The following is a 144179-nucleotide window of genomic DNA, read 5'->3' as shown; positions in this document are numbered from 1 at the left end:
TATGGAATTGAAGATTGCTTCAGTGATGAGAAAGGAGAACAAATTGGTGAAGAAATTGAAAGTAAAATTTGGTGAAGGAATTGAGGAAGAAGAAGAGGAAGATGATGAAGAAGAAGAGGACACATAGGTTCAAGCACCATTGGCACTGACACAAGGTCAAGGAGAAGATCAGTAAGAGGAGGAAGTAGAAATTGTAGAAGGTGTCAAGAAAGAAGAAGTCGGTGAAGCACCTATAACTACTTATAAGAAGAAAGAAAAAAAAGGAAAAGACTCAAGCAATAAGAAAACCAAAGAAGGTTGCAAAACCTAATCAGGGCAAACCTACAGCACCTACCACAAGGGCTAGTACAAGAGTCATTACACAGAAGGCTAAAGAAGTAGCCAAACCTAAAGAGAAGGAAGCTAGAGCACAGAAGAGACCAAGGAGGAAGTATGTTTCCCAAGCTAAACTTAATGAGGAGAGGACTGCATCAGATGACAACAACCAATTTCAAGTGGTTTTTCACAGTCCCTCCTTAGATCTAGACAATTTATGTGAGAATGTTAGAAACAATGCTAATTTATTAGGTTTCTCTCACATTGAGTTTGATAATCTTGGAAATATTGAGAAGAACCAAGTAGAAGAGGCAGTATATGTCATGATGGCTATATTTAAAAAGGCTCCTCTAGAACTTTTCAACTCCATACCTAAAATTTTATATGATAGAGTTGAGCAAAAATTGCATTATTGTTTAGACACTTAAAAAAAAATTAGGGAGACACCCCTTGCTCAAGTTATGCTAGAAATTAGTAAGGCTTAAATGTCTAAAGTCATTAAGAAATATGTTGTAATATTTGTACCAAAGTATAGGGCATTTAGCATAGTGCAAAATAATATAGAGGATGTTGTAGACAATTCCAAACAAATGTGGAAGATAACATATGGACTATCAACATCAAAAGAAGATGACCAGACACCTATTGAGGTTGGAGAGAATGAAGAGGATGATAATGAGCAAGGCACGGTTGAGGGAGGCACTGATATGAATATTGATAGCCAAGCACCAAGTGAGGAAGAGCAAAAAATAAAATAGAGTGTACAAGCTACACAAATGCCAAGTGTCAGCCCTCCATAGGAGTCAAGTGAAAATACTTAAATTGTCAAAGTAAAGGATATTTCTGATACTACTAATTAGAAGATCAATCCCCTTACAGAGGAAGATTTGAAAAGGATACTTATTAAGTCCACTCTCTAGACCAAATTATGTGACAACCTTGTACTGGTGAGTGTAGATGAAAAGAAGACAAAAACAAAAACTGTAAGGGAGGAAGTGAAAACACAAGAAACATCATTAATCACTCCTCAAGTCACAAATGTACAACCTTCATAACCTTTAGTGGTATATCAAAGGAAGGAGACAACAGGTTTCACTATCTATACACTCATGCAAGACACTTTAGTCTAAGGAAATGAACAAGAAATTAGAAAATATAAGGTTGAGATAGTTAGAGAAGACAAGGTGGAAACACGAGAAAATGATGGGACTCAAAGCCAAACAGGTTAGGTAGATACACCTGCACCTCCAACACAAGATCAAGGTGCAACTAAAACCATAGAGGCAGAAAAGGACAAGTTTGAAGAGACAAGTTTGACACCCAAGCCGATGGAACTACTAGCAATCCAAACACTGGTGACATTACCAAAATCTAGTACTCCTTCCAATCAAGCTCTTCAGAGGCTGAGCATAGAGGCAACTCCATTACAATTTTTAGTGTTGAGTCCTAGCTCATCTAAGGTAGAAGAGGTAATTACTTATGGAGATATTAACCTAGATGAAGAGATTGTATTGCCTAAATTTGATTTGGAAAAAATCACTATTGAGCATATGGGCATACTACAAGAGGTCCTAATAAAGAAGAAACATCAAGAACTACTTAGAAGGGAGTATAGGTAGAAGCAAGATTTAATTCATATCAAAGATATTTTCTTAGATGCATTTAGTCTACCTACTCTAGATGAAATAGAGCCCATCATTAAACAATTGACCAATATAGTGGAAAGAGTTAGTGACACAAACCTAGATACTAATGTCAAACTATTAGAGTGGTCTAAAAATAAGTTTCAAAACAAGGTAAATGAGAAGATATCTAGTGGTATTGCACTGACACAGGTTGAGCTAGCAACCAATATAGAGAGTGTGAAGAAGGTACTAGAGAATATTTTATCTCTGTACACCGAACTATGTAATCCTACACTCTTCACACAAGAAGTAAGGTATCACATCCTAAGTTTGGAGACCCATATGAAAACATTCAGTGCTACTTTTCCCAAGTCTCTAGCTCAAAGTGAGAAACACTTTAGGAACCTATTGCAATCCTAGAGTTAGTTAGCATCATTGCAAGCAAATGAAACAAACATATGGGCTAAATTGATTAGTATCAAGTCAACATTGACTCCTCACATAGAGATTTTACATAAGGAGCTAGGCTATGCAAAAACACTTATGAAGAAAGACTCCAATCTTTCTACATTATATGACTTAGTCCACCTTACTGCCGATCTGGTCATCCAAATAAGTCTTTGGAGGTAGCTTTTCATAATTGGGATGCCACTCTTAAAATTATACTTGAGGTCCATAAATCTTTTTTGGACAAATACACTAGGTGTATAACCCCTTAACATCAGTGTCAAAAAGGGGGAGTAAGAGAAATGGGGGAGCAAGCAAGCATAACAAAGCAAAGATATCTATACCAAAGGGGGAGTAAGAAACAAAGGAGTAAGAGAACAACAAAATACAAAAATTAGTTCAAATAGGAACAGAGAAAGAGTATTAGTTGATGCAAATCTACTTAGCAAGAGAAAGATTTTGATACAGAGTATAGTATAGAATAGATTAAACAACTCAGGGGGGGTTATTAAATTTTGAGGTACAAGTCATGTTGCAAAATTTTGATATTTTGAAATTTTGTATAGAAGTCGAATAGACATCTATGTTATGCTCATAAGAATAAGATTATTAATGTATGACCAAGTGTTTTTGACACTCATGTCAAAGGGGGAGATTGTTAATCTCAGATTGGTTTTGACAAGTGAGTTTTTATACAGTTAATTCATTTACTTAGTTCATGCCGAACAAGTAACATATGCCAAGCACAACATGTAAGTTAGAGCATGCTGAGTAAACAGTGAGTGTCGAGTCACTTATGTGCCAAGTCATTCAATTGTCAAGCATATAGTATGTATTGAGTGATTTAGTTACCGAGAAAGTAGTGCATGTTGAGTCATTCAAATGTTGAGTGACAACATTGAAATCACAGTTAGTGCCGAGAACCGGGGACTTCAGATGCCAAGTAAGATAGTTTTGACATAGTTGTTTGTATTGGCACAAACTACTATGTAAACCATTTTTGGGCTGACTTAAGGATTGAATTACGATCTTTTGTTGATAAGGATGAATCTTAAGTGGGAATCCCTATGTATTACATGCATCCAATCAAGTAAAGGGAAGGTTTAAGTGGCAATATGGTTGAATTGTAGCCATTGATTCATACCTAATCCTAAGTCACCTAGGTCTTCTTAAGGAGGACAAACCCTAAACTTTGTATGAATGACCAGAGAGAGAAGGAGAGTTTGCATGTGCAAATAGGACATTCATGGCGACCAAGGTATTATGATTTGAATTACATTGCAAAATCAGTTAAAGGAGAATAGAGGAAGGAAACAATGAACAATAGCGAGACATCTGATCAAGAAGGTTCAAGTACACATCAGTATAGAGGTAATCTAACATCAAGCAATAGAGTTCTAATCACAAGATCATTGCTAAGACATTCTAATAGGTGAATCAATTAAATCTCTTAATGGAGTAGTCCTAATAGGTTGTATTGAAATCCTCTAACAAGGTGCTTACTTAATTGTGAGTTGAAGTCCTTTAATTAGGCACACTTCTAATAGGATGTTCAAATCCTTTAACAAGGTAAGACCTAACAATCTTTGTAAGTTTTTAATAGGGTAGATCATGTTTCATGATTAAACATTGTAACCTTCATTGGATACACTTTATCACTACAATAGTGAAGATTTATGGGTGTCATCCCCACCCCAGTTGTACCTTCTCATTGGAGGGTTTCTGGGTAATCATATCTTGTGTCATATATGTGTGAATGCTTACTCATTTACATACTTTATATGTATATGCTTTACATGGTATTTCAGTTAACTTGTTAAATTGTGAGATGGATGTATGGTGAATGTTTTTGTGGGTAGAAGTTCTAAGCATTTTAATTCACCACCCCCCCCACCCCCACCTCTCAGAGTTTACATTTCTTATTATAATTCCAACATAACATTGGTAGAAATAATTCACACAATCAAGCCCTAAAGCGATTTTCATGATTAATTTCAATCTAAACATGTTCACTTGAACTCCAGTTAACATAATTGGCATGATTTTAATAAAGGTGTGAGAAAGATACAGAGCCTTTGCAGAGCACATCTACATACAATCCTCCATTACCATTTCAGGTGTCAATACTAAAACAAGTTGTGAACAACATAATTTTTCCTCTTATTTTTTTGGATATAATAGGAATGTCCTAGCTATGCAAGGATGCACATCCCTCTAAATATGGTGGTGGTAGTGGAAATGGAGATTGCAGCCATTGGTGTAGCTGATATTGGAATGAACTTTTGTATTCCTATGTAAATTAGGGAAGGTATCAAAGATAGACTTAATTTCATGTGAAAGATAAGGTCCATGAGTTAGAGTTGTATGGTGAGTTGGATTTTGATTTGGAACATTGTTTGGTTATATTGGCAGTTGATTGGGCCCTCAATGCATCCATTAAATACTCAACCAAATATACATTTCCCAAGTGAAATGTTTGTAGTGGGCCTCAAATAACATTATATTACATTCAATTATGCTTATGTTTATGGATACAAGTTATATTTTTAATAGTTTTTATTTGAAATCAACTATCTAATTGTTTGATGCAGAGATTAGGAGACAAAAGTTTCCAAATATTCATATGTTTAGTAGTATACTCATAATTTTATGATAAACTAATGAAATGTTTGTAGTGCCTCGGATAACACTATATTACATTCAATTATGAATACAAGCTATCATTTTTAATAGTTTTTGTATTGAAATATATCAATTCACTATTTTGATGCAGAGATTAGGAGACATAGAATTTGCCAAACTTTGCAAAATGATAATGATAAGGATGAAAAAGCAAATATAGGAGCTACGAAAAGGAATGAAAAATCCTGTTGAAGATAAAATTAATAGGGGAAAAGTATAATTCAATTCATATGGATTTTTTGGTGTGCCCTCTTTCTTGTCTCTTTTTTGTGTAATTAAATGAAGATGATACTTTGTTATTATGATGATGGACATGTGGCTATGGCCTCATAAAAGGATATAACTTAAATAGTACAACTCATACGATGATTTACTTTTGCTAAAAGACATTTGTATGACCTTGATTATAAATGTGATTTTATTTGTAAAATCTCTAGCAATGGTTGTATTTATGGTTAATGGTGACACAATGTCAACTCATAGTCGGGGGCATTCAATGCAATGATAGTAGTTTTGGCTATTCTTGCATAGTTAAATTTATAGTTTTATTCCTTCTATATTTTGTTGTATTATGGAAACTAATGAAGAGAATTAAACCAGTATAATTTGGATGTGTGCAAAAAATATTGGCTTTTGTGAGAATAACTACATCCTTTCATTTTTCTGCCAAATTTCTCATTTGCACTTTTTTGTCTACTAGAAAAGTTTATAGAAAGAGGGCAGCCAAAGCCAATACTATCAAGAATACAATAGCAATTAGTTATCAAAACAACAAAAGAATGTTGGGATTAAACCACAGATAGAAAATAAGAATTACATGCAAATATAACCAATAATAGAAAATAATAGATCACACAGAAAAGAACAATGGACACTAAGATTTAATGTGGTTCACCCAATCTCTAGGCTATGTCCACCAAACAGCAAGTCCGATATTATTATGATCTAGTAATTATAACCTGATTACAATCTGTAATCCCTTACATCTCAATACCATTGCAAGAACCAATTTTGCATCACACCTATGAAACAATCCCTAACAATAAGCCCTTTTATACAAGTATTTTTACCACTTTAGGGTTATAATTAATAATTACATGTCTGCCCAAAATGTCGATAAAATAGGGCCCAAAAAAATTTTTCCCCAAAGAATTTATGATGTACAGTACTTTCCTAATTAGTCACCACAATCTAACAAAGAAGACTTGGAAGAATTACATTTTTACATGGTAATGAAAACAATTCACTCCAAACACATTGTTGATATAGATTGATTAACTTAAATGATTTGGAATGGAAATATGTACTCAGAATTTTTGTTGGCTACCCTTTACCACCATCATCACCATCATTTGGGAACTTTTGTCTCCTAATATCTGCATCAAAAAATTAGATTAGTATATTTCAAATAAAAACTATTAAAAATATAACTTGTATCCATAAACATAAGCATAATTGAATGTAATATAACGTTCTCTAAGGCTTGTGAATTTTGCTTAACCATCTGAAACTGGAGTTGGCATAATAATTTCCCAAGTGAGAAAATCATTTTATGAAAATAATCAAGGTCTATCTCTATGACTCAAAAATTGCTAAAATAGCAAAATTTAAACAACTAAATCTGAATCATGTCTCCATACCAAATTGAAGGCACCGAGCTCTGTAAAATTTGAACCATCAAACAGATATATCTCCCCTATGCATGAATTGACCCTCTATTTGTCTCTACTAGCCTATAAGGGTCCACTAATAGGATAATCAATAGCTATAATGATGTTCTTAGTTAGAAGGGGACATTCCATTCTCTACATAATCTATACAATTGGATGTTAAATTCATAGAGGCTTCTTATGATCGATAACATTATGCCCTTTCCACATGCTATTTTTTTTTATTGCATCATTTCTCTCTTCTGAGATAACAATTTGGTATTGAGTATGTTGTATTGGAGGGAACACTCTTTGGTCATTAATCTTTGACAACCACTTTTAACTCTCTTACTAAGACACTAAATATGTATTGAGTATGCGTTACACTTTCTCCCTCTATAGTTTTGGGAGGTTTTATGCTATGAGATGTAGGCAACTATATTATTCACTTCCTAAACTTTGATGACTCCACTTCTTACATGGGTATTCAAAACTGTATCTTGTTTGCCAAGTCCTTTGGAAGGGTTTTGTGTTATTGTTAAAAAAATGAATTAGGAGGCCTAATTGGGCTACTAGGTGAAATGCAGCATCTTGCCTTTTGGGTTGTTGGGAGTGGATCCAATTATTGATCTGCTTTGTTTTGATCATGTTGGAGATCTCTCAAGCCTTGATTGGTGTTAGGAAGGTTGGGAACATAAAAAATTCACTTTTTGCCAAGTTGGGGTAGTAAGCCTTGTTGCTCCAAGTAGGAATTAGTTGGTTTTATGTATTGATTGAAGAGTTGGGATTGTAAATCTGTTGAAGAGTTTGTGGAATCAGAGTATAATATATTGGGAAATGTGTCAAGCCCTTGAGTAACCTTTGTGAAGTTTGGGAGGTTTGGGTAGAAGGTTTGAAGTAACCTTTGCTTCCTTGTGCTTACTTTGCATCAAGTGGTATCAGAGCCACTTTGATTTGTTGAGACACAATGTCTAATGGGGGAGAAGAACTTGAAAGGGAGATCCCTTTAAGGATCACCAACATGGAACTAGCCAAGCTAGTTAAGGAACAAATGACAGAGAGTAGGGTGGTCCGAGAAGAGAATAGGACCATGAAGAGGGATTTGGATAGACTCAAGAATAAGATGAGGAAAGGGAGTGATGATGAATCAAAGCCTAAGGAGATAGAAGGGAATGAGGAGAAAGAAAATATTCCTGTAGATCAAAGGCCCTTCCTTGCTACATTGGAGAGGGTTGGAAAGAAAGGAGAAGTGGACTTACCCACTTTCCATGGTAAGTTGGACCCTGATGAGTGTATGGACTAGATTGAAGCCCTAGATAACCATTTTGAATGTGACAAGACCCCTGAAAATTAGAAGGTCAGGATTACCAAGGCCAAACTCAAAGGCCTTGCCTTGAGTTGGTGGAACTTTTTGCAAAATGAAAGATTGGATGAGAACAAGGAACAAATTGTTACTTGGAAGAATATGAAGGCAGAGATTAGGAAGCAGTTCATACCAGAAGACTATGAGGTGTTGGTGCACAAAAGGTTGCAAAATCTTAGACAAAGGGACTTGGATGTCAGCACCTACACTTAAGAATTCCACAATCTGACCCTCAAAGCCAAGATGTATGAGATTGAGAAGCAAAAACTTGCAAGGTATGTAAATGGTTTAAAGTATAGTATTCAAGATGAATTAAAATTGATTACTTTGGGTTTAGTACATCAATGCTTTAATACGGCTTTAAAAATTGAAGAGAAACATAAGAGAAAAGGGGAAACAAGCAGTAGGCGTAGAGGTAACAACAATAGGGGTAGAGGTAGGTTCCATGGAAGAGGATCCTTTAACAAAAGCCAAGAAGAGTCTAGTGGATTAAATGATGATGGGGAGTTTGCAAATAGAGGAACTTTTAGGGGCAGAGACCAAATGGTAAAGGAAGGTCTAGTGGAAGGGGGCCTAGTATGTTTACAGGAAAATGTTTCACTTGTAATCAAGTAGTACACCAATCCTTTAGATGCCTAAAAAGAACAAGCAAGGTGATAGAAGAATACAAATGACTTAAGAGGAGGATAGTCAGAGTGTCACTTCCTACCAATCTGCCACTTCAAGGCCTACACTTCCAGAGCATGGTGAATCCCTAATGATGCAAAGAACCATGATTAGAGCCCTTGCAACTACAAAACTACCTCAAAGGAAAACATTGTTTAAAACCTTATGCAAAATGAATAACAAAGTCTATAGAGTTATAGTGGATTCTGGATCCTCAAATAATGTGGCCTCTAGGGAGATGGTAGATAAGTTGAAACTAACAACAAGTCCTCACCCTTATCCCTACAAAGTGTCATGGCTAACCAAAGACAAACAAACCCTCATTAATGAGCAGGTATGAGTGGAATTCAAGATAGGAGAATATAATGATAGAAATTTGTGTGATGTGGTAGAGATGGATGCATGCCATTTGCTTCTTGGGAGGCCATGGCAATATGATGTGTGTGCCAAACATGATGGGAAGACAAACATATACACCATAACCAAGGATGGGATTGAATACACCATGCCACCTTTTCCTAATGATGGGAACCCTATTACAAATGGAGTGATGTTAGTAGGTGAGAAAGAATTTATGAGGATCACTAAAGAGAAGGACACACCCTGCTATGCATTCGTTGTTAGACCTAAAAGGAACCCCATCAAACCACCACAAGATCCACCCGAGGTTATCAATTTTGGGCCTAAGGAGGTAAGGGATTTGTTAGAGAAGTATAAGGGGATAGTTGCAGGCAGCCAACTAGAGACCTTGCCACTTGAAAGAGATATCAGTTACTATATAGACTTCATCCTAGGGGCTACACTTCCAAATAAGGCAGCCTATAAGATGAGCCCAAAGCAGAATGAAGAGATAGCAAAGAAAATTGAAGATTTATTAGCCAAGCGGTTCATTAGGAAAAGTATAAGCCCATGTGTAGTCCCTATAGTCCTAGCTCCTAAAAAGGATGGTACTTGGAGGTTGTGTATGGATTCAAGAGAAATCAATAGGATAACCATTAGATATAGGTTTCCTATGCCAAGAATGGAGGACCTTTTTGATTGTTTGGGGAAGGCAAGCATCTATATAAAGGTGGACCTAAAGAGTGGATATCATCAAATCAGAATCAGGGGTGGAGATGAATGGAAGACAACATTTAAGACCTCAGAAGGCTTATATGAGTGGCTTGTGATGTTTTTTGGCTTATTAAATGCACCTAGCACGTTTATGAGACTAATGAATGAAGTCCTAAAACCTTTCTTGAACAAGTTTGTTGTTGTATACTTAGATGACATTTTGATATCAACAAGGACAGGGATGAACACTTAAGGCACCTTGATTTGGTTTTGAATAGGCTTCATGAGGAGAAACTAATGATAAATTTGGAGAAATGTTCCTTTTTGCAGAATGAGCTAATCTTTTTGGGATTTTTCATATCAAGAGGAGAGCTAAAGAGGGATCCTTCCAAGGTTGAAGCCATCCTTAACTGGCCACTACCCACCACTCCATTAAAGGTAAAGAGCTTTCATGGTATGTGTAGTTTCTATAGAAAGTTTATAAGAAATTTTAGTGGTGTGTGTGTTCCAATGATAGATACCATTAAGGGAGGAAGGAAATATGTATTTCCTTGGGCTAAGGAGGCAAATGACACTTTTGAATGCTTGAAAAGGAAAATTGTAGACCAACCTATTTTGGTGCTCCCTAACTTTTAGAAATTGTTTATAGTGGAGTGCGATGCAAGTAATAAGGAAATTAGAGGTGTTCTAAGTTAGGAGGGTAGGCCTATGGCCTTTTTCAGTGAAAAGCTTAATGAGACCAAACAAAAATATTCAACCTATGATCTTGAACTCTATGCTATGGTGTAGTCCCTTAGGAAATGGAGGAATTACTTATTGCCTAAATAATTTGTTGTATACACTATAATCATGCATTAAGCTTCTTAAATAGGAAAGAAAAGTTAAATCATATGAATATGAAATGGATTGAGTTTCTACAAGCTTACACCTTCACTATTAAACACAAGAAAGGAGAAACTAAAAAGGTTGCTGATGCACTTAGTAGGAGGAATTTGACAATTCAAGAGGTTCAGTTGGAAAGCATTGGAATCCATGCAATGAATGACATGTATGAGAAAGATGAGGATTTCAAGGAGGCATACCAAGTTTACAAGTCCATGGGTGAGAGGTACCATACTGAATTTGGTGAGTACATCTTACAAGAAGGTCTTTTGTTTAAGGGGAGTCGGCTCTATATTCCCAAGGGATCATTAGGGAGAACATCATAAAGGAAAAACATTGTGGTAGTTTAGCAGGGCATTTTGGAGTGGATAAAACTTTGGTGTAGGTTAGAAGATTTTATTTTTGGCCAAAATTGCAGACTGATGTTAGGAGACATGTGGAGGAATGTTTAATTTTTCAACAAGCAAAGGGAGGCACATCAAATGTAGGGCTCTATAATTCACTTCCAATACCTCATCAACCATGGGATTCAGTGAGTATGGACTTTGTTGTTGGTCTACCAAGAACCAAATTAGGATATGATAGCATATTTGTAGTTGTGGACAAGTTTTCTAAAATGTCCCATTTCATTGCTTGCAAGACCACTCATGATGCCCCCCATGTAGCAAGTTTGTTCTTCTAGGAAGTTTTTAGGCTTCATGGTCTACCATTGTCCTTCATATTTGATAGGGACCCTAAGTTTTTGGGGCATTTTTGGAGGACCTTATGGAGAAAATTAGCCACCAACTTGTGTTTTTCATCTGCCTATCACCCTCAATCTGATGGGCAGACTAAAGCAGTAAATAGGTCGTTCGAGAACATGCAAAGGTGTCTTTCCAAGCAACATAGTGCCTCATGGGATTGTGTCTTACCCCAGGCAAAATTTTCCTTCAATGATTCCATTAATAGGAGTACTAGCCTAACTCCTTTTCAAATTGTCTATAGCACTCACCCTAGGGGTACTTTGGAACTTAGAGAAGTCAAGGACATAGAGAGGAGAAGTAAACAGGCTAAAGATTTTGCAGAGATCATGAGAGAAGTCCACCAACAAGTACAAGATAGGTTGCAGGATACTTCCACAAAGTACAAGCAGCAGACAGATAAAAGGAGAAAAGAACTACAGTTTAAGGTGGGGGATATGGTAATGGTCCATCTCAATAAGGCCAGACTTCCAAAGAAAATGCACACAAAACTGCAGATGAAGAAGATTGGCCCATTTAAAATAGTGAAGAAGTGTGGCAATAATGCCTATCAAATTGATTTACCACATGATATTAATTTGTCTCCAATTTTCAATTTTTATGACCTATATTATTTCAAGGGTGTTGTTTCAAATTATGTGGATGCAGGTACACTTGCATATTTGAAGGAAGAATTGAAGAAGACTATCCCACCAATGCCTAAACCCATGGTGGAAGCCATTCTAGACAAAAGAATCAGTAAGTAGACCAGGAGGAAGACTTACTATGAGTACCTAGTATAGTGGAAGGGGCAGACAATAGTAGATGCAACATGGATGATAGAGAAAGATCTTAAGGCTCATGGTTTTGATCTTCCACTCCACAACACTCCAGAGACTAGAGTTCCTTTCATGCAAGGGAGAATGGTGCAGAGCACCTAAGCAAAAGTTTGTCTTTGTTGAATGTAATAAGGTCTGGGGATTGATGAAGAGATCTCCATAAGACCATCCACCCATGTAATGGATATAAGACCCCATGGTGCAATTATAAACCTGGGCATCATTTGATCCGAATAAGGTGGATTTTGGTTTGTTTCGTGTTTGCTAGGATAGTTTAAGTGTTTAGAGCTTTAGGATAACATTTAGGAATGGTTGGAAGTCAATTAGGAAGAAGATTTGATAATATGGCAAAAATTGCAAAAATTGCAAAAAGTTTGTCATAGTACCTGAGCAAAAGTTTGTCTTTTTTCAATGTAATAATGTTTGGGGATTGATGAAGAGATCTCCCTAAGACCATCCACCCATGTAATGGATACAAAACCCCATGGTGCAATTATAAACCTGGGCATCATTTGATCCAAATAAGGTGGATTTTGGTTTGTTTCATGTTTGCTAGGATAGTTAACTGTTTAGAGATTTAGGATAACATTTTGGAATGGTTGGAAGTCAATTAGGAAGAAGATTTGATAATATGGCAAAAATTGCAAAAGGTTTCATTAGCAACTTTTGCAATTTTTTGACAACTTTTCAAACAACCATCCCCAACGGCTAAAACTGTTAGAGTAATTATTTGTTCTAACTTATTAATTAAATCACTTTGATTTAATTAATTAAGTTGCCTATTACTCTTGTTTTCTTAAGCTATCTTGTAGGTGCATATAATTAATATTTTATTAATTATATTGTGCAACCCTAGCTTTTTTAGGCTTTAGTTTCCCTTTTCGAGTTTCATGATTCCTTTATAAGGATTCACCTCTTTGTATTTTAATGATTCACTTATTGGATTATATGAGATATTGCTCTTTGCATGTCCATAAGATGGATCTAGCTTTTTGGCCTCCTTGATTTTTCCTTGCCTCTGTTCTTTGCTTCATCCATGTGACAGGGTTATTCATGCAGGTGTTCTTGGGAGATTAGTTTTTCACCTAATCTAACATGGTATCAGAGCAAGCTTGCCACTCGTTGTTTGTGGTTTGTTGAAGCATTTCAGAAGTTGCATTTTTCAAGGGTTTTGAAAGCTTTTTATGTGGATTTAGGGGGGACCTTATTTTTTGGTCACTTTGGGCTCAAATGGACATCATCGTTGCGCTCAGAGCGCCTAAAAACCCCAAAATCCATATAAAATTTGTCAATTTTGGACACCGTTGGTCTGGGATGCAAATTTTTTTTGCCATATAGGGTCGTACGGCCTCTGCACATAGTTTGAGGCAAAAATAAAAAAAATTGCAAAAAAAAATTATTTTTGCGACAGTTTTAGCCGTGGCGGTTAATAAGCTGCAGCGAAACTGCTAGAGGTTAACCGCTGCAGTCACCGCTGGAGGAAACCGCTAGCGGTTACCGCTGGTGGTCCGCCAACAGCCCGCAGCGGCTCCTGCCATGGCACCGCCGTAGCTCTGCCCCACCGTGGCCCTCCTCCCTCCCGCCGCTCCACCGGCAGTGGAGGGATTTTTTAAAGTTTTTTGTTTTTTTATTATTTTTTTTATTAAAAAAATAATAATTTTTTGCATTTTTAGAGGCCCTGGAGGTTTTTTCTCCGTAACTTGAGCATACGGATGTATTTTTTCAATTTGAAAAATGCACCGGAAAGCTGGTTTTGAGATAGAGATGTTGGTATAGGTGTTTTTGGATTTTGATGCAGTTTGGTTGCCTGTTTTGGCAGTCAAAGCTAGATATTCTATTTTGCACTCCGAGAGGCGTATCTTGAGCTTCCGATCTCTGATTTTAGACTTCTTTATATCGCTGGAAAGCTCTTTCTGTGCTCTTTCTAGTGATGCTGGTTGTTGTTCCAGATTCTATTCTAGGCACATCCTATTCAATCTTTTGCATTTTAGCATTCTGTTTGTTTCAGGTCTGGAGATCGATTTTGTTGCTTCAGTTGCTTCGTTTTGGGCTCTACCTTCTATTGTTTCAGCCTTATGTTTTTTCTAATCACTGTTGATATTAATTGTAAGCATCTTTATGCAACGCACTGAGATAAAGTGCCACCCTTGCGTTTTGGGATCCTTTTCATCATTGTGATTCGTTGTACTCGCACTATTTTATAAAGTGCCATGGGGGGGATAGTTGTTTGCCACTTATTGGCCCTCTTTCTCTAATTCCTCATGCAGTGTTGATGACACGTGCCTTTATTGGTTTTTTGTACCTCACTCTCGATGTGTTTGGCTCCTGTGTTGTAGGAGATTCTCGGCCCATCTTTTCAGCTGCCTGTCACCTCACCTGCCTTAAGGGGAGGTTATATTGTTGTTCTATGCTTCTTTGGTTTATGGTTCGTGCCTTCTATTTCCATGGAGGTTTCTTTGGTTGACAGTTCATGCCTTCTATTTCCATGGAGGTTCTACAGATCAGCATTTTGACAGAGTTTTGTGGTTCTTCATGCTTCAATGATTCTCTTCTGATCTCTTTGTTCCTTCTTCTGGAACATTCTTTGCTATCTCTTTTTGGAGTAGGGTTTTTCCCATGTGTTTTTCTCTATTTCTCCTCTTTATAGAGATTTTTTTGTGATTGGGTACCTGATCTGGCCTTGTTGCCAGGACCCAATTCTCTTTCATAGCTGTGCTAGGTTAGCTTCCTCCCAAGCTTCGCTTAAGGGGGGGTGTTAGAGTAATTATTTGTTCTAACTTATTAATTAAATCACTTTGATTTAATTAATTAAGTTGCCTATTACTCTTGTTTTCTTAAGCTATCTTGTAGGTGCATATAATTAATATTTTATTAATTATATTGTGCAACCCTAGCTTTTTTAGGCTTTAGTTTCCCTTTTCGGGTTTCATGATTCCTTTATAAGGATTCACCTCTTTGTATTTTAATGATTCACTTATTGGATTATATGAGATATTGCTCTTTGCATGTCCATAAGATGGATCTGGCTTTTTGGCCTCCTTGATTTTTCCTTGCCTCTGTTCTTTGCTTCATCCATATGACAGGGTTATGCATGCAGGTGTTCTTGGGAGATTAGTTTTTCACCTAATCTAACAAAAAATTCCATAGGGTGGTTCTACCCACCTAGGATGGCCTATAAAGGATCTAAACATTGTTAGTGTAGCTTTTTATTTTTTCTATTTTGCAACGCACTGAGATAAAGTGCCACTCTTGCGATTCGGGATCCTTTTCATCATTGTGATTCATTGTACTCGCACTATTATATAAAGTGCCATGGGGGGGATAGTTGTTTGCCGCTTATAGGCTCTCTTTCTCTAATTCCTCATGCAGTGTCAATGACACATGCCTTTATTTGTGTTTGTACCTCACTCTCGATGAGTTTGGCTCCTGTGTTGTAGGAGATTTTTGGCCCATCTTTTCAGCTGCCTGTCACCTCACCTACCTTAAGGGGAGGTTATATTGTTGTTCTATGCTTCTTTGGTTGATGGTTTGTGCCTTCTATTTCCATGGAGGTTCCTTTGGTTGATGGTTCATGCCTTCTATTTCCATGGGGGTTCTACAGATCAGCATTTTGACAAAGTTTTGCGGTTCTTCATGCTTCAGTGATGCTGCTTCTTCATGATCACTCCTTGTTCCTGTTTTAGGGGACAATTTCCCTAGTGGGAGACTTCTTCAGTTCTTCACTAGGTTCTTACCTCTTTTTGGGGGAGGGTTTTTCCCTTGTGGTTTTCTCTCTTTCCCCACTTTCAGAGGTTGCATCTTCTTGCATTGTACTTGGGTACCTAACATGGCCTCGTTGCCGGGACCCATTTCTACATCCACCTAAGCTTCACTTATGGGGGGGTGTTAGTGTAGCTTTTTATTTTTTCTATTTTGCTAAGTTTTTCCTACACTTTTAATAATCTCGCTTAGGTTAATAAAGCATGTCTTATTAGGTGAATGGTTGTGAGGTGTCACCTTCCTACATGTGAGCATCCATTAGCTATCTTGGGAAGATACTTTGCTATCTTTAGTCTGATAGATGGTTGCTCCTCATTGGTTGGTGTTGCCACCTCCTCTCTCTTCCTTGCCTATATAAGCATGCTACCTGGCTTGTATTTGTATCTCTTGTTTTTGCATCCTCCTAATGCTATTTTGCTTCCAGCATTTGCATTACTCTCTTGGAGACTAACTCTATGATGCTATTTTGATTTTGTATCATTTGCATTCCTAGTTTAGATATTTACTCTTTGCACTAGTTTTCTGGGTTATTAATCTTTTCAGATTCTAACAAACATCTGATGGATGACAACACTAATTGTATTTCCTCTTTTAATCAATAAAAATTTGTTGTTTCTAGACAGTTTTGATTGGTTTTTCCGTACAGTATGACATTGAATGTCTGGAGGGTGAAAACTCTATAGTGATTTGATAGCCCAGGTTATTTATGAAGTTTTGGTTTTTATTTCAAGTGTTTATCAATTAGGATATTCAAGTTATTGATTTTCTTTGCTCACTACCTTGTGAAACCCTCAAAATCAGGGTTTGGCGAAAGAAATGGCCCTAACTTGAAACTTCATTATTGGAATTTGTTCCAAATTGGCATGGAGCAAGTTAGGGTAATGTACTTTCATATTTTCAAAGTCTTAGAATAGGAGGTTGTAGCAGTGAATTATGGGAGCAAGCCCTAGGTCTAATATCTCTTATGTATTAGACCTTATTTTGTGCAATTTGGTTAGATAATGAGAAGGAAGGAAGTTGGGGACTTGGTGTAAGAACAAAACATCTTTTTTTGGGTTAGGAGAACAGTTTGAAGTTGAAGGTTTGATTTCATGAACCCATTTCTTGTCCATTTCCTTATAGACCACGCCTAAAGTAGCTAATTAGGCCTGAGTGCATGGTTTGGGTTAAGGCATGCTAGAGTGGAGTGAAGCCTTGTAACTTTGGAGTCTATCAAAGCTTGAAAAAGGGTATTCAAAACTACATCTTTTCTACCAAGTCCTTTGGAAGGGTTTTGTGTTATTGTTGAAAAACTAAATTAGGAGGCTTAATTAGGCTACTAGGTCAAATGCAACATCTTGCCTTTTAGGTTGTTGGGAGTGGATCCAATTATTGATTTGCTTTGTTTTGATCATGTTGGAGATGTCTCAAGCCTTGATTGGTGTTAGGAAGGTTGGGAACATAAAAAATCCACTTTTTGCCAAGTTGGGATAGTAAGCCTTGTTGCTCCAAGCAGGAGTTAGTTGGTTTTACGTATTGGTTGAAGAGTTGGGATTGTAAATCTATTGAAGATTTTGTGGAATTAGAGTATAATCTATTGGGAAGTGTGTCAAGCCCTTGAGTAACCTTTGTGAAGTTTGGGAGGTTTGGGTAGAAGGTTTGAAGTAACCTTTGCTTCCTTGTGCTTACTCTACATCACTTTCCTTTATACTCTATCTTCAAAATAATTCCTTGAGTCAGCCTTGAGGCTTTCCCAATTAATTATAATAAGACAATTAATCATTTCACAATTACAATAGCACTATTAGCTCATAGTCTATGCAACTCTTCACATGTGTGACTTTAGGACTTGCGCACTTAGAGTACTCATCATCAGACTATCCTCTACTATTGTATAACTTTGCATATCTTGATTATGTCTTGGAAAGAGATAAGTCATAATCATCTGACACTACTTCAAAGGTACTCTATTTTGGCACTACTCTCTATAAATCACATATAACTTTTGTATATCTTTGACTTACGCTATAGGCACTTAACCTCGCTATCAGAACATTGTGAAGAACACATCATTTACTTTGCATTATTTGATTTTCAAACCACTATCCGTACGACCATGATCTTTGTCTTCTATTATGCCAGCCTTCATATAATTACTACTATATTGACATCAATGACAAACACAATCATGAATGCAACATGTCAATACCGCCACATGCTCTCCAGTGCTTAGGATAACCCCCAAAAGGAATACCATTAGAATTCATGCTAACAATCCCCCCCTTTGGCATTGATGGAAACATAGATGAAAAATATCTAGGTTCCAAGAATACCAAACAATACGTTGTTGATGTTATTATTCTCATCTTTTTAAATCCTCTTCATCATTCAAATTTGAAATCCTTTGGAACACTGCTCTATTTTGCATCTTCTTAAGGATTGGCATTAGTTGTTCACACACTAAACAACTTCTCATCTTCTCCCCCATACATCACAACTCTTCATGTTGCATATCTCCCCCATAGGGATATTCCTTTTTTTTTTTACTTACATGAATCTTTCTAAATCTCCCTAATAAAGAGTAAGGATGTGCTCATCTCTCCCTATTCAACTGTCTCTCCCCCATTTACCTAGAGGATTTTTTTCATGCTCATCTCTCCCCCATTCATACTTAGGAGATCTTTTTCATGCATTCTCTCCACCATTGACATCAATGTCAAAGGCCTCATTATGTCAATTTACTGCTCAAAGTCTTTAATGAATCAAGTGTCCAAAGACAATATTCAATACCAATTATCAAGAGTCCTTAATGTCTTGACACATCATAGATGCTCCCCCATGTAGGAAGCATCAACATTCATGTTAACAGGTTGATGTCCCAACTTCCTATGGTATGTTACTCTCAAGGAAATGGTCAAATCTAGTTGGGGGACATATACAATTGGATTTATTATATGCAACAATTCCTATAAATTGTAAGGATATAAGAATTGATATAGAACCTAAATTTGAATACATCATTGAACATTTTCACCCTACCATAATTTTTTTTGTCAAATGGATATAGACAATTCTCAAATAAATCTTAATAAACCTATCCATAATATAGGGCATTTTAGTATACAGGAGGAAAAAGAAGAAATATGGCACCTCCATTTTGATGGAGCATGTAGTAAAGAAGGAAATGACATGAGAATAATCTTGACATCCCCTTTAGGTATGCATTCCTACTTAACGTTGAATGTTCCAATAATGTTGTTGAATATGAAGCATTAACTTTAGGAATTGACATTGCAAAACATCATAAAATTAAATTGCTATTGGGATTTGGTGATTCTGAGCTAATTGTATACCAAATAAGGAAAAAAATTGTAACCAAATGTTCTAGATTTAAAAAAATACAAAAAATTTGTATGGGATTTAATTGAACAATTTGATGCCTTTTCAATCAATTGGATAGATAGGAATGATAATTCCCTAACTGATTTAATGGTGAATATAGATGTTAAACAAATTGGCATATCACTACAAGATTTGGTCCAGGTGCAAATAAAAAATAGGCGATCTATACCAAATAATATTTGCAATTGCTAAGTTTTTGAAGATGACAGGGATGTTTTAAAGTTTTTGACATGTTGGGAAAATTATCGAGATACTGATATTAATTGAAATGGATTAGTCAAAAGTTGAGATGGAAAGGACACTAGGTTGGGTAATGAAATAGTTCAACTTAAATTTAACAAAATACCTAAAGGATTGGTCACATTAGAAAGAGTTTTCAATGAGCATGAAATAATCTAGATAAAAAACCCTATCGTGATAGAAGGTCAAGTTGAGAAGATTAATCAAGGGAATGAATGCTCACCAAGAGAGGCATTTATTGGTAAAAAAAATCAAATAAAGTTAGAATGGATTCCATTTCTTTACTAAGAAAATACAAACATGTTTTTTCTTGGACATATGATGATTTTATAGCATACAAAGAACATCTATTTCAACGTGAAATTCTTTTGAAACAAGATGCTAAGCTATTCAAAGAAAAGTAGCATCCCATAAACCCAATGTTAGCACCAAAAATGAAAGAAGAATTGATTAAAATGAGAGATGCTAGAATAATAAAATTAATAATATATTCTACATGGGTCTCCAACTTAGTACCATCCAAAAAAAAAAAAGAATTGTGATATAAGGTTATGTGTTGATTTTAGGAATTTGAATATATCATCATTAAAGGATAACTGCACCTTCTCAAATATGGAGGCTCTATTACAAAAGGTTACATGAAATGAATTGCTATCTATGATGGATGGAGTTTTAGGCTATAACCAGATGAATGTTAAAGAGGTTGACCAACATAAATTGGCATTTACTACTCCATGGGGGACATATGTATATGCTAGGATGCCTTTCAACCTAACCAATGTAGGGGAAACATTTCAAAGGGCCATGGATGTTGCATTTGATGGTATGATTGATCACATTTTGGCTATTTATTAGGAGCATTTGAAAACTTATTCAAAGGAAGCAGGAACTCATTGCAATCATTTAGAAAAAATGTTCAAGAGAGCTCTTGAATATGGAGTATATCTTGATTCCAAGAAGTGTCAATTTGGAGTAACAAAAGGTAAACTATTAGGCCATATAGCTTCCAAGGAAGGTATCAGAATAGACCCTAATAGAGTAAAGGTCATTGATAATATAAAAATTACAAATACATTCAAAATAATATAGTCATTCTTTGGTCAAATAAACTTTGTCAGAAGATTTGTGTCTAATTTTGCTAAAATTATTAAGCCAATGTCAAAGATGTTGAAAAAAGGGGCTAATTTAGTTTGGAATGATAAGGCCTTACAAGCCTTTGAAAATATAAAAAGAGCTACCAAATTTTAGTAAACCCTTTTAGGGTTTTTCTTTTGCATCTTATCATACGATTGTTGTCATGATGCTCCAAAAGAACAAAGAAGAGCATGACAAACCTATTGCCTTCTTTAGTGTTGTGGTTTCATAATGCACGCTCTATTTTACTTAGAAATGGGGACCCCCTAATATATTTTAGCTTTTCAGATCCCTAGTCCGGGGTCTAAGTCTTTTTTAGGGTTTTTCTAGTGTTTTGGCTTAGTTTGGCTCTCTGTCAAAAAACCTAGTTGCCGAGAATTGGAGATATTGAGGAGAAAAGAATTAATGTTTAAGTTAGAGAGGGTGCACTAACACACCCTTCAAAGTGTGCTAGTGCTCTAAGCACACTAGTGTGGGAGCACTTCCCTTTGGAAATGAGCACATGCGCAAGTGCACACCTGCAAAGGTGTGCTCTAGCCTTGACCTATAAAAGCCTCAGACCCCTCCCTCCTTTTTCATTATTTCCTTTTGATGCAAGAGAATCTTGGGTTCGTTTGCAATCCTGCATGTGTGGAGGTATTTTGGTTTTTTTTGGGGGCTAGGACATCTCCTTTGGGGATTCTCCTGCCTTGCACTACATCAGGTGGTATCAGAGTGAAGGTTGTTTCTAAGTGTGTAGACAAATAGCTGAAGCTAAGGCAGTTTGCACTAGGACTTGGGTTGGTGAAGGTTGATCTTGTGGCTGATTGATCTTTTGGTCAGTGGATTTGTTGATTAGGGTTTGCTAAAATTTTGGAAGATGCCTCCAAAAAGATTGGACCTAGGGAAATTGTTGATCTTATTAATGCTATTGAAGAACAAATTTTAGAGAAGGTTAAAGCAAATTTTAAATCTAAGATGGAGGATGTTAGAGCAGAGTTCAGATATGAGATTGCATCGATGAAGAGTGACATGGTTGCTGAAATTGTAAGTGTTTGGGTGGTGTACCTAGACATGTGAGTACTAAAGTTGGTTATGAGGAAGCTGCTGAAGACTTTGAATTTTTTGAATCAAGTGGTGAGGCCAGAACTAATCATATGGAGAGACCTATGGGAAATATGATTGGTCAGTTTGCTCAACCTGGATCTCAGTTGAAGTTGAAGCATAAGATGGAGGTTTCTAATTTTCTGGGTACTTTGAATCCTGAAGACCTGATTGATTGGATTGGTGAATTATAAGACTCTTTGAGCTTGAGGATATTGAGGATCCAATTAGAGTAAAGTTGGCACAAACTAAATTGAAAGGACATGCTACTCTTTGGTGGAAGGAACTTCAAAGAGATAGAGAAGAGGAAGGTGAAATGGAGATCACTAGATGGAAATTGATGGTGACTAAGTTGAAGGCTAAGTTCATTCCTACTAATTACGAACTTGAGTTGTTTAAAAGGTTACAAAATCTGAAGCAGAAGGATATGACTATGAAAGATTATACAGAGGAGATCTACAAGTTGACTATTCGGTCTGGACATAGCGAATTTTTAAAGGAGAAGGTAGCATAGTATATTAATGGTTTGAGATTCAATATTCAGGATGAGGTTGGTATGTTGAATATTTCTTTAGTTGAGGATGCTTATCAGTATGCTTTGAGAGCAGAGGAGAAGCTAAAGAGGAAGAATCAAGGAAGTTCTCGAGGGAACGAGAAGCAGGATAGTTTAGCACAAGCTAAACTGAAAGTAGAAGGTGAACCCAAACTTGTTGAGTAGAAAAGAAGGATAGGTGGAGGTGGGTTCAGAGGTAATTGTTTCAAGTCTGGTCAAGAAGGGAATAGATCTTTTGAATGTCCAATTGGTAGGACAGTTGCTGTTGTGAATGAGGTTGAAGTCCAGGATAGTTAGCCTAAGCAGGGATAAATTTTGTTGGCTCAACGAGTACTGGTTGGTGAGAGGACATTGGATTCTTGTTAGAGGACTAGTTTGTTCAAAACTCGTTGTAAGTCTGGTGGTAAAGTTTGCAAAGTGATTGTGGATAGTGGTAGTACTGATAACCTTGTTGCTGAAGAGATGGTTTAGAAACTTGGTTTGAAGAGAGTGAGACATCCTTATCCTTATAGGATTGGATGGTTGCAAGGTGAGCATGCTTTGGAAGTGAGGGAGCAATGCCTTTTTGATTTCCAAATTGGGCAGTATAAGGATCAAGTGTTGTGTGATATTGTGGATATGAACAGTTGTCATGTGTTTCTTGGTAGACCTTAACAGTATGATTGTAGGGCTATGCATGATTGTGTTAGGAATGTGTTTACTATTGAGAAGGGTGGTAGGAAGTTTTCCCTGATTCCTTTGTAGAATGAAGATCTCGGTAGGAGGAACCTAAGTATTGGCAGCCAAGTTGAGTTGGCAGATTCTAAAAAGGTTAGAGATTAGCATGGAAATTAGACCTATGCAACACATGTGGTGGATGTGAAGAAGAAAAAGAAAAATAGGGGAAAGAGTGTGCAAGTGGAAGACTTGGAGGACCTATATGTGAAGAACCAATTTGGGATTTATATACTGAATCCCAAAAGATGTTCTTCCAGTTACTAGAACATCTTTTCAAACTTGGGGTGTTTGATGCAAGAGAATCTTGGGTTTGCTTGCAATCCTACATGTGTGGAGGTATTTTGGTTAATTATTGTGGAGCTTGGTAGGAACTGGGAGCTCGACATTGTCTAGGAACTCGGCATGGTCTATAGAGCTCAGCATGGTCTTGGGACTCGGCATGGCCTATGGAGCTGGGCATGGTCTTAGAGCTAGGCATGGTCTATGGAGCTTGGCATGGTCTTGGAGCTCGACATTTTCTTGGGTTGCTCGGCATGGTCTTGGAACTCAACATGGTCTTTGGTTACTCGACATGGTCGTTGGTTGCTCGGCATGGTCTGGGAGGAGCTCAGCCTTGCTTAAGAATTTGGTGCATGTTGCAGGCCATGTAACTAATTTTCCACAATGAGTTAGAAGATGCAAACTTTAGGGATTGAAGAGGGACTAGAGTACTAACTATGGTTTGAAGCATGAGTTCTAATTCATTTGGAGCTAGGAGATATTGCGATTTTACTAAGACATTGATTTTGGGCATTTAATTGCTTTTGTTGGCCGACTTGTGGCATTTAATTTATGTATCTGTATTTTATTTGTGTTCTGGGCTGACTTGTGGCTTAGATTGGTATAATTAGGGGTTGTGGGGAAGTCTTTAGTCATTATTCATCCATCGTGGGGAAGAGGAGGAGCTTGAAGAGCAAATTTGGAGAAGAGCTAGTAGTTGTGGTTTGGAAAACAAGGAGATTGCTTGGTGGGCTTGCAAGCACAAGTTGAGATCTTCCTTGGGGGTTTCTACTAGAGTGTGGATCTAGACTAGCTAGGGTTTGGATTGGATCTTGAGGGATCTTGCAGAACTATTATTGTAATTGTTGTTATTATACTTGCCTGACACATTGCATGTAACAATTATTTCATAAATAAAGAGTTGTGATTTGGAATCAGATCTTGCATTGTTGTTTCTCGGTGTTGTGTTTCCACTATGTGGTTATTTTTTGGGGGCTAGGACATCTCCTCTAGGGATTCTCCTACCTTGCACCGCATCACCTTTTGAGTCTTTGGCAAGTGCACCTCTCAAACTTGTGAGGTGTGCTTCATCCCCACTTCATCCCTTGCACACACTAGGAAAACACATTAAAAAACAACTAAGGTAAAGGTATGCACCTTTTTTTGCAAACACTTGAACAAAAAAAAACTTTAAAAAACTAAAAAAACAATCACCAAGTGAAAGGTGTGCACATGCACACCTTTCAAATGAAAAAACATCCCCTTACACAAAGAAAGGGTGCGCACATAGCACACCCCACAAGGTGCACTATGTGCACAACCTTTTTGACACAAAGGATTTCTCTATAAGGGTTCGCACCTAGTGCACCCCATAAGGTGCATTATGTGTGCACCCTTAGTGTTGAGGTTTGCCTAAAGAGATGAGGTGCAACTAGTACACCTTCAAGGTGTGTAAGGTGTGCCAATGTTTTGTTCTTTAGAGATGTAAAATTAGGGTTTTTAGGTATTTTAGTAGTTTTTAATGTTCTAGGTTATTTTTTATAGTAATTAGGGCTTACGTAAGTTAATTTTTCTTCACCACTAGACTAATGAATATTGGTTTTGGTTAGATTAAATGGCTTCTTTCTCATCTTCCCTCACTACAAAGATGGCTCTAAAACCAATGGTCTTCAAATTTTAAGGTATTCCAACAAAGTCACACTTCCAGGATGAATATTTAGAAATTTTAGACACTGAACTATGCCATATTGATTGGAACACATTCATGGTGCTATGCAACAAGCCAAATGAAAGGCCCCCTATGGTATCTACACTTATCAAATCAGGACTAGTAAATTCAACATCACACCCAGTTTCAATACAGTCTTTGGAGTTGATTATGGCATTAGTAGAAAACTATGTTTCTGAGGAGAGATTTGTAAAAAGCATAATTGGAGAGATTGTCCTAGATCTGAGGCCTAAGAACATTGAGAAAGTATTCCATCTTCTAAGAGAAGATCAATACATTAGATTGACTTATCATCAAGCAGAAAGGTGGTATAGAGAGCATGGAGAGGAAGCATTAGAAATTATCCAATCCTCATATCTCATCGATAAGACTCCTCTTGGGAAAGAAGAAGGCAAAGTAGATATGACGAGGGGCTATATGAAAGATGGTATTAGACATTCTATAGTGCTCCTGAGTAGGGTCATGGGATTACCAACAACTAGATATCTAAATAAATGGATGGTACACTTCATTGGGACCATCAAAACAATGAATATGCCAATTGATTGGGCTTCAATTCTCAGTGAGAATTTAGATGAATAACTGGTGGTAGTTAAGAACAACCAAAGGTTCTATATGACATCTTATTTGGTGTACCTATTAGCTACAAGAGCAATAGATTATCTAGGATTGTTCAAAAAGGGCAACTTGCAAGATGCAAATTTACCCCCAATTGGTAAGGAAAAATCTTCCAAAGCATAGTAAGGAGTACAAAATAGTGAATGATGCCTTCTTTTTTGCAATCATCTGGTTCATTGAAGGAGATTATGCAAAAAGGATGTCGGAAGAGGCAGCAACAAAGATTATAGAAATCAGTGCCTATTACATCTAATTTAAAATATTCACCTATTTAAGGGTAGTGGGTATGACTATTAATCCAAAGAAGCTCCCTAGGTATATGTGTGATAGATTTATATTGCTAGAGATTGCACGAAAACTCTTGTCTACATATCAAAGTGTAAGGAAGCAACATAAGAAGACCTGGGTATGGCCCATCACTATAGGTCCATTTAGTGTTAACTGGAAGCAGGATATTGCAACTTTTGAGTTTGAGTGAGATCAATATCCCTTGGAGGATTATAACTCTCCTCGTCCCTATTTTGATAACATTGGCAGAGTTCAGTACTTGGCAAGCAAACAATTCCAACATCAAGATGCCATAGAGGATCATTGGACGAATGCAGTAGATGACTATGATATTCGAAGAAGGGATTGTTGTAGGATGACTCTCTATTTGGTAGGCAATGCCTTGAAAATAAAAGTCCCATTAAAGATTGTGCAACAAGATACTGAAGAGGTTTTAGATCCCTTGTATAATAGAGATAAGATATTTGATCAACCTATCATGAATGTAGAAATTGATAGAGAAGAAAATGCAGATATCAATCATAGGGTGAGGCATATCATCCAATTAACCAAGGATTGGATCAAGAGACCATTCAAGTTGGATTTGGTTCTACAAACTATAGTTTGCCAAGCTACAACCTGCCTAGTGAATGGTAGAGGAGCGAAGGTGATAGTGCCAACATTCATAGCGTTGTCTCCAATAAGGCTAGAAACAGTACATTAACTTGATGGAGAAGTTGGGTACTTTAGAGCACAGAAGGCTAAAAATAAGAGGACAAGAACTTTCCCTCAGCAAGCTAAGCCTGAAGAAGGGGCAACTCAATCACCAGAACACCAAGGGGTAGAGAATGTAGAAGTCATCTAGACTTAGGATAATCCACTAATGCCATCAACAGAACAAGGGCAAGGAGTTAATGTAGAAGCACATGAAGTGTCTCCACCTATGCAAGAGGAAGAAGCCTCTCCATTGGCTTCCAAGAAAAGAAAGATGAAAACTTTGATTAAGAGGACAAGGAGACAAAATGTGATAAGAATGGCTATTCCTTTTCCATCAGTCCCAAAAGCTATTCTAGAGGAGGAAGAAAGAGGATGATGAAGATGAAGAAAATAACCTTCCCTTGAGTCAAAAGAATCATCTTGCTAGGGCTACAAAGGTAGAATGGAGAAGAAGCTCCACTATAACACCACCATCCATTCCTACAAAGCCTATTCAGGCTACAACTTTGGAGGATGAGTTACAAAAATGGATTGATGAGCAAGAGGACCAAGGAGCTGATGTCTTTCAGATGTCAAATTTTGATTTCATGCCTAAAGGCACTAAGCTGGTAGGCGACGAGATAAGGGATACCCCAACAAATCAACCTCCATAAGAGGATTGGAGTCAATTGTCACTTCAGCCACAAGCACCAAAAATTGCTCCACCATCATCAAATCAAAATTTATCTTGCTTGGATAAAGGTTCAGTTACTCCTCTCCCTCCAAGAAATGAAGAACAAGTGCAACTTGAATAGGAAGAAGAGCCACAACAAATACCCTCTGATGAAGTATCAAAGGATGGACAAATATATGAAGAACCTCAACAGACTTCCCAAGATATAGAGGTGAGAACTGCGGACTTGATAGATATAGAGATGCCTAATGTGGATCTCTCACAAAAGGAGAAGACTTTGGAGAGGAGTGATAAGGGAAAAGGCCTAGTGATACAAGATCCTTCTTCATCTAAGGGTAAATTTTTGATGGAAGATACACCAAGATGGTTTAGGAAAGAAGTGATGGTTAGAAACAAAAGGTAGATGTATTGTACTAATGAAGAGGGAATGAGAGAATTAGTTGAAGCTCTCAAGAAACCTGAGCCATCTACGGGTGATGCGTGAACATTGGCCTTTGTTATGAGTGATCGAAATCAGGACTTGTTTGCCCATGTTGCTATCCCTCCTCTACATGAAAATATTGAGGATTTGACTCCAAAAGATTATCAAATCAAGGAAGCCTTTCTTGGAAAACCCACTGTGGATACTACCAAATTGATGGTTACTATGAGAATCAAAGAAGTGTTTAAGTACTTGGAACAGAATGAGTCTAAATTGCTAAACCTCCATAAGCAAAATGAAATCCTAAGATGATATCTAAATGAAGTAGTTGGTCTGTTGGATCCTAAAAATCCCAAGGAGACTCTAAATGTGGCACTTGATAAGAGGGATAAGGAGATTGTACAATTAGATCCATTTTTGAAGGCTTGTCAGCAATGGTCATAAAGTTTTGAAGAGAAAGGTGTACAGATCATACAAGGAAATCTTAAACTACTACACCACATGTAGAATAATGTTGATAAGCTGGTTGCTATATTGAACCAAGATTTTGGGTTAGTGGATGAAGTACACACCTGGGGTAAAGACCTACAAGCGTTACAATCAATAAAGGGTCAAAGGTATTAGATATTGATGGATGTATATAGTGCATATGATTTAGATAAGATAGATGATTGGATAGAGAAGATTGTGGATGGTAATAAAGTAATGGAAAAATTACATGCAGATATTTATAAGCTCAAGGATCAAACCCAAGAACAGATTTTGGAGGCAAAGAGACATTATAGTGATGCTTGCTTGGACACTTTTGAAGATGATTCAAGAGATAAACTAATGAATGTACAAGCAGTTGTTGAACAATTTTAGAAGACTTTTGAAGAAGCTTCCACTGATGAGGATATTAGATAGGCATTTGAGATTGAAGAGGCATTGCTAGAATTGGATGTGAAATTGCGAGGTTTTGCAGAGACTTACATAGAGGTACACAACTATCGACAAAAGATAAAGGATAAATATGATGCTTTATATTTTCTGAATGCAACCCAAGTGATGGAGATTATAGAGATATTCAAGAGCAAATACCTAGACATAGCTCTCGTATGAAGGGGAACAAAACCTAGAAGCTAGAATTTTAGTTTTCACACTTGCTAAAGTTTTGCATTTTTTGGACCTGTCTTCTGAGGTGCAATAGCTTTCAAGGTTCACTAGGTGTGCAAGGTGCACTTCTCCAAATATGGGCTAGAATTTTTTTAAAGAAGTTAGAGGTGCACTAACAGTTAACTGCCAATTCTAAATTTAGATCTTTCCATGCTTCGAAAATGCATTCTGATGACAGTTTAACTCCTACAAACATCTAGAGAAGGTTGAGCTTCTATTTTTGGCATCTCTAGAGACTCCTACATCATCTAATGGCTTTCTTCTTCTTATTGTCTCATGATTTCTTTGTTTTAAGACATGTAAAGGCTCATGCATCCATTAAATGATATAAATAAGGATGGAGTCCTTCTTAGCACCAGTTAGAGAGTCAGTTTGTACATAAATAGATTTGTTTTATTAGTTTAGAAGCATATGTTTGCATAAAGAGATCTCTCACTCTCAACATAAATTTAGGAGAATATTTCTTATAAATTTGAGAATGTAATATGTATTCCAGGCCATTATTTTGATGCAATAATAAATGCTATTGGTGCTCTCATTCAAAGTGTAGTTATTCTTGCCTAATGTGTGTTATATTTTTTTAATGTATGTTCATGGAGTGTAATGGAGCCAATAGTTTTTTTGTGTTATTTTGATTAAGTGATCTTTTAATTTTGGTGTTTGCCACATGTTTACAAATTCTGTTGACATACTTAGTTCGAGAAGATATCACCCTATTGTTCTTGCATAGCTTTTTGTCTCACATGAGTGCACTTTCTATGGCCTTGCAATCTGATGAAAAGTGAAACATCTTACGGTTACTGAATTCCCATCGATGATTGCATTAGTGGAATTAAGGAAGTACTACTCATATTTTCATTAGTTACCTACCAATCTTTTCAAAGGCTTAACTCATAAACATGTTGTTTTCGTGGATTATGTCCATTAGGGATTTACTTTTCAAGCCATTTACTTAAAACTTCTTGTTGCCCTATCTTTGTTATTTGCTTTTACAAACACTTGGTTAATTTAGGAATTCATATAGTTGCATAGTTAAAACTGCATTCATTAAAAAAATAGAAAAATACAAAAATATATTTCTTTTTGCGGAGTTTTCCTTTTGAGATAGCAAGAAGATTCCACATCTTATCTAAAATTGTTTAGAACTAGCAAAGGCCTCCTCATGAGCACTCACATTTATCTTCTATTGAGTGGATTCTAGTAGGTTGCAAGATGGCCTGGAACCTTGGAGTTGATCCTAGATTAACTTTTCAAGAGAGGAGTTCGAAAGTATTCTTGTCATTAAGCATTGTGCAAAATGACAACTCAACATTTAACATGAGTCTGCAAAATTCTGAGTTAAACTATGATATAAATGAGAAGCAATCTTATGCTTTGGTTAAGCAGTCAAAACTTTTTGCTCATATTTAGTAGGCGCTAGCATTATTACTTATGTTCCCAACACAACAATTAAAGACATATTTAGATAGAATAAAACTACTAGAAGAATCTATGCAAATGAATTAATTAGATCCAAGAGTTTAACATTGATATTTGACTAACCAAATTGGTCCTAGGTCAAGGATTGACAAAACTAATAGCAAATGCTAATCTAGAAGCATCACAAATCAATCATGTGGAAGCAGGTAAGAACATAGTAAGCATAGAAAATTGTCCTTGGTATACTAATGTTGTCTATTATTTAAGAATTATGAAAAGTCATGACAATTGGAGTGAGAATAAAAAAAGAACAATTAAATTGCATGCAACAAAATATGTTCTTATTGAAGGAGATTTATATTGGAAAAATATAGATGACATATTACATTTATGCCTTGATACTTATCAAGCACCTATTATTCTAAAATAATTACATGAAGGAGTTTGTGGAGGGTATTATTGTGCCCAGACTACTGCAAACAAGATTTTGAGAGCAGGATATTATTGGCCCCATCTCTTTAGAGATTGTTGTAACTATGTTAGGAAATGTGAAGCATGTCAAAGGTTTTCAGGTAAGTTATAATATGATCGAGCTTTTCCCCTTAGGATATTACAAGCATAAGAACTATTCCAAATGTGGGGAATAGACTTCATAGGTGAGATCAATAATAAGTCAAGCAATAGATTCAATTGGATTTTAGTCACTACAAACTATTTCACTAAATGGGTTGAAGCTATCCTGACCAGAAGATCTACCAATACTGTTGTTATGGATTTTTTGATGAATAATATATTAACAAGATTTGGCATTCTAAGAAAAATTATTGTTAATAATGGGATGTGTTTTAGATTAGAGGAATTCACAAACTTTTGCACTAAATATGGGATAATAGTGTCATATTCATCCCCTTACCATCCATAGGGAAATGGTCTGGTAGAATCAACTAATAAGAGTATCCTTAAAATTATGAAAAGGATGCTGGATAGCAATAAAAGAGTTTGGGACTCAAAATTACATTTGGATGTATGGGCAAATAGAATAACAAGAAAGAAGTCAACTGGATTTTCACCTTTTGAACTTGTGTACGGTCAAAATCCTTGAAAATAACTTGTTACCAGTGTATAGATTCATCAAAATTGAGTAGCTTGAGGATATTGATTTTATGGATGAAAGAATTATTTCCCTAGCATAATTAGATGAAAAAAGAAGAGCAGTGTTGCAGAAGAACCTTGAAAGACAAAAGGCTATGAAATACTTGCTTGATAAGAAAGCTTTCAAAACAATCTTTAATGCAGGAGATTGGGTGTTAAAATGGAATGTTAAATACCAAGACAAGGGAAAGAATGGAAAATTTGATCCCTTATGGTTAATACGTTATACCATATTTGATAAAGTTGGAGAGCATCCTTCCTTCTTCAAGAAACAAATGACTACATATTAGAGTTTCCTATTCATCGACAATATCTAAAACCTTTTTTCTCTTAGTTCATTATTCATTTATTATTCCTTATTAAGTAGGACTAATGTTTTATTTTTTATGTTTTTGGTTTGTAGCTTAGAGATAATTTGATGCAGAGCCCTCTGTATTTATCTTCAAGGAATCTTAGTTCAACTCAAGGGATTCACAATAGGCTGGTACACCCTCAAGGAACCAAGAACATCTCAAAGATTACAACAAAGAACCCTGGCATTATACACCAATAAAGACAAAATCTTCACTCACACAATCAGATTGCTATGTCTGATTCCATTGTTCATAACTTCTTTTCTAAACGTCTTCTTGAAAATCCTTTTGGAGGAATTGTTCCAAATTAGTAATTCTAAAACATATCCAAATATGAGACCAATCCAATAAGAAGATTATAAATTATGTACTCCGAACCAAGACCCATTTTCTCTGTCATAAACCAGAACCAAAACTGGTAACCCTGCCTAGGGCATCAAATATCTTCCTCAAAATAAATTTAATTTAAACCAAACCAATTCCATATTATCCATTATTGAGTTTAGTTTCCAAATATGTAAGCCATTCATTTTTCTCATTCATATATAAATTTTCAAGCACAAATCACTGTCTGTAACTCCAATGAAAATTGTTAAAAACCAGTCTTCACTCAAATGCCCATAACTTTCCCAAATATATATAAAAATGATTCAAACCAGTTGGAAATGAAAGGTAATTCACATATCTTTCCAATGAATATCATTAGAGATCTTTAGTCTCCAAAATCTGTCCGCATCACACGCTGTAACATGACTATATTCAGCGAATCTCAAATCTGCAAACATCCACTTTCACCAAAATACACATAACTTATTCATTTCTTCATAAAATTGAACCAAAACAAAAGTATGAGAAGAAGGATTCATCATACTATATATCCAATACTATATTACATGGTTTCCAGGCTGTACATAGCCGTACAAGGCCTGGAAACTACTCTAAAACTAAAAAAACCAATCAAAACCACAACAATAAAATGCACCAAAAATGTATCAAAGTATTTCCTCTTCTTCCAATTTTATTTGGTTTGACCATACAATGGTTTTTATATCCATTTGACAGTTATAAACCTTCCTAACTACCCCCAAAACCAACCATATACCCTTTTACATCATTTTTCTATTATTAACAACTTTCTCAAAGTTGCATTTTACAACTTTTTACGCAACTTTTACATTTTTGACAAAAAAATGGCTTCATAGCCTTTACAACTTGACCCAAATACAATAAAAATGACTCAAATGAATTTAGATGGATGTGAATAGATCCATTCACCAATTAAATAAATATTTTTACATTATTTATCATATTAAGACCTCCTTTGACAACTTATTACAAATGGCTTCTCTAGCTTTTATATCTTTGTCTTCTTGAAATTTAATGTGCTCCTACACCATACTCCCAAACTTGAAAAGTTTCCAAGTCCCTTGGAAACATGGAATCAATAACCTGCAAGAAAAAATATTAGATCAAAATCCTCATCTTTTCCTTTGCCTCTTCATGCCTTTATCACCATCATCTTTTCCCTTAAGGACATAGGACTGTCCTCAAAATCATCTTCTCAAATACTCCTTTTAGTGGAGCATTAATGGCTGCAACTTCCACGGTGCTTTATCAGTAAGAGATCCATCTTTACCATTGCTGCTTCAAACTCACCACAAACAACTCTCCCCTATGCCTCACCTAGGAGTCCTCCTCTTTTCCTCTCTCCCTAGTCTCTTGGCAATCAACTAGACCAATCCATGGCCCTTGACCATTCATCTTACCCAACAGTAGATCCTGGAAGATGCCTCACCTTCTTTGTGCCATGCACCTTCTACCCAGCTTTATCTCCATTGGAGAATGGTTATGATAGACCTTCTCTTGTCTACCCATACATCCCAACCTTCATGTGCAGCAAGATGGATAAGCACCTACAACCAAAACTCATCAACAAAAAAAATACAAATTCTTCAAGGTCCTGGTGTGGATTGCCTCCCTCGGCGCTCTACCCACACACTCAAGATCTTCAAGCTCTGATACCAATCTGATGCAGAGCCCTCTGTATTTATCTTCAAGGAATCTTAGTTCAACTCAAGGGATTCACAATAGGCTGGTACACCCTCAAGGAACCAAGAACATCTCAAAGATTACAACAAAGAACCCTGGCATTATACACCAATAAAGACAAAATCTTCACTCACACAATCAGATTGCTATGTCTGATTCCATTGTTCATAACTTCTTTTCTAAACGTCTTATTGAAAAACCTTTTGGAGGAATTGTTCCAAATTAGTAATTCTAAAACATATCCAAATCTGAGACCAATCCAATAAGAAGATTATAAATTATGTACTCTGAACCAAGACCCATTTTCTCTGTCATAAACCAGAACCAAAACTGGTAACCCTGCCTAGGGCATCAAATATCTTCCTCAAAATAAATTTAAATTAAACCAAACCAATTCCATATTATCCATTATTGATTTTAGTTTCCAAATATGTAAGCCATTCATTTTTCTCATTCATATATAAATTTTCAAGCACAAATCACTGTCTGTAACTCCAATGAAAATTGTTAAAAACCAGTCTTCACTCAAATGCCCATAACTTTCCCAAATATATATAAAAATGATTCAAACCAGTTGGAAATGAAAGGTAGTTCACATATCTTTCCAATGAATATCATTAGAGATCTTTAGTCTCCAAAATCTGTCCACATCACACACTGTAACATGACTGTATTCAGCGAATCTCAAATCTGCAAACATCCACTTTCACCAAAATACACATAACTTATTCATTTCTTCATAAAATTGAACCAAACCAAAAGCATGAGAAGAAGGATTCATCATAATATATATCCAATACTATATTACATGGTTTCCAGGCTGTACATAGCTGTACAAGTCCTGGAAACTACTCTAAAACTAAAAAAAACCAATCAAAACCACAACAATAAAATGCACCAAAAATGTATCAAAGTATTTCCTCTTCTTCCAATTTTATTTGGTTCGACCATACAATGGTTTTTATATCCATTTGACAGTTATAAACCTTCCTAACTACCCCCAAAACCAACCATATACCCTTTTACATCATTTTTCTATTATTAACAACTTTCTCAAAGTTGCATTTTACAACTTTTTACGCAACTTTTACATTTTTGACAAAAAAATGGCTTCATAGCCTTTACAACTTGACCCAAATACAATAAAAATGACTCAAATGAATTTAGATGGATGTGAATAGATCCATTCACCAATTAAATAAATATTTTTACATTATTTATCATATTAAGACCTCCTTTGACAACTTATTACAAATGGCTTCTCTAGCTTTTATATCTTTGTCTTTTTGAAATTTAATGTGCTCCTGCACCATAATTGGATTCTCTCCATATCCCAAAGGAATAAGCATCCCCAGAAAGAGCCACTGATGGAACCTCAAAAATTTGAGTGCTCTTGCCAAATTTCACAAAATCAAGACCCCATTCTGAACAACCTTTTTATTTCCTGATTTTGGGATATATGAAATTCTCAGACCCCAATTTCACAATTTTGGAATTGAGTCTCTTCTGATTCTTTGATTTTGTGATTTTGGAACTAGACTTTTAGCTATGATCAATTGATTTCACGAATTCAATAAGGAAGGTATCTTTGGTCTCTGATTTCACAATTTTGACACCAATGGTGCTTTGACATTCCATAATTCTGATAATTACAAAGGAGCATTTATTTTATTAATTAATTGGCAGAAGAGGTTATGTTGAGGATTTATGTCATTCATCTGATTTTCTCTAAAGTATGACATTAATTAAGGATGGCTCGTGCTAATGATTTGAAGGAAATATGGTCATTGAATGTGTTCTTCATTGATCATAAATATAAGGCCATTTGGTAAGTTTATTCTTTTATAGAAAAATATTCTTGTGTGATCTTTTGTGTTTATTTTGTAGGGCAGAAGACATGGGTTTACTATTACAATCACACGATGAGAATGTAGTGCCTCGACTGGCCATGCAACTTGGGTTGGCACCAATTAAAGAAGATCAATTTGATGTCATCAACTTGACATGTATGCAACTACATGGGATTTGCGGACAACATATACCCAGTACCAGAGTGACTGTTGTGAGATCTTGATTGAAGAGGAAAAAGGGGAAGATTTGAATAAGCTTTTTGGAGTGCCAGATGAGGAAGTGGCCAAGTGCTTGGAAGAAATTCTCAATATGATGAGAGAATTATAATCTCTTTTGAGATCTCCTTTTGATTGTAATTTATCTATAACAAGTTGCAATTAGTTTTTAGTTAGTTAGGATGTATAGGCTTGAAGATTTTTGCACCCTTTTATGCTCTATAAGAATGGATACCAAGGCCTTGTATAGATATAGGAAGATAGATATATAAAAGAAATACACACATTGTGAATATATGCATGCATAACAAAAATTAGATACTGCAACTTGTTACAACCCAATTGTACCTCATTTTTTGAATCAATAAAATATATTGTGCTCTTTTTTGAAAGATAGGGAATTGGTCGTTGATTTTGCTGAATTTAAATTTCGCTTGAATTTATACTATTTGTAGAAGAAACTAAGGCAAACTATTGGAAACAAAACTCATATGATTATGTATGTTTTGTGTAATTGGTCTTTAGTTTGAAGTTAAATTTAATCATTCATGGTTTATTAAATTCGGTTGCTCATTAGTTGATGGTGGCATGTCCGTCTCCAAGACATAAGATTAATTCAATAATTGTTAAAGTTGACTCTCTTCTCCAATTTGGAAGGCACTGATCATATCAAAATTTGAAACTTGAGGACAACTTTGTGGAAGGTAAACAATCAGTATCAGCTCGCTTTCATGTACTATTATATTTTGCTTGAAACTCTCCCCTTTTATTACAAACATTTATTATTATAATCAATTTCTCCTTGAGAACTTTTGCCAAATCAAGAGCATTGCTAAGTCTACAATAATAATCATTACTTCATCATAACTTAAGGTACAACCACCTAGGTCTCGCAGAGTCTAAAGTATGGAGATTGAATAATGTTAAGATTCAATCTTCTTCATTGGCTAAGATTGTGTTGAGTTTCCCAAAATCGAGTAGGCAAGCTCATAGGAAGTCAACAAATATTTTTGTGCACCAACAGTGCAACTTTGACAATTGTTGCAAATCACTCTTATATTTTGAATTACAATTGCCAGTTGGTTTAAAATATGGTTGGAATAGTTTGAAAAGGCATGATTTAAACCTTTTGGTTGAAGGATGATGTAACTTGGAGATTTTTGGGCAATTGAAAGGAGTTTTTGTGCTAATCATTAATGATTTTACAGTTTTGTTGCCATTAAACTTGATTGCATAGACTTTCATACATTGATATCCATAATGAGTTAGTATCCATTTACATTTGGTTTGAAATCATTTGAATGTCTATTGAGGGAGTTACAAGAGATCTACCCTGACTAGTTTATATAGTTGCACAAAATGAGGGTTTTACAAAGACATGAGTTTATCTTAACATTCCACCTTTAAAATCACATGATTCTCGAGGGAATGGTAGGTTATTCAGTATACTTTAAGATGGTCTTGGTTTGGAGGTAGTATCTTAAAGCCTAGATTTTGCCATGATGCTCTAGACTTGGCATTCATATGTGACAAGCCAAATTTGAAGGGAAATTGATGCTATAAAACCTAAGAAGATGTATGAGTGTCTAGTAAGTGTTTGATCAACATGTTTAGACTTGGAAGATACCAAATTAAATGCTCATTTGCATTGATAAATTCATTTGCAAGGTGTTTCATAAAACCATCATTGTTTAAGGGTTTACAAGGCAAATTGGGCCAATTTAGGTTAGCCAAACAAATGATAGAATCTAGATCCCATTCTTTGTAATTTCCTAGTTCCAAAAAATGGGTATCCAAATATTAGATTTGTTCAAGGGGTTGTTAATGTTGTTTAGGAGGAAAACTCAAAATACTCAATTCGGAGGGCTAATTTCATTAGGTTTTTTTTAGGCCTAGTTGCACTAAAACATTAAATGTGTCTTTGTGAACATTGTCAAGTGAGTTAGAATAGGCAAAATGATCAAGGAGGGTGTAGGGGACACTCACACACCATAGATGTCAAAGATCCTGAATTGCAAGTGAGGGGTAATTGCAAGTGAAGGGTAATTTACCTAAGAAGGTCTTAGGGGGTAAATGGTTTGTTAAGGAGGGGTTGAACCATTGAAAAGAGGATCTTAGTAGGTTGCCTAGGAGCAAGGTTGAAGAAGAAAACTCAACCTTGAAGAGTTTGAAAGGATTAGGACCAAGGTTGTTGCCTAGAATTCAAAATAGAGTAACTTACCTTAAGGATTCTTAAGGAAAATCCATGCACTCTGCATCAAAGAGGGCAGGTTTGGGGTCTAGGCGCACACATGTTTTAGTCGACACATTGAATGCCACTAAGCTAACACATTTGACAAACACGAGACACAAAGCATTGATAAAATTAGTATGATTGTATTGTTTAAATAAAATAGCTTTACAAATAAATCTAAAATAAATTATATGAAATATTAAAATAATAAGCTAATTGATATTCAAAAATAATTAAATTACTAAATATTTATACTTGACAAACTTTAATTTTCTATTTTAAGTATATGATACAATAGTTGAATGACATGGGTGAATGAAAGGGGTGATAATGTCCAATTTAAAATAAAGGAAAAATAACAATGTTGACTCGAAAGAGTGTTTAAATGAATTAAAGTAATAGAGAATTTAAAATTATTAATATAAAAGGTTGGCCACCAATTTACTTCCATTTTGCTTAATATATTGATCTATTATTCTTTGTTTTATTTTAAATTGTAGTCATTGTTCTTTTTCGATTTGATTGCATGTATTTTTGTCACAAAAATAACATGACAAAAGAAAAGTTTGTGTTAAGCTTGGTAAACTCAAACCCGAGATTCGAACCCCAACCTCCCACGTGAGAGGCTCACAAGTTAGCTCTTGTCTTTGTTCAAACTTTTAAAACTCTATGATAGACATAAATAATAAAAAACTAAAAACTAACTTTATCAAAGTAAATTTTTTTTTTCTTCCAAGATTAATACAATATCACTAACTTATATTAACAATTATAAAAAATAATATAGCTAATATCACTCATCAATATAAATTAAATTAAAATTTTTAAAATAATACAATGAATGATAAACATTCAATTATTATTAACCATTTAAATGATAATAAATATTTTTTATAACATAAACTATTTAATATTGAAAAAATAATCATAAAACAATAAATTTTTTTTTTGCCTAGTAAAAATAAAAACCATTGATTCATAATCATTTCACAATTAAACAATTAAAGATTATTAATCTCATCAAATTTATTTCTTGTCACATTTGTTTGATTGACAAGTTATTAATGACCATTGTATAGTATAGTTTGTAAAAAAAATAGATTTTTTGTGAGAGAAAATTGAATTTTCTCCTTATAAAAAATAGGATTGACTAATCAAATGAAAAGTAAATAAGATTTATATATTCATGAAAAATAAAAAATAAATATGAACTATAGAAGTTGATTTAATGGTAGAATTAGATTGAATATTCCAATAGTTTCATGCCTTTGGCATGAACTAATAAGATCACGAATCATCTAGTTATAGAAAAAAAATGATTTAAGGTTGTCAACTCAATGATTTAAGTAAATTGATTAGAAAAATTAGATTGTAATCCCAGTGACGACCTCCATGAACTCCATTGGCTATGCATCCACTTATCTAGTAAATCTTACCTAGGAGACAATTTCTTTTTAGTCCCTGCCTTATATATAAGGCAAAGAACTAATGTTATGTTTTTGTTTGAACCCCCTCCTAACAATTATCATTTTGAATTGAATATTTTTAAATTTATTTATCAGAACAAAAATACTTTTTTCTCATTGGTTAAGAGCTATTTTCCTAGGCATATATCTTATTTTTCACGATAAAAATGTTCAAAAAATCCAAACAATAAGAATGGAATTAATGTTATTGTTAGAATTCTTCCTATCAATGTTGCATAATTTAAGGACATAACACATGGTAGAGTCTATTGGGAGAGTGGAAAAAGGAGCAGGTGGAGGACGTGCAGGCGTGACTTAATGCGTCCATATTCAATCAAATCAATACTCTTCCCATCAGAATAACTTCTCTCGGCTGAAATAAGTGTGTTAGAATACTTAAATATCTAGTCCTGCTCACACCACAACACTGCCAAGCATCAGTAGCTGATCATCTACAAGCTTTAAGATTGATAACACACCCATTAGATTAAAAATTCAGCTTTTGGATAGGTAGGAAAAATTTAGCTTTTGGATCCGGTGTAATTTATTGGCAAAGCACTGTTAAATTATATGAAACATGGCCATTTATGACGAAAATGAATGAGAAATTAGAAAAGATTGCAACCGCCTCAATTAACAATCTTGATGTTTGGATTAATCAGGCAATTTACCATTAAAAATTACTCAAAAATCAAGAGGAACAAATCTTTTATCCATTGAATGTTACTTTGTCATACACGTGCATTGGGTTCCTTAGGCCAAGTATTGAACAATGTATTTCCACAAATTTTAGCAAGATAAAATATAGACATGGTATCTTAAAAGCATTAATATAGCTTAAGTAAAAAACAAACATTAATATAGCTTGACTTAAAAAACTAAACATTAATATAGCTTGACTTAAAAAATTAACTCATAAAATATTTTAACTAATGCTATTTTCAATTATGTATTAATTTTACATTTTATAATGAATTGAAATTAATTGTTTGTTTTTGAAAGTAAATAGTACCTGTTAATTTTTTCTATTTTATTTTGACAAATTGAAAACTAGAAAATTGATTAAATAGTTAGTAAATCTTTTTCATTTTTTCACATAAAATAACATTATAAATTTAATTAGTTGATGCTAATGTCATTCATTTGAGCTTCGTAATTTTAGAGAAAAAGGAAAAAATAGTAACAAATAAGTAAATAGATACAATTTTAATTTCTTGATTTTTGGAAAATTTGTATTTTTGACTAATTATTTGCTAGCATGTTGATATATTAATTCTTATGAATTTTTTTGATATACTACTTTGGATTTATCTTATTACTTATATAATTTACAATATTACTAGAACTAATGTTATATGAAATATATTTTTCAATTTTGACAAAACGCAGGGACTCAAGCTCTTGTTACAAAAAATTGTCTATTTTTGTGTTATCATTTACTAAATAACTACTTTTTTTTAACAAAAAATTGTCTATTTCTATATTATCATTTACTAAATAACTTGACTTCTTTTTAAGGAAAAATTGTATATTGCTGTGTTATCATTTTCCATAGTCACTGCTGCTCAAAAGTTCGGGTGCGCATGTTTTGACCTCTCCCAACTCTTGGTTAAGAACAAAAATGTTACGATGGGTGTATGAGGGAAACATAAAAAATAAAATATTATTTAAGAGGTCAAGTAATCCCACAACCACATGCTTCTTAATGTTTACGTGGCAAAACTGGTGTTAAGATTCACTACTTATCGAGATTCCACTAGTTTTACGTGCGTTAGCTTCCGTACTGGTTTAAGGGAGTTTGGTAATTTGTTCGGCTATTTCCTCTTCCAATGCCTACCGAATCAAGGCCTCCACTAGTACTAGCATGGCAATGGGTGTAATTTTCCTTAATTCACCGACCACGAAATTCATCCCCACTAATAACTTCCAATTCTGTCCCGAAAGATTAATATTATCGCAGAGAGGAGGAACGAGAACAATTCCAATTTATCAATGTAACAACATAATCAATGCGAATAATACTCTCAGAATATCCTCCTGGAATTTGCCCTCATGGTTTCTCAAACCCTATAAAAAAAAGAAGAAGCAGCAGTGTAAAGTTGGCGGGAATGGAACTCGCAATAGCAAAGAGGATAGCTCGGATGATGACATAGATGAGGCTATTCACATGGATGACCAGATTCCAGAAACTTCTGATAAGTTTGTGAAGAGGGTGTCTTCTAGAGCATATGACATACGCAGGCAATTAAACCAGAGTATGGAGTCTAGTAGCTATGACGGTAGGACCATTTATTTAATTGGGTGTTTTTCTTTACAGCATTTCTTTCGGTGGGTATCTCGTTATTCAAATTCATCTAGGATATTGCCCTTATCTTCGCGCCGCCACACTCATACTGGATTTGCCAGTTTATTCATATTGAACTCTCAATATCTCTTCTTCCTTGACTTGGACGTTGCTTCCATGTAATACCCATAATTGCATGTCTGCTCCAGATTTTACCCTCGTTCCACGGCAATTTATATAAACAACTGAGATTTAAACTGATTTTTATTTATCCAATCAATTATACTGAAAATATCAGATTGAAGTAGATATATGAATACTGCCATTAAAATAGATAAATCATTACAACCTTATTTGCAAACATATATGAATATCTGATGAAATCTTCATAAGTTTGTCCAGCTGTAATCTCCATCATTAATCCACCACAGATATGAATAAAATTTCCGTCCAATCCACTAAGAAATCTTCAAGGGTTCCGTCCTTAAGTTTTAAAGCTTAAAGCCAAAAAAGCTTAGCAGAATTCTCCGAGAGAAAACAATAATCAAACATAAACCGAGCATAATTAGAATGAACCTCCTATTGTTCCTTTATAGCACATTGTTGTAACTCTTCATTTTCCTTCTGCCCGACTCTTAAAATTCCTTTTCTTTCTTTTTATTTGCTCTTTAATTTAAACTTTATTAAATAATTAAATAATGTTGTCATTTAATTTGATATAATTCGACATCTTAAAACTTAATTATTTGATTAACTTCTAATGCTCCCAAAAGCGGACGTTACAATCTTCTCTTTCCTAGTATCTCAAGGAGCTATCAATACTGAACAACTCTCCAACTGCAAATGATCTCCCTTAGAAGTGCAGAATACCTATCATAGACACACACCAAAATATTAGCCCGTTCTGAGCTGTTGGTGCAAAAATCACTCTGCTGAAAGGCTGAGGTCAACACCAATGGTGCCGAGGAACTAGTACAACAGTAATAAATTTGAAATCCAATTGAATATATAGGAATCATGAGTAAGGAAGTAGTCATACCTACGATCCACCCTAAACTAGGAACGACTATTTTACTCAAACAAAGAATCCATCTAGCTTATCTGAAGATCAAAATCGGAACTCATATTTAGGCTGATCAGTAAGTGAGCAACAGTACTAACTCTAGAAATTAATCCACTATTTCAAACATTTGACCAAACCTCATCACTAGGAACTGGACTTGGGTCCCAAATCATGCGGTCAATTCCATTCTCATCACTGAAGTTAAAAAGAATAGAAATGACTATGCAACCGACATGTTCTACCTGGAAAGAGAGTTAAATAGCATTTATCTATTAAATTAAAAACCGTACAACAATTGTTATTTATTTTTAATTTTATTAATAAATGCTATTAAACTGTCTTTTCGGGTGGAATCTGTTGGTTGCATAGCCATTGACAAAAAGAACTCCCTCATATAATTCGAAGAGTGGATTAGCAAAAGTTGAATTAACATCCAACTCAAACAAAGAATTGTCAACCAACGAAATATTATCCTTTATTCCAACCTACTTAGATTCTGTCCAATCCAAAAATTTATTGCTTGATTTTTTGGGACAGTTATCCAAATCATAAGTCTGTTTCTGTCAAGTTCCTTAATTACTTCCTTAATAAACTCAGTCCTTCCTCTATTTTCGTGCTTTCTGAAATGATTAGTGACAACAACCCAATTTTTGCTCTTTGAAGAGCCACCTGTGCGTTCTCCAGTGTCTCTTGTGTATTGTTAAGCTTCCTGATGAGCTTATTGACCTCATCCTCCTTCTCTTTCAATTTATCAATATATACTTCAGCAACCTTAAAGATATGATCCTTGTCTGAAAGTAAATACAAATAATCAATTTTCATTGATTCAAGGGCTATTTTGACCACTTGCAAGTCAGCAAAATAAGATTCAACCTTCTATGCCCTTTTGCCTCATTTCAATCCGAGTCTTCCAGTAGAGGTTTTGAATTATCTTGTGAGTGATATCATAATGAACAAAGGCCGCAATAATCATATCACTAGTAACCCTTCAGCTGATTCGTCAAAGTAGTTTCTCAACACCATCATCTTGAAATGCATTTTTTGATTGGTTATTCAAAACACCATCATTCGTTAGTGAAATACTTCTATTTTTTTTTTGAAAGAGGGGTAAACGCTTTGACCTGGAGCTATGAACCAGTGAGGCCACAAACAAGGGACCTCATCCCCATGGGATTTGAACCTTGATGGCAAGGATAACAACACAACTTAACCATCACAACTTGCCACTATTGGCCGTGAAATACTTCTATTAAAAGCATATGATATTCATAATACCTCTCAATTTTATCATAAGCTTCAAAACCCTTGTTTGATTGATCTGCATGCAAAGTTAAGGTTGCTGCCATGTCATCATTTCCAAGCAATTTCTCACCATATGAAGATTCATGCACCTTATTGGAAACATTGTGGGACTCCGACATGCTCTCTCCTTGAGTAAGACCATCTTCATCATCATGTTTGCCAATTACAACTTCCAAGTCACCAATATAGATATTTGCATATCCCATACTTCAACAACAACTGAATCCATCACTTCACAAATATTTGTGTTATTTTGTATGAATAAAGCTGTATAATTCCTATCTTCTTCATTGCTAGTTCAAACTTCTTTGGCTCACTTATCTTCCTTACTAACACAACTTTGATCAGGTGTCGAAGTCTCTGGACATGTTAAAAAAAAGGTGCTCCCTTCTCATTTGGTTCTTACTTGTTTTTGGAAGACTCTGCAACCCATTAGACCATTGAGATTAATTCATTTTCAGTCATCAGTTTCATAAACCTTTCAATCTTCTGCTTAATCAACCTTTTTGAGAGCTCATAAGCCTTAGGTGAGATATTATGCTCCTTTCTCCAAATAGCTGACAAGTCTGATTGCAATTGCTTGCAAATGTCATCTTCCTCATCTAAGATTAAGGACAAAACAGTTTACTTGCAAGCCCTCACATTGTCTAGATGGCGCTTCTTAATTTTAATTAAGAATCATTGAAACATTTGATGAATCAATATATGACATTTGAGATCCAACATAACGATAAACGAGCTAGTTATTCCCATGATTTCTAAAATCTTAGCCCCCTTACCAAAAGTAGGGCATTGGACATCATGTAGTCTGTGCAGGCTTTCCACAATCAACTGTAGAACCTTTTTCAATATGTCATCATTATAGGGTGCTATGGGAGCTGTTATTCTTATAATCTCACTGTGACAAGAGGCAACTGCATGTCTCACCTCTTTACAAGAATGTTCCAATAACCTATTCTGGACCAAAGCAAGCAATGAGGGCTGCAAAGCCCAATTCAGAAGCCTCCAATTAGATTGGTCTATTTTGGATAAATACAAATCTAATTCTTCCAAGTTTAAGAGAACACCATCCATAAAATTCTTGGATTTTGATTGTAATCGGTGCAGGAGCAGTCACAATAAATGGTGAATCATCAAGGTCCTAAGAACACCTAGAATAGGTTAGATCAATCAATTAGGCATCTAGACCAAATTGTAAGACCTAGTTCCAAGATTGGCATAGTTATAAGCCCTTGGTCAACTATGGTCGAAGATGGTCAAAGGGCCTAAAATCTTAGGATTTTGCATAATTTCATGTTTCATCATGTTTGGAACCTATTTGGGTCATTTGGTTTAAGTTTTCATAACATTTGACCGCAATTTGCAAAAAGTGCAAAAAATGCAAAATTGCTTACAAGTTGTCAAGCAACTTTTAAGCAACTTATTGCAAAATAGTGCAAAAACTTCCCCAACGGCCATAACAAGTTTGAAATGTTGTTATGACCGTTGGAAGGCCTATAATAAGCCCTTTCAGGTGGGTGATAGGCAGAAATGATGTACTTTCACTTTTCAAATCAATAAAACCCTGTTTTTGTGCAATTGACCTGCTGTCCTGCATTGTACGGATTTGTATGAATTCATTTGGTGTTCAAACTCACATTTCTGGATAGGTGGATGAAATAGCTTTCCAATGCATTTGGTTTGAAGTCTCCATTTATCTCCTTTTGCAAAAACTTCCCCAACAGCCATAACAAGTTTGAAATGTTGTTATGACCATTGGAAGGCCTATACTAAGCCCTTTCAGGCAGGTGATTGGCAGAAATGATGTACTTTCACTTTTCAAATCAATAAAACCCTGTTTTAGTGCAATCGGCCTGCTGTCCTGCATTGTACGGATTTGTACAAATTCATCTGGTTTTCAAACTCACATTTCTGGATAGGTGGATGAAATGGCTTTCCAATGCATTTGGTTTGAAGTCTCCATCTATCTCCTAACTCAAGTTATCCTGATTTTTGCACAAGTTGGTTTAGAAAGCTGCTAACCTAGGGTTTGTAGCATTTTCAAGTATAACCAGGGATTTCACCATGGGAATCTAACGGCCTTTGGTGAATTCCTAGTGTTTAACATGTATGATAAGATGCACGTGGTTTTAGGTTTGTACTTTTAGGTACGCATGAGTTATTTGATGCCCTAGGCATGCAAGATCCATGTGCATGCTAGGAAAATAATGCCGCATCTCCCACAACTTGCACTAGACTTGGCATCAAGGCTTGAAATCAGGTTTGTGACTTGTCTAGGGTTGCCCTCACATGTTTTGATCATTGGTTTCCAGGATGGAGTCCTGGAACATGTACTTCCTTTGTAAATGGAGGCCTAATAGCCCTAATTGCCTAGGCGAGAAATTGAACAAAAGCCTGTTTGTTTGTGTCATCAAACCTTGGTGCCTTAACATGTTTTGTAAGTCCCAAAAGGGTATCCAAAACTGTCATTTGTTCCCTGGGTTGTGTGGAGATATTCTCTTTTAAGTCAGATTTTCATCAAAAAGGGCTACTACCCTTTTTGAGTGGCTTAACAAAGCAACTATATGCTAGAAGTTGCATAGTTGGTTTTTAATCATTGGATCATTCCATTTGTGACCTAAATAGACCATTTCCATGAGTATGAGTCTCCCTTGGTCATTTCATGAAGTTTAGGGTTGTTTTACCAAATTGGGTCGATTTGTGCATTGTGAGCAACTTGTGATAAGTTGTCTTGTTTGTAGGGTTCCCTTGTGATTAGGGTTTTCCCTGTTTGGGTGAGTGGTTGTGATAACCTAACATCATCCTTGAAGCACTTGTGATTGGTGCTTGCACATTTGATCATCATTCCAAGATACTTGGTTGAAAGGACTTAAGTGAATAAGGTTTTTGGACCAGTTGATCATCCTTTGATCAATCCCACTAGGCTCCGTTGCATCAGTAATCCTATCACATAAAGTCAATTCCCTATTTTCTTTTCTTTCTACAAGTCCCTTAGCTGTTCATTATTACAGGTTTCATTAAATTCTCTTGAGAAGAATTACATTTCTGATCTGCCATTGACTTTTTGTTTTTTGCTTCCAAGCTGAATTTCACCAATTTTGATGTAAACTTTCGCTATATGATGCTACCGTTGTTTGCCACTAAATTTTCACCTTTTCCAGACACTATAAATGTGTCAAACAGTTTGCTTGCAAGCTGAGCGCTGATTTTCCTGTTCTGTCCTTTGAACCTTTAAGTTTGAAATGTAGTTGTCTTGTTTTTTTCTGAGGGTGTTTGTTTCGGATTGTTTACATTGAACAATTCTTTTTATCAAAACTCATAAATATTTGATGATTAAATAGTGAATTTCTATATTTTAATTTTCTGCTGCAAAAGTACAAAGATGTTAAATGAATTTCAGACCTCTTCCAATAGCTACAGCGGTCTGGAACTTTGGCAGCCTCAAGGAATTCAGTCATCCAGTATGTGCATGATTAGATAGAAGATCACCAAGGGTTCTGATGCTTATGTTGAACATAGTCCACATGCTTTTGCAAACAAAATCAATACAAAATTCTTATGTCTATACATAGCTCATCAATGGAAAAGAACCCTTTAAATAATTTGCATTCAATTTGAAACTCCTTAGAGTCCCAGAGCAGAGCTATGGAGGTCCTTAGGAAAGCCAATGAGCCTGCACGCCCAAAACTATGCATAGGAATTTCACTTGTTTTTGGAAATAATTTGTGCAGTAATCCCTACTCAAATAACAATCATTAAACTGCAAGTCCTCACGCACAGAAAATTAGGAACCATTCCCCCAAACTAATAACCTCCAGTGCCGTGAAAATAATCTTCAGAGATGAAACTAACACACAGAAGTATTATCGGGCATAAAATACCCAGAAGTGACAGCAATAAGCAAGAACAACTGATATGACTGTCATCTCCCAGTTTCTTGCAGAACATGTGTAACAGTCTCTGTTCGAGCTATACAAGAATTTTCATGGATGGATTACATCCTGCCACATGTGGTTCAAGGGGATTATTGTATCCTGCTCTTGGGCTTAGCTAAGATGAATATTCCAGGTGCCATATTGCAGTTTCCTCTCCAACGTCAGTGATGTTTGATTGTGGGAATTGAATTAAGAGAGGTCACAATCATAGGCAGTTGAATGGAGTGACATGAATTGGGAGGGCAAAGATGAGCCCCTACACTAGGTAGATCAACCCATGCTGGATGGATGCCATCCTACCACTCGTGGACCAAGGGGGATGTTGTATCTGCCCTTGGGTTTAGAATGAGGGATACGATCAGATATAACAGCACAATAGAACACCTATTCAACTTAGCTATGCATGCAATAAACAGATACACATTGCAGCAGAGAAATGATATTTAAATACCAAAACAAGTGAATATAAATATAAGTCTTGGGTGATTGTTGAAGGTTATGCTTTTGATGACATCTTCTCATCATTAAAATGGCACTGTTAAAGTTTAAACATGCCTTAGGGTAGCTTAATGTAATCAGGTTATTTGGTAATACTAAATTGCCCAATTACTTACTAAGATTTGTAAAATATATGGAGTTTTGGAAAGTTTCATTGTATTGCTTATTTATTAGATTTGAGATTTTTTAGGCTAGTCATCTATATATCTTTACCAAACAGAATGTTCAGTTTAGAAAGAGAGTCAACCATAATTGGTTAGGTTGCAGCCAGTTCTATCAGCTTTTACTATGAATAGATTAAATCATTGCTCCAAACCATAGTTTGAATTTTATTAAATGATGTTCAAAGCATTAACATACCTTAAAGAATGGAAGAATAGCTCATTTCTAATATGATATTTTAAACAAAACCTTTATGCAGTTTTGGAGGCAAATCCATGGAGGGAGGACTCAAAGCCTGTTTATGTGCTTGCTCAGGGGGAGAATCAACTGTGGACAATGAGAACTCGAAGAGCTCGCAGGTATATTAAAGGCTTTTCAGGGTGACTAGATCTTCTTATTTGAACCATTAACATATTTAATGTTGAAAACTGTGGGAGAAAATGAGAGAATTGCTCTAATCCTTTGCATGTAGTGAAGTGGAGCGGGAGCTTGGCATCTTGTTTCCAAAACAAGGAAATAAGAGAACCGAATTTGGAACTCAAATGAAAAAGTCTGATGGTGACACTCGGTTCCGCATGCTGGTGGAGGATGTTAGAGAAGGAGTTCTTGTAAGTATGATTTTAAAATTTCAAGGTGTAGCTTTCAGTTTGATTGAGTTAATGTTAGCTGTATGTTGGGAAAGCATACAAATGTGGTCATGTTATATCCTAGAGGAGCGAATTCATTCTCTTCCTCCAACTTTCAGCTATGCGAAGATGGCAACTACTATGAAGTTAACAGGTTAATGCATTGTAATTAATTGAGGAAATTCTAACATGTAAAAGAAATTCAGTGCATGTAATTTATATGCATTTTACCGTGTCAAATCTATTAACGTGATGGAAAATTCAATCCATTACACGTGCATGGAATCAGCAAGGGAACTTGGACATGCATTAACATTTGAGCCTATACACCTCAAGCTAACTATATGTCTGCACTTGTGTATTGTACATACATACACACACACACACGCAGATATATATATATATATATATATATATATATAGTGGATTGGAAGAATTATATCAATGATTTTATTTTCCAGAAAGAAGTGTTTTTTATTGGTATACTAGAGCTATATATGCCTCTAAGTATTGGGAAACCAAGGCATGCCATGGATTTAAGTACATCAGTCTCTAGTCCCACAATACTGTCTGTACAAATATATATGTATATTTGAAAGAGTTAAATCGATAGACTTCATTGTCTATAAATAATTATCATTTATTGTTATACAAAGGCTATTATGCCTGCCCTCCAATATATTGGGAAACCAATACATGTCACGGTTTAAGTCCATCCAATTCTCTCTCAATTACATCTATCTAGAAAGGACCCAATGGGAAATATTTGGTAACCACACTTCTCCAGAATTGAATGATATATCAAAGAAAAACAGACTTAACAAGTTTAATCTTGCCACAATCGCCTAACATAGACTTGGTAGACTGATTTTGGACTTGGTTTTGGCACCTAAACTCAACAGATTAAAGAAAAACATAAAATATACATTTTTTTTTTAATGCAGTATTCTCAAAATCAATAAAGGACATAAAATCTAATCAGCTACAAGCTACTTTTATTACATACACAAATTGATATCATAATCAAACAAATGAGTACAAAAGTAGATTTGTGTTGATGGAAACAAGATTCATAAATATAAACATTCTCAAGTGTTTTGATGTCATAAACAAAAATCACAACATGGAGTCTTGAACTATGGTAAAGAGGACTTTGTATCACTCAATTTAACATCATAAGCTCTAAGGGTTGTTGGTTGAGCCCTGGGGTGCTTAGTGCTCAATCTTTGTAGTTTTTTGAGACATAGTAGGCATTACTTTGGGTGATATTGTCTTTGAAAACCTTAAGAATAATCATAATTTAACCATTATGATCTAATCAAGAAAAAGTCGGGAATAAAAATATGTTTTTAAATTTTTTTTCAAATTTAGATTAAGTGGAAAAATGACACTTTTCATCTTGCACCTCTCAAAATGATATGATTTGAGTTTAGGGGTAAGACAATGCCACTCACGACTTCCAAGGATAGTGCCCTTGTTGCAATAAAAAGTGGTGCTAAGGGGTTGAGATTTTTTTACCAACCTTGAATTAGTCAATAAGGTTGCTGGTGGATGCCATTTTTCATACGGTTTATAACTTTTAACCAAGCTCTAAGAATCTATAATCCAAAAGCATAAAAAACATTAGTATTGAGGCCATAGAACAAAATTAAGCCCTAACATTCTTTAGGATATGGATGTCATTTTAATATTCTTTTACTTTTTTTTTTAAAGAATTTGATGGGTTTTATAATTTATTTTTTGAGTTTGACTCGTGAGTGCCCTTGTTGCAATAAAAAGTGGTGTGAAGGGGTTGAGATTTTTTTACCAACCTTGAATTAGTCAATAAGGTTTCTGGTGGATGCCATTTTTCATACGGTTTATCACTTTTAACCAAGCTCTAAGAATCTATAATCCAAAAGCATAAAAAACATTAGTATTGAGGCCATAGAACAAAATTAAGCCCTAACATTCTTTAGGATATGGACAGTCATTTTTTTATTATTTTACTTTTTTTTTTGAATTTGATGGGTTTTATAATTTATTTTTTGAGTTCAACTCATGAGTACAGTGGTGATTCAACTTGACGGTAGCCAACTTTGTAGGCCTTCTTTGGCTTGTCTTGGTTGGTCCCATCTCAAACTTAGTTTATTGAGGACTTAGCGAGTCTTGTAACTACAATCCTTATATAAGAGATAGTGTTGCATCACAATTGAACTAGTGTGTAGAAGTCCTCATTGGTAGAGGACCTTCACATTGTGTTGCTTAATGGTTCTTTGTCATGCAACAAGACAGCCATGCTAAGTTCAATGCCAAGAAATCAATTGCTTTGTTATATTAACCCTTATGCTCGATTAGTAGATGAAATTGTTATAGGTGTCTAATTTGTCTCATGTGCCTTGCATTGTCTAGCATTCTTTGTGCATGAATAAACTAAAGAAGCTTGTGAGCAAAGTAACTAAGAGATATTGTTGCCATTGCTTTGTGGATTAAATAATTGTGTAGAGTTCATTCTCATAGGTGAAGGTTCTTTGCATGGTGTTGCGAAATATTTTGTAACCTTATACAACAAGATGACCATGTTGATTAAGTACAACACCCAGTGCAAAAATAGGTATTAGTGGTCAAATGAGACAATCTATTTTGATATTTTTTGCTAATTATTTAATATGTAGAAGAATATGGAAGGATTATCTATGGCACCTCAACTCGATTCTTGGGATTCTAGCATAACAAGCTTTATTTGCTAAAGAATCTATTGTGAGTTCGATTACATGTATGTTATAATTGTGCCATGTCATTATTGTTGGAGTTTACTCATGAAACCCATAGCTTCCAGAAATCACTTACAATTGAACTACCTATAGTAAGAAGAGATAAAAACCATTGATTGTGCTATACAACCTTGAGAATTGAATTGATCCAAAAAAATGAATTATGGATGATTACAATGATGAACAATGAATCCTTATGAAAGCAAAAAGAAAAAGCAATCCTAGATGAATTCTTACTAAGGGATTTAATTAGATCATGACAAGTGTCCTTATCTTATGGTATGAGACAAAACGGAACATGACTCAAAATGGAAAAGAACTCCCATGTTTAGCTTTTGTTATAAAGTAAAAGGTGACCTAATTACCTAGGTGATTTTCCTTGTTTACTCTAATAGCCCCCCTAAGTGCAACTAAGTTAGGGAGAAGTAAAAAATCTAGTGAGGGTTAATGAGACACCTATGCTCAAACATTTACATCTCTCATAATTAGAGAAGAAGAGTTTAACTAATGGGAAAAATTCTTCTCAAGAGAGAGAAATTGAGATAAATGGGTACTAGTGAAGGAAGGAAAGGACAACTTGAAATGAATCCCTAGGATTTGTTTTGTGACAATGTACAATTCCCTTCAATAAGAGAGAAAATATGTCATGCCTCCTCGTGAATAGAATAGTCACAACATCAATAAGATAAAAGACCTAGGTGTTTAAGTATGTCATCCCCCCCCTCTCCTTATGCAAAACGAATTGCAGCCATGACTGATAATATTACCTAGGCGATAGCATAAAGAGGCTGATCAAGTTAAAATAAATAAAAAATGTTTTAAAGTCAATTTATCAAAGGGGGCTGACTAGATTAATTGTATTAAGGCAGTGATTACCAAACATCACCAGAAGGCTATGCTTCATGAAGAGAGGTCTCCCTTCCAAAATGAAGCGGTTTGACTCATAGATCAAAATAGCACAGAGAAATCAACGAAATACCGACTTCTCGCGAGAAGTTTCACCAGGCGAGAAATTACATGTTTTTCGTGCCAAAATCTAGGCCGAGAAGTTTTGGCGATATATCACTAAGAAGTTGCAAACTTCTCCGAGAACTTACTGTTTTCTCTTCCTAGATTTCCTACTTAATAGGTTCTGCATTCTGTCCATGAATTGGAGGAGGAATCTATTACGATAATAGATAGCTTCTTTTATTTGTTAATGGATCTATTTGTACTCTATTGTAAATATTAGAATGTTTCTAATATTTAGTTAGGCTGTAGATAATTGTTAGTTTTCTATTAGCTAGAATAGAAAGTTACTATTCTTTACGATTGTTTCCTAAGGAAACATCGTTTCATTCATTTGTATGTATTGACTTCTCGGTCTCTGTTAATATCAAGCAAGTATTTTACCAATTACTTTGTAATATGGTATTAGAGCCAATACTTCAATTTTTTTCGACAAATTTATAATTTCTTTCAAAATTATTTGCTCATATTTTTCAAAATTATTTCTGCCTCTTTCTGTACAACCCATTTAGGGTTTTTGTTTTGAGAAATTCGAATGTAAAAAATCACGTTTTTAGTGCAAAAATCCGCATATAGAAAAACACATTTTTTTTGTGAAAAATCTGACTAAAATCATGATTTTAAGAAGGATCCATCGGTGTGCACCGCTTTTGGAATAAACCCATGGACTTCTACTGTCTTTGTGTGCAACCAGGACCTAGATTTTGAAGCCATTATCGTTTTTGAAGCCGTTTTTCACAGATGATATTCTGCTATCGCACGCCTAATAAAATAATTCTTTTGTGTTGAATCTCTATTCTTTGGTGACAAATCTTCAAGCTCCAGCAACGTCGGTGAAAGAACGACCTTTAGAGTAGAAAAATCGGCCGCTTGCTACTTGAAATTGCCATTTTTCTGCAACTCCTTTCTTCCATGGGCGTTGACAAGGGTTTTGCTCAAAAACTTTAATTTTTGGGCTCGAATTTTTTTCTTGATTTCAAGTTCTTGGTGGGTTTTACAAGAGCTCAACAAGGTGGTTGTCAAATTTTTTTTGGTGCCTCAATTTTTGTGCCTTGATTATCGAGCTAGTGGATCCAAAAAATCGACAATATATTCTTAATGGGTTTTTTGAGCTCTCTTTTGGGTACCCCTTCAATTTTTCTAGGTCTTCCATTTTTTAGCCTCAAATAGGTGCCTTCACAGGTTTTCACGCTTTTTTCATTGAAAAACATGCTATGGCATCTCTGACTAATATTTTGCTCGAGAGCAATTCAAAATTCAATGGTCGAAATTATGGAACTTGGAAGTAGAGGATAATAGCAATTTTTGAATATCGGAATATTGATCAGATAGTTCTAGGTGTTACACAGCGTCCGACTGCCCGTAGTACTAATCAGGATACATGGGAGCTGAATAATCGGGAGGCGGTGACGCTTCTCAAAGTATTCGTAGCTGCTGATCAACTCTCTTATATTCCATCCAGCAAGACAACTGTCGAGATATGGGTGCATCTCAAGAATCTTCATGAGACTTGTGATAAAAGCAGAGCTTTCTTTTTGAAGAACACTTTGTTTTCTATTTTCATAGATGAGAGAACGTCACTCTAGGAACACCTGAATAGGATTCAGGAAATCCGTGATCAGTTGCTTGCCTTTGGTTGCAAGTTGGAGAAAGAGGACATTGTGATCATAACTTTTAGGAGTTTACCCAAGTCCTATGAGCATTTTATCGACTCTTAACATCATTTCTACTGGTCTTGATTTGAAATTCATAGATCTCTGCACACTTCTGCTTCAGCAAGATCAGTGGAAACGACAATTTTGTAGCAGTTCCAGCTCCACCTCCATAGAGTAAGCCTTTGTTGCTAAATCCTTTCAAAAGGATAAAAGCAAGTTTGCGCAGTCTTCTCATCAGTAGTTCTCTGCTCTAGCTTTAGAAGGCTCTCGGAAGAACATTCAATGCAACTATTGCCACAAGTTTGGTCACATGAAGGTTGAATGTCGGAAATGCTTAGCTGCCCAATCTAAGCAATTAGGTTCGCAACTTAGAGAATAGTGTAGAGCACACTGAGAAAAACAAATTTACCTTTTATGCCTTCATGGCAGATAGACTTGCAGATCGTGTGAAGTTGTCTGCCTGGTTCATTGATTCAGGTGCCTTTCATCGTTTCACCTACTGCAGAGACTGGTTCCCTAATTACCAACCTTATTCAAATTTTGTTATATTTGGTGGCGGAGAAGAGTACATTGTTGTCGGCAAAAGCAACATTTAGATTCAGTTTGTTGGGAGGAATCTCATTTTCCTCTGTGTACTACGTTCAAGGGATGAAACTGAATATGCTCTCAGTCAGTCAGTTGCTCTGACACTCTCCACAGTTGGATGTCAACTTCAGTTCACATCAGTTTATCATCACTGATAGGGTGAATCAGTCTATTGTTGTAGTGGGTCTTGAGGATCATGGCCTTTTTTGACTTACTGATTTTGGTGATTCTCGAGACTTAGCTATGGCTTCTTAGCGGCCTTCTGTTAGCACACTTTGGCATCAGTATGAGCACTTAAATGTGCATTATATCTCATAACTTGCTCCGGAAGAGCTAGTCCTTAGACTGCTAGAGATTTAGATTCAGCAACTTGGAGTTTGTGATGCATGGCAGACTGGGAAGCAACATAGCACACCTTTTGCCAGTGGTGATTCATGGCAAGCTTCTCAGGTACTTCATCTTGTTCATGCCAATATTCGTGGCTCTATAACCACTCTTGTTCTTGGGTCTAGGTATTTATTGTTGTTTGTTGATGATTTCAATAGAAAAATGTGGGTATATTTCCCTAACAAGAAATCAAATGCATTTAATGTATTTGATAATTTTAAACCCTTAGTTGAAAAAGAGTCTGAGAAATCTATTATTACTCTTAGGTTAGACAATGGGGGGAATTTCGTTCTAATGAATTCTCTAACTTCTTGGATACTCATGGCATCAAACGCTAGTTAACCACAATCCACACACCACAATAGAATAGTGTAGTTAAACGTTGGAATAGAATAATTATCAATATTGCTTGATCCATGCTCGAACACAAACAAGTTCAGAAGAAGTTCTGAGCAAAATTAGTTAAGATTGCAGTTTCTCTTTTGAACTGGTCAATCAGAGTGGTGGTCAAAGGTAAGACTTTGGAAGAGGCCTGGTCAAGTCGCAATCCCAAAATCAGTCACCTGAAGGTTTTTGGCTCTCTTTCCTTTGCTTGGATCCCTGATGCATCATGCACCAAGTTGGATGCCAAGAGTTAGAAACTCATGCTTGCTGGTTACAGCAGTCTTCACAAAGCTTACCGCTTGATCGACACTGAGACATCTTGTTGGGTAAAACTGGGGTTCAACTTGATGGTATATGATCGAATCAACAATACCCTAAAAATGTCAATCCAGGATTCTTAAACTTGTGAGAGATATAACGGCTATTTGCACAAGTGGTGAAAATAATAAATCAAGAGGTTTATGAATGCAAATTACTACTAGCTAATAAATTGAACTGTCCAAATTACCACACATCTAAGATTACTTTTGCAAATGGATTATAATCTAAAGTTCACACCTTTAAACAATTAAACATAATGTATTTATGAATGCTATGAATGCTATTAACACACCTCTAAACAATTAATCACACTCCTCTAAACAATTAATCTCAATGTCTTTATGAATGCTTATTGCGAAGTTTTTGTCTGATTAAAAGTTGGTTTAATTAAGAGTTGTAATTTGCTTAGATTGGACAGGAGATTTAATGGTGGCAGGAGGTTGTTTTCAATAGGCTGGTTCTAAATACAGAGTGCGGCAAGAAGTATGATAAGTGGTGACAGAGAGTATTACGAATGGCTACAGGAAGTTGTGAGTATTATGAGTATTATGGTTCAATAATTGAATGGATGCGGTAGGAGGAATGCAGCAAACGGTATTATGTAATAGATTTATGTATTACTAGAATAATGATATATAACAGACAATTTCTTCATAAAACTGTCGCAACCAATTACTCCATCAGACAATTGAATCCGTGATCAATCAACAAGCTTTGTATAGATTCGATTAGCAAACATATATATATGGCAAACTTGTAAATGCACACAGTCAAATTTGAAAAGAACACACGAAATCAATAATATTGAAATACTTACAAAGCAAACTACAGCTCACCAAGTTTCCCAAGAGGGGGCCCTCCTTTGGTTCGCAAGGTGAGAGATATTCTAAACACTAGTTACTATTGAAACACCGTGCTCTTAAAACTTCAGAGGTAATATAAACAGAGTATTTTCATATATCATGTCTATCTCGTCTTTTGATTCATACTTGCTTATATAGTCTAAAATGTTTAACCATATTGATAACTAAACTAGAATGGCCGGTGGCTTGCTCCCTTAACATTGATAATAATTTGTTTTGGCCGTTGGCCACACATAATAGTTTACAAAACAACCTGGCTAAAATAACATACGGCCAAAACTGATCTGTTTAGTCATTCAGAACTACTTGCCTAAAATAATATAGCAAACTACAACTTCAAAATTGTCCCTCCAACTAAATGGCCGACTCCATATTCTCGCATCTTTAATTCCTGTAGCAGAATGAATCAAAATGTATCAATATATATGCATTAAACATCCACTTTTTAAGAAATATTTCAAACCTTAAGACTTTATTAAATGCATTATATTCTTTAGTAATTAATGGCATACCAGGGGTTAGGACAGGCTTAACATAAGGCAAAAATGTATAAAGAATAAACAAAAACAAAGCAGTTTGCACACTCATCACATCTCGTCTCTTGTAGAGTCGTGATGTAATCTTTGACGAGTAACGAGGACCATTTACTCCTGTTTCTTCTGTTCTTGAACCAGCAGACCAGCCTATGAAGGCTCATATTTGGGAGTTAGACTTCTATTAAGTCCACTTGATGGGATGATTCCAATAGCTCTTGCAATTCCAGTTATACTAGTGATCCTTGTACAAACAACTCCAACTTCTCCTGTAGGATCACCCAAATTTGTAGATGCTTCACCTAAATTTGATCCTTATTTTTCTAATGAGGAAACTGATCATAGAGCATCTCTTGATACTAATGTTGGTCATTCTCCTCTCCAACCTAAGTAGTGGATTAAGACACTGTTGTGAGGCTTTCACACCATCGCCCCAAAATTTTGGGGACCCCCTTTTTTCGATCACCTTGGCAAATTTTTGAATTGTCGAAAAAATTTCAATTTTGATTTTTAAGAATTCTAAGTCTTGGACGCCTTCAAGCCAGATCGGAGAGGGCTAAGTTTATTTTCACACGGTTCCAATGTGATTTTCCAGAGCAACCAATTTCATCCTTAGGTTGGACAAAATTTCAAGAGGCAACGCTTGGCAGGATAAAATTGTAAATTTGTACTTAGACATTTTCTTTTAAAAACCTGGATGTAATTGTGTAAATTTAAATAATTTTCAAAAGGGAAATTTTGTTAGATTTGGAGTTTTGGAAAATCTTAAAAATTTCTTTGGTAAAAAAAAAAATTAGTTTTGGTGATGATGAAATCAAATTGCAAGATCAATTTTAGGCTCTAGAGAAATGATTTATTTGTGTTAAAATGCTAAAATTGCTTAGCAAAATCGATTTCAATTGAATTGCAAAAGATTGGCTTTAAATGGATTAATATTGCCTTGAAAACTCTTTAAGTCTTTAATGAAATTAGTAATTTAATATTGAAAAATGGCTTTTGGCTACCCAAAATCCAATTTTAATGACATATTAATTACTAAATCTTCATTAAATGGAAATATTTAGCACCTCCAAGGCATTATTTATTTTCTTTTTTGCAATTTTGGTCCAATTGGCAATTAAATTTTTTTTAATTTTCATCATGGCAAAGTTAATTTTAGTTAAGCATTTATTGGTAGGCTAAATTTATGATTTATTTTTTTGTTTTTTCCCCCTCCAGGTCCAAGTCAGCCAGCTGGGGAAGGCATGTGGAGTTGGGTATAAGAGGAAACTTTTTCCTCTTCTTTCCTCACTTCTCATCTTCTCCTCTTTGGTGTTTGGCGATTTTGGGCAAGGGCAGTCTTCTCTTGTTTTGGGCGATTTTTTTTCCTTGGAGCAGCTTTCCATTGTTGGGCGATTTTTCTTGTAAGTGCAGATTTCTCCTTCATAAGCGATTTTCCTAGGGCAGATTGGAACTTTCTTTTGGGCAATTTTTTGTTGGAAGGCAGATTTTCATGGTGTTAGGCAATTTTTTGCAAGTTCTGATTTTTGTCAAAAGAGCTGCGATTTCTGCCCTAAATTGGGCGATTTTATTTGGGAAATTATTGAAATCAAAGGTCTGAATTTTGTGGACAAATCATGGATAGTTTCAAGTGTTTAAATTTCCGATTTGCAAGAGGGTTTGAAATTCTCAAGGTTTGATCCTAAATTCCAAAAGAGTCAAGATCTGGCTATTGGTAGAGGTGACTTTTAATCATTTAGAGTTGAAAGGGGTCCTTAAGCTGACTTCCTTCTTTCGTTCTAGTCTAAGTATTGCCTCCCTTGGTTCTACTAGTCTAATTGTCCACCACTTTAGCATCCTATAGTAGGGCAACGAGATGGAGGATGTTAGTACAAGCAAGAATCCTAAGGGGACAAACACTAAGAAAGACAAAGAAGATATGATGCCCAAAACACCTTTCTTCTTGAAAATGGAGCAAATAACCGACACCAATATTGGTACAGTAGACATGATACGGGTAAAGGATAGACTAAAGGAAGGACAATTCCCCTTTGGCAAAAAAGATATATAGAAGCAGAATTGTACACGTAGCAGCTTTCCCTTCTACATTGCCCTGTCTGGAATTGGTTTTGGAATGCGCATCCAGGTTTGATTTAACCAGTAGATCCATCATTTTTTATGAAGGGAAGAGAGTGTTGGCCACTATTGGCAGACAAGCAATTGAAGAAGCATTTAACATTCCCCAATACAAGAGCATGATAGTAGTGATGATGGATCAAGCAGCTAAATCATTTTAGGATAACCAGGAGGTCTATTTCACACATCTAAAGCAGAATTGGCTACACAAGGGAAAGAAGGGAGTGAACAGATCATTGAGGCTTACAGTGGCGGACTTCAAATCAGAGTACGAAGATCTCGTTGTTCGTCTCAGCTGAATCATGGGCCCAGCTCAAGGTATGCAATTTGAAAATTGGATGTATTTCTTCATTGATGAAATTGAAAAGGGAAAAAGAAGATTTGGTTGGGCTAGGATCATAAGCGAGAACCTAGAGTTGCAACTTAGAACTGTACAAAATCAAAAGCAATTCTACATGGGATTCTATTTGTTTTACCTAATTGCTAGATTGTATAAGAGTCTACGACTTAAGGCTTTAGGAGAAGTTGGCAATGGGCCAGGGCAATATTTGGTACATGAATGCTATCGACAGCTTCATTTGCACAACAACAAGGATTACAAGATATTCTATGATGCCTTTGCCATGAAGACAGTAAGGGTACTACAAGGGACACCTGCTAAGAGACTTTCATTAGAAGCAGAGGCAAAGATAAAGAAGTTTGGAAGTTGGTTCATCCAATTTCCGCAATTCACCTACATTAGAGTAGCAGGGAGTACAGTTTGTCCCAAGAGGCTTCCAAGATACCCACCCGACAAGGTAGTTTTGATGGAATTGGCTAGGCAACTTGAGCACTATGATAGAATAATGAGAAACGAAGGTAAAACAAGCATTACCTTCTCACTCGCAATTGGTAGTGATAATTGCCCCAATCAGGCCGCCTTTGCAGTTGCGGAGAAGGAATTGGAATAGTATCATCTAGGATGGTATAGAGCAAGGCAAGGGTTTGATCCTAATGCTCTTATCAAGGTATCTCATGGAAATGAATTTAAGCATGTTCCCACTATAGAGGACTTTTGGGCCAACGCCAAAGATGACTTTCATGTGAGAAAGCTAGCTTTCTCAAGATTGTCAGTGAACATGATGAGAGATATCAAATGGAGGGGTCTTGATATTCCTGATCAAATAGAAGATGATGGAAATGTGTTGAGAGAAGTTTATGATACGATAGAAGGAACATAATTGAATCCAGTGGATTGGGATGACCATCAGGATCCTTCCTTGGAGGTAGTCACAAGGGCAGTTGATTTGCATACCGAGTTGTGGTATAATGAAAGATTAAGGAAGCTACAGAGATAAAGGATCCCCCTTATCTATGAGAAGATGAAGCCAAAAGGAGGTCAAGTAGAATCAGTTGGACAAAAGGGTGAAAGAAGTAGCCAGCAACAGGAAATAGCCAAAGACAAGAAGAGAGCCTTGGAGGTAGAGAAGGGCAAAGAACATTTGGAACCTCCAGCCAAGAGACAGCATGCAACACTGTCAAGAGAAAGCATAATTGAGGCTAGAAGCCAAGAGGTCAATTCAAGTGATAAAGGGGCCGCGGTAGAGGTGAGCTCTGATTCAAAATCAAGTGGTTATAGTGAAAGCACCGAGTATTCCCCTCTCTCAGAAAACCAACAAGGAGATGATATGGCAGAAACTAGTGGAGAAGAAGATGGGCCAATCGACATCGAGGCAATAAGTCAGGCACCCGAGGCCGTTGGTGATGCTTTGTTAGTTGAACCAAATCTAGATTTGGGGAGATGCACTGCACCACTGTGGTTAAGGCAAATGCTTATGCCAAGAGGCGAGGCAGTAACTGCTCGAATGGCGGAAGACATCTGAGAATTAATAGAAAAGGGTGATAGTGAGAACAAGAAACAAATGGCGAAGACAGTGGCAAAGGTAATCAGGAGTGACAATGATGGTCACCGAAAGGTTCAGATTGCTATACCAACAGTCAATAAGGCAGTGGGTGAGATTGCGACCTAGGAATATGAGATAGTGGAACACAACTTGGGAAGAAACACAGATGATATGGAATGTGAAGAGATTCAGAAGGGTATAGCTTCAATCAGAGAAAGGTTGAGGAAGGCAAATGAAAGGATTGAAAAGTTGGAGGCCGAAAACAAATATTGGAGAGATTGCTAGCCCACCCAACAGTTGCACCAGGTAGCCCTTCCTCAAGATAGCGGGAGCAACCTCGAAGAGATATTAGCTTAGCTACATGAAATTAGGGATTGGATCCATGATACAATCCAAGATGGGCGAAATTTCTTGCCTTCCTTCATCTAGACATTCCGGTCATTGGTGACTATTAGAAACAATTTCAAATTATTTGAAGAAGAGTGGAAGGATTTCCTTCCCATCAAAGATATAGCTATTCCCAGGCTACAGGTGTTCATTGGGCTACCAGAGGCGTATTTGTAGAGAGCCAAGTTGGTTGATGAGAGAGGATTAGGTATAGTCGAATCTTGGTTTGTTGCCTTGACTACCAGATGGAGAATACTCGAAGAGATAAAGAAGGCAATTGCATAGCACAGCCCAAGCGTCGACACTTCCATTTTAACCATGATGAGCAACGTTGGGATGGCACTTGATTTTGAAGACATCAGAGAAGAGGATATCAATGAGACAAGACTTGGATCGAGATTGGATGAGCGAGGAAAGGTTGCCATCAAGAAGAAACATTTGAACACCCTTTCCTCCCTAAATGCTTTCATTGGATTCGCAAAGGAGTATGAGAAAGATCATGAGAAGACACTACAAGCAGCAAACAACGTGATGAAATCGGCGGAGCTTAAGATAAAGCACACACCTTATCCTCCTATAAAGGAAGTCAACGAAAGGCTAGCTAGGTTCATTGCCTTTGCTAAAAGAACGAAAGAAAAGGGGAGAGTCATATTAGAAGACCATTTAATGTAAGCCTAAGTGGCAATTTCTCTTTCTTATAGAATGAGACAAGTGTCTATTTCTAATTGGCCGCCATTTTGGTGCCTTCTCATTGGTTGCCACTTTTTCACTTTTTTGATTGGTCCATTGACGAGGTGGTGTCTTCTCATTGGTCGATGGGGTGGCAACCCTAATTAGGGTTTCTAGGATTCAATTTGGATCGTCGGTTTTGCCTTTGATCTCTATTGTCGGTTGTAATTTTGGCATCTATAAAAGGTCATTTGCTTCCATTTGTAAGGGTTAGAGAAAATTGTTGCATAAGATAATAGCAAAATTCGCTATTTCTTTCTCATTGTTGTGACTTGCATGGTGATTAAGGGCCTTATGTATTATTGCATGGTTTCTACTTCCAAAAAGTTAGAGTAGATTTCTTTTCAAGTTGTTGAAGCAAATTTCATTTCAAGTTGCTAAGCAGGAGTGAAGTAGATGGATAGTAGTATGGTAGCAGTAGTAGATGTTTGATAGGGATCAATACTAGACCACTAGCATCCTAACGGCTTGTTAGGAAGCCCTATGTGGCAAACTAGTTTACTTTTCCTTTGACTCATTGCACCTGTGGAAGTGAGGCTGTTGGTTAACTTTCATTTGGTTCGATCCCAGTCCATTTGCTAGTCTTCCATCCATAGGAGTAGGAGTAGGATAGCAAGTAAGTTAGGACTTAGAATTTAGGAGAAGAAAGTTAGAAAACACCAGTCATAAAAACCATTCACCCTCCACTACCATCACTTTCCCATCAACGTCATCTAGCATTCACACCGAACCACCATCTCCATCATCCCAAGAAGGTCCAAGTCATCCTTAACAATTTGTGTAAGGCTACCTACTTGATTAGCAGTGAATCGCATCAATAAAATTGAGTGAGTATCCACAAGTGTAAGGAACATTGGAGTTATTCTCATATCCCATGAGCAATAGCTTTTCAAGAGAGGAATTGTATGTTTGATATGCCGTATCAAATATTCAATTACTAATATGTTATGTAAGTGATACAAAACTCCCATCAACAGACACTTGCTCATCTTCGTGATGATGAGCTTAGTGATGGGAGAACTGTGAAGGAAAAAGAGCAAATTGGTAGAGTTCGTTACTTTGTTCTCATGGTCAACATTCATAGTGTGTGTGAACCTCAAACATATTCTGAGGCTAAAGGAATTCCAAAGTGGGAACTAGTCATGACATTGGAACACTAGAGCGTGCTAAAGAATAACACTTGGGTCCTTTTGGATCTTCCACCAAGGAAGAAACCTATTGGCTGCAAATGGGTTTACAAAAGAAAATACAAATTTGATGGTACTTTGGATAAGTACAAAGCTCGTTTAGTTGGAAAGGGCTTTTCTCAGTGTCAGGGCATTGATTATGAGGAGACCTTTGCTCGTACTGCAAAGATGAGCACAATCAGATTAACTCTAACCATGGCATTACAACTTGGCTGGAAGGTCCATTAGATGGACGTCAAGAGTTCTTTCTTGAATGGTGATCTCTATGAAGAGGTCTACATGACGCAGCCGTCTAGTTTCAAGGTTGCCAATAAAGAGCATCAAGTTCTCAAATTAGTGAAAGTGCTGTATGGCTTGAAGCAGGCCCCTTGGGCATGGTACATAAAAATTGAAAAGTACCTCTATGATCAAGGCTTCCAGAGGAGGTTCTTAAGACTCAAATTTGTACATCAAGACTATTGACAGTGGCATCATCCTTTTGGTTATTTATGTGGATGATTTGATCATAACTGATAGTTCGACGTCTTTGATCAGGGAATCAAAAGAATTTATGCCAGCCTTTTGATATGACTGACCTTGGGCTCATGCATTATTGCCTAGGTGTTGAGGTTTGGCAATAGTCCTCTGGTATATTTGTCTCTAAGTCCAAATATACGAAGGCTCTGTTAGAAAAATTCCGTATGCAAGATTGCAAGCTTGCATCTACACCCATGGAGAAAGGTCTCAAGTTATCAGCCAAGTTTGATTCTCTTTCCATTGATGATACTACATATAGGCAACTAGTAGGCAACCTCATCCATCTCTCTGCTACTAGACCTGATATCAGCTTCGCAGTCAGCTACATCTCTCGCTTTATGACAACTCCCAAGGCTGATCATTGGATGGTAGCAAAGCGTGTGCTTCGTTATGTGAAGGGCGCTTCAGATTATGGACTTCTTTACTCGCGGAGTTCTAATCCTAGACTCAATGGGTTCACAGATTCAGATTGGGTAGGCTCTATTGATAATAAAAAGTCAACTTTTGGATATGTGTTCAGTTTGAATCCAGTGTCGTCACGTGGACCAGTAAGAAGCAACAAACAATTTCTCTTTCCTTTGCAGAGGCTGAATATAGAGGGAAACTTAAAGTTGGTTGTGAAGTTGTTTGGCTTTGTAATATACCATTTTTACGAAGTTGAAAATAAAGAACATATTCTAGGATTATAACCAAATATCATAACAGAATGACGACATAATTTAGAAACAATACATCGTACAAAAATGAAATTATTTATGAATTATACAAACTATAAATCCAAAATTAAATAATGACTGCATCCATTTCATATTGAAGACAACTAAATTAACTTCCATAGCTGATTCCACAATTTTATTTTAAAAGAAACAAAACAATTTAACCATATCTACGATTATACATTTCAAGTAATATAAAGGTACGTACAAGTAAAAGGTTTAGCATTTCATACATGAATTGAAAGAACTGACGGTGTGTTGTGCAAGCCTGGACATTTGGCAAAGAGGAGAAGCATTGACATAGGCTTAACCTACCAATTGCGAACCTTAACATATACCCACACAATCTCTTACGAGAAAGGCCCTCCCTACCATGGGTTAGGCTTGGGACACCATAGTCTTGCCATCTTGAGCATACCAATGTTAGAGTGTTGGCAAAGCAACAAACAGGGCTAAGGAATTCCTCCGTCAACCTTCCCACTGTCATCTAGCACTCTCGACCTCTAGTGATCATTCATGGCAAGCATGCCTCTATTCTACCTTGGCCAAGGATTTAGGTGGGCATTAAATAACCCTATCACCATTGCTCGTCTTGACAATCGATTATATCTTGGACAACCATGAGCTGACTTGGACTTAAGCAATTTCTTCCTTTAAATGATCATAGAATTTAGATACTAAATAATTTAGATAGGGACTTGTCATACATAAAGAAGAAGAGAGTAGAGCCAATGCATCTTAGATACGTAATCAAGCTTGTGCTACTACTGCATTTTGGAAAATGATGATTATTAAAAGTTCTTGCATTGTAAAGGCATAGCATAAAATGCAGATAACTTGTGAAAAGATACATGACCTGAGAATAAAAAGGAAATAATACAAATCGCTGATGTGGTAGCAACCTCCCTGCACATTATGGCTTCACCTGTGCGACCCAATATTGCAGAAGTAGTATGGTATTATACTCCAAATTTCAGATGAAAAGGTGAGAGCATACTTGGTTCATAGAGGAAAGTCGTATACAAAAATGAGAGAGCATGAGAATGCTCCTTCAGCCGCGGGGAAGGAAATATATAGCCTCTTGCTTCCTGTTACAAGAAGGAGCTCAATTATCGGTTACAAGAACTCCATAAAATTCAAATTTAAAACCGATGCTGATAAAATGTGGCAACGCTTATTGTTTGGAGTCATAATAAAGTATATAGCTTATATTTTCTCTATGGTTTTAAACAATATATTTTAATATATATACATATATACATTTAAATATCATGTCTTCATGCTATTGAATTCTATTTATAATTGTACCTACATATACATATATCTATACGTGTGTGTAATTTTGAGAGTGTATAATTTCTTTTTATCATTATATTCTCTCTAGATACACACACATATTTATATGTACATATAAGTGCAATTCATAGACATTATAAGAGTAGCATGGTGGCATCATACATATATATATATATGTTAAGTTTATAATGTTGAGCACATCCACAGTCTAAAAAATGAAAGAGGTAATAGTTCTTTTTATGATATTAAAGGTTTAATATTTCTCTTGTTATAAAAATTGACCGAGTAGCTTATGACTGTCCAAGGTATACTCCGTTGCCTAGCTGTTAAATCCTTAATCAAGGTAATTAGAGCCCATACCTGATGGTTTGACGATGGACTAAATTGGTGCCCCATTCCTTGAATCTCGTTTGGCAATGCTTCCCCCCCTTCGTCTGCTCCTACAAATAAAAAATGCATATTTCACAATAATAACACTTTCCTCCAATTTAAATTTAAATATCAAGAAAACAAAATAACTAATAACTGTCACAACGGCTAACCACCACTAACTTTTATCTTAAAATATAAGCATTCATTTTTGTTGAATAATAGTAATCAACTAAATTTTCACACGAATCAATTAAGTTATTCATAACTTCCATTTCATAAGATCACAATATCGAAGAGTTTCTAACTAGCCATTGCATCGGCTATAATATTGTTTTTGAAGATTAAAAATTTAGGATGTAACAGACTTCGTGGAATGCTTGGGGATATGCAGATGTCACTAGCAGGACCAATCACTTTGTTTGTTGATAATGAAGGTGTTATCAAATTAGTATAGAATCTAGTCTTCCATGAATGAACCAAGCATGTAGATGGTCATTGTCACTACATACGACAGTTGGTTAAAGATTGGACAATAGACTTGCAGTATGTTCCTACAACGGATCAGATTGCAGACATTTTCACCAAGCCTCTTGGTCCTGATAAGTTTGTCAGATTCAGAGGACAGCTTGGTGTTGTGGATAGATTAACCATTAAGGGAGGGTATTACCATAATAGATAACTTCTATTATTAGTTAATGGTTATCTATTTGTATTTTAATGTAAATATTAGAATGTTCTAATATTTAATTAGGCTATAGATAACTGTTAGTTTTCTATTAGCCACAATAGAAAGTTTCTATTCTTTACGATCGTTTCCTAAGGAAACATTGTTTCATTCTTTTGTATGTATTCACCTCTCGGTTTCTGTTATTATCAAGTATTTTACCAATTACTTTGTAATAGAATTTCCATCTCCACTTGTGGTTCATTTTCAGCGATTGATATTATGTTTTGATTCATGAAATCAATCTCCTTCATGGATAAAGTGCAAGCTGAAGAATGAGCCTAATTTAATTTATTTTCCTCATCTGCAACTTTCTTTCTTCTTGATCTTGCTGAAGTTTTGGCTGTATCTCATCTTTTATACTTTTAGCCTTCAGTTTTCTTAGCATAGTGGGTTGCTTCATCATCATTGGAAGAACGTGCTTCCATATTGTCCATCAAATGATAAGGCAATATTCTTTTCCATCAGTTTGTGAATTTTCATCTACCCACCATTTGGTATATATACTTGGTAACTAGCTTCATTAATGTTGTCAAATCTATAAGTTTCAAAACTAGATCATTCTATTGGAGGAAGATCTTCATCTTTCTCTTTTTCATAGTATGGATGGGTACAATCTCCATCATCTTATAGTTGGTAAGGTGTAGGAAAAAGTTCAAATATCCTTATTAAGTTTACAAATATTCCTTACTACATTCTCCTCGTCTCATATTCATCCCAGCTGAATTGGCCCAAAAGTCTTCAGTTACTACTTTGTGCTTGAATTCTTTCCATTTACCACACCAATTTGGTGATAGGGATTAAAGTTGGCTTTGGACTTGCAAAATTGGAAAGTTGGCTTTACAAAGATAGTTTGCTATTTGTAGTTTGCTTTAGAGTTCAGAGTCTCTGACTACATAGACATTCCACACAAGGATGCGATCTTGTTACTTATTGCATTTATATATATATAGATCAACTTGTCTGTTTTGATTACTCATTTACTAACCCATTTGATGTATCTACTTATTGAATTTTGCAAAATAATTGTATTTTTAATTAAATTTAAGTCATTTTTAAAATTCTTGATATTTTCCCAAGAAGTTTCCGATTTATCTCCGATATTTGCCGAGAAAATGTTTTCTTGCCTTGTCCATAAGTGGTAGAGAATGAGATTTTGAACTATGGTTTGACTCTTTTACAAAATGAAGGGGTATGACTCATTTTCTTTAAATTATAAGGTCTCCCTTATAATTTAAAGTTATATAAGGGAGAACTTCAAGAAGAAAAGTCTTTGAAGGAGATCAAATCTTGAATATACAATCTGCATTCAGAGGTAAGCGACAACCTTGTGATCTAATAATTATTTGGTATGCAATGTGAGGATATTGTTTAAAACTTTAATATATAATCCCTTGTGGATTTGATCTTGATAATGAGGAGAATTGCTAAAATCTATCTAGATTCTTTGTAATTTTTTCTATGCATATATTATTCTACAAACAATCATGTACAAGTTAGTAAGGAAATACGATTGGGAGGGAAGAGACATGTTCCCTTTCTAATTAGGTCACCCCAATGTTGGATGGACAATAGTTCTGATCACCTGTGGGCCTAGGGGTGTTATATCTTTCCCTTGGGCTTAGTTGCAGCAAAGGTTCTAGGCATCATATCATGTATTCCTTTCCAATCCTCAGATGCTTGGTTCTTGGATGCGAAACTATGTAATGGTAGCAACCATGTATGGGTTGGAAGGAAACACGATTGGGAGAGGAGATGGGTTCCTAATCAAGTAGGTCACAAACCAATGTTGAATGGACAATAGTTCCTACCATTTGTGGCCAAGGGGTGTTATACCATGCCCTTGAGCTTAGTTGCTTTGAAAGTTCGAGGAACCCTATTATATGTTCCTCTCCAATCCTTGCAATGGTTGGTTGATGGAAGTGAAACTAAGGAATGGTAGCAATCATGCATGGTTTAGTAAGGAAACACAATTGGTAGAGAAGAGATGAGTGCCTCTTCTAAGTAGGCTACCCAATGTTGGATGGACAATATCTATGTGACTTGGGGGCCAAGGGGTGTTATATCATGCCCTTTGGCTTAGTTGCGGTGAATGTTCTAGGTGGCCTTTCATGTCTTTTTCTCTAATCTCTATAATGGTTGGTGGTTCGAAGTGAAACTAAGGTATGGTAACAATGATACAGGATTTAGTAAGGAAACACGATTGGAAGAGCAAAGATGGGCTCCCCTTCTAAGTAGGATACCCCAATGTTGGATGGACAATAGTTTGCGCCACTTGTGAGCCAAGGGGTATTATATCAAGCCCTTGGGCTTAGTTGGGGTGAATGTTCTAGGCACACTATCATGCGGTCCTCTCCGATCTCTACTATAGTTAGTTATTGGAAATGAAGTTATAGATTCAAGTATGTGCTGTTATATAATTTAAGTGCTTATTTTCTTCAAAAGATCAATAGATATTATATGATTTAATTATAGAGTACTATTTGTAAACAAATTATGTTGTGGCATTGTTACTTTGGGCAAAAATCAGGTGTTCTCCAATATGGGGATATTATAGAAGATGAGTATATGAGTGCGGCTCATAACTCTTGTGCCAATTAAGAAACCTACAAGGTAGGACATAATTCATTGCGTGCAAACAACATTTCTTCCCTTAGGAAGTAACACATCCACGAGTGATTGAAGAAACCATTCCCACAAGCTAGATGAATAAATAATTAAAATTCAAATGCGTGTCAATAAAAACTGCTTGAATGCTTGCATGATGGAATTGTTTTATGTCAATCCAGAATCTTGCGATTATTGATGTAGAACTGATCCAGGTGGATCCAAAGAACCTGAAAAATTCAGTCTCAAAATCTCTCGAATTCAACATTGCTACGCGGAGCTCAGAAAACTGAACCCAACACAACTTAAACGGGGTCACGAGGAGCCCATATGTTGAAGTTATGCTCAGTCAAAGGTCTGGTCAAAAGGCATACTGGAGGTTGACTGATGAAAAATTAGTTTTCTCAAATCCAACAAACGATGATGCCAAGTTGTAGTGCTCTTGGCTTTGATTCTGGAACTATTTTCTATTTCGAAAACAGAATCTGTATGAGGAAGTTATGGCTAGTCAAAGTTATCAGGAAAAGGGTTGACCAGATGACATCAGCATGATGTCAACAACCCAATCAATGAAGTCATCCATGCAAAACATGATGTGGCAGATGAGGTAGTGATGTGGCAACACATGTGGCTATGGTGATGTGTACAAGTGATCCAATTAGAGGAAAACATATGTCCTAAGATCAAATTACCTAATGCCACGTGGCACGCAGTTGCAGTCTAGTCAGTGTTTTGCTAACCAAATGCTGGTTGGGGGATTCGATCCCCCGACCTCTTGTTTATTACATTTTCTCCCTACCACTAGAACGTTGATTGAATATATGCTGGTGGCAATTTCTTTTTTTTTGTCTTTTAACGTAGATAAGACGAAATAGAGATGAGACAAAAATAGGTTTGGTGTGAGTTGAACTCACAACTAACAACTTAAGAAGAATGTGCTCCACCATGGAATCATAAGATGGCGAAATTACTAAGTTTAGCGGCAGTGTTTTTTGTTAAGGAAATAGTTAGCAATATGCCAAATCACCTGAACCCCTTGTCTCCTAATATCATGGGCTACTATTGCATTGTTGAGGGCTCTTGGTATGTTTAGTGGCATTATTTTTAGTGACTTGATTTCAGCCTGAAAATGTAAAACAACCATTATTTGTTTGTTAAAATGGGCATACAAAAGAATATTTTGTTATTTCGTTTTAATCCATATATGGCAAAAATTGTATATAAAAAGTGGGTGGTTTTTATAATAAGGGGGAGGATTTAGGTCAAAGAATTAGCCTTGGAGAATTTTTTTGGAGGAAAATTTCAAAATTGATCCTTGGGGAATTTGAATGGTCTTGGAAAAAACAATTCCAAGTGATTTGGGAGAGAAATTTGTAAGAGCTTACAAGGTGTTCTTTTACACCAAATATTGTAAAGAGAGTCTGTGATCTTAAAGCTTGGGTGTTGTAAGAAGGTATGCTTTGCCTGGTGACACTAATAAAGCAGTCCCCGAATTGAGAAGTAGGCTTGGAGACGCAATCCTTTGAAGTTAAATCTCCGTTATCAAGTGTTTGTGTTTTCTCTACTTTCTATTGCCTTATTCTCTCTATTCTTTTAGTTTTATTGTTCTCTCTTTTATGTAATTAAACACATAATTGATTATAGTGTTTTAAAGCATAAATCTTCTTGTAATTTCAATGGTCAAAAACACATAGACACATTTACTGCCTGGATCAGGCAATTAAATCTGTATTTTGGATTAAGTTATAAAACTTGTAAATCCTAGTTTATAGATCAAGAACAAGCTTAAAAAACAATAATGATTGGCTACGAGTGACATGTGCTTCTCATGATGAATGTCCTCAATATAATCCTTGAAATCTGTAGTTTGAGTCTTCGAAATCAAGGATGATATGTCTGCTATGTATGAATCCCCAAAAGTTGTGTCTGAAAGAGGATGAATGTTCTACTACATGGAATGAATTGGAGCCATGCATGTGGCTGTAATGTCCACCCAAAATTGGAACCATTTTTTTTTCCAACACCCACAAAGGTTATTGATTTCTATCATGCAGATATTTCATCAAACACTTTGCTTTTGTTTATTTCTTCATATGTTTCAATGTGTATTCATTTAGGATCATTTAATGTTTGAGATAGTATTCTCTCTAAAAAATGTTAATGCTTGGATACATCATAAGACAAACAAATCATCAAGCTGTTTGCAAGTAAAGAGCAACAGTCATAATGTAGTTTTGACTGTAACTCCAGCAATATATAATTTGATCTTTGATGGAAAAGTCTGCTGTTATAATCTTAAAAATACACCAACAGTGGTACAAGTTAAATGGTGATGACTGAGAAAACACAATAAGACTGCCGCCTTACTTGCATAAACAGTTCTGTAGCTGAATATCAATGGATCTCCCTGTCAATTACATTCACACCACACCAAACAGCAACACCCCTCTGCAGTAACTGATTCCCACCCTGGACACAATAGATAAGAGGGGTATTGGCAATCAAAAACCAAATATAAAATCCATGCACCAGTGTTAAGAAGGCGATGTGCCCAATGCAAATCATATGGTGCATAGAATATCGCCAAAGATGTGAGTGGCCGCCCTTGTAACTTCACGTACCACCTTTAATGCCTGAAAAACCTAAGAGGCTCCAATTTTCATTGAAATGCCCCTATCACGAGCCATGCAGCCATATGTAGGGCAGCTAAGCAAGGAACTTCAAGATAACTCTAATAGGAAAAAGGTGACCGAGGAAAAATAATGCTCTGGGTGATAAAAAATCACATCAATTAAAACACTTCAAGAATCTCAAACTACTTATCACAACCCCTCAATTATGAAATTTTGACACAAATATGCTTTATATTTGTATTTTGCTGAAGCACAACATCCAACTAAACAAAAATCACTTGTAAAAAAAGGCACTTAACAACTTTTTCGAATTTCGACATTTTCATGGTTGATGATAGTGATGGGGAGCAAATCCCTATTGGTGAGCCTCCCCCATCAGTTCTAAAAACTTGTGCATGAGGGGCCTGGTGGGCCCATTATCTAGGATCCGGTTTTTGTTTGAGATACAACACGGGACGAACATAGTGGTAATGTGCTCAAGGATGATTGTGTTGAGCCAAATGCAATTTTTGATAGGGGAGACTAGACAAAGACCTAGAGTGGTGCTCTTTGTAAGGGATGTAAGCAAGTCCTAGTGTGTGACTGCTAGAACGAGTTGGATGTTGAGTGTTAATTCGAAAAATAACTTTGACAACATAATGGTCTGGACTGCTGATCCTACGGATCTAGCAATGCATTAATATCCCTTGTATGGATTTAACCTATTTAAATACCTTATGATACTTACCTTACCTAATCGGTGTCCCTTTTAGAGCATTTGCTATTGTTCTAATTGTTAGAATTAGAGTCCAGAAATCCATGAAGATAACCAGCAATAAGAAAGAGAGAAAACTGAAATAAAGAACACCAGAATTATCCAGGGAAAACCCTTCGAGAATGAAGGGAAAAAACTAGCCACACAACACAAATATATCTTTATTGATAATGAAATGTTCAAGTGTATAGTATCCTTTGCTTGATGCGAATATATAACAATAGGAGAGACTCTTCACATTATAACCAAAGGTCTCTTGAGATTCTCATAACTCCTATAATTAATTATAACTTCGAGAATATTCATGCCTTAATGCATGTGAATGACACATGTCATTTACATTTAATATTACAAATTAAACTTAAATGTCCTTTTCAGCTGAAGATGACAATAATGGTCATAATGTCCAGATTTCGAGAGATAAAGATCTTTATCGCAGCTACAAACTTTAACACTCTCTCTTAGCAAGAGAGAGATCTTTAGCTGAATAGTCACACAAAGCTGCAACCAAAAAATGTCTACAATAAATTCTGATCATACGAATTCAAAACATAATTCATGGAGTTACTCAACACAAAAACCTGTAAAAATCAATTATATTCATGGAATCACTCAATATGAAACCCTGTAACAATTATTCATATTCATGGAATTAGTCAACATGAAACCCTGTAACAATTACTCATATTCATGGAATCACTCAACATGAAACCCTATAACAATTACTCATATTCATGGAATTACTCAACATGAAAAAGATTTGTAAGACTTGCAGCTAAGCCTTTATTGACGGACTCTCAACGTGAATTGTCATGGAATCTCTCAACATGACTTCCAACTCCCATCACAGAATCTCTCAACGTGATGACATCATGGAGTCTCTCAACATGATGTTCACTATTGCATAGTGAAAGAATTATCGTAGCTGATTCTTATAATCTTATTGTTGATTTCACATGAATAGAAATAGACATAACAAAACAAGACTTAGTTCCATTTAAGTCTCAAATTCTACAAATATTGCAAGTATTAAAAGAATATATGAAAAGGAAGGGGATTCTATAAGCACTCCCTCTTAATTATGAAACCTCCCTCTGAAGCAAAAAGCTCTTTTTGAACTTCATATTTGAACGAAATAATGTATCTTTAATTCAGTTCTGTAAATCACATCTTCATCTCATGATTCTTGTTGCATCCTACAACTAATAGAGATTAAATTGATCTATCATAAGGAGATATATAGAGATAAAATTCTGAAAATAAACACTGTAGAATACTTATATTTTTCACATGGACTGAGACCATAATCTCTCCATATTTGCCCTTTGATCCTTCGATGATAACCCATCATCAACGCTTTTCCTTATCATAACATCTTCTAAATGGTGAAAACAAAACACTGCTAATATCTGATAAAATCAGACTGATGAATTCAAAGACGACACATAAGAATCCTCAATACCAAAGACAAATGACACCTCCCGCTAAAAAATAAATAAATAAAAATTCCAGAGGCAACAAGAAAGGGTTGGAGAAATGCTAGTGTTATAGAAAGAAATTAATTAACAAGAGCCTTTTACTTATGCCAAAAATCTCTGAGTTGTGGCAGTATTGGCTCGACTATAAATCTGCACGCCAATACTGATTAAGTCTGAAAAACCTATCGCTCAACACAAAAGCTGTTAAGAGAATAAAAAAGATTTGCGATATCTTAACACAACAAAAAAAATAATGCCACACACATCCTATGTTGTTCTTTAAGCCGTTATAAAGTTAAATGACCTCATGAACAGTTGCCACATAAAGCATGACAGCATAAAAAATAACGAAAAAAATAAAAAAATGAGCTGTGATACCCAACAATGCAATGCCATTACACACATGTGATAATGCACGAAAGGGCCAACCGACACATATAGCAGCAATAAAGAAATGGTGCTTCACACGGCAATCTTTAATATGAATCAATACCTTCACTTGAGTGACGAATAATAACTCATCCTGTTCCACAGATAATAGCTGTAGATGCCTTACGATGCCAACAAATTGAGTGTCGTCCTTCACCTCCGTGTGAGATACGATTGCGCTGAATATTGCAGTCTGCTCATATGAGAATTATGCAGTTGAGTATATAGACTGAAGAAAGTTCTCCAGCTCCCTATACAAATTCATCGCATATTATATTGAACATGGCTGCTCCAATGAAGAAACAAAATTTTGAAGGAGCTGTAAAAAAAAGAAACACCCATTGTGGAGGAAAACAACCACCATGAACATCGAGGCACGAAAAGGTTCTCATCATAAAGATAAGTCACAATAACTGGTACATACTTCATGCTCATACAACAAGCAGAAGACAACAAATGATTTGTGTTCTCCTTCTTCATAAGTACTGCCAGAGCAGCAGCCTTCTTAAAAAAACCTAAAGTAGTGGCAAGATGGTAACACCTTTATTATCACATGATCCGACAACCGTCCAAAAAATATATCAGCTTTCAAACCAGTTCCACAAATCATAAAACCCCTTTTTTGTTAAAGGTTACTGCAAGAGAATGATCACACATGCATACAAAAAAAAAGCTACCTTCCTTGATAGTTTCGGAACATGGAAGGATACTATATAAAAAGAGACATGACAAATTCTCTCACAGCTACCATAACAATCACATTTTATCTTAAACAATTTCCTCATTGATGTTATAAACCTGGCTCTGATACCATGTTAAAACTAGAGTCTAGAAATCCATGAAGATAACCAGCAATAAGAAAGAGAGAAAACTGAAATAAAAAACACCAGAATTATCCTGGGAAAACCCTTTGAGATTGAAGGGAAAAACCCAGCCACACAACACAAATATATCTTTATTGATAATGAAATGTTCAAGTGTACAATATCCTTTGCTTGATGTGAATATATAACAATAGGAGAGACTCTTCACATTATAATCGAAAGTCTCTTGAGATTCTCATAACTTCTATAATTAATTATAACTTCGAGAATATTCATGCCTTAATGCGTGTGAATGATACATGTCATTTACATTTAATATTACAAATTAAACTGAAATGTCCTTTTCAGCTGAAGATGGCAATAACGGTCATAACGTCCAGATTTCGAGAGATAAAGATTTCTATCGCAGCTACAAACTTTAACACTAATTATCATATTTAGTGTTGGTAAATTTACTAACTAAATCTATTTAAAGATGAGATGTCGATCTGGGCTTATTGATCATTTGGTTTATGGGGCCGACCTAGGAAGAGTTATGTCCTTTCTTAGGACATGACTCTTGGGCGCCCTATATATATGAGATAGGGAGGTGGATAAAGGACACACAATAGAAAGAAGTCTGCTCCTTTAGCATCCTTTGCCTCATTCGAATTCATAGCAATATATATATATATATATATATATATATATATATATATATTATTGCAGAATTGGTATCTCAGTAAGAACGACAAATAAATCATTCTGAACTGATCAAGTTCAACTCCAACACTAGAAAGGTTTTATATCAGTTCGTTTAAAAAGAATTTGCAGAAACTTTACATGGTATCAGAGCTTCGTTCCTTCGTGGGAAGCTGAACTACTTGAAGGTAGATCCATTCAAATTTATGGGCAAAAATGAACAATTGTGGTATAACAAGTTGCAAGAATCTCCTACTGTTTCTACTGTACCTGGAGATTTCTTTGGTGAGTATTACTTGCATTGCGGGGGTGGATATTGGAGTCTGAATACATTGGTTGGACTGCTTAAATACGAATTGCCTAGGAAGCCATCGATTTACATAGTGGTGAATCAAATTATGTTGGCAGGACTGTTTGGATGAATTCTAGAATTACCCTAGAGGCACAATTTCTAGCAACTACTAATCACCGACTGGTGATAATCTTCGTAGAGTTTTGAAGTCTGATTTTGGAATTGGAAAGATTGGCGTCAATACACCTAGCATTAGTAACCTACGAATTGGGAGTTTGATGATCCGAGTTCTGTAGTAGACGGCTGGGACAAAACTAGCTATCTGCGATTTAGTATTCAGACTGTGATTGTGGCTACTGGATCTATTAAGAGTTACAGTTCAGGTTGGGCTTTGGCTGGCGAACAGAGGAAAGCCATTAATCTGAGGCTGAGTCGACTTTTTGGGAGCAACGTCTGAGATAGAAGGACGACAGTTGCAGACTCGACAATCTGAATAGCACACTAGCGATTATTGGAAGTGATCTATGTTAAAATTAGGAGGCCTAGCAATGTACTTAACTGCCTGTAGTCAGCATTTGGGGAATAAGTAATCAGTTACAGACCTGTACGTTTCATTACTTTGGCTCGAATTGGATCAAAGACAGCTAGGGCATTCACAAGGGAGTTGTGTTCTCATTCCAGTTTGGCATCTTCAATTTAATTTTGATGATTTCACTATCTCACAAGGTAGTGTTGACATTATATGTTTAGGAGACTTCGATTTGGAGAGAGAAAATTACGAACATAGTTTTTGAGAAGAGAAGTATTTCGGGTGTAGTTTCAGTATTTTTTATATGACTCTGCCTTGGTTTTGATATGTAATTGATCATCTATGTGGAGGTCCTTGTCCTTGCTGTAGGGGTTCTTTAGCATTGAATCTGTAGAGTTACAACTATTAAGAAAGCGTGGAGGTCTACAAAATAAATAACAGAGATTCCACCAAATGTGAAATTGTTGCGTGGAAGCTAAATTTGGTATGCTCTCTGAATGTCTTTTCACTATTGAGAATGGAGGAGTTTAATCACATTATTACACGAAGCGGGACTCTATTAACAAGAAAGCATTGGGGTAGACACTAAGGCAGATGCAGATGTATACATAATATATAATTACTAGAGTGTCACACATCGGTTTGGAGAATGGCAATGACAGTTGAAAGAAAAGAATGCAACAAATTATGAGATGTGGATGTTGTTTTGATGTTACATTTCAGAGGGAGATGTTTAGCCTCAGAGGGAGGTTATATCAACTTCCTTATTGTGTAGACCAAAGCCATCTCTGCTGAGAGGGAGTATTTCAATCATTTTATGCTTGTTGTTAATAAGTTTCTTTTCTGTGATATGACTCTTATTAGAAATGAGTCTTGGGTGTGATTGCATTCCTTGTTAAGTATGAGTTAAAGAATTAAAATTGGTTAAACCATTAATTCTGAGATAAATTTGGACTAATTGACATAAACAAAAATTCTCATGATTTGATAATGACACATAACCCCTTGAGAAGTTATCCGTAAACTTTGGCTAGATAACGGGAGGGGATCTTACAGTGTACACATTGAGAGGGGGTCCTACCAAAAGTAGTTAAATCTAAACTTCAGAGGAAGTAGATAAGAAACTTGTAAACTCTTCGCTAAGAGAGTAGATCGCATTAAGTGTCATGGACTTCAATTACTTCAATTTGGTTTAAATACAGTCATGGATAAATTGAGAACTTGCATATGTGGATTGAATCCACCTTAGATATGCTCGAACTCGAGAGGGAGTTTTTATATGGGCCTACTTTCACCTAGTTTTGCATTATAAACTCCTCCTTTGGGGATTCATATGTATTAGCATTTCTTTTTCAAGACTATATTTAGCCTAGGCTACATTGTTGGTTGCATTTGTTATAATCATTGGCTATGTTATAGCAAAGACTAAACCTCTTTTATATAGTTGAGTCTATAATTGGATATTTTGCATGATCATGTATTTGATATGTAAATATAGCATAGACCATATGGGTTGCATATTTGGCTAAATTTATCTATGTGACTATATTTTTTATGATTTGTGGATAGTGGTGATCCATGGTTTGAGTCTTCTTGACTCAAGGATTGAGTACTTGGTGGACTTAATGTCCGGATACTAGTACTCAGAGCACTTGGTGAATATCATGTATTTGATATTCGGATACTAGTGCAGGTGACATCATGTATTTGATATCCGATTTAGTACTTGGTGGACTTAATGTCCTAATACCAGTACAAGTGACATCAAGGATTTTATGTCGGATTTAGTGCTATCTAACCAGAACCAAAATAAGTGATTTATCTAAATCAGAACCACCAATGTTTCAAATGCTTCTAAACTTATAGCTTGGAAGGTTGCTATGACAGAAGGATACCATTCCATTATTGAGAATGATGTTTGAGAAATTGTTCCAAGGCCTAAAAGGAAATTTGTTGTTTCTTCTAAATGGATATTTAAAATTAAGCATGTTGTTGATGATAGCATTAAGCTAGATTTGTAGCTAGAGGATTCTCTCAGAAGAAGGGAATTGTTTATGAAGAAACCTTTGCTCCAAGTTGCCAGATACACCTTTGTAAGAACAGTCCTAGCTATTGCAACATTGAAGGGATGGAAAGTACATCAGATGGAAAGATTATAGACAAGGTATGTTTGGAACGACCTGAAGGATTTGAAACTCATAACCCTAAAATCTTTGTTTGCAGGCTCAAGTATGAGAGAATTGACTTGGACCTTCATGGGTACACAGACTTAGATTGGGCTGGAAGCGTTACTAATAGGAAAAGCACTTCAAGATGTTGTTTCAACGATGATATCTTGGATATGTAGAAAGCAGGCATCAGCAGCACAGAGTTCCACAGAAGCTGAATACATTGCTGTAGCAATGGCCTCTTGGGAGGCAGTTTGGCTTAGAAAGTTCTTGTGGGATTATTTGGTCGACTCATGAATCCTACTACTATTCATTGTGATAATCAGAGTTCCATTAAGCTTTCTGTGAATCCAATTTTCATGATAGGTCCAAGCATATTGAAATTCCTTATCATCATATAAGAGATATGGTAGACAGGAATTTTGTAAAATTAGAATACATTTGTACTATAGATTAGACAAAATTTTTTCTTACCAAACCTCTCTCTCGAGTGAAGATAGATCACTTCAGGAAAAGACTTGGTATGGTTGAATTATTAAACATTTTGTATTCTTTAAATTATTAATAAAATAATTTTATTGTCAGGCTATTGACTGTTATGGGCTCCACCATTTGTATTCATTATTTAAGAGGTGGCGATCTCTGAGATAATGAACACTTGTATGAAAGACATTATGAGAGATGATGATCTCTTAGATAATGTGCTAAATAGTAGAGATCTATTGTTAGATCTAGATGAGTTCAAGATCACATTGTTATGTCTATGAGTCACAATTTGGATAAAGGAAGAATTTTATTATTCTTCGGAGTTTATCCTGTGTTCTGGTAGATCTTAACTCAGGATCATGTTGTGATATAGGAACGCCAATACCTATAAGTGATAAGTCATATCACAGGTATGGTAATATGAAATTGTATCATGTGTTCAATGATACCACATGCTTAGAGGATTCATATAGATATAGAGTATCCATCTATGCTTATTCATTGTAATTGATGTTGCTAGAAATGATTATCTCTCATTATGATTATCAAGTTAAGAGGGAGTGTTAATTCTAAATATAACTCTGATAACATAATGGTTTGGACTGCTGATCCTATGGATCTAGCAATGCATTAATATCCTTTCTATGGATTTAACTTATTTAAATACCTTATGATACTTACATAATTAGTGTCCCTTTTAGAGCATTTGTTATTGTTCTAATTATCATATTTAGTGTTGGTAAATTTACTAAATAAATCTGTTTAAAGATGAGATGCTGATCTGTGCTTATTTATCATTTGGTTTATGGGGCCAACCTAGGAAGAGTTATGTCCTTTCTTAGGACATGACTCTTGGGTGTCCTATACATATGAGATAGGGATGTGGATAAAGGACACACATTAGAAAGAAGTCTGTTCCTTTAGCATCCTTTGCCTCATTCGAATTCATAGCAATATATATATATATATATATATATATATATATATATATATATATATATATATATATATATATATATATATATATATATATATATATATGTATGTATGTATTATTGCAGAATTGGTATCTCAGTAAGAAGGACTAATATATCATCCTGAATTGATCAAATTCAAATCCATCACTAGAAAGGTTTTATATCAGTTCGATAAGAAGAATTTGCAAAAAATTTACATTGAGGTGGTACTAGAGTGTGTAGAAATGAAGTAGGGAATGACTATTAGGGTTTTTGATATAGGGGTTGACTATATTGTCTCTTCCATGAACAACACTTTGGTAGGGCACTTCTTTCAACCAACCATTTATATGGCCAGGAAGTTGGTTTCTTAGCAGTGGAAGCTCAACAAGTGTTGTGACTAGTGTAATGCTCAGGGCCCTATTTCTATTTAACTTATGACATTGGAGGATATGACGTTTTTTTATTTTGGATCATGGGCTTATAGGAAACATCGGCTTTCACTCAATCGATAGAAGTTAGGATTTGATCCTATAGTAGATGTAAGCCGAATAGCCCTCGTGTGGGTTCAAGTTTTGTGTCTCCCACTTAAATTCTGGGATGAGTAGATCTTTTGTTGGAGTGGCAAAACTTTTGGCAACTACATTTCAATGGATAAGCTCACCAAGGTAAAGTCTAGGTTAGTATTTGCCCACTTTTTTGTCAATGTGGTTGTTAGTAAGACTTTGCCTGATTTGATTACCTTACAATGTAAATTGGGGAAATGGACACAAGTATTGGTATATGAGAATGCCACATTCTTCTACCAAAAGTGTAAGAAATGGGGCCATGTAATTTTTTATTGCAATGCCCTAGAGAAGGAAAAACAAAAATTAAAAGGTATGTCTACCTCCCCTTTGAGGATCAGCATTCAGGGAATTGAAAGTGACGAATATCCTTCTATGGATGGGCTTAGCAAGCTTCTAAAAACCCCAAAGAATCTTGATTAGGGGCTGAATCCAGGTGGTGCTTTTGTTTAGGTCATTGCTCTTGAAGTTAGTTAGGGGAAGAACTTGAATGTTGCTTTAGTCTAGAGTAGTGCCTTGAAGGATGGTGAAATACCACCCACTATAACCCAAACAGGGGTTACATCTGCTGCCCTAGAATAATGGTGTTTCAATTGAGTTGTTGGTCTCACCCCCCTTTCTATGGGTAAGACCTTCTCATCACTAGTTACTTGTACTAGTTCTATGGTGGTCGATGATGGTTAAATGGTCTAGAAGATGGAAAAAAAAAACAAGAAGGTAGATGTCGGTTTTGACTCAAAGTCTAGTTGGCCTTCACAAAGTGTCACAAGGCAAAGGGAGATCGTAAGGGAATTGCCAATGGAAGGTAGAGGACTCTAGATTCTACTACCAAGTCGAAGAAATGAGGCTCTGTAATGTCCCTCCTACTCAGTTCCTTAAAATTTATGACTTACAATTGTGAGGGAATACCATGTTAAAAATCCTTTGACTTACAAAGTTAATTGGTTTAATCTTATCCGAAATTTATATTTTTAATAGACTTGTTTATGGGTGATGGTTCTCATGTTCAATGCTTGTTATACAACTTAAAAACTAGGATGTAGTCCGGTTATGCTATATCTCTTTTTATAGTAATCTTGGATTCTACAAGATTAAGAATGTATCACTTATAGGTGTACTTAATGTATAACGATAATATCGAGATATATCTATCTATCCTATGAAGCTTTATGTGTACAGATGATAATGTTCTTATATGTATAAAAATCTGCAATATTGCTTATAGCTATAAGGTAACTGATCTTTCTAATTTGCCCATAGAAGTCTGCAATGTATGGTGTTGTTCCCGATGAATGACCTTAAAATGTATACAACAGATCTTATGGTAACAAGGCAATTGGTGTGATCCCAATATGGATAAAGAAAATGAATCTGGATGATCCCCTCCTTCTCTGTGTGTTGCCTTATATATCCATTGAGAGAAGACAAAGAGTTGGGACACAAAAGTAGTGTCTTTTCCAAGACAACTGTTGTCTCTTCTAGACCAAGCACGTGCCTTTTTATTAGTATCATGGCAACTTGCTAAATGATTTGTTAAGAGCAAAGGAAGGAGTATTATGGACAATTAATCCCTTATTCGAACTTCTTGAATAATAAAATAATCTCTAATAACATATATCTAATCTGGTGGCCAACTTCCAAAACTTCACTTCCTCTATCATCATGCAAGAGGCTTCAACAACGACAATTCTTTATTGCTAAGCAAGCAATTAGTTCTGTTGTATCGATTTGTTAATGAGGGTAGAAAGTTCTGCAAAATTGGAGGTTGACAGTGAACATCTATATTCTGACTTGGAAGTTGCAAGAGACATTTCCCTAGACAATAATGCCACCCCAAGGAAATAGTCATTCTTAGTAAATTGTTTTCTCAAAATAGAATGATTAAGCACAATGAGCTTCCCCCACTCGGTATTTGAGCTGTTGACTTGTTACATGGTCTGTAAGTTGTTTGGTTGGCTGCTTATCTTCTTATGTTTGACCAGAAAGTGACGACTTTGAGGAACGAACATAGTGATGGAGTGAACAATAAAAGACACGGACACACCCTCAGCATGCACACCAATTCATTAAAACTTTCATACATTTTGCTGAAGGAAAATGACTACTATTCCTTTGATATGCAGGTATTACATGAGTTGACACATGCATGATATGCACGAGGAAATACAGTAGAAATTCATCTAGATTAATCTATTAGCATGCAGATTCAATTCAAGATGTAATGATAAAGTCTACTTGAAGAAAGAGTTCCAATTCCATACAGACAACCATCGTCATGAAACAGATGAAGTTCCTTAATACAAAAATTATAAATATAACAAAATGATACAACTTGCATGTTTGAAATGAAATTGCATGATGATACTAGCATATTCAGTCAGAGTTAACATTCCATTCCTTATCTATGAATGCAACCTACAAATTGATCACGAATTGATCAAATCACAGACATTTTCTTTTCGTGGGGTATAAGAAAACAGTGAATGTGAAACATCCCAAGGAAAAATGCAATGCATGGACATGACATTACAGCATCTCTTCAAAAACATTCCTCAATGCAATGCAATAAAACTTTAAGTTTCTCAGTTACCATCAGTAATCTCAATCATTCAAAACATATAAAAATACAAGGAGAAACCAAATGCCTGCCTGAACTCACACGAGTAAGAGAAAAATTCAGGTTGCAAGCAAAAGAACCAGCACTTCTCTGTGCTTCCCAAGGATTGAAGAAAAAATTTCCATGTTAAAGAAAAAAACCAAAAGTATTGTTCAGAACTCTTCCCAAACACTAGGTCAAATTTCAAGCCCCGCTACTAACTGCGATCAGCAAGAATGGCTCCTTACTTGCTGCTCCCAAGCTTCTTAGCTTGGAGCGTCAAGAGAAACTCCTTCTTGCCGAGGTGGCAAGAGGGATTTACTCTTGCCACCCCCGACAAGAGCAGCCCTTGACACAAATGAAAAATATAGGTAAATAATACCATACATCAGGTTACAAAATGGTTGGTATTAATTTCCCGTAAGTATGCAATACATGAGCATATAAGTGATTGGCAAAGAATGCATAATATTTGATAAATCAAGAGTGCTTAATAATACACATACACATGTGTATAAATGTTTATGTATGTATGTATGCATATGTACATATATAAATATATTGATATTTACCGAACGAATAATCAGAGCAATATGAAATACTCCAGATGAGAAGGATATGCAAAACATACCAAAAACATAGGACCAGTTAAATAATTATTACCAACGTTGTTTATTTAAAAAAAATGACAAGGAATTGCTATGCCTACAGCACTAGCTAGACCAACCACGCATCAAAATACCACATTCCCGACTTAAGTAACTGACAATGGTCGAGGTTTTAGCTCAGATGAAATTCCTAAATTTCACCATTTGCTTGTGCACTCCTACGTTGATGATACACTTTCTCCTCGCGGGATGGTTTCTCCTCCTGCATCCATTGACATGGATTAGATATCTGCATTATTGGAATAACCTCATCTTATAAAAATCAATGTAACTATGCGTAAATATTCCAAATAGTTTCTATTGCAACTCGTTTCCAGTTATTCCACATAAGAAATATATAATTCCTCCTAGTATTATTTCCATTAGCAGAACACAATATACATATCTAATCTCATTAGCAAATTTACTTTACCAAAACTAACTAAAAACCAATAAACCATTGCTGTCACTCTTCAAAGGAAATAGTTATCACAGTTGTAAAATAAAATGGTCACAAGGAAAGGATGTAACATTGTGTTCCTTAACCGAACCATGGATGTAACTGGTGGACAAATGGTTGAGCTCTATTTTTTGTTAAAATTTCTAAAATATGCATTAAAACAAAACTTTCTGTCATTGATATGTGTGATCTTTCAATAATTAAATGTATTAAAATTAGTACAAACCCAACTTGGTATCATGAGATTGAACAAAATGATTGTTTGAAGTGTTTCGATTTCTTTCTTGACTATAGCTCTATGGAGGCAGGTTTTTGAAGATGAAGAAGATGCAGCAAAGTACTGCAACTTATTGGAGGGTCACCATGGACAAGGCTGTGCTGGTGTTGCTCAGCTTGATGCATCATCGGTGTGTTTTCTTTTCATTTGCAAAATATTTCTTCCAAGTTTGTTTTAGAAAACTCTTATCTAAATTATAAAGTTACTTAGTTTTAATGCCGTATATGGTGCATGCATATGAAATTATGAATAAAGAGAATAGTCAAATATTACTTATTATCATAAAATGACATGATGGACTACCATATCCAAGGTAGGATAATTTCAAAATACAAAATTAATAATCAATTGACTACAATGATCTTTAATTTATTGTCCAAGTTAACTTCTTTCATTTCTATAAAGTTCTAAATTGATTTGTGTAATACATGTGGTATATGGTTGTCACTAAGAAACCCAGCTCTTAAAGTTTTTCACATGTTTCACAGCAAAAGAAGTGGTCAACAGAATGGTGACTAAGTGCCAATTTTTATATAATTATTAATATTCTATTACGAAAAGGAGTAATTTTATGTCATGCTACCTCCTAGAGACAAGTACATCCTTTTCCTTAACCTGAGAAAAGGATTATCTTCCTTAGAAACCATGTCAATCTACAACCTAGATACAAGGTGATCCTTTCTTGTGACCCTTTCATCTATCCATTTTTGGTGCTACAGTTATGTTGCCACAACTACTAGGTTAATAAAATTTGGATATCTAGGATCTTTAAAATGAATTGGAAAAATCTAATTTGGAATGATATTATAATTGAGCATATGAGAAATATAATTAAATAACAATTTATGAGCAGACTTATGAAAATAATAAGATATATATATATATATATATATATATATGATAGAGAGTTTCAAGCTTTAATAACAGTGGCTACAGAAGCAGATGTCTACAGAAGTTGTACAACCACATTGACTTTTACAGCAGCTCAATGATGTAAACAATGATAGGAAAAATTGAAAAGCATTTTAAGAACTGGAAGACCTCAATATTGTCATCTAATGTCCAAAATATTGCTTGGCCATTGTGTTTCTTTCAGCATCTCTTTCCATTTTCTCTCTTCCTTCTGATGTTGGCATTTTTACATCGAAGCCCACCTTTTTTTCAGTGTTTTTATTAAATTTTTTAAGGCTTTCTACCTAAAATTGGATTTTTTTTAAAGAATCCAATGAAAAGTTGGTTGAACTGAACCAGACAAATCTGTGCAGTCCAAAAAATCTAGACCAAATCAGATTTGAACCTGGAATTATTAACTCTGATGATTACCTTCTTTTGTTTTGCTCTCTACTTAATGCAGGATCTGTACTGCAAATTTCTGAAGAGCAGTAAATATACAAGCCCTAACAAGTGTCTACATTTGGAGGATGAACTCCGGTTTTAGTATGATACTTACTTTGTCTGTCTAGGGTATTATGCCTAACTATAGGAAACATGAAAAATTGGATGTATCTTGGTTGTTGGTGGCAACTCAAGCTTGTAGACAACAGTACCTTTTTTTTTAGCATGATATGGTTCGGGGCATAATATTTTGGTGACAACTTACTATTATTTGTTTCTTGCTTCAATGATATTTTAGTGCCCAACTTAGAAACTTCTTTCATTACGATGCTGGTCCACTTGCTGCTTCAATTCTCCTCTAGTCCCGATAGTACTTGTTTCTGATGAAGCATGTAGTCCTCCACAGCCTGGACTATGGTGACACCCTCAATGATGTTGGGCTGAAAGGAGGAAAGAAGACATTTTTTATGAGCTGTGGAAGGAAGTGTTGTAAACCATTTTGCTAGTTGTAGCTAGTCTACCTATCAGACTGCTTATCTGAAGTGAAACAATGTAAATACCCTGCCAAACACTTATGAACAACCTCAGTTTTCCCGTCAGATTGAGAATGGTATGAAGAACTATGAGGCAATTGAGCTCCCAAACATGAGAATAAATTTGTCCAAAAGTTACAAGCTAAGGTAGGATCACGGGCAATAACAATAGGATTAGGTATTTCATGCAGCTTTTGTATATTAACCATAGATGCTTTTGCCACTGTTCTCATAAAATGATGCGATAATGCAATGAAATGGACATATTTGTACAACTTCCATTCTGACATTCTTACTATTAGATCTTGAAAGACCTTTAATGAAATCCATGGAGACCTCTTCCTAGTTGTTGGCTAGGAATAACTAAGGGTTGTAAGAGACATTATGTCTTAATTGTCTCCCCTTTATTTCAGAAACATATTCTTGAACATCCCCTTTAGTCCTTACCAAAAGAAATTTTGCTTGAATCGATGATATGTTTTCAAAAACCTGGAATGATTACCTATGGGAGATTCATAAAGTTCTGTGGGGATCTTTTATACAGAGTGGAATTCTTGCATAGCTTTTATACCACAAAGCATCTCCCTTCCAACAAAACTTGTTTGAACTACTTAAATCACTCTGTAATTGTTGAATTGGATTACTTGTAGCAACATCAATTTTCCACTCTTCATTTACTTCTACTACCCAACCTGCTTGCAAGATTGAAATGGAACACAATAGTGCTTCATCATTTTCATCTTTCGTAGGTTTGCATCCGCGAGAATGTTTTCCTTTCCTTTTCTGTATACAATCTCAAACTTGTACCCCAACATCTTAGCGACCCATATTTGCTGCTCTTCATAAGATAATCTCCATTCCAAGAAATGTTTTAGGCTATCATGATGTCTTAACTTTGAAGTGTCTTCCCATTAGATATTGCCTCCATTGTTTTACTTCATTGATTTAGGGGCAGGGATTCTTGAACCTACTGCAGCAAGTAGATATTTTGTTTACATCTATGGCAAAGTAACTAATTCATCTAGTTTATGTTTACTGTACAGGTAAATAAATCAATGCATACAGACAATGGAACAGAATAGCAGAATTATATTCGCACATGCCAGACATACATTATGCTTCATAAGAGTATGGTAGTAGATGATAGAAGATTGATGATTTACAATGATCCCAGATGGGATATAAATACTATCCGCCGAACCTTCTCGGAGGAGTCCGTCGGCCACAAACATTATATCCGCTACAAACTATTTACCCGTCAGCTACAAAATACAAAACACCGATGACAGTCAATCCGTCAGCTACAGAAACACCGCTAGGACCATCTGGTCGGCTGACACCATCCCCCCCAAAAGAACAGTCGTCTCCTGACGACTATTAGAAAATATCTGAAACAAATTAACAAACAAAATACATTATCAGAGTTACTACAACAAGAAAAATTTGCTTCTGTCCCATCACTTCCACATTCATCTCGTTACATCTATAGCCTCTGCTAACACAATACTGTCTCCTCAAGCTGACCTTGATAGCCACCCATGCTGCTTTCTCTGCTTCCAACACTGGGTCCACTGAGCTAAGTGTCACTGCACTACCTTCAACTGGATGATTAGCTCCTCTCGAGCTCTCTACGCATCCACCAAGATAGCCTCTCGGCCAACACCTACTCCTAGTGCCTCTGGTACACAAAGTCCATGCCTGGAGCAACTTCAACTCTTCTCGACTGGTTGGACTCCCACGACTGATATCCGCTACGACTGGGGGTCCAAGGGGCAACGCCCTCGGTGGGGTCGAGGGGTAGCGCCCCTGCGGGGTCCTGGGGCAGCGCCCCAGGTGCACTCCCTGTCGCAATACAGGGCGGGGTCAAGGGGCAGTGCCCCTCGCCGCCAAGATCAAATTAGCACGTCGCAACCCACACAGAAATGCATGGAGCACACCATCTTTGTCATTTTCTGCCGATTCTACACTCTTTCTGGCAACCACTGATGCTTCCTCTTCCCTGCGGCATCATTTGCTACTCATTCCGAACAACTTGAATCTGTTGTCGTTTTTTTTTTTTTTTTTGTTACTGCTTCCTCTACAATCCACCACAAATCCCTTTGCCCACAGAAATTCTTCTCCTTCCCTACACAGATTCCATCTTGGCTCCTGCAATTTTACTGTGCTGCCGCTAAACTCAAAAGCGCCCAAACTAAATATGCCATATTTTTCCCATTCCTCACAAAACCTTGAGCTTCTGCTGCTTATACGTATATAGGTGGACGGAAGAACTCTGCACGTCGGATTTCTCCAACACCTCTTTGTGGGAAGGAATTCTTACCAAGAACTTTCGCAACTCCTGCTGTTGTTGATCCTTCCCCGAGCCCATTTCATCATGGATGGCTAAGAAAATCGAAATACACCAAAGGTCTGTGGCACTGAAAGAAACTGTGAATTTCATGGTTTTAAAACAACCCCGCGGGTTGCTTCTGCGAACAAGACAGGCAGCAGGTAGTCGACTGCGGGGCAAACTCCCACGGAGAAGTGCTTGCGGGCAATCTTCCGTGGAGAGTTACTCGCAAACATGTGCCCGCGGGGTCTCTCCCGCGGAGAGATGCCCGCCAGCGGCCTACTCAGCTTCCCCGCGGGCTCTCCCGTGGCTTGCTTCTTTTTTTTTTTTTTTGACAAAAATAAAATAAAATAAAAAGACAGCACCTCAATTTTGCCTCCAGGCGTCGCCATTCTACAACGACGACGGAGTCAGCTGGCCATTTTGTGACAGCGACGGAGTCTTCCTAGCACTATATATTTGCAATTTAAATCCGTTGACTATCGGAGGCACCTCTTGCTCGTCCAATGTCTCCAATTTTATCACCCGATTGTCGCCGACCTCCGGGGTCTGATCTAGTCCAACCCATCTTGCCTTAAATCTTTCCTGTTTCATTTCATCCCGACCGTCGTACTTGAGTACCAACTGCCCCGGTTGAAACCTACTGAGTTTGTCATGCCACGCCTTATGTTTGTTCTGTGTTACCTCTGTCGTCCACTGTGCTTGCGGTCGTCGCGCATCTAGCTTATTTCCTTGCTGTCGGTACCCTTCAAATAATTTTATGGTGCGATGCGTTCTTTTCCTCCTGTGCGGTCCATTCACCATGTACCGAATGGTGGGAACTTTCTTTTTTCTGGGTCTGTATTGTATGTCCTTCCCTTCTTCAGCCGTAACCTCCTTTGTGTCATCTGCTTCTCTGTATTCCTCCGAACACTCATTTTCCTCCTTTTTCTTTTTCTCACCTTCATCGACCCTTAGCATATTACAACTCGGAAAGAGTTCGTAGTCTTCTATTTGCCAATGGTAAAGGCCATTCACCGAGTCTAGGTCGTCGTCATTTGATCCTCCGTCTAGTCTCAATATTCCTTCTTCGTTTGGTTCCATTCTCTTCTTTCCTTCATCATCACTTTCTGAATCTGACGATGCTGCCTCCTCGCCGACCATTTGTGTGTGCAGGTCAATTGTGAATCTTTTGCCTCCACCCTCCATTGATAGGGTATTTCGTTTCCAATTATGTTTTACTTTTGCTTGCACCAATTAATCCCGGCCCAGAATAGCATCATATCCTTTTCTTTTCAATGGAATGATTACGAAATCCAATAAAAATGGTTGCGTACCAATGTTTACCGGTTGCGCTTTCAAGATTCCCAACGGTTTGATTCCATGCTGGTCTGCCGTCAGCAACTAGAATGTAGGTGGCCAGAGCGTCGGCTTTCCCAACTTCTTCCAAGTATCCTCCGGCAACACATTCACGCCAGACCCTCCGTCAACAATTGTCTCTGTCAGAACATTTTTCAAAACCCCCATCTTGACCGCTGGATGCCGTCCGGAGGTGAGTGCCAGTAGCATTGGGTCTGTTGTCATCACTTCCCTACTGTCCCTTCTTGTGTCCTCCATTGCTTTTGGAAACGGTGTATGATTCAAAATGGCCTTCCGTAACTGGGGCATTGTGAGAAGGAGGTCACTTATCTTGACCGATATCTCCATTTGTAAGATCTGTCGTACAATGTTTTGTTTTGCGAAGTTACTTGCCAAGGTGCCGGTGATGTCCTTCAACTGAGATGTCCCCGCCGACAATGCCTTTGCAATTTCCACCTGCGCTTCCCCCAATTTTCTCTTTTCCTCCGTTGGCCTCTGTGTAATTGCCGGAACCTCCTCTACATCTGTGCTGACAGTGATCAAGTTTACTCCAGACTTTGGACACTTGGAATCTTCGTGATCGCCGGGTCCGCACCATCTGCATAATAATTTCGGTATGTTTGCTGCTGTACAATCCCGCGCAAAATGACCTCACAAATTACATGCTCATCATTGAACGATCGGTCGTCCGTTTGCATCATACTAAGTTCGACTTCGGCTCCCATTATTATTGTTATTATTTGTATTGTTATTTTGCCCTCTGTTATTATTCCTGTACGCTCCGGATGTGGCACATGTGCTATTCGTATTTCTGCTACTGCCCGATGGGGAAGCCTCCTGTGTGAGAAACACCTGCGGAGATCCTCTTGTCTTCATGTTAAAGGGGCACTCTTTTGTCAAATGGCCTATGATCTGACAAATGTCATAGAATTGGTTCTTTGGACACGATCCTTTAGTATGACCGTCGGTCTTACACTCCGTGCACCACAACTCACTGCCTTTTGGCTCCTTTTGCATGTTTTTAAACTCCTTCATCATGCGAACCATATTCTTTTGTAGGGCACGAACCTTCTTGCTGCTGCCTTCGTCATCGTTGCTATCATCTCCGACAGGCTCGTCGTTATCAGAATCAGAGGAGCTAGTTGTTTTCTTCTTTGTCTTCTGCTCACTTTTAAGGTCCAATGCTCTGTTATACGCGTCCACATATGATGACAGTGGCACAATTTTCATTTCCCTCTGCAACTTCGAGTGTAGACCGTCCACGAACCATCTTTTCTACAATCCATCCGCCGGCTTGCTTTCCATTTTGTTTATTAAGTCTTTTAATCTCCTGGCGTAGACACGGACAGTTTTGTGCTTTCCCTGTTTGGTATTGAAAATCTCTGCTACGATTTCATTATCATCTCGCAAGAGTTTAAATTTTGCCAGGAACTCCTTTTTAATGTTATCCCAGTTATTTAGCTTTTGTGGATCCGTATCCAAAAACCAATCAATTGCCACACCCCGTAGGATTGCCGAAAATTGCCTGACCCATTCGTTGGCATCTGTGATTCCATTTGCCCACTAGATCGTCTCACATGTCTTACAATGTCGGATGGGGTCGGCTGTACCATCGCCCTCAAACTTCGGCAGCTTTTCTTTGGGTCCTGCCATTACAACTGAATTTGGTAGAGAGGCGTTACTGGGTCCTATGCTGTTTACTCCAACATCGGAGGTCTGCACTCCCACATCAGAGGTCTGCACTCCCACACCGGAGGTCTAAACTCCCACATTGGAGGTCTGCACTCCCACACCGGCGGACTGCTCTCCCACACCGGCGGACTGCACTCCCACACCGGAGGTCTCAATAGCTGCGAACCTTGGTGAAGAAGAAGGATCTTCTGAAGTTGTCTCTTGTGGAAGTGTATCCTGGACGAAGAGGTCACTCCACGCTCGTGCTTCGTCGGCATTGCGAGCCGTGCGAGTTGATGCTCTTCCGTCTGAATTTTCTTCCCTCGGCGAACGCAAATTCAAGAACTCCTCCCGTGCTTCTTCCACCAATTCCACTCGCTGCCGAGTCTCCTCCAACAATTCTTCGGTGCTCCGGTTTCCGTCGGAAATCTTCTGAAATCTCCGTCGGCATTCGGCTTGTTGTGCCAAAATTAAATTCTCTTGCGCATTACGGGTTCTATCTTTTCCCTTAACCTTATTCCGATCCTTGTTAAGCTGATTTGGCATTAATCTTCATTCCTCCCACCTTCCAGATTCATAAGGCAACGACGCCAAATGTTTACTGTATGGGTAAATAAATCAACACATACAGAAAATGGAATAGAATAGCAGAATTATATTCGCACATGCTAGACATACATTATGCTTCATAAGAGTATGGTAGTAGATGATAGAAGATTGGTGATTTACAATGATCCCAGACAGGATATAAATACTATCCGCCGAACCTTCCCGGAGGAGTCCGTCGGCCACAAACATTATATCCGCTACAAACTATTTACCCGTCGGCTACAAAATACAAAACACCGACGACAATCAATCCGTCGGCTACAGAAACACCGCCGGGACCATCCAGTCGGCTGACAGTTTACAAGTAGCTAACTGAGGTGCCTTACTAAAACATAATAAGGATCCATCTCTACCACCCTTGATTTACTAAAATTAGTAAATTCTTGAATACCTGATCAAAATAGAGGTGCCAAAGGTCATCACTGCAATTGAGGTTCCCCAAATTTAGAAATGTTGGATAGACGACTTACTATAAGTAGTAAGTTTATCAAAATGAACCAAACGGACAGCAATCTTTAACACTTTTGTATTCTGGAAGGGAAAGAGCTTCTTGTTCTACCAATTAGGAACCCTTGAACCATCTAACTTAGCCTATAAGGGTGCTCACAAAAATGAGGACATTTCAGTCCACCCTCCTTAGGACTGCTTGTCCCCAAACAATCATGATTACAATGAAACTCCACTACACTAGAAGTCTTAATGGAGAACGTGAAATGTCCCATATTGAAACACAACTATTATAGCACCAACATAACCACAACTGCATAGGAATTAACATCGATCCATCTCTCCAATCTTTGCACATTGAGATTGTGAATCTTAAAAAATCATGTACACGAGGATCAAAAGTGAAATTGGAAGTAATCCACACCATGTATGCACTGCAATACTCCCCAGCAAACCGAACTTGAAACGTTGATGCATGCAAAGGACCCCACAACATACTAAAGTGTGGCCAAGCAAATATACTTAGATCTCAATCTTGGATAGAAGCCTGCTAAGAACATCCTTAGACTTGCATTACTCAACCTTGATCTTAACTTCACCCTACCAAAAGTGGTGAAGCCAACCAATGGAACCCTTCTAAATACCTAACCTTGTAACCACGTGTCCCAATGCAACCGGTCCTCACATCCATCTGTACTATGGAGATATGAACATCCGCAGGTGTCTATAACACAATCACTATCTCCATCCTTTGTTGGGCTCCCATGGATGTGCTGACTATGCAAGTAATCCAACTTGTAGCCATTGATCCCATCTATTGCAAATGGCAAATACCCATCCCACAAAGAATGGTATAATCCTGTAGCCAATCCACACCAACACATCATCAAGTCCACATGTGGAACAAATGAAAAATGATGAGCACTACTCATTGTGTATTTGCGGTAGAAAGCTCCAATCTCTATTAATGACTCATTATCGACAACTCTGGAATCAGGAGATGGCTCTAATCCCTGACCCCAAACTATTGATTGTGCAAGGCCTCTGGTAACCCTCTCTGTAAACCCAACCACAAAAGCTCTATGAGGAAGCATTTTAGTCAAAGTATCGACAATCACTCCCACCAAATGTTGAATGCCATGTGAATTGTGGATGTGAGTAGCCTTAGAGACTCTAAACAGTCCCTCCAGACTCTCAAGCAGGTACTCAATAAATGAATCCATGTAGTAAAAACAATATGAGGGAGAACCAAACTTTTCTTCTACAACCCTCAACTGATCACTCTGATTCTACGATACAACAAGGTTGCATCCAAAATTAGCCATATGGGGTGAAGTAATATATTTGCTTCTAGGGGAGGGAAACAAATCTACATGAGAGCAATAATCCTAACTAAATGAAATTTTGCAAGTCCCCTATGAAGATGAGAGTGATGTCGTGTGCTAACACACAACTCTCTAGAGGATCCACCATTGCCATACAATAGCCATCAAAAATCTGACTTGCTTTATCTATCATAGTTCTATCCTTTGGAGAATCTAAAGCAACAAATGGCTATCTATTGCTCTCAACCAAAATACTCACCCTCTAAGAGTCTGAGACTACTGTGAAATGACCCTTTTCAAAATAGAATTTTCATTATATATATATATATATAAAATCATAAAATTACATTAATGAACAAATAAATTATAATAAACTATGATGTTACAAATATCATAATATAATATATATCTATGTTCCCCCAAGTTTTCGAGATGGGGACAGGGGGATGGGTTTCAGAGATGACAATTTCTTTTGCCGATTTTGGGGATGGAAGGGGACGACAAATGGGGACGGCTATATAACAATAGTGAAAATTAAAATATGTAGAGAAATTTAAAATATTTATATGAAAACATGGATAAAGCATGTACTTATACATAATAGAACCTCAAAATATAAGAATCAACATATTTTATATGCCAAATTTGTGTTCTAGAAGTTAGCGTCAAAGTCCCCTAGGTGTCCCCGAGTCTCTGAGATGTTTCTAGGACGGGGACGGCTGAAAATATTCCAGGGATGCATCCTCGGGTTATATATATATATATATATGTATATATAACATTGAAATTTATTTTTGATTGGTAAAAGGCTATTGCCCATTTTATTACTATCAAAATATACAATGTTTTATCCCCGTTCAAGTGCAGGCACTGGGGGAAAAAGAACGGGGAAGAAAACCCCCAGTGTAGCCTGGGACCAAAGTCCTGTTCGTGAATTACAAATGCCCATTATTGGGTCTTTAAGAAGGCATACTTTCTGTTACAACATTAGTTCAGAAATACATTTTAGCTGGGGATCTATCCATGTTTTCCTTACTACTTCCTAGTTTGGAAGGTACAAATGCCCTTGGGGCTAAAGAGATACATTTTAATACAATAGTTACATCAAAGCTTAATTTATATCCACCTTAGATGTTCTTTTCTACGAGCAGATTCCGATATTGAAGTCAGCTTTATTCGACTGAATGGACCTTAAGTTCAGAAATTATTTTCTGAAAAACCTGTTATTCAAGAAAGTTCCTGCAAACAATAACAATATAATAATAATAATAACAACATGAAATAATAATATTAATATAATACATGAATAGTAATAACAATATAATAATAATAATGTTAGTAAAATTAAAATATAAAAATAATAAACACACATAAAATAAATTATCACATAACATAATTGCAAGACAGTGGACTATCCCAATTTTTTTAAGTCTCTCAAGAAACAAAATAGCCATAACAATTACAAAGGCACATTAAAACTGATTGTTTATAAACTCATTAAATTCCAGAAAGGCGCTGATGGTGATAGGGAACTATGATCATATCCAAGATTGAGTATAAAATATATTTAAAAACCAAGCTTTATATTATCAATAGAACAATACTAACTATAACACTAGACAATCTGAAAGACGACTAAGTTGCTATGGTTGAATTCCCACACCATCGGTAAATAGTGGATATCATAGGGTCAATATTAAACATTGACTATTGATACAAATTTTATAAAAGTTTCAAGAGGATGCGATTAAACAGAGGCACATCTATTCCAAACAAATAAAATGATGATAAACAGCAATAGCAATAACTATCTGTCATGAAAAAAAAATCTCTCTCATGAAAGGGTATGATGGATAATAGGATACATCTTTGCAAACATAGCTTGCTGTATAGAAAGATATTTGAAAATGTACAAAGGGGGAGAACATCAAATCAGAACAGGGAAGCACAAATCATCAACTAAGAAAATCTATTTAACAGCAATAGGCACATTAAAAGCTAGAATCAATCATCTTCGATGGTGCAGTCAGTGAATCCAAACCAGCATCATCTCAGCAAGGGAAAATATAAATTATAGTCACAAAACCCTCATAATATTAACAGCCAGCTAGCATAGCAAAGGAACATCTAGCAACAAGGACGAGTCACGATAAACATCGGGGAGACTAGAGCATCAAGTCAGCATCATACTATCACAGCACTGGAGATCATTTTTCTTACTCGTTGTTGGTGAAAAGTGTATAAGATACGCAGTAGAGTAATAACTATAATCAGAGTTTATAAATATATACAAATATATGATATAGAGAGTAAACTGAAATGACTGCTGCATATATGCCCGTCTTCATGCACCACTATACACACAACAATCGTACTGTATAGTATTTCCACCAATTAAAGGAATTGATTCATAGACATATAAAGAGTTTTCACTTTAAGATAGCGGAGCACTTCATATGATTCTTGCCCTATCAAGAGAATATCTAATCAATGCATAGATAGACAAGCAGTGTTATAAAAAATAATAACCCATAGTCAAGTCCACATAACTTATAGGGTCCCTCTGAAATTACAGGAAGATTCTTGACATATCATTAATTATCTTGCTCCCAATATCTGAAGTATAAGGTTTATATGGTCAACACTGGTCTGCGAAAAGAAATTCCTTTTGAAGGCACTATATTATCCTTAGCTCATTCCATTGAATTAAGATAAGAGATTCATGTCAGAATTATTGTGGACAATAAAAGTGCTGTAGACCATTCTTCAATAATCAAATATATGTTCTTCTATGAACTAAGAAATTTGTCCAAATAATAAGCGATCCTTTAAGGGGACATTACAGTGGTATCAAAACATAATCCTGCCATCTTGTGAATAGCATTCTATGCAAACTTATCAAAGAAAAGTGATGAAGAATACCATGAACGAAATGGCTAATGAGTTGAAGACTTATATGGGAACATATCAGACTTTATGAATCAAAATGAAAGATTAGAAAAGTCCAATCAGACCCTCCTACAAGCCTTACAAAATATGGGTAATTCAATTGATAGCCTCAAAAACAATTCTTCTAATGGAAGAGATACAAACTCCAACCATCCAGATAATAACGAGTCATCCTCATGTAGAGTCTCCATACACCTTCTTCCTACCTAGGGAATGAATACCAAGGGAAGAGGATGAAATAGATCAACCAATGAATAGCACCAAAGAAATTGCAAGAGCTTATGCGAATCTTGAGCCCCGCATTGGAGAGCTTGTTTTATTTAGAGAACTTTGAGAAGACAAATGACGAGAGGCACCAATAAGGCACAAAACAAAGAGCTCAAACACAAAGTGAGCAAAGTAACACTTCCAAATTTGGACGAATCAGGAAAAATCACAGCTCATGCATGGTTGCAGAAATCAAATACCTTCTTCACCTTAAGCCCCATGACAAAAGAAGACACACTCCACTTTACAATACTTCATATGGAGGGGGCAGCACATGAATGGTGGCATCATGGGCTTACTTATATGTATATATAGGCACTCAACCTAAAAATGCTAGACATAAAACATGAAGGTATGTCTATGAACAATCGGATGAGCCTGGGAAAGTGATTTGCATAAAATGTGAGTAATTTCAGGAGGCATAAACAACCTCAAATACCCCATTGCATGCATTAGGAAATATGGTACAAATCCATGTGACAAAACTATATAAGAGATAAAAGGATTTGTTAATACCCTGCTTGCAGCTTGAGAAGAGAAAAAATTACAAATAGAGGGGAAGATTAGTTGTGAGGGAAGCCATAGTTGAAGCTCAAGGTGCTCCAATTGACATTGAAGAAGAAGAAGAAACACTTGAGAGCATAGTGGGCTTTCTCATGGTCCACACATTCGCAAGTAAAGCACCTCCTCTTTTATAGCTTTTGCTTCCTTTAGTAGAGTGCTTGGTTCTTCACCACCATCAACATTAGGGATAAGCAATTACATTGTGCCTAGGAACACACTTGGAGTACAACCATCATTAGAGGCCTGTGAGCATCTTTGAGGTCTCACGTGAATTCCACCCTATTTTCTTAGCCAGATGGAGGCATTATCTGTATGAGTTGCCTCTTAATGATGGGAAGGAGATAAAACATTTCAGAATGATGTTAATCTTGGGGATCATAGCGTGGACAACTTCTCGGCTTGTGGAAGTGATAATCAGAGGGTGGATACAAAAGATATAAATATGGGGTTGCCAAATATTAGTGATAGAGAATCTTAGGCTTTTATCAAGCCCTGAAACTTCAATGTTGATACTATCAATCAGTCTTTGCAATACCTAGAGGGCAATTTCTTATTTTATGCTATATTTGCACATGACACTAAAGCATCAAGAAACAGAGGTCCGACATCATAATGCTTTATATATCATGCTCGGGCTGTAACAACTACTTTGCCTCAATTGGAATAGTTTAAATCATGGAGATCATGGTCAAAGTGTTCGACCAAATGCTGATAGTCTCCATCAGGTGATTTATTCAATGCCTATGGGAGCTTCAAAACAGTTCATAGCCACCTGATATAAAAGAGGATCTCAATAATGAGATGAGGGAAAAGTTTTGGAATCTACACTTTATCCTATGCTCATACCTAAATAGATACACCTGCGGCCTTGATACATCATCTCCCCAAGATTCGAAGACTTCAGTCTAAGCATGAAAGCTCCGAAGGCGACAGATGACTATTGCATAGAATGCAAACATGTTTGTAATCCGTAAGCGGTGACTCTCGTCAATAACATATCAGTGTGCACGACGTGATATGGAGAACCCAACTTATCCTACATAACGTGAACAAGAAATGACATCCGCCGAGCTCTGTTTGAGGGGTGAAGATGAATCATGAAGGGGCATAATCGACATGGATATATCAGTTTGACTCATAGTTCCGAGAATCATGGCGATTCATGCGATTTGGCGATTCGATTCAAGCCAAACGATTTTTTGTGAATCGGTGAATTGAATCAGTGACAAAGGGTTTATGAAATAATTTGCTCACTAAATCTCAAGGGTTTTTTTAATTTGCCGATTCGTGGGCGGTTCGATTCCCGATTCATGGCCGATTCATGATTCGATTCGGCCTTGCCGATTTCGATTCTTGTTACTTTGGTTTGGCTTGTCAAGGCCAAACATTTCTAGTAGAATCTCACATATTAGTGTGAAGATGCCCCCCCCCCCGGTTCATGCACGACACGCATTGTTCAAATCTGTGAAGCCATGGGGAGTGCTCAAGTCATGTTTGGTCTCCAAATAAATAATATAAGACAAACATTGAGCCCGATAAATGGACAGATATAGCTTATGGTTGATCATCGAGGTTATGAATTAAGACTTTTGCCGCCAAAGGAAGAAAGACAAATGGGAATTATCTTAACCAAAACCAATCAACTGTTTGTCGGAATGCCAATCTATAAAATCATATTCCTGGCAAAATTTCAGGTTCCATTTCATCGAATCATTGTGTTTCTAATTGGTGGCAGGCCCAAGCCATAATTGGAGGGTAAAGATATCAAATACTAAAGGGGCCAGATCTCGGTAACTCCAACCGAATGCAAGATCATCTGCCAAGTATTATCTTCGACAAGTCAACCTCAATACTATGCCATGTGTTAGAAATTCTATACAAATCTTTGAAGACATAAAGGGTAGCAAATAACACCTGGCAAGATAAAGAACCCGAGCAGACCTTCTAGTATGAAGAGCATGTCTCAATATTTGGATTTGACTGAGCATATGCACTTAAAGAGAAGTTTTTATGGTTTTATTAAAACAATTTTAAATAGAATGATACTCCTTTCATAATAGGAAATAAACATGTGTGTTAAAAGATGAAGATAACATGCAAAGGGAAGATCGAATAAGATGAAATGTTGACAAGTCATGTGGATAGACCAAGAATCAGATACAAACTGAATAGTTATAGAACCAAAGAGGCAGATAAACCGAATGGTCATGGAAGAATCAACCGATCACTTGAGAGATTATTTATCGTAGATCCTTTTCAAGGCATAGGGGTTCTTCTTTTCTACAAAAGTAGGTATTGCTGGAGTAGAGGGGAGGGCATTTAGTTTCTGTATTTTTGTTTATGCATTGGAGATTGATATTCAGTTTTTGTAATAGATTTGGCTGTAGATTGCAAGCAAATATAATTAGAGTGTTGTGTTTGTTGTGTTTAAAACAAGAAAGGTTTTGTTATGAATTAGAGTATTTGAGCATCACTTTCTCTGATTACTTTCAATCGGAGTATTGTTACGGTCAGTTTTGAGCACTTTCTTGCATTCTTAGTCAAATGATGAATGGGTGGTGGACCAGAGTATTGTCATTCGTTCCTCTTGTAAAGATTAGGATGTTTAATCTTTATTTTCATTTCATGTCATTGCATTTGCATAATTATCATTCACATTGCATTACCAATGTTGGGGAGTCATAGGAAGTGTGAATTCTTGGGGTTGGCTAGGTTTAGAACTGAATTCACTGCCTGAGTTAGTTCTGTCTTGGGCTGGCTTGGTTTTCCTCTTTCGTTCTCAGGTTAAGAACGTACCTAGTTTAGGAATAAAACAAGATTCATTGAATATCATTGATAGGGGAGCTGTACCTTTTAATTGAGAGTAAATCTATCCACCTAATGATAGATTATCCAACTGTTGGTATTAAATTGTTTCTCATGGATTCGGGCATTTAAGAGTTAAATTGAAAAGAACAATCTGTTTACCAACAAGGCCACTGGATGGAACAAAGAGGGACATGAGAAAGAAGACATTGCATGTGCCGGTTTTTGGGAGTTCAACAATCCCCCATTATGTATGGCTGAGAGCCCCTATTGGCTAAATTTGGTGACCACAATGATAGTTTCATGAAAAGGGTACAAGGCCCTTTTTTGCAAGGATTTGGGTGTGAGGTTAGTAGATAATCAGAATCCACTTGATTTTATTTTTAAATTTTAATCGTTTTTCCTTGTTTTTTAAATCAAAATTGTGTACTAAGACTTGATCTCACTTTATTTTTGTAGGTATGAAAACAATTGAAACATTATTAATTTTTTGTTTTGTTGGAAGATAATGTGGTATTTTGTAAATTGGTTGATGCCTCCAACAAGGTGAAAAATGCATTAACATTGGCATTAATGTTAGAGAATGTTGTCATGGAGGTGGGAGTAGAGAATGTGGTGCAATTCATCACATGATGTGGCAGCATCTGTGGCTACAAAGAATTTTATGTTGCATATGATTAAATATTAATGATATTTAATTTAGTTTTGAGGTAAAATATGGAAATTAATTATTGATTATTTACTTAAAAGCCATTTGGAATCCTCCAAGAGAGGTACCCTACTCTTTTTTGGATACCTTGTGCAACACATTTCCTCCACCTTCTTTTAGAGGACATAGTAAAACTTGATTGGGTGACTCCAAATGTGGAAGATGCAAGGCAGATCCCAAAGTATATCTGCAATCACCCTTGGCGTCTATGTTTGATGAGAGAGCACAATCATTAGAGAGATTTGGTGAGACCCACTATGAAAAGGTTTACAACGATTTTGTTGATGTTGCACAACATTATTGGTACATTGGCTTCTTTGAAACAAATGTTTGTGATTAAGCAATGACTTAACTTATTCAAAGAAGGCTAAATGAGAGGCTATCGCACTCTTAGTCTTTGACAAGATTTTTTTGCAAAAGGCTTCTGAGATTTTGAAGGTAACTTCAAAACTTGAATTTTTAATTATTCTTGATTCAAGTCTCTCAATATTAATTTGTAACTTACTAACTTCATTAATTAATCTTTTGTAAACTAATTTGTATTTTTCTAATTCTAGATCTAGGTGTCCGAGCACTTGGTTAGAGTTCTAAGCTTGGTAGATGGGGATCAAATCCCAATGGGGTATCTTTATGAGGCCATGGATAGAACCAAAGATTCTATAAAAATTACTACAAGGGGTATAGACTCAAATATGATCCCATTTGGGAAATTGTTGATAGGAGGGGGAACAATCAACTCCACCAACCCATTCATGTATCAGCTCCACCAACCCATTCATGTAGCAAGGTACTTCCCCAACCTCTGTTTCAAGTTCGATGATTATTTTTTAGATCCTAATGGGGAGGTCATTGAGGGCCTCTGTATGCATTCAAAGGATGATACTTGATGTTGCAAAGAGAGACCTTGTTACCAAACAACAAATCTATTTGGAACCAAAGGGTAAATTATTCTAATCAAAGATGACAGAGAGAGCAAGAGACAATCAAACCCCAAGTAAACATTTGCAATTTTGCGGTCGCAATTCGATATGTTATTTCTTTTCTCTTTGCTTTCTAATTCCTTAATATTCTATTTTGCAGATGCTTGGTGGCATAGTTGGGGTGAAAATACCCCACATCTAAAGAATTTGTTCTTAAAATTCTATGCCAGCCTTGTAGTTCATCCCATTGTGAGCGCAATTGGAGCTTATTTGAGTCCATTCACACAAATAAGAGAAACAAGTTAGCCCAAAAATGCCTTAATGACCTTGTCTATGTGCTATATAATCTTCTGTTGTACATAAGAAAGGCATTGGAAGTAATAACTAGTCTATAATTGATTTGGATGATATAGATCCTTACAGTGATTCGATGACATAGGAGAAACCTCTATTGTTTACAAAGGATGACATCACTGATTTGGAGAGGTAGGCTATGGAGGGGGTTGGATTGGATTTCACATTGGATGACATTGAGGATGATGATGAGTCACTGTCAGTGCCACGAGAAGCTACATCCAAGATAGAGAGTGAGCCACACACATCAATAGAGATATCGAGTGAGGAGACACAATCATGCGCAGTGCAAGATTCTACTTCTAGGACTAGGCCCCCTAGTTCCTCTCCTTAATTTGCTAGTAGAGCTAGGAAGAGAAAGATGTAATTGAAATGATGTATTTACTTCTAGTTTTATAGAAACTATTTACTATTTTGCTTCATTTTAACATTCCACATGAGAATGCAATTTCGTACCCACTTTGCATTTATATATATATATATATAAATATAAATTCAGCTTATTTCTTTTGTGTTCTCATTAATTAACTCACTGGATGCATCTTATCATTGAATTTTGGAAAAAAATAAATGCATTTCTAATTGAATTTAGTCAGTTTTTAAATTCTTGAGTTTTTTGCCGATATTTTTCAAAAATTGGCCAAATTTTTCTCGATTTTTTTCAGTTTGGCATTTTTTGCTAAGTCTGTGTTTTCCAACTATGACCAAGATTACTGGTTGAAGGCCTTTTTGGCCATCCTATGGGGAGTAGCAAATTATTGGCGCGCAGATTTTCTAGCGGGGACCAAAACAACTTGGAATAATTTGAAACGAGCATTTCAGGTTGAATTCAAGTTACTTCATCATGAAGACAAAGTGATAACTGAAATTTACTATGCCCACCAAGGAAAAAATAAGACAATGTGAGCCTACTATTGTAGGCTAAAGGAACTCATTGGGAAGTTAGGCTACCACCTAGTGGACGGGTTGAAGAAAAGATGGTTCATCGAGGGACTGACTTCCTTTATTTAGACAAAGATGATGGTTTTACCTCCATCCTTGTACATAGAGGCATGCAAATTGAGTGATGGATATCGAGAGTGAGAATAAGACATCGGGAGGAAGGAAGGCCAACGATGACAATAGTATGGATGATGATAGTAAGGGAGAGTCTCAGACAATACAAGCACTCTAGAAGGATATGATGAGGATGACAAAAGAGATGAGAATAGAAAAAGAGACGAGGGAGAGCAAGGAAGTGTGATTTATGGGGTGTAAAAACGAGGGGCACACCAGGGTTAATTTTCTTAAGACATCCTTGTGTAACATCTACAAAGTACTAGGACACTCCTTTAAGGAGTGCTTGTACAATGTGAAGGTGAGAAGCATTCAAGTGCTCTTCATGCAAGGGGAACAAGCAACCTCGCCTACCACACCACCAAGACCCATGAATTCCAATACCTCAATGGGTGGTTACTGTAACGATTGACGATGAAACAACAATAATAGCAATAACAACACGCCAAGAAACCAGAATAACTATGCCATCGGTGCCACCCTGGTACAAGCTGACATAGGAAGGGTGGATCATCGAATATATTTGCAAGCAAACTACTATCAAAGGTGGAGAGGAATTCTAGTACAATAGAAAGGGAGGCCTTAGGCATGGTTATATGTTGTCCAAAATTTTTTGGCACTGCCTTCTTTCCACACCCTTTGCATTTTACGCAGACCACCAAACCTTAATGTACTTTGGGAACAAGCCCATCATACCAAAAGGATAAGCTAGTAGTTGCTTCTTCTCCAAGAATTTATGTTCATAGTCATCGTATACCCCAAGAAGAGCCTTGTCATTGTTGTCCAATTGTTGAGGAAAAAATCAGGAGCTTATTGACATGGTAAGCGAGGACTTACCCAATGCCCATTTGTTCTAGATAGCAGTCCTACGTTCTTGATACAAGCACATTGGCTAAAACCTGTCTACTTCCATGTTCCCTCAAAAGATGTGACCAAGCAAGTGGAGGAAGCTGGCACTTGAAAGTAAAACATTCTAACTTGTCAACGGGTTGCTGTACAAGATGGGACCCAACCACTTGTTGCATAGGTGAGCCATAGAGGAGGAAATACCAAGGGCGTTGAGGGAATCTCACTAGGGTTTGGTAGGTTGACACATGGGGTTGGATGCCACCACATGAAAGGTACTCCTTGCAAGACTACGATGCTCAACACTGCACACTGATGCTCTGGAGTGGATACTTGGGTGTGATACTTGCCGAAGGGAGAGCAAGACATTAAAGAGGGATTTTATGCAATTATTTCCTTTGCAACCTCAAGAGATGTTCGAACGGTGGGGCCTAGATTTTTTGGCGCCTTTGAAAGTGAGTGCCACATGACGATGCAGATACATTGTGGTAGCCACTAAGTACTTGGTAAAACTGGTAGAGGTCAGGGCACTCCCTGATAACACTATAGTTAGCATGACCCACTTCCTTTATTTGTAAATTGTCACCCATTTTGGCACACCTATATCCATTACTAGTAATCAAATACACTTTGTAAACCAGGTGTTTAGGAACAAGATAGCAAAATTCCTAATATTCTACAACCTCTCAAGTCCATACTACCCTCTGGCAGATGAGCAAGCCAAATCCACAAATAAAGTATTGGTGTTAGTACTCTACAAGATGTGCATAGTGGAAGAGGGAGATTGGGAAGAGAGACTTCTAGCCATACTTTAAGGCCTATATAAGGTAATGATACGACACACACCCTTCCAACTCATGTGCGAGCAGGAGGTGGTCATACTTGCATAGTATACTATACCAAGTCTAAGGGTGGTAGTAGAGAACCGATAGGGAGATACAAAGAGTATGAAAGAATGATTATTTAGTTTGATGAAATTGGATGAGAGACAAATGATATCACAGTGGACTACCAAAGTGTCTCAGCAACATAGAAAAATCTAGCAAGACAAATACCTCCAACAAATGAACTTTCGACTAGGCTAGTTAGTTCTAAAGTATAACGGTCATAATGAAATTTGGCCTAGTAAGTTCAAAATTTGGTGGCTTTGACCCTATAAAGTGAGAGAAGTGGAAAATAGTGGGGTTGTCAAACTGGCAACTCTCGAGGATAGACCTATCAAGGAACCAGTAAATGAATCAAATTGAAACTATACCAAGAGAGGAAGGTACACATTGCAGAAATCAAGATGTTGGGGTATGCAACCAAAGGTGACTAGACTATTAGCAAGGAAAAGGATATTGAAGAACTTTTCGTAATAGTTGAAGAACCATACAAGCCAGACCTGGATTGGGCCAAACCTATAATGGCCTTGGAAGAGTGATTGGCAAGAAAGCATGTGGAGGGTATCGTAGTGTTGAGAGTGCATAAGAACTTGACAAATGCACTGTTCAAACCACCTACCCTCTAGGTGAGATTAAATGGGTATTAGGTATGGAAGGTTCTCTACAAAGGGAGAAGAAAAGGGTATGTTGTTTATGATATTGATGAGGACACAGAGCAATGACAAGAGTAGGCAGTCAAGGGTAAGGTCAAGGAGGAAGACTTGGAGAAAAAATATGATCTAGAGGAGTATGGGGCCACTCTAGGAGTATGTCTAAAAATAGTGGTGAAAACAAATCACTTGTTTATTTCAAAAGGAGACAACTATTTAGATCAACTCATTGAGAACTGTGCTAAGGAAAGACAGGAAGCGCCATATCACCTGAAGCAGAATGCATTGTGGTGAGTGAGACTAGATCCAACAAGACCCCCCACGGTGAACAGGGAAGAAGTGATATGGTACTAGAAGTATGGGTACAAAATGTTTGATTTGGAATGATTTGGAACATGTTGGGAAAATGAATGCTATAAGACACCCATGGGCACCTGCATGTGACGATATCTTTGAGGTAAAGATGCATGACAGTGAGGTAAAATACATAAAAATAAGGCACAATGAAGAAGTTAAGGGATCCACAAAGAGTAAGAAATTGGAACACTAGGCAAGATGGGATGAGGACAAAGAAAAAGAACCGTAAAAGATTCAAAGGGAAGTATGTGAAGGCCAAACAAGGGTACCAAGGAACACAAAAACAAAGACAATTAAGAGGTACGACGACTTTGGAATAATTCTATTTGAGCAACATTTAAAGAACCAAAGTTGGAAAAATGGCCATAAAAGGAAAAAGAATTAAAAAATGAGAAAGGGGAAAATTATGGTCAAAAGACTTATATTGGAAGGAGTTATAAGAAAAATAGAAAATAACAAGAAAATAAAAATAAGAATAAAGGGATAAAGGCGCTAGTTTTCTGCGTAGGAAGAAAATGCTTTATTAAAATCCTAAGCCTAAAAGAAACTTATAAAATAACTTGCAAGGAAGAAAAAAGAATTCATTGTACAACTGGGAAATCAACACAAAGGGAAGAGGGGCATTGGAATGAAGGGGAGGCAATTCACTACCCATATGCTTTATGACGTAGGGAACCCAGTGACAACATTGTGGATAAGAGATGTATGGTTGAAGTAGTGAAGGAAATTGAACCACTCTTCAAAAAAATTGTCCAAAACAACCATACAATTCACACGATAAAGGGAGTTGAAATAAGTCTCAAACAAATTGCTTAGAGTTGTATGACCTATATTGTAAGATACCATTTTTAATAAGCTGGAAATAAAGTACAAATTCTAGGATTATAACTGAATATCATAACGGAATGACATGAAGCAGTTGAGAAGCAATACATCATAACTATAAATCTAAAATTGAATAACGACTATATCCATATAATATGAAAGACAACTAAATTAACTTCCTTAACTGATTTCTATGATTTCAATTTAAAAGATACAAATCAATTCAACCACATCTATGACTATACATTTCAAGTAATATAAAGGAACGCACAAGTAAAAGATTTAGGATACATACTAAGTAAACTGAAAATAACTGACGGTGTGTTGTTCAAGCCTCAACATCTCACAAAGAGGAGAAACATTGACATAAGCTTAACCTCCCAACCACACCTTAACATATCCCCACACAATCTCTTACGAGAAAGACCCTCCCTACCCTAGGATAGATTGGGGCACCATAGTTTGCCATCCTGAGCATACTGGTGTTAGAGTGTCGGCTAAGCAACAGACAAGGCTGAGGGATTCCTCCTTTAACCTTTTCTCTGTCAGCTAGCACTTTCGACCTCTAGTGATCATTTATGGCACTCATGGCTCTATAATACCTTGGCCAAGGATTTTGGGTGGGTATTAGACCACCCAATCACCACTGCTTGACTTGACAAACGATTACATCTTGGACAATCATGAGCTGACTTGGACTTATGCAATCTCTTTCTTTAATTGGTCATATATTTAAGACATTGAATAATAATTTTCTTTTCTTTCTCTTGCAGGTTTCCTCTCCTCTTCACCCATTTATACTTGGCTCTATCGGCCTTGGGGTGCATCCTAGGAGACTGCTGATATTCATGAGATTCTTTTAAATCAAAAATGTTTGTGAAACCATTTGAAATCACTCACAACTCATACATATCAAGTAGCAAAGGAAACAAAAGATATTTCAAGGCAGATTTTACACAACACAAAGCATTATATGATTTCATCATTTGGGCATTCCTTTCTCCAGATTTATAGCAGTTGATGCTTATGAAAATTAATAGATCAAAATATGAATGAGAAATAGGGAGCAAACCGAAGCCTCTTAGATGCTAATCGTTCTCAATGCTAACATTGCATTTGAATAAGGAAGCTTTCTTGAATCGTAAGGCATTACTTATAACGCGAACAATATGAGGAAAATACTTGATTTGGTTACAAAAGAAAATAAGACTAGGTGTTGGTGCGGTAGCAAACACTATGCAAGATATGGCTCCACCTGAGCGACTCAGTATCATATTACTGTCTTGGTGATATGTTTCTGAAGTAAGTAGGAAACAAACAAGAGTTTAAAAGAATCGTATGCAATGGAGAGAAAGAAACACGTGAGAGAGAGAGAGAGAGAATGTGTTCTCTCAACCACGGGGGATGGAAATATAGTCTCCCGTTGTGGTTACAAGGAGGAGCTCGACTTGTAGTTACAAGAACATTATGGATTCAAAATTTAAAAAAAGAAAAATTATGCCACTAAGGGTGGCAATGCTCATGTTGGAACATAAAGAAGTACATATTTTTCTCCATAATCTTTGAACAATATAATGTTTATATATGTATATACATATACATATATAATATTATGTCATCATGCCTTTGATAATTTTGTCTAGGATGGTACCTACATATACATATATCTATATGCATGTGTAATTTTGAGAGTACATATAATTTTTGTTATCATTATATTTTCTCTAGATACGCACACATTTACTTATATATACATGTAAGTGCAATTCATAAATGTTAGTAGAGTATCATGGTGGCATCATATATATATATGTGTGTGTGTGTGTGAAATCTATAATGTTGAGCACATCCATAATCTCAGAAATGAAAAAGAGGTAACAGTTCTTTCATGGTATTAAAGGTTTATTATTTCTCTTGTTATAAAGTTGACCTAGTAGCTCATGACTGTCCAAGGTATACTTTGTTGCCTAGTTGTTAAATCCTTCATCAAGTAGTTAGAGCCCATACGAGATAGTGTGAAGATGGACTAAATTGGTGCCCCACTCCTTGAATCCCGTTTAGCAATGCTTCCCCCTCTTCGTCTGCTCCTGCAGCCAAAATGCATTTTCCACAATAATAACATGTTCATTTAAATCAAAATATCAATAAAATAAAATAATTGATGACTGTCACAACAGCTATCCGCCACAATCTTCATATTAAAATATAAGTATTCATTTTGCCAAATAACATTAATCAACTAACAAGTCATTTCCCATAAATCATAACTTCCATTTCACAAGATCATGATATCAAGAGTATATAACTAACCGTTACAACGATTATGACATTATTTTTAAAAGATAAAAAATTTGGGATGTAACATGTATGGTCAAGGGAGTGCATAATTTTGTATTGGTTAGAGCATTTCTAACCAGGCTATATCAAAAGTTGAGATAAAAACTTGAAGTCCTAGGTTCAAAGATATATCTTTTAAAAGGCATTCCTCTATAATCATCAATTTAGATGTCACCTATTGTCAATTTGGATTTCCTTTATAAGCAAGTTTTCATTTTCAGTGGACACAATATGGTTGGAGGACAAAAAAACATTTTAAAAAAGTCTAAAAAAATGTTCCAGACCAAATTCAGCCCAGATCTAGATAGCAAATTCTTCAAAATTCGCTGCACATTCTGCCTGGTTTCCTCTGACAGAATTTGCAGCAGATTCGTAGCTCTGCAAGAGAATTTGACAAGGACCAGATTTTGTACAGAATTGAACCAGACTTTGAGGGTTGCTGGAGAGAATCTGGTAATATGTCAAAGGGCCATTGATAAGTCAGAGTTAGTAGTAACGTCAAAGGGTGAAGAAAGATAGAGAGTGGTACCAACAAGCACATATACATCTTACTATCTTTATGTTTATTTGGAACAAAACTTTCCACAAACAAGTGTGGAAATCCTACACAAATACATGGAGAGAAGAAGGAGACACCTCATGCAACAACCTGCTAATTAAAAGGAATGGTCATATACATTTGAGGGGACCACTCACAAGTATTAGATAAGAGTGACCAAGCTCATACTTGAGTTAAAAATGATTGCCATCAATTACACATGAAATCTAAGGTATCACAAGGATTGGTAATAACATCGACACCTGTTAAATGCAGAAGTGGTCACCCAAACATTAGCCATAAATAACCATTGATCAATCAAAAAGATATGAACCCTCAAAAAAGACAGTACACGTGGTACCCAATACACCAAAAGGAATTGACAAATTATTCTATGCTGATTCTATGTGACTTGACTGGTATTAGTTCTAGGGCACGTGATAAATAGAATGAAGGCAACTCGTTAAAGAAGAAAGGGGCACCAGGTACTAGCCCGATAACTGTAAGTATAGGCGATGAGGAGGACAATCTAGCATGTTGGTGTATAGATAAGTATTGATTTATTTTTCTTGAGTATTACAATTATCTATTCATTAAAATCATTCTCTTATTTGTATTTCTATATGTACTATAAGAATTATGTGCCTTGATCTTTTCCTTTGAGAATGTGTGAGATTCAAAGGGAGCCTGAAATTTCATTAGAGGCAATCTTGAAAGAGAGGGAGTAGGTAGAGGATATGATTCAGTCAACCTTTAGTGATCTCGGTCATATTGATTCAAAATGAGTAAATTATGTTGAGATGGATTCTCCAGTAATCAATAAATTGTAGCAGTCAAGAGGACTAGGATTCACGAATATACCTTATGACTGTAATGTCTCCTCATTAGCCTTAATGGCGCCTAGTTGGTCTATCTTCCCATTTGGATAGGCTAACGACATGTGATTTAGGATGCTAGCTAGTCACAGGAGTTTAGGTTTCAATTGAGGAGATTTTAATTGAGAAATCCTAAGGTTTAAGTCACTTTATTTTATTGAGTTGAAATATAAAGTACTTTATTAATTAAAGTCACTTTAAGACAAAATGACTTAAGTGACTAAAAGACAAAATAGTCTTTTATCCGACATTGCTAAGATGTTTGTATCTCCCCACACTTCGAGGTTATATAAGAAGGCTTTTACATTGGGATTGGGACCACGAATGAATATATGTTATTTTATAAATCCCAAGGTTGCTTAGATGTGACTGGATTTCCCTAAGGATGAAACCCCTTGAGGAGAAGTGTGAAACTAGACGCAAACCTAGTGCAACACAATTTTCTATCAGATTTGGAGTTCGATTTGAAGGTTAGGCAAGAAGTTGGAACTACTGAATTAAATAGGAAGAGGACTGGTTAGTGAATGGTGTTGGCTTCTACAAAACACCAGTTTGAAGTGGGTCGACATTTAAGGAAGCAGACACTTCCAGGTCAGAGTTTTGGTAATATTTTGCATAAGTGTGATTTCCTTCATCTGCATTTTACACAATGGCAGTGTGTCTTTCCATTCAAAGGAGATTACGGGATAGTTGGATAGGTATCCACCCGCATTGAATCACTCCCACATTATTATTTTGCACGTGAGCACCATCCTATAGGATTGAAGGTTAGGCATAATAGTATGACAAAGTGACATTGGAGGTAACTACAACAGAGACTTTGCATTGCAGTTGGTAATTGGAGAATACGATAGTTTGTTGAGAAGTGACCATGGGGAGGGGGTTCACTGAGCAATATACGGCTTGGGCATTTAGTATCTGCAATGGCATTATCTTCACCTACTGTATGAGTCAGGTTCCATCAACAACATAGAGTCCAGTAACAGGTGGTAGACGGGTTAAGTACTTGGAAGCATTGACAGTCTAGGTCGTTGCTGCCGGCTCAAGTTTCTTAATGGTATTCACCATATTCGGGTCTATTCATCTTTACTCACTCTGCACTGCTTATATTGCATATTTGATGATATTGTAAAGACTGAATTGCATTCTTAGACTATAGCTTTAAGCTTATTGATTCATTGACTTGAATATAAGATATTAGTATCAAGTTCTGTAATCAGTTTCTAATTCGGATTTGGTTGAAGTACTAGTATCATTGTTTGGCATGTTTGTTCCTTAGTATTAGCTCCATGAAATCATAAAGTGTTGATACAGTAATACCTTGCTCAAAGAATTGGTTATATTACAACTGTTTGACGAAATTCTTGTCAGTCCTAGTTTGATATTTTTTGGTCCAAACCAACAGAGATTATTACAGTGGTATCAAAGCTATAGGTCCTACCATCTTGTGGGATAAATAGGAAATAAAATGACAGCAGGGTATGAGGAAGAAATCTTATAAATTTAGTCACCTCCAACTGCAACAAGCAGGGTCTTTTGAGCAGATTGATATTGAGGATAGTTATTTAGTGGATGAGGAATTGGATTTTGGAATAGGTAAACAAGTTGAACAGACTAAACAGGTTGATCAAATTGAATAGGTAGAACAGGAAAACAACATTCAAATGACACGTAATGAAGCTTAACCGGATCGACAAGTAAGGGAAACATTGCGGGCTATTAGAGATGGGTAGAATAACATAGCTGATGCACTTCAACAACTTGCAGCTAATATACAACAATTAGCCCCTGTTAACAGGAGAGCCCCGAGCCATCACAATGGAGGTAGTAGTGTAGGGGATCACCTCGAGCTGTTAGGGCTCCCACACGAAACATTGACAGGCCTTTACTGCCAGTTTTTAATGCAGAGGAAGAGGTAGCACCACTAGCGGCACCAAACTTACTACCATACAATGTTATGGCAATGTATGATGAATGGGATTTGTTTCCTGATCCAATTAAACAAAATATGTCTTTTGTCCAATTTCTAAATCGGAGAAGGGAGTCAGATAAACAACAACAGGATAGGAGACCTAGAGCACCAAACAGAGACTTAAAGCATGTTATGAACAAACTATCTCTCCCTACTTTTGATGGCAGCGGTAAGACATCTGCGAGAGCTTGGATTCATAGCTAGATACTTACCTAACACTTAAACCTATGTCAAAAACCGAAGCCATGATTTTTGCTACGATGCATTTAGAGGGAGCGGCATATGATTGGTGGCATCATGGGTTGGTTACCCAAGATCATGGTCTCATCACATCCTATGAGACCTTTAGCTCTAAGCTGATTACTCGCTTTGACAGGAAGGATATAGAGGTCTATTATAGGGATTTGGCATAGTTACAATAGGGTGGATCTCTAGATGATTTCATTGACGAGTTTCAACGGATCTCGGTGATGGTTCCTGACATGTTAGAATAGCGTAAGATAATGCTGTTCACCAAGGGTTTACATGATAGATATAGAGGTTTGGTTAAGGTACTTAAACCAAACACTTTGGATGATGCTATTAAGATCAAACATGATCTAGAGTCACCCTCTTTCGATATTACAGCCCCCTAAGAAAACATATAAGGGATCTAGTTCATTCCAAAAGAACAAAAACCAGCATAAGGCTACACCTCCCGAGATGGACTTTGAGACACGGAATGAACTCAGGAGAAAGAAGCTGTGCTTCACTTGTAGAGAGCCATGGACACCGTATCATAGATGCCTTGGCAAAGGCAAGATACATTATGTAGAGGTTCTTTTGGAGGAGGAGGATGAGCGGTAGGAGGGCAGCGATGTTGATGGTAGTGATGAGGAAGAGAACGAGGATCGACCACCTAGAGAGAGGAAGAAGGAAGGCACCCAAGGACAACCTCCTATCAGAGGGTCACTTTCTAGCGATCCCATGGGACACCCCTTTCGTTTGAAAGGAATTGTCAGAGAACAGTGTATTATATGTCTCTTGGATACAGGTGCCTCGCATAACTTCATAAGCTCACGATGAGTTACTAAGAGGAAGCTACAGATTGATGACATACCCAAGTTTGAGGTTAGAGTGGTAGGAGGTGAGAGATTGAGATGCATAGGGAAGGTGTCAGGACTTCCGATTCATTTTGATGATTTCCTTCTTGAGGCAGATTTTTATGTGGTTGATTTGGATGGTTTAGATGCCATGTTGGGTAGACAATGGTTGTAGAGTATTGGCAGGTACACAGTTGATCATGATAAGATGCAACTAGAATCCTTACAAGGTGGCAGATAGGTGATCCTCAAGGCTATGTCGGAGGGTGAACCTAGACTGGTTTTAGCCCACAGAATGGAGGCAATTGACATGGATTGGGCAGCACATTCTTTTATTTCTTCTCAGGCTACCTTAAACTCGGGACAAATTTTATTAGGTCGACATTCAGCCGGTGCTTAATAAGCACAAGAGGGTTTTTGAGGACATACCTCCAGGCATTACGCCAGATAGAGGGTTTGAGCATATCATTGAGTTGGAGGAGGGTGCAAAACCCATTATCACAACACCTTATCGTCATCCCATGCATTATAAGGAGGAGATAGAAAAGATGATTAAGGAATTGCTAGACATGGGACACATCAGACCTAGCTCTAGTCCCTTTATTTCTTTAGTTGTATTGGTGAAGAAGAAAGATGGCACTCTATGCATGTGTATTGATTACCGTGCTCTCAACAAGAGGACCTTCAAGAATAGGTACCCAATCTCTCGCATTGATGAGCTATTGGATGATTTACATGGGGCAGTTTACTTCTCAAAGATAGATCTCAGATCGGGATACCATCAAATATGGGTTTGCGAGGAGGATGTGCATAAGAAAGCCTTCCGATGTCACTATGGTCACTACGAGTTCTTGGTTATGCCATTTGGGCTTACTAATGCGCTAGCTACATTTCAGTCATGTATGAACCACATCTTTCATAAGTGGTTGCAAAAGAGCGTATTAGTATTTTTTGATGACATATTGATTTTCAGTAAAACTTAGGATGAGCCCTTTTAGCATCTAGATGAGGTACTCAGTATCATGGAGGAGCACTCGTTGTTTGCTAAGGAGTCCAAGTGTGAGTTTGGGTTGATTGAGATTCTTTACCTTGGTTACGTGATTGGTGTAAATGGGGTAAAGGTACATCAAGCAAAGATTCAAGCAATTCTAGATTGGCTCCATTGAGGAATGTATCAGACTTGAGAGGTTTCATGTGTCTTTGCTCTTACTATAGGAGGTTTGCTAGAGGTTTCTCTCAGATAGCGGCCTCCCTAACCGACCTCACATGGAAAGGGGCTTTCAGATGGACAGTTGAGGAAGAGGAGATCTTTGATAGGCTCAAATAGGTGATAAGTACATGCCCAGTCTTGGCATTGCTTGATTTCTCTCGACTGTTTGTTCTTGAGTTTGATGCTTCAGGGAGTGTTATTGGCACGGTTCTCATGCAAGATAGGCATCCTATTGCTTATGAGAGCAGGAAGCCCAAGGATGGCGAGAGACTGTACTCCATGTATGATAAGGAGATGTTGGCTATTATGCATGCTTTAGCCAAGTTCAGACAGTACGTAGTGGGGGCAAATTCATAGTTAGGAAAAATCACAATAGTTTGCGCCACTTCCTAGAATAGAAGGATCTTAATTAGAGACAACAAAAGTGAGTCAGCAAGATTCAGGCCTACAATTTTGACATTGAGTACGTCAAAGGTAAGAACAATGTAGTTGCTGATGCACTTTCTAGGAGACCCTCAATAGCGGAATGTTGTGCTACATCTGATATTTCAGCAAATTGGAAGTCTCAATTTCTGGTTGAGTATTCTAAGAATTCTCAAGCATGTCAGATTATGGATGGACAGCTTCAAGACAATAGGTACAAGGTAATAGATGATGTGATTTTCTATAAGGATCATATTTACCTCGTACTAGGATCTAAACTCAAAAGTAAGATTATGGGAACTCTACACGATGCACCTTTAGCAGGACAGGTGAGATTCTTCAAAACCCATAGACAGGTTAGGGAAAGATTTTCATGGAAGGGCCTCAAGGACAATGTCCTCCGACATATCAGGGAATGTCAGACTTGTCAGCAGAACAAGTTAGAGCATGAGTTTCGAGCCAGGTTTTTACAGCTTGTCCCCATTCCGGTGCAGAAATGAAAGAGTATTTCCATGGACTTTATTATAGAGTTGCCTAGGGTGCAGGGCAGGGATTCTATTTTTGTGGTGGTGGACAGATTAATGAAATTCACTCACTTCTTTGCCATAGCAGCAAACTAGTTAGCCTCTCAGGTAGCTGAGTTATTCTTTCGGGAGCTATTTCTTTTACATGGTCTTCCTCGCACCATTGTGAGTGATAGGGATAACAAGTTCCTTATCACCTTTTGGTAGGAACTATTCAGATTGACCCATACGAAGTTGACACCTAGCATGAGTTATCACCCCTAGACGGATGGACAAATTGAGATAGTTAACAAATGGGTGGAGGGTTATCTCCGGAGCTATGTATTAGGACAACAGAGGGCTTGGGTTAAGTGGTACCTAGGGGAGTACTATTACAACTCCTACCACATGTCCATTAAGATGTCTCCATTTCGATCTCTCTATAGCAGCGAGCCCCTGTCATTCATGGACTTGGCTTTGCAGGACAACAGGGCACCACTAGCCGAAGATTGAATACAAGATCAGTAGGATATCCTCAAATCTCTTCAGGAGAACATTCTATGGGCCCAGAATCAGCAAAAGATGTACGTTGATTGTCGTCAAATTGAGAGGGATTTTGAGTTGGATGACATGGTTTACCTCCGTCTCCAACCATACAGAAAGAGTTCATTGAAGAAGAGTGGGTCTCAAAAACTTCAGCCTAGAGTTTTTGGTCCATATCGCATTACTAAGAGGGTTGGTGAGGTTGCCTATGAGCTAGATTTACCTGCTGATAGCAGAATTCATAACGTGTTCTACATTTCATGTCTCAAGAAAGTGATTGGCTAGCATACAGGACCCACCATGGAGTTGCCTTCGCTCAATGAGGAAGGGAAATTGGTATTAGTTCCAGTAGAGGTGATAGAGGTTAGAGAGAGGAAGCTGCGTAACAGGGCCATCAAGGAATATTTGATTCGGTGGAAGGATTTACCCTATGAGGATGCTACTTGGGAGAGCGAATCAATTGTATAGCATCTGGCAAGCAATCCCGAGAAGGGAGGACTGTAATGCCCCCTTCTCCACACTAGCCTTAATGGCGCCTAGTTGGTTTATCTTCCCATCTAGATAGGCTAATGACATGTGATTTGGGATGCCAGCCAATCACAGGAGTTTAGGTTTCAGTTGAGGAGATTTTAATTGGGAAATCCTAAGGTTTAAGTCACTTTATTTTATTGAGTTGAAATATAAAGTACTTTATTATTTAAAGTCACTTCAGGACAAAATGACTTAAGTGACTAAAAGACGAAATAGTCTTTATCCCACATTGCTAAGATGTTTGTATCTCCCCACACTTCGAGGTTATATAAGAAGGCTTCTATATTGGGATTGGGACTACGAATGAATATATGTTATTTTATAAATCCCAAGGTTGCTTAGATGTGACTGAATTTCCCTAAGGACAAAACCCCTTGAGGAAAAGTGTAAAACTAGATGCAAACCTAGTGCAGCACAGTTACTATCAGATTTGGAGTTCAATTTGAAGGTTAGGCAAGAAGTTGGAACTCCCAATTTAAATAGGAGGAGCACTAGTCAGTGAATGGTGTTGGCTTCTACAGAACACCAATTTGAAGTGGGTCGGCATTCAAGGAAGCAGACACTTCCAGGTCAGAGTTTTGGTAATATTTTGCATAAGTGTGATTTCCTTCATTTGCATTTTACATAGTGGCAGCATGCCTTTCCATTCAGAGGAGATTATGGGATAGTTGGACAGGTATCCACCCGCATTGAATCACTCCCACATTATTATTTTGCACCTGAGCACCATCTTGTAGGATTGAAGGTCAAGCATAATAGTATGACAAAGTGGCATTGGAGGTAACTACAATAGAGACTTTGCATTGCAGTTGGTAACTGGAGAATACAATAGTTTGTTGAGAACTGACCACGGGGAGGGGATTCACTGAGCAATATATGGCTTGGGCATTTAGTATTTGCAATGGCATTATCTTCACCTACAGTATGAGATGGGTTTCATCAATAGCATAGAGTCCAGTAATAGGTGGTAGATGGGTTAAGTCCTTGGAAGCATTGATGGTTTGGGTGGTTGTTGCCGGCTCAAGTTTCTTAATGGTATTCACCATATTCAGGTCTGTTCATCTTTACTCACTCTACACTGTTTATATTGCATATCTGATGATATTGTAAAGATTGAACCGCATTCTCAGACTGTAGCTTTAAGCTTATTGATTCATTGACTTGAATATAAGATATTAGTATCAAGTTCTATAATCAGTTTCTAATTCGGATTTGGTTGAAGTATTGGTATCATTGTTTGGCATGTTCATTCCTTAGTATTAGCTCCATGAAATCGTAAAGTGTTGATATAGTAATACCTTGATCAAAGAACTGGTTACATTACAACTGTTTGACGAAATTCTTGTCAGTCCTAGTTTGATATTTTTTGGTCCAAACCAGCAGAGATTATTACAATGACTTTGTGAGTTTAATGGGCCTAACCCCTATGTACATCATGAGGAAGTGACGATTTCCAAATGATGTCACTTGTATTTGCAGAAGTTATTGAAAGGTGACTATCTTACAATAACTTATTTTTCTATTATGATGGATATCTTATGATGTTTGTGCAAATCATGATAGATTATACTTTGCATGGTGGATGTTTATATGGTAAGCATTATGAGAATGCGTGTGCACATACTTTATAAACATTTTTTTTGAGTACATGGTGAATGTTATGCAAATTGATGTTCTAGAGTGCCATTACATAGAGTACTTGGTGAATATCATGTGACTTGATGTTGTGGAAGGCCATTACTCAAGGAGTATTTGGTGAATATCATTAATATTCCGAGAGACCAATACTCATGATATTAGATGTGATATCAAACCTTGTTAAGTAATTTGGTGATTATCATATGTTGATATTCTAGAAGACCAATACTCATTATATTATATGTGATATCAAAATTTTGAATATCTTCTGATCAAAGATAGTCTTATATTACATTGAGGTTATATATTGTCACATATTTATCCTCCCTAGCTAAGAGGGAGTGTTGATGTTTTGTAGCTTTACTCGGATAAATTAGATCTTGATATATATATGTGTGTGTGTGTGTGTGTGTGTGAGTTTATTTATGATGATGAACAGAGATGTCCCATGAAGGGACATGTCAATTCTCTCACTCTTATAAATATAAGGGGAGGTTGCACGTGGAAAACACATACCAAATACATGGCAGTGCTTAGTACATTTATTGTGACCTCGGAAAACCAACATTGTGGAGTAGTAGTAACTAAGATATTCTTATATTACATTGAGGTAATATATGCTCATGTGTTTATCCCATAGTAAAATGGAGACGCGTCCACCCCCTTTTGCCCCACGTCTTGGAGACTTGGACGCACCAGAGACTTGCGGACTCTGTCCCCCCGTCCCCAGTGGCGGCACCAAATTCTGCCACCTCTGCCGAGGATGAGGGATGTCTCAATGTTGACTATTTGTTGATTCGACTATTTATGTTCAATGTTTAGTGTTCCAATTCCATCCAATGTCCAAGTATTTACTCTTTTACATCTTGACATCTTACATTGCAATACATCTTTTGATAACTAGCAATTTAATGTACCATATGAATATATATACACACCCCCTCCTATCCCTTGCCACCATCCCCAAAATAAGGCACCTTTGTCCCCTTGTCTTGGAAACTTGTCCTCCTGTTCCGTTGTCCCCCAGTCCCCCAGGGTGGTGTAACTATGGTTTATCCTCCCTAACTAAGAGGGAGTGTTGATGTTTTGTAGCTTTACTCAGAAAAATTGCATATATATATATATATATATATAGATAACTATAAGAGTTTAATTATGATAATGAATAGACATATCCCATGAAGGGACATGTCCATTCTCTCACTCTTTTATAAATATAAGGGGAGGTTGCACTTGGAAAACACATACCAAATATATGGCAGTGCTTAGTACATTTACTGCGACCTCAGAAAACCAACATTGTGAAGTAGTAGTAACAATAGAGGATTGAAGAAGCCCTTCATAACTTCCCCATAGTGGAGGTATAGAATGGACTTATTGAAGAGAAAACTCACAAGTGGGAGTAGAGCATCTGATATTGCCATAATGGATGCTAAGGCTAATAAATGGGTTGAACAACGAAAGGGGTTACAATTGTGGACAATACTTGTCTGACCATATTAAAGAAATCCTCCAACTCAAACACAAGACATTTTGTATGCCACATCACACCATTTCTTTATTTCTCGAGGCACTCTACACACAGGTAGCACTTAAGCATTGGTGTACTTTTGTCCCTGCCAACCAAGTTGAACCAAATAAACCCTTCATGAATTATTGGCTGCATTTGGATACATTCACAAAGGGTAGTTTCTAACCCTTAGGAAGACAGTTTGGCAAGAGGTCACAACTAGCAAAGAGGAGGGAGAATAAGGGGATGGTCAGATGCTTTTCTTACACTGACAACATGGAGGGTGATGAGTTTTACATGGTACCTTGTTGTACTAGAGCACAACAGAAAATACAAGCGGCAACACAAGAGGACATAGGACATTGGAGGAAATTGAGTTTGTTCATGTACAAGAAGGGCACATACCTAGGACATTGCTAGAGAATTCATCGCAAGTACCCAAGGTGACGAATGTTGCATCGGAGGGAGTTGGTCGTGCAGTTTTAAGCTACATGAACAAAGGTGGTATATATAGATGTCGTACGGATAGGAGAAATGGCAGTGGATGGAGGGAAGATGACAATACATAGTGATGAGATGGTAGGAGGGGAGATGAGAGCCTATAATTGCAAGGTGGTAGTCTAGGATAGTGGGATGGAAGTATAGAGAGGATGCAAAGAGGGAAGCGACCATGTTGCAGGGAGGAATGGTATCTTAGGAGAGCATGCCAGAAGGGTTTCTAGTACTTCCAGACTGGAGTGCAAAGAGAAAGATAATGTTTTCTCCATCTCAACTATCATCCATGGAACACTTGGTACCGCCATTGTAATTACCATAGACCAAGTTGATAGATCTCAAGAACACGTAAAGGAGGGTCCTGCACTATTCAAATTATCACTTCAAAGGGAATTGAGAGAGCCCGAGTTGATGCAATAGTAGTCACCCCAGTGACCCCAATCACTATAGTCACTACTTCAACAACACCAACACTAGTGGCATCTGTGGCAATACCAGTCCCCGCAATGATAGGAATGGATGAGGGAAGAGATACGAGTGCAGAGGCTAACAACTTGTTAGCCAAGTTTCAGATAAAGGTACATGACATACCACCACACTCGCCCATCATGATGGGATATTAGGTGGAGGAAGTCACACGAGCTCAACTTGTGGAGATAGACTAGGGAAGCCAACATGTGGGGGAGCCAAAAGGGGGAGTTATGGATGGTGGCAACAGAGAGTTCTAGTTCAGGATTTTGGAGATTTTGCATGACAATGCTTAGTGGACCTTGAGGTCATAGCAACAAACACATAGGACATGACAAGTTGGGCTAGGAAGATGAACATGGGGTTTGTGACAACTGCAGTCAAAGTACTCTTGAGGTTCATGATAGAAGAGTGCAACACAAAATTCTTTAAGGGCCTCACAATGCAAGGATGACTAGAGACGAAGATACCAGAGAGGGTACAGGCATGGAGTGCACCACATGTTCTAGCAGGACAGAGAGCACACAACGATGATGAGCATCTTGACCAGGAGGGAGGAAACTTTTAGAGCTACATTCTTATAGTTGCAGTGGGTCACATGGATGGATCACAAGGCGGAGCAGTGTACCATTACCCTGGAGAGAGAGAGAGAGAGAGAGAGAGAGAGAGAGAGAGAGAGATCTATAAATGAGAGTGCAAGAGTTAGAGCATGAGCTCGCACAAGAAAAGTTAGCATGAGTGGGGAAGGCACAGTAACTAGCGACTACCAAGAAGGTTCTCATGGATGCCTAGACATTGCTGAAGGCGGCACGAGAGAAGAAACTAATCGCAAATAGAGACCTAAGGACCCTTTGCTAGCAACTCCCATGCACCAACACCTCTGCTACCCTAGGGACGTCCTCTCACCCGTCCTAATAGATTTGTCGACGTTTGTTTCCATTTTTCCTTCTCTCATTTGGAAGATGACAACTTTTTGTGGGGGTGATCATATTGGTGACTATTATGCCATTAATAATGCTTTTGTTAGATAAAAGAAATGTAATAAACTTTTTTTCTTGAAACAATGTTAGTTGCCAACAGTCGACAGTCTTAACCAACCGTCGAGCACTATTTGTATGAATTTTGGGACAATCCATAGGTGGTTAATGTGAAGAGTATTATGCTATGAATAAATGTCATTTTGCCATTTATTGTGTTAGGTGTGAAGTGCATTGATGTTATAATATTTGTTTATATTATGCAATATTTTTGAATGTTTACATCTAAATTACACGGTACAATCCTTCTCAAGTTGAATCTAACATGGTTGATCCTCTTCTTGTGTAAATAGATCAAGAGCTAGTATATGATATTGCCTCTTCCAAGTGAGTCGTAATATTGCCTTGGATGGAATCCCATGAAATCAGTGAAAGATAATTTTTTCTTAACATATTGAGCAAGTGTCTCATATTCCCCAAACACGCTAAGCACTTCATCCCTTCTATTTTCTATGACTGAATAACTGCAAGAGTGTTGGTCACTCAAATGTCATTTATATGATCAATAAAATGAATACCAACCCCAACAGGATGGTCGGAAACTGCCCTAATACCACTATTAAAACCCCAATGGATTATCCAATATTTCATGTCCTAAAATATTCGATAACCCTAGGAGTAAATTTTATCAAACAATTGTTATGCAAGCTCTTACTCTATAATTCTTGATCTTTCTTGTGCCAATTCTCATTAACAAAATATGAGTTCTTTGCAATGTACCCTGTTAGACACTTGACATGCTTAATTAAGAACATTACTTCATCATATTGTCGTAAGAAACCTACTGGCAGCATATATGAAGTCTGAAATCATTGAGCAAGAGACATAGACATTAAAACAAACAGTTAGCATTTGTTATGTGATGATAATTTTCATGGCATCACATAAAACATATTGATAATCACCTGTCCAGCAAACTGTATAATTAATTAATCTTTCTTTATATTATGTATTTACTTTTTCTTCTTTTCTCCCCTCCTCCAAATGAAATTCTATTCTCCCTTTTATATTTCATGTTTGATGGAGTCACATCTTTTCATTTCATGCCTTTTGACCATTCAATAATCATGTTTTAATTTAATTTTATAATATGTTAATTATATTTTAGAATTCAATTCTTTTATATTTTGATTTAGACTTTATTTATAATTCTTTTATATCTAAATTGAATTTTTTATTTTGATTCTTTTATATTTCAATATAGATTTTATTTATGTTCCTTTTATATTTTAATTATTCTTTATTATTATATCCCATTTTAGAAAGGCAACTTTTTTTAACTATTCTCTCTTGTAATTTATTTTTTATATAGATTTTTATTATTTATTAAATTCTCTTTCAAAAAGGAGATCATGGCCACCTCTTCCAACACTTGGTTGTCCTCAAGCAATAATATGTTTTCTCCTTAAGATTTGGTAGTAGAATTTGATCTTAGGTTTTCTTAAACCATCTCATAATGGTGTCAATTGAATTTGCCAAAACCATTTTTGCATGATAGCATGCCTCAAATACATCTTTATTTAGTTATGCTTTTATTTTAGATAAACCAAAGTAGGACCACAAATGGAGTATATACTAACAAATATAAAATATATGAAGACACAAAGCATACATGAAGCATACACATTAATTCATGAAGACACTGAGTGCTGCATAAATGCATGAAGACATAGAGCATACACAAAGTATGCACACATAATACATAGGTTGTTAGATTCCTTCCTATAGAGTAGAAAACAAAGAATAATAAATGTCTTTCATAACCAATTATGGTCTATTTTGGTAGGAAAGCCTTTAGATGATGCTTATAAACTACTCAACCCAACTAAGCTCAAGAGCGCACAACACCCCACTAAGGCAACTTTCCTCTTGGCATGCAAGAGACAAGAATGTCCCATTATGACCATTTCATCCTTTGGGGTGGCTTACTTAGCTTGGGAGAACCAGTAAATCATAACTCCCTACTTACTTCCTCCATCCATCCTCATTGCTTACAAAGAAACATGCATACACTCTAAATAAATAATTTGAAAATGTAGCCAAGGTAATTTATTTATAATCTATTCACAATATTTTTATAACTTGTTCTCATATATATATATATATATATATATATATATATATATATATATATATCTGTGTGTGTGTGTGTTTAGACTCATTGTCATTGATTCCATTTTTTATTTTCCACCCTACAAGATAGTAGGATCATGCTCTGATACCATTTGTAATGTCCCCTTCCCATCATTTGACCTAGAATCCATAAAGTAGAAGATAGGAATTCTGAAGTAGGGATGTTTCTGACTAGCCAAGTATATTCGCATACTACTCATGTTTAACCACCCTTTATTTATATATGTAAAAAGAAACGCAAACCAACAAGTAATTCACTTAACGCCCAAGATTGACATAGCCTAGATTTTTCATTTGAATGATCTCATATCTATTGCTTGAATCCCTTCTTCCCTTCTTACTAACAACATCATAACACGAAAGAATTACTATGCCAAGGGTCTACAAGTGGGCTTCCTCGAGGCTTAACCTTATCTTGGGAGCTACATGCTATGTGACTGAAATTACTCTACCTTTCCCTTCCACAAATTCCTTGTCTTATGATGCCTTAGTGAGAGATAGGAGTCAAATACCTTTTATCTATAATCCGAGTATCAGATTTAGATATTTATTATTTATATTATACACAATCTCTTGCTCATAATCTCGTATTAGTGTATCTTATTATCTCTCATCTATTTGACTAACTACTATTAACAGTATGTGTGCGCGTGTGTGTATATATTAAATATCTTATGTCATATATATATAATGTATATATCTTAATATATTTAATTAACCACTTTCATAATATATATATATTCATTATATATCTCTTAATTTACTACACATTTATTAGAATATTTTATTCTCTTGTTCCATTCTTATTCCTTCCATGGAGATGTATCTAAATGTGCTTTCTTCTCCTATTTCATGCATTAGGAAATGATTTGAATCCTCATTAAATATCCTTGGTTTGAACGGTTGCACCTTACTGGTACATATGCTTTTATCAATAATGTAAAGTTTTATTAAGTTTATATCAGATTTAGTTTGAATGATTTTTCTCTGAAATCTACAGGCCGAATACTTGAATCTTTCAGATTTGATCTTATATATACGTCTCAAATGTGGTATGTTGCAGGAATTTCATGCGTATGCCCAGAAAATTGAGAAATAAGAAAAGCTTCCAATCACCGAATTTTATGTTATTCAGACTTTGCTTGATATTAATTGATTTTGATATCAGCAAGAATGAGTTCCTTTGAATATATAAATCATATGAGTAGGTACGGGGGTGAATGGGCATGTCTCTAATTAGAGACATGACCATTCATCACCGTATCTATTCATAGATAATTAGCACTTAACAAATGCTAATAGTGATTGGTATGTATAAGCACCGATTCATTAATGTGCATTGCCTGCTCATGGAACTTCAATGCTAAATCATGATCGGCATTATTTAGACAAGCCGATAATCATATGGAATAACCAAGGATCGGCATCTTTAGACATGCCGATAATGATATCAAATATATGTGAACTTGTCTCAATGACATATATGTATGAATGCATCGGATATATTCAGAATACAATATCAAAATAGTATCGGACGTATGCATGGCCAGTGTATATATATATATATATATATATATATATATATATACAGTCCAGATTTGTTTTTCAGAGTATTTGTCTGATCAAAGCTATATACTTTTACACTCTCTCTTAGCTAGGGAAGTCAAAATATATATTTCAATAATTTTAGTTTATATGAAAGAGTGATATCACCTATCTCGTGACCTCAAAAGATATAATATGCTTAAGAACATCAAGTCACATGATATTCTTCTTATATGTATATCTAAGTTATGGTATCTGCACTGACATCAAATCTCATGATGTCTACTATAACAGATCATGGTATATCCATAGATATTACATCCCATAATATCTACCATGACAAGGGAGCATAATGATCTTCAACTGATATCATGTCTCATGATATCCATCATGATAATAATCTAATCATTATAAAGTTGTCGCCTTATAATGTTAGAGTCAACAATTTATTATTAAAATCATCACCTTTCAATAATGTAGGATAGGTCTGCAAGTCACAGAGTCACACATATGACAAAAGAGTTTACACTTTAAACATCTTTATCTATATTAATACAAATTTACAAATTTTGAGACTCAATCTTAGAAACTTACATTTCAATCATACCAAGTTTCTTTCTAAAGTGATCAACTTTCACTCTAGGAAGAGGTTTGGTGAGAATGTTAATTGTTTGATCACTTGTATTAATATACTCCAACTAGATTACTTTCCTTTCTACCATGTCTCTTACGTAGTGGTAAGGAATCTCAATATGCTTTGATCTATCATGATATACCAGATTCACGGATAACTTGATGCAACTTCGATTATCACAGTGAATGATGGTAGGCTTTAGAGGTTCACCAAATAGTCCTACAATTAGTTTTCAAAGCCACACTACTTCGTTTGCTCCCATTGCGGCTGTAATGTATTCGGCTTCAGTTAAACTTTGAGCTATTGAAGATTGCTTTATGCAAATCCATGAGATCATAGCTGATCCCAAACTAAAACACACCTTGATGTGCTTTTTTGGTCTGTCACACTTCCGACCCAATTAGAATCAGAGTATTCATGCAGTTCCAGACTAGTATTCTCATAATTACGTCCATACCTAGTGGTACCCTAAAGGTACCTCAACATATGCTTCACAACAACAAGATGTATCTCTCGAGGTTCACACAAACTGGCTCATTCATGACATAGCAGATATCCAGTCAAGTGTTCACAAGATACATCAGTGATCCAATTATCTATCTATATAAGGTAGGATCTATAAGTATAGACTCGGTTGTTTCTTCTTTTAGTTTATGTAAATTGGTTTCCATAGGTGTTGACATAGGTCGACAGTTCCACATTCCAAACTTTTTTAGAATATCAATTGTTTACTTCCCTTGATTTAGGAGGATGCTCCCTGACTTTTGTCAAACTTCCAATGCAAGGAAGTAATGAAGATTTCCTAAATCCTTCATGTCAAATTTAGAAGCCAATTCTTTCTTACACTGATTAATGAGGTGGTCTTCTCCTATAATTAGAAGGCTATCAACGTAAAGGATTAATATCAACATATCACCATTAGTTATTTTAAAATAAAGATTTGGATCAGCATCATTCTTCGAGAATCCAAGACCCAGTAGATATTTATCAATCCTTTCATACTAGGCTCGGGGAGCCTATTTAAGTCCATATAGGGCTTTCTTCAATTTACAAACATAAGAAGTTGCATCATGAATCACAAAACCTTCAAGTTGCTCTAAATATACTTATTCAATGGTTCCATTTAGAAATGCAGTTTTCACTATAGTTATGGGACTCGGACTCGCCTCTGACTCAAAAAGTCAAAATCCAACTCGGACTTGGACTTGGACTTGCCAACCAGACTTGGCAAGGACTCGGCAAGTTGAAAAACTCATGAAATTCAAAGATTTTTAAGGATTTTAAGATTGTTTCATGCATCTTTCAGTCAATTAACATCAAATACACAATAATTGAGATAAATAGAAGTTACTTAATAAGTTAATACACATACACAATTTTGCATAGATCACGTAAGTATAAAAGCGAATTTCTAAAGGAAAAAAACTAAATAACACAATATAAAGTATAAACTTAAGTAATAAACATAGTGTCACTCCAATGTCAAGAGACTCAAATGTCTACAATATTCATGGATTACGAAATCTATGGTATAAAAAGTTCAAAACATATATCAAAATAACAACTAGAAGACTAAGGCTCATAGTAGTCTATGTCCTCCTACGAGTGCGCTTAAGATAAGTCATTGGAAGACTGTAGAGCCATATTCTCTCCCTGTGTTTGAAGTTGAACCTCATTCTCATTCTCCTCATCCTCATCCTCATTCTCACCCACATAATCCTCGTCATCATACTTGGATCCATCACTCCTAGCTTCAGGGTCCTGCACTCTGTCTCCTCGCGCTCTAGCCTTCTCAACTGCCATCGCTACTGCCTCAGCCTCTTGATCCACCTGATCTACCCACGCCACATCTTCATCATTAAAGATAGGATCAACAATCTCTGTGTTCCACTTTGCATGTGGATCAACATTCTCTAATACAATCGGTAATGTATTGGTGCCAAGGATCTGTCTCTGGCAAAGGCGAAGGTTGTAGTGAACAAAGACAAGATCATTCAATATTTTCACTGCCAACCTATTGCGCTTCTTCAAGTGTATGTGCTCAAATAGACTCCAATTATGTTCGCATCCTGATGCACTAGATGGCTGGCTCAAGATGCGAATCACAATCCTCTATAAATTTGGCACCTTTGTGCCAAACATCTCTCACCATGCATCTAAAATAAGAAAATTTTAAATCATATCAATAACTTTGACTTTATAAAATTAAAATGGTAATAGAATTAGAAATTAGGATGTAAAATCAAAGATTTTAACCAAGCGTCAATTTTGTTCTATTTTTCTTGCACAACTCCTATGCAAATAAGTCGCCTTGAGCTTTTGTAAACAACTCAATCTCATGAACTATGATTGTTCCAACTCTTGAATCAGGTGACATTCTCTCTACAACATCGTAGAGGCCGCTCCACACCTCATCATCAGCTTTGAAATGTGGGCTAAATTGGTATGCTGGATTAAGGAAGTAGGTCGTTGCATGTATAAACCTGTGAAGTAGATTGTGCCAACCTCTATCAATGACATCCCATATAGGCCCATACTTATCTCAATTCCCTGCAAAAAAAGAGCGAATGGCCTCCTTTACCCTATCCATGCCCTCATAAATGTAGCCCATTGAGGGCTTCTCTCCATTAGTAGTTTGTAGAAGAATAACAAGCGGCTTTACAAACTGCAATCGTTATGAAAATTGGAAGAGAAATAATCAGCTTTAAGTTTTTTTTTTTTAAATGAACAATAATTTATAACATAATTTCATAAACAAAATAAAGTTGAAATGAGGACAAAATAATTTCATAATTTCATAAACAAAATAAAGTTGAAATGAGGACAAAAAGGAAAATTACCATCACAATGTCAGCAATTGGTGTCCAAAAGGAAGCCTCATAAAAAACGTGATCAATTGCATCAATCCCCACAGTGGTCTTTGTATATGATGATGCAATCCACTCCTCATTAACAAACATGCGTCTCAAACCTCCCTTTGAATCAAGCAAAGATTTCAATGCGAGAAAATTGGTTGCAAATCTAGTGACCCCTGGACGAGACAACTCCTTTTGCTCATTGTGTTTCCTTATAAAGTTGAAGACCCATGTATGATTATATATGAATTTGCATACACTCCTTCCTTGCTCTATAATTGTTTTTATCCAAGCGAGTTTACCAAGATCCTCTAACATGAGGTCAATGTAGTGAGCAACACAAGGGGTCCAAAATATGTGAGGGTGTCTCTTCATAAAAAGCTTTCCTGCAGCAACATAATTTGCTGCATTATCTGTAACTATTTGCACCACATTCTCCTCACCCACGTCCTTTATCACTTCATCCATTACCTCACAAAGATATTTAACATTCTTTGTTTTTCCTGAGGCATCAATTGATTTCAAAAAAACCGTGGCACCTGAAGAAAAAAAAAACAAATTAGTATACTCATTAATGATGAATCATAATTTATAAATTCATAATTTATAAACTTAATCACTTAAGTACAAGTTCTACTTCTAAATTTTTAATGTCTAAGACTCTAAGTACAATTACTTGATGAGGAGACAAGAAAGTTGAGGAGTATTCTACTCCTTCTATTAGTCCAACCATCGGTCATGATGGTGCAACCCTTCGTCTTTCACACCTCACGCTGCTCTTTGATTGCACCTTCTACATCAGCCACCCTTTGGGTCAAAATAGGGCCTCCTAGCTCGTTAGCACTAGGGGCTTTGAACCCGGGACCACAAATAGTAATAGCATCAATTGCAATTTGCCAATAAGGGGACTTAAAATAAATAAAATAAAATTTAAAGTTAAACAAATTAGTATGTTATAAATAAATTTGAAAACAAAATACAAATTAAAATAAACAAAATAAGCATATTATTGTCACTTGAAAGTTGAAAGTTGAAACTTGAAAGCAAGAGAAGTAAGACATAAATTTAAATTTAAATAACTAAGTACCTTGCTGCATTGAATGAAATGTTGTTGTAGATGTAGTCTCCAAGTGCCAATTTTGCATAATCATGCTTCTCCTTGTTCCAACTCATGCTCTCAAGCGATGGTTGTGCACCTAGAGCCGTGCATAGAACAAACATGGAATCAAGTGTCGATCTTTGCTTACGAATGCGAAGCCCAATGGTCACACTCGTAGAAACAGTGGCATCCATAGGTGGAGTAGGGGATAATGGAGAGCAAAAACTAGAAGATCCCTGTTGGGCTAGTTGTGCCATTTCTTTTTGTTGCTTCTTTTTCAATTCTTTTTTCTCCATTTTTTCTTCTAGAAGAGTTTGCATCTCTTGCATAACATCTTGGGGTACATCTTTGCATTTTTTAGCATCACGCCTAGGTATATGTGCTAGGTGATACTTCAATCTATTTATTCCTCCCCCACTATATACTACACCACAATGCCAACATTTAACGACTCCCTTTTTGTGCCCCGATGGCATGTTTCCAAACCCTATCCCTTGCTATTGCACTTGGGTTTGCATCAGGGTTAAATGCAAGCCTAGTTCCACTTCCCTCACCTTGAGGCATTATGTCAAATTTCAATGTGTTTGCTGCTAGCCTGCTGCAATATGAATATAATATAAATAGAAAAAAGTTAGCATCAAATCAGATTTTAAAACTTTAGAGCCTTCTTACTTTGTCATCAACATAAATTAGAATAAATCTAGATTCTAAATAGTAGATAGTAGAAGTAGAGATTAAACAAATGTAAACAAAATGAGAAGTAAAAAATATGAATGTAGAACATATTACAAAACAACACAAATAAATGCAACTTGTTGCTTACCTCTTCAAATTTGCACAAAGTCAAACAATGGAAATGCAAGTAAGTTTGTAAAAGCATTCTCCAAATGCTTCCTTAAGCTCCTCTAAATGGTTAAGTGCAAGCTACAAAGTTGCACAAACCATTAGCAATCGATACGGGAGAGCCAACCGGTTTGCTAATTTCTCTCTCAAAACTCCAGTATTGCTTTCTAACTCTTTCCTCTCTATCACAAGCATAAGCAAATGGTGGAATGAGCTTTTTAGGTCAATTAGATGTTATAACAACCGGAAAAAGCAATTAAGTCAATTTTTTTTTATGTTTTTTTGCATTTTATGTGTTTGCCGCCGGTGAGAGTCTTGGGCTTGGGACTCGAAAAATCTGGCGAGTCCCTTGACTTGGTGAGTCCAAGTGGACTCAGCCAAGTCCGAGTCTAGAGGCCAATTGCCTCGAAAAGTGGGACTTTGCCTCAGACTCGTGTAGTCCTGGTTAGACTCATAGATTCCCGTTACATTGGTTTTCACATCCATTTGATGGATTTTCCAACCTTTGGCAACTGCAAAAGCTATTATTGCTCTAATGTATATCTAGCAATTGGCGTAAAAGTTTCATTATAATCAATTCCTTCCTTTTGTGAGAATCCTTTAGCTACAAAGTGTGCTTTATGCTTTTCAATACTACCATTTGTAGCATGTTTAATTTTGAAGAGCTACTTGAATGAAAGTTGAGAAACAATAGATTTTCCTTTTGGTCTAGGAACTATATCCCAAACACCATTCTTTAGAAGTGATTGATATTCTTCTATCATAGCATCTTTCCAAACTTGATGCTTGATAGCTTCAAAAACATCAGCAGGTTCAGAGTCAAGAATCTCACACATTAATGCATATGTTAATTTGCGAGGCCTTTTGCTTTCTTGAAATGCCCCTTTTGGTGCTGCAAACTGATCTCCTTCTTTTATTATCTTCCTTGCCCAAAGTGGCCTCTTTGGATTGTTGTCAAGATTCTCTTCTTGAATCTTAGGAGGAGTAACATATTCACTTGTAGTCTCTTCTGGGTACTCAAACTGAATCTCATAAGTGGGAACCTCTTCTATGATTTCAGGTGTGTCATAAACCTCTATTTCATTTGAACTTTTTGCCCTTTTGAAAGCAATATCTTTTTCAAATATGACATCTCTACTGAGTTCTATTAGGTTTTTTCTAGGTATGTACACTCTGTGACCCTTTGCAGTTTCACTATAACCAATAAGGATTCCTTTCCTTCTAGTAGGTTCTAATTTTGTCCTTTTGTCTTTAGGGACATGGATGTAAACAGGGCAACTAAATATCCTCAAATGGCTTATGTCTACCTGAAAAGGATTCTTCAGGAGTTTTGTTGTCCAAATGTGAGCGAGGGCATCTATTTTGAATGCATACAGTTGTATTAGATGCCTCAGCCTAAAATGACATACTCAAATTTTGGTCATATATCATGGTTCTAGCAGCTTCTGCAAAAGTTCTTTTTTTCCTCTTAGCGACCCCATTTTGTTGAGGGTTATAGGGAACTATGAACTCCCTCTTAATGCCAACATTTGCACAAAATTCTATGACTATTTCAGAAGTGCTTTCAATATTTGTTCTTAGAATTTTAATTTTCTTTCTTGAAGAGTTTTTAATGATTGCTTTGAATTCTTTAAACTTTCTAAGTATCTCTTTTGATTCCTTGCACTTAAGGAAGTGTATCCATGTCTTCCTAGAGCAATCAACAAAGATTACATAGTACAAAAATTTGCCTAAGGATGGTATTGACATGGGTCCACATAAGTTAGAGTGGACTAATTCTAACACATCCTTAGTTTTACTCAAGCTATTAGGGAATGAACTTTTGGTGTTTTTCCCCAAGGCACATCCTTTACAAGACTAATCATGAGATTGACTTAATTTAGGTAGCCCAGTTACTAATTTCCCCATAGAGGTTAGGGCATGAAAGTTGATATGGCATAATCTTTGATGCCAGATTTCATTTGTTTGATGTATAACAGCTGGGTTTGACTTAGTGCAAAGTTCATATAATAGTCCTTGTCTCATGCCTATAGTTTGAGCCTTCTTTATAGTTGAATTCTTTGACTATGCTAGTACTTTACCCTCCATGGATGTAACTCTATATCATCATCTTCAAGAGCAGTTATATATATTAGGTTTATTTTAAAACCTGGTACATATAGTACCCCAGAGAGTTGAATAGATTTCCCTCATTTCAATTTGATAGCGCAAGTCCCAATACCTTTCATGGAATGTTGAGAATCATCCCCGATCGTAACTTCCTCATCTGTTTCTAGTTGCATGTTCTCTAGATTGTCTCGGTATCTTGTGATGTGCCTTGATGATCTACTATCAATTATCTAAGTGTTGGATTTGTTTGACATGTGACTGGACAAAGCTGAGTAGAAAGAAAACTTCTTAGGATCTTGATCTATGTTTGGCTTATCAATTTTGGCAAATGAGGCTTGAAGTTTTGATTGATTAGGGCAATTTAATGCATAATGTTCATATTGATCACATTTGAAGCATTGGATTTTAGATAGGTCTTTCTTCTGTTTGGATGATCCCTTTCCATGAAAATTCCTTTTTCGTCTAAAGTCCTTCTTCTTGCCCTTCTTATGAGAGTTGGTGTTAAGAACATGAATCTCTTCATCTACAGGCTTTTGTTTTCCTTTCAACTCTTCTTGAAGACAATTAGATCTTAATCAATCCAATTTCAGAAGTTTGGATCTCACACTTATACCCTATACAAATGATTTCCATGAATTTGGTATTCCTCCTAATGCCAATAGGGATAACTCTTGATTATCAATTTCATATCCAACTGATGACAATTGATCTCCTAATTTTGTGATTCTTGTGAAAAATGCATTTATTGATTCTCCTTTATTCATGCTTATATGATTCATTTGTCTCTTAAGAGCAAGTCTTCTGCCAGTATTATTTATTGCAAACACATTTTCAAGAGCTTTGAACATATGGTATGCAGTTTCATGTTTCGCTACTATAGGTACTATATGATCTCAGATTGCATCCGCTATAATTTTCATGGTCTTCTCATTGTTCTCAATCCATTGAGTTTTCTCTGGATCATCTTTTGGTTCTTCCTTTTCTTCTTTCACAAAAGATTCTAATTTGTTATATTTTAGAAACATTATTATTCAAAGTTTCCAAGATGCAAAGTTGTCAGCATTTGCAAGAAGGTCTTCGAATCTTATCATGTTTGACATTTTAGAAAAATAATATGTGACTGTAATTCAAGGTGTAAATCTGATGTCTCAAACTTAATATGATCTTTCCTTAATGAGGCTTTGATACCATGCAAAGTTTTATAGAGTTTATATCAAGTAAAGTCTGAATAACATTTAGTTCAATGATTGGAAGCTTTTCTTATTTTCATTTTTCTGAGCATACGTATGAAATTCCTGGAATATACCACACTTGAGATATATGTATATAAGATCAAATCTGAAAGATTCAAGTATTCAGCCTGTAGATTTCAGAGAAAAATTATTGATACTAAATCTGATATAAACTTAATAAAACTTCACAAATAATTAATTAATTATTTAATCATTCTTTATATGCTATTCTCTCTTGATGTGTACATTTTCTTCTTTTCTCCCCTCCTACAAATGAAATCCTATTTTCTCTTTTATATTTCATGTTTGAGGGAGTCGCATTTTTTCATTTCATGCCTTTTGACCATTCAACAAACTTAATTATATTTTAATTTTATTTTTTATATGTTAATTATATTTTGGAATTCACTTCTTTTACATTTTGATTTAGATTGTTTATAATTCTTTTATATTTAAATTTGTATTTATTTATGTTTAGATTAATTCTTTATATTTTATATGTACTCTTTAAATATTTTAATTGTTCTTTATTATTAAATCCCATTTTAGAAAAGGAACATTTTTTACAATTTTGTCTCTTTTAGTTTATTTATTTATTTTTATTTTTTCATATTATTTCTTAAGTTCTCTTTCAAGAAGGGCGCATCACAACCACATACGACCAAGGGTCTCAATTCCAAATGCCTGTGAATAGTTGGCACTGTCCACAGATGGATAGCTGTATATTTTCTAGACTGAAACTTGCAGTTATAAATAACACCCAGATAAACTCATACCCAACGAAACATTTCTCTGTGATACAATCAATTGAGGATGCCAGTTGGAATGGAATTTTTCAGGTCTGCACTATCACAATACAGTCTCGAACACACAAAGATAGACTGCCAAAGCCACACATCTTGCATGCCAGACTTGGTTTGAAGAGAGACCTTTATGGATAACTCCTATGAACAGTTCATTACATCACAAACAATTTCAGCTCAGATGTGAACTCTGCATTGAATCTACCAATCTCAAATGTTACGAGTTTCTAGCCTTACCTAATTCCAAAGGTTTTTATCCTCGAAAAGCCAGTCACTGATTTTAAGCGACAATGGAGATCTAACATTAAAATATATTCTGATATCTCGAGTGAAAGAAGAGCCTTTCTTATATAACTTTTTAAGTGGGTGAATGCTTGTATTTCTAGCAATGTGGGATAAAACATTCTCTACTTTTTAATTCCTCCTTATGAAGTAGCGTCTTGAACAAGTTGGAGAGCTTTAATAACTAAAGTGACTTTACATTAAATTTCATTATAGTAACTCTTTAATTCAATTAATGATATACACATAATAATAATTTTTTTGTTGAAGTAAAACTTTAAGAATAATTATATTATTATAACTCCATTAATCATCACAAGTCAATTCCGACTTAACCAAGAGATAGCATATTGCATTCGCTTCTAACCAGGGTGTCTTACTAAAAATAGTAAGGGTCCATCTTTGCCACCCTTGATTTACTAAAGTTAATAAATCCTTGAAGACCTGATCAAAGCAAAGGTGCCAAAGGTCATCACTACAACTGAGGCCAATCCAGTTGCCCTGCCAAATATAGAAATACTGGATAGATGACTTACAGTAAATAGTGAGTATACCAAATTGAACCAAGCAAAAAGCAATCCTGAATGCTTTTGTACTGCAGAAAGAAAAGAGCCTCTTGTTTTGCTAACCGAGTACCCTTTAACCATCTGACGTAGCCTACAAGGGCCAATGCTAAGCTAATCCAAACAAACTCTGATGCTTGCAAAAATGGGAACATTACATGTGACTTATTCTAACAATCCTCCTTACAAAATAATAGAATTTTTATGAACACCTATACATTTCTAGATAATTTTAATGCTTCCCCTTAATTGAGAAGTGTATTTCTAAAAATGCCTAATGGCTTTAGTGTACTGCTTTGCTCATCATAATCACCTTGGGATTTTGTGGCTTAACCGTAATCAATACAATTCTGATGTGGTTTTGGCTCACTACAAACCATCACACAAAGTGGTGTCTAGTTGACCACAAATTCTGCACACAAGTGGTTTGACTAACCACAAACCTCATATACAAGTGGTTTGGATCATCATGAACCTCACCATGTGATGAAAGGTGCTCCCATTAATACCATAAACTCATAACAGAGACAAGAAACAATAGCAAATGCGAGAACAAAATATGGACTTCTTATTTGTGCCGCAAATGCGGAATTATAGAATTCATAAGTATAATATGCTAACCCACATGGGCGCCTTCATTACAGTAATCTGCAAGACAAGCTGTGAACTATCACCCAGAGCTATCCTAGACAATGTTCGGGCCTTTCTTAAATAGGCAACTTTATGCCTCTCGAGAAGGTTCTAGACAATGAAACTTAATACCTAGGGCCAACAAACCCTAACAATACATAGAGTCGGCCAAATACATCTTTGACAATTATTTTAGATATTTCAGGTAGCCCAACTTTTAAAAGCCATAACTCACGAACCGTTGCTCCAATTGGCTATTATAACCACTTTTCGGAAATGCCAGCTCTTGATCTACAAGCTCGGAACCGTGCAAGCGCCCTTCCGTTGAGTTTTCGGACCTCATCCAGGCACTCTTAAGGCCTCCGATGGTGAGCCTGAAGATTTTTCTGCAAATTTTTCCACCGAAAATCTGCAATAACTTCTCCAATACTTAAGATGGAGCAATGTGATTTTTATGGTAGACTTACAACTCTAAAATGAACCTTCATGTAGAAAATGAGAACATTCCGAGTTAGTATGAAAAACTTACTAAAAATAGCAAGTTTCCATAAATAGTAACCACCCTGTCTACAAGTCCTTATTAAAACAGAAAAAACTGAAATGAAAAATATTTTTGGGTGATGCAAGATTGCTCTTACACCCAGGATTCTCCTGCATCACCATGTGATGAGGAAACTAATTTATAATGTCACACTTTCTGATCATCACTAATTTCTTTGGCACACACAAAACATGTAGCAAACAAAAACATTGCCAAGACAACACAGCTAAGATAATGGACCTTGCCATAACTTATCTCCCCTAACTTGTTCCACTCCTCAAACAACCACTTATCTCTTGTTATGAGTGAACTTGCTTGCCCCTCTCACAAGGAGACAAAGCATACCCTCTGGCACTGCCACTTGCACAGAGGCGTCCTACACACCTCTGATCGATTTCAACTCTTCTCACATTGATACCAGCTTCAGCCCCAGCTCCAATCATTCCTTTACTTTGGACCCCTTTAGCATCTTCTCTTTGAAATTTTAACCCTTCGTTCTCCAATCCCAATCTAATATCCCCTCGTGATTGCTTCAGCAAATCTTCATTTATTAACTTTTTACAGTTTCTAATCTCCTCGGTGGCAGATTCCAAATGTTAGTGGCTACATTTCCCAGGTTCAATTTCCTTACAGTGGCTTGCTTCCTCCAGCTTATCATTCAAACAAGCTCTACTTTTGATCTGTGGTACCAGCTGTCTTCTGCATTTCAAGGCACAGGATAAATTTCCCAAGCAGCAACTAAACTGGGCGCTCCAAGCTTTAAACAGTGTTAATCTCCTTGACAGCAGTGGTTTATAATTGCAACAGCTCATCTACCATTCTTCTTCTCATCTTTCTTTAGGATTTCACACAATGACAATATTCTTTTGTCCGGTCTATTTGATCTGATCCACTTGGTAGTGATTACAATTGAGTAGTAGTAGATATTTTTCCACAAGTCAAATTGTGATATTGCTATCAGAATTCAACTGTGTAGTTTTTTGAGTCAAACTCATTGACCCATGTTTTATGATTAGTTGTTCACAAGAACCCATCTCTCATGGAAAAATGTGTGACACTTAGTGCTCATTGCTGTGGAAAATATCACAATTGAATCCTAAAAGCAATATCACAATTTGACTTTCTGTGGAAAATTCTCCTAATTAATTGGTGAGCTTAAGGGGCTTTCTAATGACTGGTTCATAAGGCATAACACTTGTTAAGGGTTTTACAAATGATGTTACAAGAAAAATGGGCTTAACCATGGAGGAAACTCCAGAATTAAGTGCACTTGAGCTGGAGTAATATTGGGATGGGTGACCTCCCGGGAAGTCCCTGTGCTTCACGTTGTGAGCATCATCTAGATGCAATGAGCAATAAATGCTCCATTCATGGTCATGAATGAAACATGGGTCAATGAGATTGGCCTACAAAAACTACACAGATGAATCTTGATAGCAATATCATAAAGCGATTATGAGCTCCACCGGGATCTTTCCCACCAAAACAAATCTTGTAAGATCTCTTGTGGAGTTTCTCTTTTCTCTCCTTCCTCTAGCTGCTGGTCTTTAACTAAAGCTATGCCTATTGCTGGCAGCTTCTTAATTAGCCTTTACCTTTTCAACAGTCTTATATTCTTTTCTCTGACCAACAGCTTCATACCATTGTTCCTCAACTTTCACCAGATCCATCATTTCTGTGAACAACCTTCAATCTGCCTTCCCAGATCATTTTCAAATGGCAGTAAATATTTGTGGGCGACCACAGACTAATTTCCTAGTGACTCTGTTCATATGGCAGCCATCAAACCCAACTGTTTCTCATGAAATAATTACAAAAGGCTTTGTCTGCACTGATGATGACATATCCAGCAAACTGCTTGGAACTTACAAACTTTGTTTGACCTGGCAACTTCTCCATAAGATCAGATTCAGGAGCTCACATGGCACCTGAAACAATCAGCAGAAAAATACTTAATTGAAAAAATAAGAGACTTTGGCCATTTGTAAAACCTGGAAGCCATGACTGAAAAACCTACCCAAGTAATAATCTTGAGCCATCACGTGAGGTAGTTTGGTCCCAACCAGCTCTGCTATCAAAATAGAAAATCAGAACAGCAGAAATATAAAGAGGAGACATCACAGCTGAAGTACTCAGTGCATATTTCTTGATTGAATAATGCTTATTTATACAAAGTAGTAGTCAACAAATTCCCTATAAATCTGCCATACAAACTGACAACTAACTGTTTGATGGTTGATTGATAACTGATGATGATGGGCAGGTGACTATACAGTTGAATACAAATTGACTATTGCTCTGCCATACAATCTGACAACTAACTGTTTGATGGTTGATTGATAACTGATGATGATGGGCAGGTGACTATAGAGTTTGAATACAAATTGACTATTGCTGCCAACTAACTGAAAGATGAAAGACAGCAGTTTACTGACTTTTTCTGATAATATGGGTTTTGGGTATGAATGGTGCCATAAGGGTAACCCTTACTTTCAATTGTTCTTGTCACCACAACAAGGTGCTCCCCCATTACAATTTTAGCTGTGTTTATGTTGTGAAACTCATTTTCTTTTATAGATATGACGTGAATTCAGTGATTGTTAATGCACATATTTGATATATATTCAAAACTATGCATAATATTATATTTGTAAATCCTGACATCTAGTATACTTCACTACATCTCTAATGTAACTTTGGCTCTCTTAATGAAGAGTTGCAAGGTTTGTAGTTTCTGTTGTTCACGTTTTCTCATTCTACTTCTTTTTCCCATTTTGGGCTGGTTTTGGGGGTCATCCAACTGAAAAAATGCCATTTTACTGTTGTTATTCTAATAAGTTAATCTTCCATTGTTTGGAAACACTTTTGTAAGTTTCATTTTTCGAAAATATTATCTTAATATCTAGGTTCGTGTACTTTTTCTACCTTAAAATCAAATTCTGACAAACTACATTAAAACACAATTAATATTTTTGAGCTTCAGAATGTTTTATTGTGCTTATTTCAATTGAGAATTTATATGTATACATTCATTTTTTTATAATAAAAAGCAATCAAAATGGCAGATCACTACATCTAACCATAAAAAATACTATTAAATGATTCATTCGCATTCATTATCTCTAACAAATAAACCCAATACAACCTGTGTGTTTATTTGGTGTTTTCTTTTGCAGGTGTTTGATTTGTGCAAAAAAATGAAGGCTTTGGCTGTTCTCTTCCGTAGAGGAAGAAGCCATCCATTACCGGATAACCTTGAACTTGATCTAAAAGCTCGAAAGCGATCTTTGGAAGATCAAGATTAATGTATTTAGTCCAATCAAATGTAGCTAAAATGAAAATTGAATGCTATTGTTAATAATATTCAACATTGTTGAAGGGCATTCGATTGCTGTTTAGATTTGTTAAAAAAAAGGTGTAATTTATGTATATCCTATTTTAGATCATATCCATGGTCTTTATGGCTAGTACGCGTTCCTTTTTTAAATTATTGTTAGTTTCATTATTTGTTAAGATGACAAGATCAAGAATTTGTTTGCCTTTTAAAATTATAATGCATGCTACCTATGTAACAGTAAGATCATTTTTAAAAGGACAATTCTCTAAGGACTTTAAAATTATCAATTCTCAAAAGACTTTAAAGTTATTTATTATTAATAGAAAGAAATGATGTAGGATAAATAAAACCAAATTTACAATTTACGATTTAAAATGGTTACAAATCATTGTTACTATATGTGTATCTCTCTAATAACAACAAGCTTGGTTGCAACTTACCACCCAATAGTCAAGTAGGCATGGTAGGTGAATAACTTGCGATAAGCTTGGGTGTTAAGTAACTTGACAATTATATACTTGTGAAAAACTAGAGATATACATGGATTGGACACACCTAATGGCCTCTATACTTTAGAGGCTTATCATATACAATATGACATCTTCCATATTGGTAAATTAGTTCTTAAGAAATCTTTGAAATTATGGATTTCTTTTAACCTGTACACAACACATTCAACAAACTCATATATAATAAATGCAAAATGCAATAGATAAATATGAGTGTATGTTACAAATGTGGTTTCCATTTCACCAAAAGATCGACTTATAAATGCTTAATACAAGCATTAGACTTACAGAAACTACAAAAGGTAGTCAGTCCCTTGTTACAAATCCCAAAGGAAGCACTATTTATTTTGCCAATAATCTCCCCCTCAGAGTAACTTGTGGGGATTCAAACTTGTGACTAAGCTTGATTTGTTTACTAGTTCAAGTATTGGTTATAACTATGGTATTGCTCATGAGTCATGGAAGAGCTCCATATTCATAATCCCTTGTTTTTTTCATGAGAGATTTTTGGCCTTGTTCTTCAAATTTGTTGAACCTTTTAGATTTCAAAGTGTGTTTTGTTGAATTTGGAGGCAATCTTTTTTTTTGTGCACTTTGGGCTCAAACGAGGCTTACTATTGAGTTTGTAGCGCCTAAAAACTCCATTTTCATGTAAAAATTGTCCATTTCGGCCACAAGCAACCTTTTAGGCAATTTTTTTTTACCTCGAGGTTGTGCGATCCTAAGCATACAAAATGAGGTGCATAAATTTTTTAAACATCAACAAAAAATTATTAAAC

At 36.4% G+C, this 144179-nt stretch overlaps 1 protein-coding gene across 3 annotated transcripts; it reads left to right on the top strand.

Annotated features, from left to right (window-relative positions):
- The first annotated feature begins 41331 nt into the window (after positions 1-41331).
- LOC149536471 (plant/protein) lies at positions 41332-143021 on the top strand. 3 transcript variants are annotated; one of them, XM_089804055.1, is made up of 5 exons: positions 41332-41962; positions 49187-49286; positions 49400-49535; positions 86382-86480; positions 142731-143021. In XM_089804055.1, exons 1-5 carry the CDS (start codon positions 41548-41550, stop codon positions 142857-142859), a joined length of 879 nt encoding a protein of 292 aa, XP_089660181.1. In that variant the 5' UTR covers positions 41332-41547; the 3' UTR covers positions 142860-143021. The 3 variants fall into 3 exon arrangements, with proteins under 3 accessions (XP_089660181.1, XP_089660182.1, XP_089660183.1); XM_089804056.1 differs by having other exon boundaries at positions 41441-41938; XM_089804057.1 differs by having other exon boundaries at positions 41445-41962; positions 86368-86480.
- Positions 143022-144179: the final 1158 nt, after the last annotated feature.

The sequence above is a fragment of the Cupressus sempervirens genome, chromosome 10, assembly GCF_028749045.1.
Source record: "Cupressus sempervirens isolate cs-2001-9-10 chromosome 10, ASM2874904v1, whole genome shotgun sequence".
Classification (NCBI taxonomy): Eukaryota; Viridiplantae; Streptophyta; class Pinopsida; order Cupressales; family Cupressaceae; genus Cupressus; species Cupressus sempervirens.
This window is presented reverse-complemented; position numbering and strand designations above follow the sequence as displayed.

Coding starts and splice junctions, on each gene's coding strand:
- LOC149536471 (XM_089804055.1), top strand. CDS start 41,548: ATGGCAATGGGTGTAATTTTCCTTAATTCACCGACCACGAAATTCATC. Junction 41,963..49,186: donor GGAGTCTAGTAGCTATGACG/GTAGGACCATTT, acceptor ACCTTTATGCAG/TTTTGGAGGCAAATCCATGG. Junction 86,481..142,730: donor CTCAGCTTGATGCATCATCG/GTGTGTTTTCTT, acceptor TTTCTTTTGCAG/GTGTTTGATTTGTGCAAAAA.